Source organism: Salarias fasciatus, chromosome 14 (genome assembly GCF_902148845.1).
Source record: "Salarias fasciatus chromosome 14, fSalaFa1.1, whole genome shotgun sequence".
Lineage (NCBI taxonomy): Eukaryota > Metazoa > Chordata > Actinopteri > Blenniiformes > Blenniidae > Salarias > Salarias fasciatus.
In genome coordinates, this window is record NC_043758.1 from 31,976,549 (window position 1) to 32,096,756 (window position 120,208).

General features: G+C 44.6%; 5 protein-coding genes across 9 annotated transcripts; 3 read left to right on the forward strand and 2 right to left on the reverse strand.

Moving 5' to 3' along the window:
• Window positions 1–15,524: 15,524 nt before the first annotated feature.
• Window positions 15,525–18,215, reverse strand: lpar6a (lysophosphatidic acid receptor 6a). Its single transcript, XM_030109176.1, has one exon. The coding sequence runs from the start codon at window positions 17,562–17,564 to the stop codon at window positions 16,380–16,382; it is 1,185 nt and encodes a 394-aa protein (XP_029965036.1). The 5' UTR covers window positions 17,565–18,215; the 3' UTR covers window positions 15,525–16,379.
• Window positions 18,216–25,275: 7,060 nt separating this feature from the next.
• On the reverse strand, window positions 25,276–39,192 carry rcbtb2 (regulator of chromosome condensation (RCC1) and BTB (POZ) domain containing protein 2). 2 transcript variants are annotated; one of them, XM_030109023.1, is made up of 12 exons: window positions 38,987–39,192; window positions 38,084–38,218; window positions 37,118–37,268; window positions 35,879–36,045; window positions 35,637–35,795; window positions 33,264–33,371; window positions 33,041–33,183; window positions 32,754–32,944; window positions 30,880–31,006; window positions 27,932–28,071; window positions 27,727–27,857; window positions 25,276–27,632 (listed from the first exon to the last, which is right to left on the reverse strand). In XM_030109023.1, exons 2-12 carry the CDS (start codon window positions 38,207–38,209, stop codon window positions 27,492–27,494), a joined length of 1,584 nt encoding a protein of 527 aa, XP_029964883.1. In that variant the 5' UTR covers window positions 38,210–38,218; window positions 38,987–39,192; the 3' UTR covers window positions 25,276–27,491. The 2 variants fall into 2 exon arrangements, 1 of the variants encoding a protein (XP_029964883.1); XR_003932837.1 differs by lacking the exons at window positions 25,276–27,632; window positions 27,727–27,857; window positions 27,932–28,071 and adding an exon at window positions 29,617–29,984 and having other exon boundaries at window positions 30,815–31,006.
• A 2,293-nt stretch (window positions 39,193–41,485) lies between these two features.
• On the forward strand, window positions 41,486–85,506 carry fndc3a (fibronectin type III domain containing 3A). Of its 4 annotated transcripts, none has more exons than XM_030107928.1 (26): window positions 41,486–41,893; window positions 44,741–44,884; window positions 58,681–58,756; window positions 68,117–68,193; window positions 68,281–68,527; window positions 68,844–69,143; window positions 69,499–69,557; window positions 71,320–71,486; window positions 71,570–71,629; window positions 71,716–71,854; window positions 72,401–72,454; window positions 72,534–72,658; window positions 72,847–73,021; window positions 73,884–73,970; window positions 76,124–76,262; window positions 77,469–77,537; window positions 77,635–77,753; window positions 78,825–78,930; window positions 79,130–79,305; window positions 79,394–79,507; window positions 79,578–79,727; window positions 79,965–80,323; window positions 80,760–80,972; window positions 81,130–81,296; window positions 83,643–83,767; window positions 84,910–85,233. In XM_030107928.1, the coding sequence occupies exons 2-26, from the start codon at window positions 44,774–44,776 to the stop codon at window positions 85,231–85,233; spliced, it is 3,738 nt and encodes a 1,245-aa protein (XP_029963788.1). In that variant the 5' UTR covers window positions 41,486–41,893; window positions 44,741–44,773. The 4 variants fall into 4 exon arrangements, with proteins under 4 accessions (XP_029963788.1, XP_029963789.1, XP_029963790.1 ...); XM_030107929.1 differs by having other exon boundaries at window positions 44,744–44,884; XM_030107930.1 differs by lacking the exon at window positions 41,486–41,893 and having other exon boundaries at window positions 44,774–44,884; window positions 84,910–85,506.
• A 5,312-nt stretch (window positions 85,507–90,818) lies between these two features.
• LOC115400210 (capZ-interacting protein) lies at window positions 90,819–118,118 on the forward strand. Its single transcript, XM_030107933.1, has 7 exons — window positions 90,819–90,860; window positions 101,285–101,344; window positions 114,066–114,149; window positions 114,269–114,340; window positions 115,213–115,281; window positions 116,465–116,686; window positions 117,155–118,118. Exons 2-7 carry the CDS (start codon window positions 101,339–101,341, stop codon window positions 117,518–117,520), a joined length of 819 nt encoding a protein of 272 aa, XP_029963793.1. The 5' UTR covers window positions 90,819–90,860; window positions 101,285–101,338; the 3' UTR covers window positions 117,521–118,118.
• On the forward strand, window positions 91,481–94,812 carry mlnr (motilin receptor). The gene is made up of 2 exons (XM_030107932.1): window positions 91,481–92,264; window positions 94,505–94,812. The coding sequence occupies exons 1-2, from the start codon at window positions 91,481–91,483 to the stop codon at window positions 94,810–94,812; spliced, it is 1,092 nt and encodes a 363-aa protein (XP_029963792.1).
• Window positions 118,119–120,208: the final 2,090 nt, after the last annotated feature.

Below are 120,208 nucleotides of genomic sequence, written 5' to 3' on the forward strand. Positions count from 1 at the left end.
TCATAGCAGACAGCAGACCACAGGACACCCTGTTACGCACAGAAATAGCACGAAATGTTGTACATAAAGCATATTTTTTTGACTAAAGCCATGACCAGCCAGCCTCCCCACCGCCATATTCACCTGATCTGGCCCCAGGCGACTGCTTTTTGTTGTCAAAGATGAAAATCTCGGGTGCAGCATTGTATTCAAGCCAAAGGACAGTATTTTGAAGGTGACAGATTCAAATAATTGCGAAAATTAAAAAAAAAAAAAAGTTAGAACCAAAGTCCGGTTACTTTTGGGTCCCCCCTCGTAACTTTGGTTCTTCTGGTGTGTCTTGTTGGTTGCTTGTGGGTCTGTCTGCTTGCTTTTGTGTCCCTGCCTGCATGTCGGCTCAGGTCTGACTCCTGTGTTCCTGAAACCTACGTTCCTGAATCCTGCGTTCCCGTTCCTGAAAATAAAAGGACTTTTTTGAACTCTGCCTGGCTGCCTGCGCGTGGGTCCTTCCACCTCGCACCGTAACCGAAAGCTCTTCAGGTGGAGGTCAGGGAAACTCTGATATAATCCTGAATAAATCTATAATAGAAGTTTGCAAGGCATCAGCAGATACTCAAAGTGGCCCAGTGGAGTGTTGAAAGTCATCTACCACTCATCACTCTGCCGAATTCGGATGAGGTGGTAAGCATTTCTGAGGTCAAGTTTTGTGAATATAGTGGCATGAGGTAACGAGGCAACAAGGTGAACGCTGAGTTGATCAGAGGCAGTGTAAGTGTTCTTGACCATGACATCAATCAGACCCTGTAAGTCTTTCCAGGGACGGAGGCTCCCATCCTTCTTGTCCACAAAGAAGAACCTTGCACTGACAGGAGAGGATGAAAGTCTGATTATACCAGCAGCAAGGGAGTCATGGATGTAGTCCTCCATGACAGATTGTTCAGGTCTAGTTAACTTGCACAGGTTTCTCCTGGGAAGGGTAGCCCTAGGGAGGAGGCCTATAGCACAGTTGTAAGGACAGTGAGGAGGGAGAGACAGAGCGTTGTCCTTATTAAACACAGGTGCCAGGTTATGGTACTCTGGGGAACCTTGGACAGGTCGACTGGAACTGGTGGAGCGGACTTGCACCTGGGCCAGTTGGAGTCCATTCAAGGCTCGGGCTTCAACAGGGGAATCCAGTGATTCAGTGGGAATCTAGAGTTGCTCAGCTAATTTACTGTCCAAAAAAATTCTCTTCAGCCCCATAATCAATTAACACACTGACATCAACAGATTGAGTCTGCCAACAGACAGTTAAAGCTAGGGTTGGCGATTTGAATGAGATACATTTTTTTAAATACTGGTTAAAATGATCTTCATGACCCGATGGGAAGCAATTCATAGCGTGTTTTTAAAGTAGTCTGGAAAATATCCGCTATCTACAGCAGGAGTAAAACGGGAAAAACAGCAACCAATAGTCTTGAGGGGACACCTTTTTTAAACCAATCAAATCCCTTCGCCGTTCGACCTGCCCCCTGCGCGTACATGTCAATGGCGTGCACTGACCCTGGTTCAGTGTGCACGTAGAAGGACGGAGCATCGTTGCAGAATGGCGGAGAAGAATGTTTGGGGGTTTACTTACCGTTGAGTGCGCCATAACTTGGCGTAGTGCAAATAAAGAAAAACGAAGAAACGAAGCGCTGAGGACAGGTTATGCCAGGAACGCACTGGACACGGAAGCACCGCGCGCACCGCGGACGTCTCCGCGTCTCCGCTCCCAACGGGAGCTCCTCCAATGGGGTGGGAGCTGGGCGGAGCTAGCTAGGCGGAGTTTGGGGAGATGCTACATGCTAACGCTAGTTTTCCAAGATCGCCACTTTAATTGGGAAAAACACCAGGCTGAATGCAGTGTCTTCCCAGATGTTGCAATTGATGCAACATGTTCAAGAAGTTATTTTCAAAATCTTACAAAAAAAAACAAAAGATTTTTCAGATGTTCGTGATGCATAGTTCCAAAATGTTTTTGCGGTGCATATTTGCACAGCTGAGAATGCATTGCAGTAAATATGGAAACTGCTGATATTTTCAACTGCTTTTGAGAGCACATAATGTTAAACACTAGACGAAACAGGTGTTTCCTCTGTGTTTCCCTCAGTGGGTATCCCACTGGTTCCATCCAAGGTAAAGTTTGATATGGTGAGATAAGATGCTATGTATACAATTTCTGTAAAATGCTGAATTTACCCTCTGGGGATTAATAAAGTACTTTTAAAGCAAAAATATATTGAAAAAGTTCAAACTTTTGTTTATTGCCATTGGCTCAGTAATGGTTTGATCATTTAGTTTACATTGAAGCATTTGTCGGAAGCCCACAGAACAACTTGAGTTTTAACTGCATTATTATATTAAGATTTTATATATTCTCAAGTGCTGAATGACTTATTCCTGTCTACAGTAAACTGAACATTTGAAGTAGTAATCCCAAACATTTACTGTAAATTAATAGGGTGTGAAACAATATGGAAACTGGGAAAAACATCACAGTTTGTCCACATCACTGCTGCTAGCATTGGTCAGGACATCGCCAAACGATCTTTGCTTTCAGGTCATTTGAGTGTGGTTTTGAGGCGTCCATGTGAAAACTCTTCAGAGGAGAGTCAAAGAAAAGAAACCACAGGATGTAGCCATCTATAGAGCTCATCAAACCAGTTTCATATTACAGTTAATTAGTCTAAATCGATTAAAAGTATTCAAATCAACAAAATGACAAGATAGCCCAAATTTCTGAACAGAAATTCATTTTGCTCTGCTGAAAGTCTTTGCCTGGAAAACATCCCAGTTCTCAGCTGTTGTTGGAGAATGAATGGCATGCGGTGTGAAGACAGAGGACTCAGGGAGGTGTGTTTCCATACTCCGGTTTAAAAAACTTCATTTCTTCTCTGTCATCTGTCTTTTCAACGTGCAGATTTGTGACTTCTGATCTCAAGCTGTTGTGTTTCATGCTTTCTCCTCACAGGGACTTCGAGGAAGACTCTCCATGTGACTGGATGCACCAAGCTGAGAAAATGTTTTCAGAACATTAAATCCGAGCAGCTACAACTACAAGGCTCTTATTATTAATGTTTACATTTCTACAAACCGAGCTTCGTCCATGTGCCATGCGACATCTCGTCAGGTTCCAAAAATAGTTTTTTTTTAAGGAGAATTTTAAGCTCTGCTCTGTTTTTGTGGATTTGTTAATTGAATCTTGTACGATTTGTTGTCATAAAGTCTCTCTTTTTTTGTTTTCCACTTAAAGATGAGTCTGTTTCTGATTTGATGTGAACATCTGCTGGTCTTGCTGTTCAAGTTACTAACGATAACATTCCCAGTAGATTGGGGCCGTCTGGCAGCTCCTGTTTGGCTCGTCGGGGAGGGGAAGCAGGAAATATTAGCCTTGGACAAGCCGGGTCTCCCCGGGGTCACACGGTTTTGAGCGCGGCCGCATCTTTTGAAGTCCATTTCCTCTGTAATATCAAAGTAGACTAAACATGTTCAGTCATTGATATTCTTGTGACGAGATGTGAACAAACCACACATCTGGCTCCTGCTGCTGTTGTGTTATCTTCAATTTGCTGCTGCTCAGTTGAAAGTTCTGGCGTCTCCTGCATCACATGTCCTCAGTTCACCACCAGGTGGAGCAGGACTCTCTCATGGGGCTGATTTGGGACTTTAGAGCAGATGTGATATTGAAATAATTTAAAAATTGGCAGTGAGTGCTTGCAAAGGTAAAAGATATCTCTGTCATTTGTTGGCACTTAAAGTAGTGTGGAGTGGATGAGAATAGAGGAACAAGTGGAACCTGTTACTCTGTTAAGTTGAATTATGAGCCGGACAATCAGGAATAAATGGGAACAATAGTGCAATCACAAGTTTGGCAGCAGTTGAAACAAAAGCCGAGCCTCGCCCTCAACCGTTTGTGCTCAACAGGATGCAGATACTACAGACCCTTGAGTCAACAAAACCATAATGATGCTGATTCACCGGCAGCCGCAGCAGGGATGGATTATCCTGCTGCCAAAGTTCCTCCGCCGGCCGAAAACCTCCCTCCGGCTGACAGGACAGCTCCCTGCTTCCAGGGTCTCCAGCCAGATATCTGCCCACATGGAGGAAGCTCAGGCTCAGCCCTTATCTCCACCACACAAAGAATCCCCATGCAGGGCTCACGGCCCGGCCCCTGGCCCTTCGCACAAAAATTATTTATATTTCCTATACCTCCAAATATGTTCATGTTGGGCAGAGATACAGATAAAGTGCGGCGGCCGAGCTGAGTTTCAGTGTCACTGTGTCCTGTGTCCTGCAGATATGAGGGTCTCTCAGAGGCCATGAGGGGACGAGCTGGATGTAATGAGGCTCCTAGTATTCGGAGCAACAGCAGTTACACAGGCTCAGGATAACTATGATCGGCTGCTTGTTGATGAGAATGAGACCGGCTCACTCAAAATGCATCGATTGATCACTGATGTGACAGGATAGAATCTTATATAATAAATGTTTTTAGCAGTCAGAAAAAGGGGAAGTTCTTCTCACACTCATAAGGCTCTGAAAGATCTATTTATAGATTTGATTTAATGGAATGCGCCGATACCAGTATAAACTCGATACTGCACCGCGTCCTCGAATGAGAGTGACGAACATAAAACAGAACGTAAACTTAGTTCTGCCAGTTGACAGCACAACCGCAATTAAAAACCCCTGTTTTGGAGAGAAGGTGGGGACCAATGATTGAGCTTCTGGAAGAGGATTACCCTTTGCCAATAATTTTTTTCTTTTTTTTTTCTCTTTTGTTTCTGATTTATTTGTAATGACGCCCAGTCTCAGGGCAGTGTTATTGTTTTGTCATGTTTTGCTCTGTTCATATGGCAATAAAGTTAAAAAAAAACAAAAAAAAAACTTAGTTCTGCCAAAATATCAAGAGGAGGAAACGAAAACTTGTTTTTACAACAACAGAAACGTAATCAGCAGCTATGTTTAGACCCACAGTGTTATCTGGATGCCACTTGCTACTTAGACTGATCACAACACAGGTCACAACAAATCCAAAAATATACACAAGTTAAAATTATAAAGTACATTTCTATAGACAATTTTAAAAGATAAATGTGGATTATATAAGCAATAAAGTGTTAGTTGGAAAAAAAATACCTGATAAGTACTTGTATCATTACATCGCTAATAACTAAGTACTGGGCAGAAGGATTCTCTGTGCATTAGAGAAAAGGAAAGGCATAGGAATCAGTCTTAAGGCCCCTTAAAACTCCACTTTCAAGCGTAGTCCACTGTGTTTGAATGAAAGGAGCACAGTTTGTTTCACTAAATAACATTACACAAACTGTTTGTCTTCAAATAAATAACCCTGTCTTGGAAGATTTCCAATAACAAACACATTAATGACCTGGAAAAGAGTGATGATGAAGAAAAAATCCCCAGTAGGAAGATAAAGATGTTAATCTTAGGTGCAGCGTTTTTCCCATGACTAATTTATAAACTCTAGTTCAAGATTATTTTTTAAGTGGGCGGTAATCGCTAAGCACCCAGAACAGAATCATTCTAATCTTCTTGGAGTTATTTCCTTACAGCTCAATTATTTTGGGCCTTTTTTATTTATCCACTTTCTGTTATTTTATCCCCCTAATTGGACAGCGAGGATTAACTGAAAATAGATCCTGACTGAAGCTGCACTCCATGAAACATATGAAGCCATATAAGCAGATGAAGAGTCTTCCTCCTGCAGGAAGGATGTGGAGCAGCCTTCAGTGGAGCAGCCACGTAGGAGAAGTGTGTGTTTGACGGTGCTGCATGTGTGTGAAACTCCCACACCGAGCCTGCTGGACGTGACCTGCAGTGGATGAAAGTCTTTACAAAGCTGTAACTGTGGCGTTTGGACGGCAGGGAGGAGGATCTGCTGGGAGGAGCAGCAGAAACCGGAGCAACATACAGCATGGACGTCAGTCACAACTTATACACAAAAAAACAAAGAACCTGCACAAACTGGAATATATTCTGTTACTTCTTGTTAAGTTTCTTATATATTCTGTTGTTACAGTGAGCTGTTTTCAGAACGTTGCTGTGGAAACATGAAATTATTGTAAAACAAAAAAATGCAAAATGACTTTTCACTAAAAGGCCTAAAATGCTTTCATAGCCCACATAAAACCAACTTCAACAACTCATGGCTAATAAGTACAATGTTTACTTCCATGTGTTTGCAGGTTTCTTGTTGGGTTTTGTTCCAACTCGTTCAGAGCCGAGCAGCATGACCGTCTCTTCATCGCTTTGCTCGGAGTAATCTTGACGTCAAGCATGGAAGGCTCCGCTGGATGAGAGTTGAGGAAAGGCTGGCACGAGGGCTTCTCCTTCAAATAAGAAGTATTTATAGTCTTCACAGGCCGATCAGGCCGGAGAGCTACACATGATCATAACACCAGACATGTTGAAGTTGTAGTTCGAACCAATATGCTCTGGAGAAAACAGTTCCTTATGAAGCTGCTTCACACTGGAACAAAAAAAGAGCAATAGTTCGACAACTAATCCTGAAAAAAAAACTACATTGTTTTTCTTAATTGAGCCTTGTAAAATGGATGGAGTGATCTTTACAGTCATCATGTATTCAAAACAACCCAGTGCGGTCGCCTCGCTACCGTGTGTGTGTGTCGACACACTCAGACCGTGACGGCCAGGGTTTGTTCCTCGTGTGCGAGCTGCGCTGCACACGCAAGGAAAATCAGAGGCGAAGCGTTTCCTCTGCTGTCGCTCGTCGCTGTACTCATTTCAAAACGTGTGACATCCTGTAAGGTCTCGCAGCCGCGCCGAGGTGCTGAACGTATCTGAAGGGCCCCATTGATTTCAGGTGCTGAACACCCCCCCGCCCCCCCCCTCCACCCACCACCACCACCACCCCAAAACGACCCCCAACCCGAGACCTGATAGCAGCCGATCACTTATCAGGTGATGCACAAAGGACCGCTCATGTTGTCTCGACTCTCGGCTGCTGTCATCGCCCTCTGAAGAGATGTTGACGCTTGTTATCTGCCAAAATCCCCCTCCCCACCCCACCCACCCTTGTCTCCCTGTTTGTGTGGCCTGCTTTCTCCACCCCCCCCCCCCCCCCCCCCCCCCCCCCCCCCCCCCTCCCCTCCACCACCTAGTTTCGCTCAGGAAGGGCTCTGCAGATGCGAGATGACCCAGTGATCTCTGTCTGGCTACCCATGCTTAGAAAGGCATTTTCTGCTGAACTTTCAGAGGAATCTGCAGAAGCAATGATTCGTCGTTTTGTTTTTTTTTGTTTTTTTTTTTTTTTTACCATCGCGTGTTCACCGACACTCGTTCCATTTTGCAGTTGACGTTTGTAGCCTCGCTGGTATCCAGCAGACCGTGAAGCTTGCCACCATGACTCACCCGGTAAAGAGAAGTGCTGTTTACTCTCCGTGGGGAGCAGCTCTTCCTGTTAATAACAAAGCACTTAGGCGCTACAGTTGGGACTCTCCTCGCAGCTATAAATAAGAAAGCTGTCATTGTTATGATTATTTCAAGCCCCTTACAGTGACCCTCCATTGTCTGCCGCCAGGGCTCTGCTGCTTTGTATCAGACAATAGAAATTGTGGCGTGGCTAGGCAGCGTTTTTTTGTCCCGGAGCGGCACAATTCATCAGCAAAAAGGTCAGGAACGGCTAAATTTGGAGCCTGGGCTGTAGGATGAGGGGCACTCGTGGTAGTCCTGGTACTCCAGAGCATCAGGCTGAAGGACAGAGGCGGTGTTATCGGCTTTAAATGCTCACAGGTGTGTTTACTCTGAGTGAGCTGGGTCTCCCTCACAGCAAGTGGGGTCACAGGCTCTGCTGGTCTGTCTCTGCGCCGTCCTTCCTCTGAGCCAATAATAGATCGATAGTAAACAAGACCTTCTACTGGGGCTTTGAAAGCTTTCCTCTCAAACACAAGCCGCTGAAATCTACCCTTTCCTTTTCTTTCCATTTCTCTCCCAATGAAGAAAGTCCATCAATAGAAAAATAAGTGGATGTTGCACATATTTCAGAGTTGAAAAGCTCATGTAGCAATCGAACTTCCCCAGAACTTAGAATTGTGCAATCCAAAGAAAATGCAAAGCTGTAGTGTTTGGGCGTCTGTGTACTCAGCTGCTCAGAACCACAGAAAACACACGTGTTTGAGAACGGCTCCCAGCATGGAACTTTTTCAAAACACTCCGAACACCCAGTGCAATAGATGTTCTGCTAAAGATGCAATTATTTAAAAAGGCTTTGTAGTTGAGATTGACCATAACAGCAACCAACTGCTTCAGAATAAAAAAAAAAGAAATGATGCTTCCCACAGTAAAGCTGAAACAATGGACTTGTGTTCTGTGCTTGCTAACAACCTTTTCATATTGTCCAGAGTTTCTTGAAGTCTTAAATGCTTGCTGAGGAGCCACGACTTAATGCAGCATCATTGAAAATGTACCGCGGTGTCCTCGCTCTTATCTGCGCTCGGCCTCCAGCTAATTGTGTGGTTTGTTTCAGAGCAGTGCGGATGACCTCAGAGGTATCGGCGAGCCGCGTCCTTCCCGCCGTGAGGCCGGCGGCTCCATAAATCAGGTGTCTCTGTGGGGTCCAGCTCGCAGTTTCACATCTCAAATTTGCACCAACAGCGTGGCGTTGTGTGTCGCATGTGACAAAATATGCAGGATGACTCAGAACTGTGGCTTTGAAGACATGACAGGACCTCTGAGAGGAGGACAGGGAGAGCACGGCGCGGCCCGAGAGGCTCTGCGGACGTTCCTCACGGGGAACACACTGACCCCGAGGCTGGCCCGTGTGTGCGCCTGTGCTGTGGACTGTGCTACGGACTTTTGTTGACCGGTGTGTTTTGTGGCATTATCTGGCCTCGGGTGTCACCATTAATCCTGCTGTGTAAAATCTGATATTACGAGTTGAGCTCGTCACAGATTAGTGCTGAGTTTAGACTTTTAACTGTGGCACCTGTTTTTGTGGCTTTGAGTTACATCTTCTGAGTAAATATGGATTTACTCATTCAGCAAGTGTGACGAGGATCGTCTAAGTAAAGGGAGAATTTGATGAATTTAGGATATTTTCCTTGTGTTTTTGCTACATGGGCACGTTGACAGGATGTGCAGGATGCATGCAGCTCTGCTGGGATTTGACCCACTGACACTTCCTCTCTCTCAGGAGACGGCGAGCTGCTCGCTCTGCTGAGGAGCCGTACAGGAGAGGATTAGTGTCGTCACGTTGGCCGGTCAGACATTGTTCAGACCCTCGAAGGGGGGGAAAAACTCTCTGAGCTGAAGAAACTCCATCCTGCCCCGTCAAGCAGAACACACTGGACGGCCCAGAGTTATGATTCTCTCTCCATCATGAAGACACACTTCTCCATCCAAATCATGATGCACACGATTCCAGACAGAGTGTGTGAAAGCAGACGAGTTGGACTTTCCACTGCATAAAAGTTGAAATAGTGTCTATCGATGACTGTTTTCCTGTCACTTTTCCCTTTCACAATGGAACTTATTGTGTCAGAGAGTAAATGAAACTGAAATCTGAACTTTTGTTTAAATGTATTTCGACATTTTTTGATGACTCCATCTCGTCCCTCTGCACGCCACGCTACTTCCTCACTTCGCTGCCATCTCTGAGACGCAGCCCGAGGCCTGATCTGTTCCTCCATCCAACCTGTTCTTGACTGTTGCTCAAGCTTTAGAACCTTGTGAAACGCTCACAGTAGCTGATCAAGCCAGAAAAACACAGCTGTGAACAAGTTGTAACTCTTCATCTGCAGATGACTCAAGTATTTTTTGCACATGAGGATTTACAGGAACTACTGAGAACAATAATTGCAGAAATATTCCAAAGAAATAGTTTGACAGGAAAAAATTTGCACTAAGACTTAGCTCATGGTATTTGGAATTGTCAAAGGAATGCTAATACAGTGAGCCGAAACAACGTCAGCAGCAGTGACTCAATAGAAAATAAAGTCAAATATGCTGACTCCAACGGCCGATCACTTATAACATCAAGCTCAAGCCCTATCAGTGCATATTCTAAGTTCCTGCCACATAATCAAATCAGGGCTGACTCCTCCTCCCCCGTCCTGAGCTCAGAAGGGAAATGAGGCAGTGTTTGTTTCGTTGCCCTTCACTCGAGGAAGTCTGAGCCGAGAGTCGGAGGGCAAAAACTGGAACCGAAAAGGATGGCGTGAGCCGTCCTGACATTCCGCCTGTTGTACATATCCGTCAGCGAGAACTCCTGCAGTCTCACTGCCAGTCTGTAATACACTGCATCGTCCTCATGGAAATAACTGGGCCAAAAAGACAATATATGTGGATTTTGCATCAGGAGTCATTAAAAATGATGAAACAAGGGATGCAGCGACACCGATATCAGGTCTCATACTACGCTGAGGACTCATACTCGTATTACATGGTATTCATCAACAACGTTACCAGCAGGTACACAGCAGAGGACGAGTGCCGTCTGCGGCCTGGAGAGTCTTTATTGTTAAAGAGAAAGACGAACGACTGTAGCTACATGTAGCGAGTTCATTACAGCAGCAGCTACTTCATCAGCAGAGACGTCTGGACCAGCAGAGTTAGCCTGACGGCGCTCATTAGTTTCACTGCTTTTTAAACTGATTACACTCTGAGCCATGCTACATGCTACATGCTACATGCTAAAGAGCTTTCAGGCTCACCCATCACCAATGCTACATGCTAAAGATGACTGAATATAAGACTGTTGAGACGTGAGCATGGCATCTATGCAGGTTCGTAGCAACACTCGCCTTCACTTGTCATTTAAAGGTGCATTAAGGAGTTTTCACGTTTTTTGCGAAACAGCGCCCCCTGCAGGCCTTGGGCGTAATGCAGCTTAGTGAAAAACTCGTCCCTGTGGCTCGCGTGCACGGAAGAGGGGAACTCCTTCCTGGCTCTTTTAGTAGCGCTCAAGTAAAATTTAAGTTTCTTTTACCTGGTGGAGTCTGTGCTGGAGCTGTGGCAGCGCGAGAAGCCAGTCTTTTCTTACTTTCTGGAAGCTCCTGCTCAGTTGTTGCTCACTAAGCATCTGGCGGAGTAATGGCGGACAAAACGAAACCTAACCAGCCGGAGCGTGCATTACATCATTCCTTTCAAATTCTCCCCCAAAAAATTCTGGTGCTGGACCGGCACTGCAACTTTCAAGTGACAATTTAGCGCTGTTAGAGGTACTTGCAATGAATATGTCAGGGCACATTGTACACATCATTAAAAATGTGTAACATATCTATGGTGGAAAATAAGTATTTTTAAGGTTGAAAAACTCCTTAATACATATGTTTAAGTATGGATTATAAATTAGGATTGATGACATTTAATAAGTTTTGGTGCAAATAATTTTCACTCAATATATTTGCATGTTTTAATAATAATTCAAAAATCAAGTCAATGAGTTTTACCCCTCATCTTTATATTCTGTATTTAGTTTTGGGGTATTTGGTTATAATATGGTTTCTGTCTCTATATTCACATTAAGAAAAACACCACTTTTGTCAACACTCGGTCGAAAATAAGACGATCTCAACTTTCCATGCTGAAGCTGGACAGTCGGTCAGACAGAGGAGATGTGGCTGCCTCTGTTACCTTCTGATTTCAGAGATTTTTAATCCCAGTCAAGTGTCCTGACTGCTGCTGCAGTTTTCCTCCATGAATCACCTCTCAGCTGAACTCATGCAGAGGTTCTTGACTTCTCTGCTGACACCACGAAGACAGGCTCCGACAGGCTGAAGCCCCGAAGGTAAAAACGCATCTTATCAGTGGTGAGAAGAACAATGGCGGGCATTGTGCGCGCTCCTTCCGTCAGAAGTGATTGAAATGCTGCAAACTTCCTGGCTGTGTTGCCGAAGCACACAGGAGCCAAACCCAGGGTTCGTCAACACCGTAGCACCCCGGCGAGGAGGAGGAGGAGGAGGAGGAGGAGGAGAGGGGGGGGGTGTTTTCGTCCACACGCTGCTCATGTGTTCCGGTTCATTCCTCAGATTGTTGTGCAACCAAACAGGCGATCTGGCCACGTAACCCCTCCGGGGATTGATAAGGCTTGTTTATGGTGGGAGGCCGTGGGGAGCTGGGGAGGACCGTGACTTGCTGGTCAGTTATTCAGCCTGGCTACTTCCTGGCAGACGGCTCTCATTCCACACCGTGTTATTGGCCGAGTGCTGCATCTCATTTAGGAATAAGTCGTTCTGTTGTGCTAACACAGCCAGATCCTCTTTTTTTTTTTTTTTTTTTTTGTAAACCCACATCCTGTAAACCGGTCACTTAAAGTAATGTTTTCTGCGTTTTTATTGCCGTCTTCTAGCCATTTAGGAAAGTTGTTGTGCGAGTAAGCAGTCTGCTCCCCACCCTTTCCACCGTATTTCTCCCCTGAGGGTGACGAACTTTGTGTGTAATAACACCCATTTACCACAAAACCTGGAGGTGATTCTGGTGTAACTGTGGGAAAGTGGTGCAGATATCGAAAGGAGCGCTGGTCAGATCAGGGTAATAGCAGCAATTTCCTTCTAAATGTGTCCTGTAAGACGTGATTAAGCAGGATAGACACTCTCCCTCTTCTCGTTATGTGGACTAAGATGTGGAGTAAGACTTCACCCTGATGTCTGCTTCTTCTTTAACCCCCGATAGGACGTGCAGACCTGGGTCTCCATCAACGCCCCGGCCAGAAATCACTCCTGACACGGACCGACGGGGCTTCAAAGGGCCGCCAACAGGTTCACCGGAGGAAAACACGCTGGATTCATCACAGGAGAGATTGAACTTCAGATCACAGCCGGGTGTTTTTATGAACCCAGGAGAAATGATGAAGGATTGAGTGCAATAAGTTCCGCCTTTTCCCCATTTTTTGCTACTTCTTATGAAGCCCCCCTTCTCCCACCCCCAGGGGAAATTAAATGGCTGCCCCTGGTCTCCATCCAGACTTGTTTTTGTTTGTCCTCTGGTGATCTGCAGGACGATATTGACTGTCATGTCCCCGATGAAGCCTCGCCATCCGACATAATGTGACCTTCATGTCTGATTCCCACAACTTCATCAATCATACAAAACTTTTGAATGCAGAATTTACGTTGAATCATGCAGAAATAGAGCCGTTATGTAAAAAAATTAAAAATAAATAAAAAAAGACAGAACTTCTTTCTCTTTCTTTTGGTGCACACATGCTGATGTGAAATAACCAGAGCAATGCACGACAGAGAATGCATGTGACGACAAGCAGCGCCTCGTCTGTGTTTTCTCATCCCACTGCCTGCTGGGAAAGAAAGGTCAAGCTGATTAGATAACTGTTGTGTATGCAGAGGAGCCTGTTGAGCGATCCGATCCCCCATACAGTCAGACATGTACAGATCCTGCTCATGCACCTCTGATGACATGCTAATCAGAAAATAAGGTGGAAGTTAGTGATCGATTTTAAATTGAAATCCAATTACTGTGATTAGTCATTTGCTTCCAGCATAAATAACAACGTCAACATTTTGGATAATCAGTTTCATTATCTGAAATGCGTTCAGGCTCCTGGGTTCCTCTGCGTTGACGACGAAGGCCCCCGTTCACACGACAATGCTTCAAGTGAAAGCGAATCGTTTTGTATTTTTGTTTGAGGAACGCCTTGCATTTACACGGCAACGTTCTGAGAGCCATGTAGTCAGCACGCCGAGCCACTAAAGGGTGCTGTTGGCTGTTTTTGTAACACTCGCATGCAAACTGAAAACAAAATGCACCAAGGCCTCCTGGGAGCCATTTCCAAAAAGTTGCGTTTTCAGTGTTGTGTAAACACACACCAAAATCGCCACAGAGGTTTTGTGCATTTCCCTTTGAGTTGGTCGAAATGTAAACGGGCCCTTAGTGAGGAAGTCAGCGATTAAGGTAATCATACAAAATATCACAACCGCTTCCCTTTTTCATTTGCTACGTGCAGAAATAGCAGCTTCAAAGTTGTGGATAATCGGTGTGGTTATCTGAACTACATTCAAGCTCATTTCCTCGGGTCCTCTGCGATGTTGACTTAACATATCATGAGTCACGTGCACCTGGTGGTCAGACTGAACAAATCGGCAGCTCGATGTGAGAAGTGGCTGTGGCTCGTGGCTGTGCTGAAGCTGCTCAGGTGAAGGCGGCCGTCTGCGTGTTTGTTTTCACAGCAGCCTTTAACCCCGTCCCGCACGCCGTCACGTGTTCTCAGATGTGGATTTACAGACAGGAGTGTGAATAAAGCGCCGCTGGCCGACCTTCAGGCTGTGTCAATAACATTAGAGATCCACGTGCTTTCTGTTATTCTCCCACACACTGTGTCGACATCGCACCTCTCAATTTGGACATCTTTTTTTTTTTTAACAGACATTATTTTCCCACATAAGCTGAAAAATGTATACACATATGAGTTTTTTCCTTTTTATTTTGAAAGGATTACGGTGCATGGCTGTTAGTAAAGTGTAGTAATCCTTTGTTGATCAAAGGCAGGCAGGCTCAGTGCAGCTGTACTGACTGTTAGAAAGGACCCAGAGTGCCAGTTATGACATAAAAGCATTACGTCCTTGTAAGAGAATAAAACAAAGTGCTACCAAGGTTAACCCTTACGAGGGCATGTGACAATATTAGATAGTCCTTGTGTTTTTTTATATGTATAATACTGGAAAAAAAAAGTTAATTTCTCGTATTCCTTATCAAGGCAGTCAAAGCATCAGCATTTGGCCACTTTGCTTTCTAGAAGCACTTAATATTATTTGCAGATAGTGCACCAAATTCATGTATTTATCTTTAAAATATAAGAAAAAGTGAAAAACAACTGTGCTGGGATGTACAATTTGCGCCATTCAGAGAAAACTTCTGCTTTTAAACACACACCCTGTAAGGACAAGCTGTGTTGGAGGATAGAAGCACTTGATTTACAGGAGGCCCGAAGCCTGTTGAGATCAGTATTTTTAACAAGAAATGGTGAAATATGTGTGATTTTGGTAATTTCATTAGAGATTTGTTTTTAAATGGCATATAATCTTCATAATGGTGGAGGAATATCCTTCATCTTACTGTTGAAAAGAGAGATTAACTTTTTTTTTACAGCTGATGATGAGAAATCTGACAAGCTGCTCAGGTTGAAGTTGTTTTTTTCTTTTCACACGTGCGTAAACACTTTCCTGCTTTGCGGCTTCGGTGTGAGATGAAAAGCCTCATTTGCGCGTTTGCTGCTACTTCGGGTTGGTTTGTTCCTCTAGTGAGCCTCTGGTTGCTACACAGGACGTTGGCACTGCTCTGCGACAGGTAGAGCAACTCATCTGCTGCTAGAACACGAAGCGTGACTCAAAAACATTCATTTGTTGCGGCGGATTTGATTCATTTTCACAGTGATTCAGAGCCGTTTTCATGAGGGACCCGTATTTTTACCATGATAAACCACACCCTGTACGAGTAAAGGTATTAGACAGTTTTTCACTGCAAAAGATAAAATCAGCTCTAATTTTTATCCATTACTTAAATGGTACTATTTCAGTTTCTCCTTTGATACATTTTTTTTTTTTTTTTTTGCCATTTTTTTTTCTCATTTTGCTTACACTTTAAATGAAAACCTAAAGTTTTGTGACTAACCTTTTTTAAGACAAAAAAAAATATTATTATTACAGTTTACCTTGAGTTTGGTGGGCCAGAATGAGTCCGTTTTGGTCCACGAGCCTTATGTTTGACACCTGACCCTCCCCATGAATCTGTGTCTCTGCGTTATTAAGCTCAAGGACAAAATCTTCCATTCGTTTTTTTTTTTTTTTTGTTTCCTTTTAGACAATACATGACTTTTATTCATTAGCATGAGTGCAGTGTGAGAACTGTCAGTGCATTTTAATGGCCAAGAAAGACTTTAAGTCTACAATGAAATGCCGGCGAAACAAATAAAGAGCACTTCTGCCACTTATTCTTAATTCGCAATAAAACAACAACAAGAAAAACTGTGCATCTATAGCTTGATACTTTTTTTCATGTTAATTTAATAGATAATATCCTAAAGTTAGCACCAGGACTTACCATGGAAATGTACAGATATACAGGCACATGAAGGAGTCATATCATTACTGTCCTGCTGTTCAGTGATCACATTCCCTTCCAGGTCACTGGCAGAGTAATTGTGCTTAACACAATTACAGAATATTCCACGGGAAAGGGGAAATTATTAAGTAGTCACAACAAATCCACAGCTGGGAACAAAGGGTCACGTGGTAATACTGAAAAGCGACGCTCTCGACCAAAGGCCTCAACATTTGCCCTGAGATGAAGGCTGAGATCAGAAGAAACGACGCCGCTCCTTAAAAATCCACTGCGGGCGTCCAGCGGCGGTCGGTGTCTGTGCGGACGGAGGTGCCGCGGCCCCCCGGTCATACTGAAGACTCCCTGTGGAAGACTTTCGCCTTGAGGCTCCTCAGGCTGCACTGCAGGTTGGAGCTGGTCTCCGACTGCAGCGCCTCCGAGAACTTGACGTCGTATTGGTGGCTGGTCTGGGACTTCCTCTTGATGGAGTTCTGGATGGTCTCGGAGGTGAAGTAGTACACGATGGGGTCGAAGCAGCAGTTGGAGACGGCGATGCAGAGCGCTATGGGGTAGATGGTCCGCACCACCGACTCCGCGAAGCAGCCTTTGAGGGTCTTGGTGCGGACCAGGGCGTAGAACACCAGGTTCACGTTGTAGGGGATGAAGCAGAAGCAGAAGATGAAGAGGTGCACGACGATCATGCGCAGGATCTTGGTCTTGTTGAGCTTCCCTCCGCGGCTGATGGTCTGCGGGCGGCGGAGGGTCTGCAGCACCATGATGGAGCAGCACAGGTTGAGCAGCAGCGGGATGAGGAAGCCCACCGTCTCGATGAAGATCACCACTTTGGACAGGTGGGATTTCCACTGCTTGGACGAAAAGTTCTCGAAGCAGAAGGTGGCGTTGGCCTTCTTGTCGCTGGTGGTGGTCTGCAGCAGGAAGCCGGTGGGCAGACTGGCCGACAGCACCAGCACCCACACGGCGGTGCACACGATCTTAGCGTTGCGCTTGGTCCGGAGCATCCTGGAGCGGAACGGGTGCACGATGGCCAGGAAGCGGTCCACGCTGATGCAGGTGAGGAAGAGCATGCTGCCGTACATGTTGGTGTAGAAGAGGGAGACGGAGACCTGGCACAGCGTCCCACCGAAGGGCCAGTTCTGGTTCATGTAGTAGAAGACCCTGAGCGGCAGCGTGAAGACGAACAGCAGGTCGGACGCCACCAGGTTCATCATGTAGGTGGTGGTCTCGTTCCTCAGCTTCAGGGAGCAGGTGAAGATGTAGATGGCCACCACGTTGGTGACGAGCCCGATGATGAAGACGATGCTGAAGACGGTGCTGTACAGCGGGTACTTGAAGCCATCGCTCTTGTTGCAGCTGATGTGGTCGCTGACGTTTCCGGGCCACGGCTGGGAGAGATTGTCCGCCAGCAAGGTGGTGTTGAACATGATGAGAGCCAAAGAGCCCCGGGATGGGGGGGCGTCCGTTATGTAATGGCTATATAATGAGGAGCCCGTCCCGAATGGCGAGTTGACCATGAATGGACGGCGGAGAGGAGGACGCAGTGAGAGACGCTCAGCCTGTTATCAGTAATGTTACTTTCCAGCACAGCTGTCCAGGACGGAGAGGACTGCTGCACATGGTCAGCGTGAGCCCCTCCCCTCTCTTGATGTGGTTATTCTGGGGGTTACCTCGTGCTGAAAAGACCCCCTCCCAGGGGACAGAGACCCAGGCTGGAGTGTCCTCCCTTCCCCCTGCCCTCTCTCTCAACCCCACAAGTTCCAAACTTAGCTCTACTCACTCGGGTGAATCAGTCCCAACAACGCGCCTCCTTCTCACCCTCCTCGTCCTCAGTCAGTCCTCACAGCAGAAGATGCCATGTCCACACTCGGCGCAGTGCGAGGGGTGGGGCGGCGGGGATCCTCATGACAGGATTCCCTCTCTTTGTCAGTCCAGAGGCAGCCGGGCTGTCATGTGCTCGCCACTCAGCACCATGCTCCTCTCCCCGAGCTGAGCCTCGACTCGACCCCAGCGTCTTCCAGCCTCCGGCCTGAGAATGTGTGTGTCTCCAGGACGGGTTTCCTGTCCCCTCGCTCCCTCCCTACACAGCCTGGAGGGGGTCTTTCAACACAGCGCTCCTCACACTGCCACAGCCTCCACTTCTCCTTTGTGCCTGTATCACACACAGTTTTTGTACTTTGAGTGGGAAGAGAGAGCAGCTGTAGTAACTCCACCCACAGCCTCACATCCAACTCCTCCTACTCCTTTGTCTGCTCTTTACAGTTAAAAGAATGAGGCAAACAGCAGCGTGCCGAGAGGGAACTCAGCAAAACGTGACAACAAGTGCACTTTACTGACTGACGCTCTGCATCACACACACATTTCTAAATTTAAAGTCCTTTTTAAAGACTTTTTGTAACCTCTGCTGGTTTAATTTAATTCAACAGTTAACATTTAAAAAGAAAAACAAGAATTTCAAGCAGACTTAAATGGAAATACGTTGTTGGTGAAGGTTGAGGATTGAATAATAAATACTCTCTGGAATAAGTCATATTTTTAGATGCGAGTATTCTTTTTAAAGTGAAAATGCTAAGTACAATTCACACAAAGTAATTTCAAATCACAAGTTGTGACAAGGGGCACTTATGATGTTTTGTAACGGTTTAATTAGCATGTCCTTTAATATTTTCATTAAAGCAAATAATGTTTTTGTATAGTGTAATCTTTATCTGAGAGATAAGCTTTGACTGTTAATATTAAATACAAGCCCATTGAATTACTGTCTGTAATTAACTGTGCAATTATCTATGGTTTCCATAAAGATTCTTAAGGTAGTTTCTAGGAAAAATCAGTACCTCAGAATTAATGAGAGCAGCGCTTTGACTTTATCTGAGTGTGACTTGAGCCACGTCTCAGTCAGTGTGAACACTTTCAGCACTGTCAGTATACTGTCATTACGTTATAAACCATGACAAGAGTATAGCAAAAAAACTCTATACATGCATAGAATAATAGAAAAAAACAATAGATAGATAGATAGATAGATAGATAGTGCTGTAGTAATATAATGAAAACCTGGTGATCTCTTCACGCAGACGTCATGAACACTCTGTTATTAATGTTTACAGCGTGTGTGTGTGGTTTCATTACAAAAACAACCAGCAGGCCCGGCATGCTAATGACGTCATTTTCAGTGTTTCTGCCATTTCCATGTAAACTGACAAAGAGTTCAGAAAGGGATTGCGTCAACGTGAAACTTCTCTGAAACAAAAACGTACAAATGATGTGTTGTAATTGTAGTTGGTGATGTGCAGAATGTGTGTGAATGAGTGATTTATTTATTTATTTATTTTTAATTGTGTCTATTTATTTTACTTTTCCTATGTCCTGGACCTCGAGTAGGGAGTTTCGTATTGTGTCATATAACAGTGTACTGGTATTATACACTGTTATGTAAAATGTATATTGAAATACTGGGAATAAATGTGACGTGTAAAGATTCACAATAAGCAAACATGCTTTGAAACTTTCGCAGCAGTTTGACAAAAATGCAGAAGCTCTTTTAATTTCATAACGAGAAAATGAACAAGTTATAAAACTTTGGAAACGAAACCTGTCCATCTGCTGCGTCACAGCATGCCGCTTTACACTCGGAAAATAGTTGAATGCATGCCCAGTTCAGAAACAAATAATAATTACACACTGCTAAACCACAACATCACAACATGAACCTTCATGTTCGAGTTATCATAAAAGGAATTAGAAATAAATGATCAATTTTTGAGAGATTTTTAAGATTTTAAATTGAGTTGTAAATTGATGGATGAATGAATACTTACATCTTTCCTTCAGATGGACAGGTTTTGCGATATATAAATAAATATTCATAAGATGTGTCTCCACCTGATGGTCACTGTTTGACAAATCATAAAATACTGAGAATGAATTCTACAGTCAGCAAATATTATATTCTAAATGAATGAATGAATCAATAGTAACATGTTGATGATGACCTCTTGACAGTGAGAGTGAAAGACATCACGGCCTTGCTTGCTTCGTTCCTGTTTGGCAACCTCAATCAAGAGGTTGTGAGTTCAATTCCACATTTCCCATGCCTACTCTTCGAGGTGCTGTTGAGCAAAACTGAACCCCGACTTTCTTCCACATAAGGTTTGAGCCTCGAGCGCGGCGGCCGCCACCCTGCAGGTTGAAGAAGCGGGTTCGGAGTCTGAGTGCTGCCGGTTTGATTCCCACGGCCGTAGTGCCTGAGAGCCTCAGCGAGGAGCCGCCCGGCTCCACAGGTCTGATGGAAGGTTGGAGAAAACTCAACGGCGTCCTTGTTGTTCCTGACGCCTGTGTGGGCAGCAGCCTGGCTGCAGCAGAACAGCTTTTTATTTTATAAGGGAAATTAGAAATGAGAGCGAACAGAAAGCTCGCTCTGTTGCCTGTTTCTTTTTTCTTTTTCGCCCACATTCAACACATTCAAGTCTTCTTTTTAGCACAAATTCCCAACTTGGCAGTCTGTAAAAACACTGGGGGGCATTTGTTGTGAGGGAAGTAGCTTAGGAGGCAGGAATGTGAAGTTTTTAAAGAATTAGTCTCTGGAAAACTTGAAAGCAATCCCAGCGTCTCGATGGTCACCGAATACTGTAAACTGTTTGAGTCTATTTGTGTTGAGTTATTGTTCCTGTGTCCAATAGGAAGCGTGCTACCTGCTTGGATTTCCTGTCAGTGAACCAAAACCCCTGGAAGAGATCACAGTTGTTTGGGGTTATTTTTCCAGCTGAAGCCACCTCTTCGCAGAACAAGAGAACACACACTGCCCGTTCTTGGTAGCGAACCGCGTTCCTGTCTTTAGTGATAGAAGAAGTACAGACGAATCCTGTCGGCCTCGCAGGTACCAACAATAGCCACACAAATGAAGGAAGAAATGCTCCAAGTGGGGAATCAAAGAGACGAGAGGGTGTTTTACGGCCGCTGCGCCTCTCTTTGTCAGTCCGCTGCAAAATAAACATCATCAAGGCTGCAGCGAGCGGCGCGAGAAAACACAGAAACCTGTACTATTGTCTCCGACTCGCAAAATAGTTCCATCCAGCACATAAAAACAAGCTCTTCACATGCAAGTATGCCGGCCGCTAAACAAAAACATGTGCCTGAAATCCCTGGACTGTTAAATTTCTCACAATGCCAGGAAGCTGTCTGGTACCCCCAAGGCCAAGACTGGGAGGCTCCAGACGACGGCGCTGGTCGCTGACATAACGAACGCCGTTGTGTAATGATCAGGGAGACAAAGGTTACACCTCAAGATGACTTGAAATGAAGAAACCAAAACCTGTTGCATTATGTATTTAATTTCAACTTTGAGGTGAGTCGACAGGCCCAAAGCTGCAGTTTTACAGGAAACACGCAGCAATTAATCATCCAATCTGCCTTAAAGACCAGAAACATGAGCTGAAACATGCTCAGGACAGATGAAGCGCTCCAGTTTAAAGACGCTGCGGCCGTTCACATTTAATTCCCGAACTCCTCGGAGAACTCCGGAGTTGTAAAAATACTCACATTACAGCCGATGAAGGAATGATTTAACTTCTTGAAAATGAACTGATTATTCTGAAGGAGCCAAACATGAGGAAAAGTAGAGTTTATGAATAGAGATGCACCTTTAAAGTAGGAGCAGCATCCTTTAGCTACTTATTGATACAGAATAATGACATGAGTGCTTACTGAAAGCCATGAAGCTGAATTCATACAGCTTAATGCAAACATTAGCATGAACCGTCTCTGCATAGCCGATGCATCGATGCTCGTCGGCTGTCTCTTTCTAATCATTCAGTCTTTGTTCCTCTCTGGATTTCAGTTCCTCACCGGAAACTTAAAACTTTTGTATTTTTTTAACCCATTTTAATAATCCTTTTTCTTTTTGGGGTCTAATAATCGACTTCCACATCAAACAAGAGTTCTCTTCTTCAGAGAAAACTACCGTCATCATCATTTCCCACCTATATGAGTAATGCAGAGATAAGCGTGAACCAGCACTGAGATCCCTTATCTGGTTCTTCTCTGGAAAAACCAACCTTGACGTTTGAGCCAGAGAGAAGAGGAGTCTCCTGTGGGTGTGTGGAGGGCACGGTGCTCCCTCGTTCATGCTCCCTTATCAACTGCTGCTTTTGAAACACGTACTTTTCACCAATAAAGACATCAGGCCTCCCACGGCGACTGCACCAACTAAAGTGCACTGAGGCGTCACGCTTGTATTTTTAACTGAACTCTGTGGTTTTATGTGTGTGTGTGTGTGTGTGTGTGTGTGTGTGTGTGTGTGTGTGTGTGTGCACGCAATCATGACTCAAACCGCTTCCACTTGAGATACCAAGATAACATGTAAAATGGAAAACAATCACCAAATGTCTCACTGTCACAGTCAGAAGAAGTCAGTCACTAACAGAAGGTATTTGGAACAGGCAGAAAGACCCAGGAGTCACTGCTGTCACTCGGTGATTGCACGAGAAGAGTTTCATGCAACAGAACGCCATATTGAACCGTGCAGACTTTCACACCGCAGACCAAAATGAGACCAAGTGCATTACTGGACACTCTCACTGCAGCAGAGCTGATGCCGTTATCGCCGTCCTGATCTACAACCGGCGGCTGGAGAGGCAGACCGCAGCCCGACAGAGCGAGACAAACGCGGACTGACGTCAAACTGTAAACCTGAGAGAGTCCAGGACTCCTCCATCAAAACAAACATCTTCTATCACACGAAACAGCATTCATTTAAACGTCGGCTGCTTCAACATGCATTTTAAATTCATTCCATAATGAACAACATTTAGTTTCACTTCCAAAAACAGTCTGATCAGTTTTAGTGTTGCCAAGTGACCCATAATTTGAGATCCTGTTTTGTGTGTGTTTGGAGGAGAACTGGTGCGTGGCGGCGTGCCAGGTACCGTTAGCAGCTGAGCACACTTCCTCCTCCTCCTCCTCTATAAAACCGTTTAAGTTGTGAGTCAGCGCTGCCGAGTGTATCGGCGTGGCTGTGAACATATGTGTAGCTTTTCGGCTTATCCACAGCACAATGGAATAATCTGCTTACTGTGAACAGCCTGAAAACAGACCTGAAGACCCAATAAGGAGTGGAACTGTTGTTGTTTGGAAAAATGAGAGCATTATGGGGCTGCTAGCAGGATTACTGCGTACCTGAGTGTACTGGTGTGTGTGTGTATGTGTGTGTATTTGGATTTCTGCATACCAATGTTCACAACTTTTGCAAACTCATCACTATATTTCATTTTCATGCTCCTCTAATAACTGTGCACGGACATTTATAAGGACCAGGGTTCTGCAACCTGTGGCTCTTCAGCCGCTCTGCAGTGGCTCCTCGAAGCTTTCACAATATGAAACGAGAATGAACAGTCACTTAGTTTTATTACAGTATCACACCACAGTACTACTCAAAATTATTTTTCACTCTCGGTTCAAAAGGGATTCAAAAAAAGGCACAAGTAAAATTGGGGAAAATAGCTAAAATTAAAAGAAATGGGGAAAAAGTGATAGAATGTTAAAAAAAAACATGAAATGTCTAGAATTTCTAAAAGAACATAAAAACAGTTTGGAAAAAAACATGCGAAACTGCTTAAAAGGAGGTAATATGGTTGAAACTACTAAAATTTCAAAATTGTCAGTTAAAAATACTTGAAAATAGGAGCAAAACTCAACAACAAAAAACAGGTCAAATTTAATAAAATGTTCACTATTCTCAACCTGAACTTCATAAATGCATCATAAGACATATTTTGTATGTGAATCAAAACTATATTTGAAACCTCATAAGCTGCATGAGCCTCATTTTAAAGGTTAAATGTGTTTTGTGGCTCCAGGCCAACTTGACTTGTCAGAAAGTCACAAAAATGGCTACTTTGGTCATAAAGGCTGCAGACCCCTGGTGTGGACAGGTGACCTGCTATTTACTCGTGCCATGGCGCTCATGCGCAGCAGCAGCGTTTCCACCATTAACAAGGAGATAGAGCCAGAGCGTTTCCAGAAAGTCTCGTTTTTGACCGTTTACACGACTGCAGAGCCTGAGCATTTTCGAAAAGTTGTGTTACTGTGTCAACAAACATCCAAAGCAAAACAAAAATGGATGGAGACTTTTATTGTAAAGGTTATCAGAGGTACACAAACACCCATTCAATCCCCATCATGGATTTTCTTTTTTTTGTTCCAAAAAGCAAAATCCTGTGGATATGACCGCCGTTCCGCTGCAGTCTTTTATGTGATCCATCCCAGTGAACCACATCGGCGTAGATTTAATCTCATTATTAAGGGAGTATCCATCAGCTGGATTTCATCTAATTAAATTATGTGAGAGGTGGAGGTCTGGCTGTGATCATAATGTCTGTGTGGGCTCAGCATGGCGGGAGAGCTCAAAGAAAAATCAATAAATGCTTCAATGGTCTCTCCTAAGAAAATGTTTCAGCGCTGTGTTGGTGAATACACACACGAATCACACAGTTTGCAGCCCTTATGTTCTTCTCTGCTCATAATCTGTTTATTATTCAAACTGCACTTCAGGAAACACTCAGTGGGACGTTAAACTGGCATTAAGCTGGATTCACCATATGTCAGAGTGCCAGTGTGAGTCTGGTCCGACTGTCTCACTCCGTGAATAAACAGACACTATTGATCCCACTAATGCACGTCTTTAAAATTAACGACGAGACAGTCTTGATCTGAATGTGCTTCACTTCCTTTGTGGGACTCTGCAGCCCACTTTTACCCTGCTCCAACCAGTCAACATATTTAACCCTCAAAACAGGGATGCACCGATGCTGATTTAAAAAAAAACATTCAGTTTTGTAATAATGAGGAGAGAAAGAATTAATTCAAGAGACAGAATCTTGGACCAAAAGATGTAACACAGCAGTCTGAGGTTCAGTGTTTGGCTCAATGACACTTCAACATGTGGACAGTGGAGAATGGGAATCAAACCTACAACATTCCAAACAAGGGACAACCGCTCTACCAACCAAGCTGCAGCTGCCCAAAATTTGATGAATATAAGTTATATCATAAGAATGAGCACAGAGTAATTAGTACGGCATTTATCAGAAGGAAAAGCTTTGTTTTTGCAGATTCCGTTCAGATTGCCGATCAACACTTTAATGTTAAAAAAAAAAAACAATATCTACAGGTTATTATGTTTATGAAGCTGCTCCTAAAATGAAGGAATAGATGGAAACATGCAGCATAAAGGCTTAAAGATATGAAGCTGTCTGTACAACCACCTGCACGGTGCTGTCCGACAAAACCAGACGATCTTTGTTCAAGATCCACATCTGTCAACTAGTAATTTCAATTCAAGACATGACATGTAAGTGAACGTTACAGGAAACCTGGTTATCGAAGGTGTGAAACCTGCAGGGCCACAGACCCGTCAGAGTGTTGCCAAAGACAAGCAGCAATGCGGCTGACGAGTTCATGAAAGCAGAAGATGAGGAGCGTGAATTTGTGTCACAGTGCACATTAAAGGAAGGCTGCACTTTGTTTCTTGTCATATTTTAAGCTGTTGAACGGTTTCAGACACGTTTCCCATGCTCATTTGGCCGCTCAGCCTAAACCCTACAGCGAAGCTGAAGTTTCACAAGTTGCAGACTTTTATTTACTTTAACAAACAGATTGTAATGCGTTTATATAGAAAATTCAGAAAGGTGACGAAGAAAGTATCATCCTCTGAGTCTGGTCCTGCTGGTTTTTCCCAGTTTAAAGGAAGTTTTTCCATTTCCACTGTTTCCTGTGCTTGTTCATGTGGAATTGTTGATTTTTCTCTGTCTTGAAATGACTTTTGTATTGTGATATCACAGAAATAGAATAGAACCGGTATGAAAACAAATGCATCACACTGCCCCCTGCTGGCTGCAACAGTTAAAGCACAGAGCAACAACAGTAGTGTTCAGTATGATCTACCTCATCACTTTATTGTACGCTACATTGTCAAATGTTTCCAACATCAGCAGCATTTTTCATACAAAAGGATAACACACTGGCATTGTTTAGTAATTATCAAAACGTTCCAAAAAAAAAAAAAAAAACAAAAAAAACCTACACTAATTGGCTTGTTAAAGTAAGAGCATTTTGTGACTTTCCATTAGGAAGTCGGCGTGGAATTACCTGGCGACTTAACGACCTTGTGGTTTGATTTGAGCACGTCTACCGCTACCTCCAGCACCACAAGGCGCTGTCCGGGGAGACGTATAAAGAAGGAGCAGGAGTCCGCTTCCAACGCGTCAGCGATAAAACAAAAACGTTGTGTAAACATACCAATTGACAACAACACTCCAGTAGAAAACAGTAACATCACAGGGACAAACATCGATTCCAGCTCCGAGTTCACGCTTCTCTCCGGTGAATGTGTAACAGCTGGCAGCAGGAAAACAGTGTTCAGAAAGAGCAGTGGCGAGCGTGGATGGCAGAGGAGTGAGGAACAGCAAAAACAAAGTTTGAGAGATTCTTAGTTAAATGTAGATTCGGGCGATCGGGCGTCAGGAAAACAAACTGTAACAGGCAGGAAGTTGATTCATCTGATTCTAATCGCCTCTAATCTCAACCTGCACTCATCTATGGGGGGGAAAGTAAATGCTGATGGAGAGCTGGGTGAAGTGTGAACCTCGGGTGTGTGGCAGGAAGTGCATCAGGCAAAACTTAACAAGCCCACAGTGCAAAGTGCAGTAGTGACTTCCGTATCAAAAAAAAAAAAAAGAGTAGAGGAAAAGTCATAACCAGATCTCCATCAGACAATCTATAATGCATCGAGTATGTCGATTCATTAACGGAACTGAGAAACTTCAAAGCAACTGAAAGTGATATAAATACAATGAAGAGGAGAAATTGGGATTTCCTGCTGAAACACTTTCAGGGGATTTAAACCAGCGTTCAGAAGTCTGCAGGATCAATCACCTTCTGCTGTCTTGAAGTTCAGATCAGGACTGTTTAGTAACCCTACATCCAGGAATATAGAAAGTACTGAAAGATATTGTGTAGACCTGACGGGGAACATGGAAACTCCGCTGCAGAGTGAATCTGGAGCCAATCAGGTGTTTTGTGATCACGCAGGGGGGTTTGTAACATTTCAAAAACTCCAGAAAGGCAGTGCTTCGGGGAAGATGGGAGTGTTAGCGCACACATTCAATATCCGACTGCCTCGACTGAACCAATCGAACGGAGACTCAACCGAGCATATAGTCAGTAACACAAAAACAACAAAACAAGGCAGACCAACGACCGCTGTGGCACATCTTCCTCTTCAGCCTCCTCGCTGCCTGCCTGGACGAGTGGTGCGACCCAATACAAACGCCCTCTCAACAGGGGGGGGCGTCAGAAACTTTGGCCAGGTGCCTCTCTGCTTTTCAAGTCCCGGATCAGTGCCGTGTTTGCTTTGGTGTCCTCTGAGAGAGCCGGATCCCTCGCTACAGTCAGTTTTTGAAGGCCCCGTAGCGGCTGGCTTTGTTAATGAAGTTCTTGAGCAGGTCATGGTCCATGTCCGCAAAGGCCTGAGTCTGCGTGACGGCCGTTAGGTGGTTGACACAAAACTTGAAGCAGAACTCCTCCAGGTCCTACAAAATGAAGAGGGCTGTCTGGTCAGTGCTGGGGGGCGGGGGGACCCGACCCGGCTCCACCTCGGCCGTGTGTGGGCCGCTACCAGCTTACCCGAGCCTCATACTTGACGGCGGCGGAGAGCAAGGTGATGGCGTTGTCCTCGGAGATGCCCCTCTTGATGGTTTCCTGGCACAGCCTCTTCAGCCGGCTCTCTCGGTAGAACGTGGCCAAGTCCAGCAGCCCTGAAAAGACCGGCACAGAGGTGAGCCCGGGGAGCCCGGCGGGCATTACCGCCGCCCCGCCGCCCACCACTCACCGATGGCGTCCTCCGGCGGCAGGTTGATGCTGTCCGTGTAGAGATACTCCAGGAAGGCTCGGTACACCAGGTACGAGAACTGGTGGACTTCGATGGCGTCTTCGTCCGTTTCGTTCAGCAACACGCGAAAATGCTCACACCTGGAGGGGGGGGGGGGCGATAAAAACAGAGGAGCTGCAAACTTTCCTGATGCCGCACATCTGTTACAAATCATATGCACTCGGCCTTGGTTGCTGCTCTCGATTTTAATCATGGTGGTTAAAAATCCTTCTGAGAAGTTAGAATTTCCATGAATTTGTATTCATCATCATCTCAAGGCTGCGCTCCGCAGCTTTTTCTCCCAATGTGTTTCTGCAAATGTCAGATGAAAACGTGACATTAGAATTTCACAAGAATCTAGAAGGTAAGAAACAACTGAAAACACGACTTTTAGGCAATGGCTCCCAAAGTGCAACTTTTTGAAAATGCTTGGACTCCTCCGTGTAGACGATGGGAAGTGCTGCTACTGTGCATGAGACTACGGTAAAAACTTCTTCTGAACATGCAGGAGTATAAAAACAATGGCTTCAAGGGTTTAAATCTGAGTGGTTTTCTGTCTGTAATGGGCTGGAGAGTTGGAGGAGGTGCTGTAGAAGATGAATCTTTATCAATCTTCACCTTTTTAGATTACATCACATTCTCCCTGTTGATCCCTCAAGGAAACAGCGTTGAGAGCTGCAAACTAGTTTCAAGCAGGGTTGCCATGTCTGCATTTTCAAGCAGAATCTGCATACTCCTCTCGATGTTTTTTTTTTTTTTTTAAGGTACTTCTTCTTCTACATGTGCCAAGTTTTGTAAACCTCCTCTTGTTTTCAAAATACTAGATTATTAGGGGCTGGTTTCTGCACGTCGGGTTTTCTCCATCAGACTTGGAAGAAGCGCTGCAGGCTGCTCACACTAATGAGCTTCAATTTGCCCGTGGGCACTGCGAAAGGATGTCCTCTTGAAAAGAAACACTTGTCACCATTTATTCTTTTTAACTCGCTCCCCTCAAAGGTTTTAAAATTCCTTGCCAGCCAATCTCTACCGGCTCTAAGCCTTCCAATCACTCTTTCCCAGGACGGAGTGGAACAAACCGCCAGGTCCTCAGCCTTCAGTGCATCTTATTTGCATGTGATGTTACCAAAGAGGACTTTTTTTTTTTGGGGGGGATATTCGTGCGAGCATGTGCAGTGCAGTTGACGCTGCAGACAGTCTGGCTCCTTCCTTCTGACAGTGCAAAAGAGCAAGGGGACAGGAATGCAGATTCTTGGTGTTGGGAGTGCAGTTATAAAAAGAAAGACAGGAAACAATAGGGCCGACTTTGCTTCCTCGTGACTTGAACAGGAAAGACGAGGGGGATCTGTCGCTCAGTTGAACATTAAATCCAGTCCAAACAGCTAACTAGTAGCAGGTGTGTGTTTAACCGACTGTCGCAGGCACGTCTCTCAGGATGGCTTACTTATCAATGGAAACCTGTCTTTTCTGCCTCGATTCTTAGTATCTGTAATCATGACGTGTTTTTCTTCCCAGCACTGACGGTTCTGAATACTAATGATCTGGCACAAGCTGTGAATGTTAAAAAAAAAAAAAAAAAAAAGCACCCATGTGACTGAAATGAAAGTCAGGATGGAGAAGCAGGGCCTCATGTGGGGAACAAAGGAAGCTTTTTTCTTTTTAAACAAAGCACAATCAGCGCACAGAAATACCAGAGGAAGACCCACAGACACGGTTTCAGTTGCACAAAGGTCATTATGAGCACACAAAAGTCATTCTTAATTAGGGTTCATTACATAACGGCCGCAGCGGGCCATGAAGTGCATTTCCAACAGAGGAACGCCATTCTGTTCCACAGCGTGAACGTGGTTCGCCTCATTAGACACTTTTTATGACTGAACGTGAGAAAAATAATTACAGAAATTAAACATTCTGCCTGCTTGCTAAGAACTGTGACATCAACGGATATCCACTTCCTGAACTGCTTTATTCGATGTAGAGACAGATCATCATCAACAGGCACATTACAGTCACCAATAGGCCTGCACAATATATCGTTTGAACATCGCCATCGCAATGTGCGCATGTGCAATAGTCACATCGCAGGATGTGCAATATTTTTATTATTATTATTATTTTTAACTTTTGTTTTGCAGCAAGCTGCTCCATGCTCCACAAAGCCACTCTCTCCCTCCCTCCTGCTCAGTACTCGCCGCCCCCCTCCCTCCTCCACAGCAGGGGGGGGGGGGTTCGGGCTACACTCTGAACACAGGCAACATGCAGGAGGAAGCGACGGAGGATTTAGTCCCCAAAAGAAGGCCAACATGTGAAATTTGGATATATTTCGGCTATAAAAAAAGACGATACGGAACAAAAAAACGTTCTCTGCCGACAGTGCCTCGTCGTGGTTTCCTCAACACGAGGTAATACGTCAAACCTGTTGGACCATTTGAAACGCCATCACAAGCTCCTGTATTTCCAGTGCAAAACCAAAGACCCCAGGTGAAACTTCATCTTCACAAAAAACAGTTACAGAAGCCTTTGCCGGCATAACACCGTATGATAGGAACTCCAAACAGCATCGACAAATCATGGATGCAATAACTTTTTACCTAGCGAAAGACATGGTGCCATTCAACACCGTGGATCGTTAAAGAGGGATTTTAAAAAATGATCCGCATGCTCAACAAGCGGTATGAAACACCACGTATTTCTCTCAAGTGGCCATCTCCCCAAATAGAGCTATTCAGGTCATCTGGTGAAAATCCTTCTATTTTTAATATCGCAATATATATCGCAATATATCGCAAGCCCCCAAAAAATCGCAATGTCAGTTTTTTCCAATATCGTGCAGCCCTAGTCACCAATTAACCCGTTAACGCCGTGGGCCACGCCGCCGCCCGTTAGCTGACACCTTCATGGGTTTTCTCTACCTGATTTTCAGCAGGGCCTTGTGGACGTGGATGCACTTCCCGTCGACCAGAAACTTCAGGTCGGAAATTTCTGGGCTGTCGAATTCCTTCTTCAAAGACTGAGCGACTGTCAGGTAGTCGTCACCATCTGGGGAAACAGCGCAGAGATAGTGTCATTCAGCCTTTAAAATCTAGAAAAAAATTGTTGTTTTAAGCTCAGTAAGACTCTGTAAGGAAACATACTTTAACTCTTGTTTTTCATTGCAGTGGTCCAGATGTGGTTTATGAATAATTCTGCTTATTGGTTAAGCTGCACCACTGTGTAGCTGCAGTCATTCAGCAGTGGCCCAGTCTACATGGGTGTCATTTCAATCCGATTGAAAACAATCGTGTTAAGCGTACGTGTATACATGGACGGCATACGCCACAATCACTCCTTGTTTACAAGGGCCCTGGGTGAAGCGGATTATACGGTGTCCTGTGACATGCGCACCACGTCTCGAGCGGAATTTCAGGTCTTGAGCTTTGCAGCCAGCAGTCCTCAGAGCAGAGCAGAGTGTTTTTATCTGCTGGATCTCAGCTCAAATAATGTTCCAACATCTCCATGAGACGTTGCTCAGAGAGCGAGCGCTCTCCCGGCCGGAGTCCCGCAACGCCGAGCGGCACATTCCGGTGTGAGCACCGGGGCTTCGTGTCGCCTGCCAATGTTTCAAATTAACTGGTGTCCGTGTTAACTTATGACCAAGAGATGTTGAAATACCGACTGAAACTTGTAGTCCTTCTAGTGAACATCGGTTATCTACAGTTACAGTAAATTTATAAGTTTAGAGTCTTTTGTGAGTCTTACTTTTAACATCTGCTGTCACCAGCATGTCTTTACACAGAAATCTGTCACTCGTTAACGCGGGAACCAGTTAATCCATAACACCGGCAGGGCGGTCTGCTGGTAGTCTGCCTCGGAGCACTATGAACGACTCGCTGTTGCACGATTTGTGGCCAACTCGCCTCTCCAGTGTTTGTTCTCTCTGAGTTTTTATTAAAAAAGTGCTTCTCAAGCACCGTCGAGTTCTTCTGCTTGTTTTTGACTGTGCTGCTTCCCGTTTACTGCGCACATCATCACGTCACTACGTACGAAGGAACGCATGCACGGATCTGAAAATACATAGCTGATTCACTCGGGCGTTTCTACGACACATTTACAATCCGCTTCGCCTTACAATCCGATTATATGGGGCCCATGTAAATGTCGCCAGTGAAGTATTCCTTTGGCACACGTTGTGGAGTGGCTCAATGCGCCGTCTTGTGGTTCAAACTTCAATTGCAAGACTAAACAAGTGGAAATCATGTTGCTTTTGGTTGGCAAACGTGCAGAAAATCCCTACATAATCCCTGAACTGACATCATGAATGTCGCCTGGTGTCTGCTGACCGCTTGCTGTTACTGAATTTTAGAAATATTCACTCAAAAAGACATTATTGAAAAGAAATTCTCAGAAATGACCAATTCAATTGTTTTTGGAGGCGGACAGTGAAGCAGGTGATAACAGGAGAGGCCTGCACTCGAGAGAGAGGCGATCAGTTCAGCGGTTTAGCCATGTCAGGATTTCATGTGGGATGTCATTAGTGGATGGTAAACAAAAACTGAAGCTCTCAAAAGTGACAAGTTAATGCCCCTTCGTTCGAGAGGCGAGTTCATATAAACACTTCAGCTGAGATGCAGAGGAAACAGAGCTTCCTGTTTATTTCGGAGCCCACTTCCAGGAATGTGCACCTATGACACTCGGAGATATGTCTCATTACCGCCGCCTGGTCACAGGCTAAATGTGAGCAAGGAGTCACACGGCGAGGCAGAGGAGCACGGCCGAGGTTTGGAGGGTGTTTCGGCGGCGCTCTCACCGACTGAGAGGAGGTGCCACGTGACGGCCGGCGTGGCGAAGCAGGCGAACACGTCGTCCGTGGTGCTGAAGTGTGTGAGGTGGGGGCTGGCCACCGCCTGACCCCGGCACTGACCCCACATCAGGACCTGGCCGCTCTGCGTCTTGGCGGCCGACGTGTGGCTGGTGTGGCATGCAGCCACTTCCACCATCCTGATTACAGAAAAGAAATTTAAAAAAAAATCATGCCTTATATCAAGAAAGGCCTCTCGCGTCACATTTCAATAGCAGCAGACACAACGCGCTCACCTCTCTTTGTCTGTGTTTATTAAGGTGGGCAGAGCTTGGTTACTCTTGTTGCCCGTTCCCAGCTGTCCGTACGAGTTTGCTCCCCACGCATAAACAAAGCCCTCGTCCGTCAGCGCCAGTGTGTGTGCATATCCGCACGCAACCTGCCGTCAACACAGAGAGTGTGTGTGAGCTTCAAGCGAACGATAACAAAAAGCAAATGGCCAGCGTTCGGGGCTTTTACCTGCACAATGTTGACGCCTTGCAAGGCGGCGATCCTGCACGGGGTCTGCTGGTTCCCATTGTTTCCCAAACCCAGCTGTCCATTGCAGTTGTAGCCCCAACCGTAGATCTACCAACAAAACATCGACAGGTTTTATTTCAGTTTGTTTTGACATGAAACACACAACGCACAGACAACAATAAACTGTGTGGTGTTCCCTCACAGTCTGGCTCAAAACCCTGCGATGAAGGTTTAATGATGCCTGATGATGGCCTGGTCAGGGTGCTGCGCCTTCACCGACTTGAATCAGACGTGACAAAGACTAAACTAGAGTTTCTTACACAAACTGTCAGTCGTTTAGAATGCAGCAGCAGGATTTTTTAACTAAAACAAAGACAAGAGACCAAAGTCCAGTTTAAAGTCCCTTCACTGGCTGCCTAGTAGTTTGTTTTTCAGATTTTACTAACTGCTTTTAAAGCTGTCCGTGACTTGAATCTACATTCATTTATCAGAGCTGTGGAACCAACACAGACCTGTGTGTAATTCTCTAACCTCAGCGGCTAAAGACAAAAGTTGTCCAAGCTATTTCTGTTTGTCTTTTTGTCGTTGATATGCTTAACAGATTTTATCTTTGCTACTGAGTTTTAGGCCCCGTTGAACGCCAGGTTTCAATTGAAAAAGCATCGTCATTGCAATTCCGTTTCAGGTAAGTTTCATGTTTACATGACAGCCTTCTGAAAGCGATGTCCATCCACACGGCAGAGACACTGAAAATGACGCAGTTGGCATGCCAGGCCACTAGATGGTGCTCCTGGTTGTTTTGTGATAAAAATCACACATGAATGCAGTGAACAATACCGTATTGGCCCGAATATAAGACGATATTTTTTTCCAGAAATTGCATCCTCAAAAGTGGGGTCGTGTTATAATCGCGGACTTACGGTAGATGGTCAGTACGCATCCGCGCCGCTAGATGGAGCCAAAGTATCACTGACCCGAGAGCGAGTGGAGCGATGAAATGAGATCAAATGATCTGATGAAAAATGGCGGATCATCTGGAACAAAGGGGCTCGAACGCTGGACAACTGAGCAAACGACAGAGGCGAAGTTATGATACCAACTTTAAACTGATGGTGATCAACGCAGCAGAGTCATCAAACAACTGCCAAGCCGCCAAGAGATATGGTGTAGCAGAGCGCCTCGTTCGATATTGGAGAGCACAGAAAAAACGCCTACAGAATGCTAGCGCTATGAGAAAAGCTTTCCGTGGTCCCAAGAGCGACGCTTCAGAGAGACTGATAGAAGGGTGAGTGAATACGTCACTGAAAAACGGAAAGACGGAATGCCCACCACCAGAGCCGTGATTCAGCTGAAGGCACTGGAAAGTTATTTACATCGTTTATGCGGTTTTGACCCCATGAGGATTCTTATTTGTTGCTTATTGTTTCTTATTTTGAGAAAGAGAATATATTTTTTATTCAATACTGTAGTAATATTTTTTCATTTTATATCTTGAAATGTTATCTCAGTTGTGCGTTTTTGAGTTTATAATAATTGTATAATAAAAAGTTGTTTTATGAGTGACCTTATTGTCTTCAGCATTTTTTTTTTCCACAAAATGATCTTTGAAAAATAGGGGTCGTGTTATAATCGGAGTCGTGTTATATTCAGGCCAATACAGTATGTCGAAAACATTAAAGGTGCATTAAGGAGTTTGCACTTTTTATGCGAAACAACGGCCCCTGCAGGCCTTGGGTGTAACTGCAGCTTAGTGAAACGCTCGTGTCTGTGGCTCGCGTCCATGAACGTGCACAGAAGAGGGGAACTCCTTCCTCGCCCTTTAAGTAGTGCTCGAGTAAAATTGAAGTTTCTTATGCCTGGTGGGGTCTGTGCTGGAGTTGTGGCAGTGCTAGGAGCCGGTCTTTTTTTTTATTTTCTGGAAGCTCCATCCTCAATACTGCTCTGTTGTTGCTCACTAAGCATCTGGCGGAGTAATGGCGGACAAAACAAAACCTAAGGAAATCAGGCCAGTGGGAGGCGCATTACGTCACATCATCTCAAATTCTCCCCAAAAAAATTCTGGTGCCGGACCGGCACTGCAACTTTCAAGTGACAATTTAGCGCTGTTAGAGGTACTTACAATGAATATGTCAGGGCACATTGTACACATCATTGAATATTTGGAACATGTTTATGGTGGAAAATAAGTATTTTTAAAGCTGTAAAACTCCTTAATGCACCTTTAACAATGGCAAGTACAAGGACTTTTGTATGGACAGACGACAAAGTTGGATTGCTGTTCCATGAGACTCTTAACTCCAAAACTACTTATCGATGTCTGATAAACCATTTCGAGTTCCAGTTAAACATCTGCAGCCTGGTGTCATCCATTACCTCTCCGTTGTCCAGTACGGCCATGGAGCACAGCTGACCGCAGGCGATGTTCACCACCACTTTGCTCTGCAGGCAGCTGCTGACCCGGCGCGGCGTCGGCTGGTTGGCGGTCGACCCCGAGCCCACTTGTCCCGAGTTGTTGTAACCCCAGGCGTACACCTGGAGCACAGACACACATGTTAGCGGCCCCCGAAAGAAACAACAACGAGCAGAGACCAATCCAGAGCCGGGGCTGAAGCTACCTCTCCATCTGTGGTGAGGGCGATGGTGTGGTGGGAGCCACAGGCCACTTCTGTCACCCTCTTGTTGAGGAGGTTGGTGGACACCAGCGCCGGGGTCAGTCCGTGGTTGGTGGTCCCGTTTCCCAGCTGGCTGTAGCCATTGTGGCCCCAGGCAAACACCTCGCCCTCTGCACAGCAGAAGGGAAACAGTCATCATGTTGCCTCAGCGGTTAATGTTTTATAACCGCAATAACGAGCAGTCGACTACTGTGATTTACAGGAAATCACAAGGAAACCTGACAATTCAACACTTAAACAATGTGTGAAAGCTTTGTGTTGCCGCCCAGCCTGTACATCAAGACTAAACACAACTTCAACAGGCTACAGCCTACAGGACACATGGAGCAGAGTGTGACATCTATCTACACACTGCCTAGAAGTAGCTTTCGCCTCCTTCTGACATTCTGGCAGAACATAATTTACAGTCAGCCTTACTTTTGTCATTTTTGTTAATATTAAAGAATCTCCAAACCAGGAACATCGCTCATGCTCTCTTGTCTACCTGCTGGTGACTTTGCTGATGCAGATCATCATGTAATTCTCGTCGTATCGGGAAGCTTTTTTTCTTATTAAAGTATCAGACTCAATACTGTTCTCGTATTTGTCATTACTAGCAATGACATGGATCACAATTCAACTTCTATCATATTTTTTGGTCACAGTCTCACTTATTTTCTAAATATAAAGATAATCAGCTGGCTGTACATGATCTAAAGTACTGATGCAATTACTGATACCGGTATCAGTGCATCCCGAGTTTAAGTCAAAAAAAAAAAAAAACTTAGTAAAACTAAAAAAGCTGAACACAGCAGAAAGGGAAGTAGATAAACCACAGGTGCGGCAACCCCCTGAAAAACCAGTTTTTCTACACGGAAAGGAAGATTTAATGACAGTTCATCTTCCGCAATGCTCACAAGTCAAAGAAAAAACAATTTCCTTGAATCTGCCCTGTTTTCTTATCATCTGTCATTTAATAAATCTAAGTCTACCTTTGAACCAATGAACACCATTACAGCTTATTAATAAGCTTAACACTTTTTACTTTATGTTATCAGTGTTGGAATAATTTCTTTTGTTTAATATTTGAGCAGCAATAACCGCACACATCACCCTGAAGCTGGATTTTTCTGTACTTGTCTCACTGCACCATCTCCTCAGGAAACCTCCCAGCTGGAGCCATTTGGGGGGGGGGGGATTTACCTGCAGTGGCGATAACCACGTGTGGTCCTGTTCCGTAGCTCAGGGACACAATCTTCTTTCCACACAACACATCGATCCTGCGTGGCTCAATAGTGCTTTGAAGGTCTCCGAGCCCTAAACAGCCGCTGCAGTTGGTGCCCAGAGCGAAAACCTGCAGAGACCAAACATCGGAGTCTGAAACTCTCCTCTATTCCAGTGTTTGCTCATGTGGTGCCTAGTGGCAGACGTGTTAACAAGAGGTGGGAGATGTGGTGAGATTTCAAGCTGGGAGCGGATTAAATATAAATATTCACCAACAGGGATTTTAATTAAGGTTTAAAAAAAAATGGAGTGTGAAAATCCCCCAAGGTGGTAATAGAAAATATTAGAAGATTTACCGGTAACAGAAACACACTTACTTTTGTTATAATTGCATCATGAATTAATTTCCCTACATTGGGAAATGTCTGTGATGCAAAATCAATCACAAAGTATAATAAGCTAGGAGATTCTCCTAATGGTTTACTCTCAGAAGACTTATTGATTTCTGGTTTATTCATCTCAACACCAACATAGATTTTAGTAAAATGTCCCAGCAGAGCGGACTGAAGATAACAAGTTCCATAATTTCAGGAGATATCCTCCAAAATCCACAGCTCTGAGACATCCACATGCCTGCAGAGCCAAACAAATCAGCAAGGATGGGGAGATGAGGCATGCATTACAACTGCTCCATGGGATAAAAACGGAGCTTGCTCAGGTATTAGGCCTGTCTCTCTAAAGATAGCCTCAGTCTATCTGCTTATCCCTCTGCCTGGAGCTGCACCTCGTATCAGCCAGTGAGAGGCCTCCAGTGTTTCCCTCTCCACTTCTACACAATAAGGAAATAAATCTTTATTATGAAAGTAGATTAGGTCAGTCAATTCTTACACACCTTTTTATAAACAAGTGGATTAACACACCCTAATCCCAAAGTCCAAATGTTACCTCATCATTAACTGTAACATAGAAGGCTTCATTTGCGGCGCTGCCAAAGACACAAGCCTGCCGGATAAGCCGCAGTTCCTCAGGAGGTAGGAGTGCAAACACTGGCCACTTCCCCACGTCCAGCATGCTACTCGACTGTGAACACCAGAGGGAAAGAACAACAGGGGTTGATTCAAGACACTGAAGAACGAGTTTTGAAACAGGTAAAGAAAATGCTGAGTCACATCAAGTCGTGATATGGTTGGCAGAGCAAAATACAACATGAAGGGGTTGGTCTGGTCAGTTATCAAAAAACAAGAGTAATGGAAATGAACATAGGAAGAAAACGTCAATAATGCTTTGCTTCATCTGCAGCAGCAGAGGATGAACTATCCACGGTGTTTGGCAGCACTGACAGCCTGTGGGCTCTGAGCCCAGGTTTCTACAGAGATTAAAGCGCGTACACATGCTGACAGAGGTGTTTACTAACAGAGACAGGAAAGTACAGGGCATATTTACATTTTAAACTGATTCACCATCTGTTCTTGTTTTTGCCCTCAAGGTATTACAAAAGACGAGTTTTCTAAATCAGTGCATGTTCTAACATCTGAGAGTGCAGAACCAGATAAGTTGCATTGTACTAAAGTAAACAAAAACAAAGCAACAATCCAAAAGCCAAATCTCTACTTTACCAACACTTATAAATCTGCATCAGGCATTCATGCGGTTCGGAAAACCTGGATTAGATCTAAAGTTCTAATATGACAACAGGAAAACAAACATGACAACAAGCTGAAAAAAAGGAGAATAATAACAATAAAAAGCTAATGTGACTATCTCAAGACAAAGTTGAAAACTGTAATCACATAGAAACTCCAATTAGAGTGAAAAGTGATGCTAACATCTTCTTACTGTTGACGTTACCTTGCCGTTCTCCTAGCTAGTCGCTCTCCCGTCTTTTTCGTTTCACTATTAACGGTGACACCGGAAATGTGTCAGGCAGCGTATGTGGCTGATAACGCCTCATCCAAACTCATGTTGGGACTGTGGCTTTTTGGAGTTTTGGTCTCACATCTGCGGCAGCGACGGCGGCGGCGGCGGCGGCGGCACCTTGTTGGAGTTAGCTTCGACGGCTAACAGCGCCCGGGATAAACAGAGCTCCTTCACTTCCTGTGCTCTGCGCGGTGCCTTCAGGGACAGTAGGAAAGCGGAGGATTTCACCGGCACAGTCTCGGACTGAAACAACTTGTTGAGTTTTCCAGTAACTAATGACCTTTTCTAACGTCTGCTACGACGTCAAACACATTCATCCTCTGATTGGTATCTCGTGCATATTTGTAATATACTCTAGAATTACGAGGCATGCATTTTAATCACGCATAGATTTAGTTTAACACATTTGTTGGGAAGCATATCAAAGCAGCATTAACTATTATTATTATTATTATTATTATTATTATTATTATTATTATTATTATTATTATTATTATTATTATTATTATTATTCAGTTGAGTGAATCTCCTTCATAACTCTTCTTCAATGTGATCAAGACTATCTATATATGTATATATTTTTTGAGACTTATATTATTTTTTCCAGACAGAAAACAATGTAAAACACTGTAATGTTAATCCTGATGTAATGTTGCGTCTTGCTTTTGTTTCTTACTTTGCATACCATATCTGTATAGCTACATTTAACGCTACAGGTTATAAACTTGCACTAAATGATTGAAATATAGAGCAAAAAATGCTAAAACTAATGTTTTAGAGCCAATCTACTTTAACCAAAATACAGTATTTTGGTTAAAATAGACTAGAGAAATACAATCATACACATGAAATGAAAACAGGGTTTTGCCAAGATGGAGAGATTTATGAACATCATGATTTGCAAATTACTCAACAGAACCCCTGAAAGAAAAAAGTAGTTAAATATTTTTTACATAGACTGTCATCAATTTCAACACAGAAATCAGCTCCAAAGTTAGTTAAATTGAACTCGATAAGGGTTAATTTGACACTGTTTTTTTTTTTTCTGTGTGGTTCTCAACCTTTCTATTAATCTGCGGATTAATCTATGCACAGAATGCAAAGCAAACAGCAAATTCAAAATGCAAAAAAGGTCATTTGGCTTTACATAAAATCCAATTTTCCCGGGAGTGTGCATCAACTGTCTTCCTGTTCCTCATGAGATCCAGCAGGTGGAGCCAAGCAAAACCTTCTCTGAGCCATTGCACCTGTTACTGTTGAAGTTGTCAAGATCCCACATACACTTACAGGTATTTAACATCCAGACTATTTGTGTGGAGAAAAAAATCGTGTTAGTTTGAATTATTGTTATTTCTCATTATTGTCATAATTATTGATATTTTTGATTAACGTCAATTCCAGTTCTGAAACATGATGGGGTGAGTCACCGTTGCACGTTCAGCTTGCAGCAACACTATGGAAATTTACTCATCCCAAGTTGTTATTGTGATGGTCTGTGTTTTATCATTCTGTTGAATTTGTGCATAAGTTTCCTTCCTTGTGAGTGAAATTTGCTCAGCTGTTGTTTTGAAATGTGCTCTTAAAATAAATTCACATTTTGCTAAATTCTGATGTTTTAATGATTCAGAAATGTAATTGTGTTTAACTGTTTCAAGTACATATCTGATTCCATGTGCCTGCATCAATACATACATATTTATTTGGCTAAAGCTCATTAAACCTTCCTGCTGATTTTATTTGTGGGTACATCTACAGTGTTTGGCTTCACTGTAATGCCGTTAAGAATGAATGGGAAATGTTCATAACCTCCCTGAGAGGCAATAAGAAGGGGTCAGCGAGGAAAATAACTTTGTTTCTTCAATGGTAAAGACACTTTTCCATCTTTTTTTCTTTTTCACTGTCCTCAGTGTTGACTTATTTGCTGGATTTGTGAAATACCAAAATATGTTGTATTTTGTACATGAATAAAACTGATGAAAAACTCTCTGTCATCTAATTCCTACCTACACATCTCAATCTATGAAGTTTACTCTAACAAATTTATTCTCACTGTAATAAAAACGAATGAACTGTAAGAGCATTTCAGTTTTCAGCCACACGATGCCGTAAAGTTGAAACGGATACTTTGTGGTCTGATCTAATCGCAGCAAATTGTTTTCTGATTACATCCGCAGATTTGAAGTGTTTGACTGGATTGATTATAAAGGAAAAAAGCGCTCATGAGGACGAAACGCGAACGGACACATCGACCAGAAAAGGTCTTCCTTAAAGACTACAAATTCATACGTGGATAAGACACGTTTGTTGCGATAAAGTGTCTGCAGAACTCGTTAAAATATATTTTTTTCTAGATTTGTGCACGCTGCTCGCCGCTATCTTGGAATTTGGGATAAGTCTTGAGTGGCTCTAATACGCATGCGCACTCAGCCCTGTGAGCGATGGCGAAATTCCTGCCTTTTCTGCGAGGAACGGGGTTGGATGGAAAGTTATCTCGATAAAACCAGCAGCTAGGCTGACATTATCGATACTCGTCGTCGTCATAGTTGCTTGCCTTCTCACTTCGGCCCGTCCAGGGTGCATTTACAAGACGCCGCCGTCGGTCGCTATACGAGGAAAAAGCACATCATCTTGCTAACTGTTAGCCAGGTAGCATCGGGGGAGCTAACGCTAGTATGTCACATTTTTGCCTTGTCTGGGGCTCATCGCGGTAGCTAGCGGATTGTCGCCGTCAGGTGTTGCGGGAAGCCGTCGGGGTTGAACATTTTTTGGGGAGAAGAGCTGTGAAGGAAACATCGGTGTGCATCCAGACTGCTGCTGCTGCTGTGCCAACCTGACGGAGTGAGTAACGTTAGCTGCGTACTTCTTGACCACTGCTCTCTGTTGCGACACTTCAACTTTTTAAATAATCTGACAGGTTACCGAGTGTCGATATGTCTGCACCGCTGGGTTATTTTGCATTCAGATAGCGAGCGGCTGTGACATAACATTGCATTTACACGCACGCACACACACCTGTAGCCAGAGTAAACACTTGTGCTGCAGGGCAGCTCACAGTGTTGAAGTAGCTCACTTCTTTGCAAACCTCAATTATGGTGTGACGTGTTAACTTAAACGAGTCCATCCTATACCACTTCCAGCTGATGGTGGTTAGTTTTACCTTCAGATCATCTCGTGCATGCCCTTTAATGGCTGGCCAGCTGTTGGACCGTTTGCAGATGTCTGCCATTAAAAGTAATACATTTCCCAGGGTGCTGCACCACAGCCTTCACATCCCTAAAGTTTAAATAGTGAGCACACTTCCACGAAATGCTCATCGATGATGCACTTCATGGTGGTTTTCTTTTCCTAAGTCGGGTTTATGTGTGGCGTTAACCTTTTTTTTCAGCAGGGCAAAGAGTTTCCTTTGTTGTCAAAACTGCAACTGAAAAACAGCTGCTGAGTCTCAGTCTGTTGCTCCATCAGCCACAAACAAATATGCTCCATGGTCAGGACAACAGCAGATGTTCGCACACACTTCACTTCAGATATTCTTGTTTATTGTGCTGGAAAAAGAGAAGCTGTGCACATGTGTTAAGAAGTTCAATATTGGAGTCAGCTGGAGGTTTTTTTCTCCCCTCACCAGGCTGATAAATCTTCAAGACCTTTCATAGACAGAGAGAAGTGCCTCGAATTTAAATAACTTTTAACCTCCTAATATTCTTGAAAGGTGGATAGCTACAGCAAGGTGCCTGCCATCAGTGTGGCCATTTGTTTCCTCATTATTACATTAATGTGTGCTTGTGGGAGGTTATTTGAGAGTTCAATGTGTGTTTACTTAAAAAGAAAAAGTAGAGCAATGAACCAGTTCCATCCATCAGCTCATTGAGGAATAACAGAGCAGCATGCCACTCATCTGGGACCTGTGAGGCATGCTGTTCCCCCTCACTGAAGCAATAGTTCCCTCAAATCTAGTTCATTGACCATCATACTGTAAACTGACTTTGCTGTTTAAGCTTAAGGAAAGGAGGGGCTAAAGCTAACAGATAAGCCAGATCACTGCAAGGTTTAGGGACGCATGCGCTTCAGTGTAATTAGGTTCAAGGACACATGTTACATTTCTCTCAGCCTGTTCTGTTGTTTTTGAAAGACTTTTCATTAGTAATGTAATAAGGCTTCAGTATTTGACATATTTCACTGCAGTCAGTTCTGTAGAGATATTTTTACTGCTTGGAAGTTGATGTGTTTTGTACAATTTTTTTTGTTTTTTTTTATGCTTTTTCTTTGTCCAGCAAAGGTTGTTTATTTTTCTGCAGCTGTCATTCTGTGTCCCTCTAATGCTTATGTAATGTTAGTTTATGCGTTTCCAAGGAGTGTATTGATCCTCCTTAGACTCGGAGTATGGCTTGTGGTGAGGTAGAAGTCCTTATGATGTAAATAGTCTGTTGAACCCAATTAAAGGCAATAAGATCCTCACCAAAATGAGGAAGGAACAAGCACGAGTAGAGTTCCTACAGGAAACCCATCTTGACTGGAAGGAACGTAAGAAATGAAAATAAATGGGTTTTCCAAATGTTTTTTTCCCCTCATTTTATAAATCTGGAAGAAGGAGAGAAGTTGGTGTCCTATCAGGCAAACTGCACTTTGACAAAATATCTGCGATAACTGATGATGACGGACAATATATCTGAGTAAGGGAAATGGATGAGGAAAACTCAGCCACTATGCGCCACCTGGAAGCAACATCCACTGCTGGACTGTTGGACTTGACATGAGTTTGTGCTCATACTCACATGACTTCTAAACTCTCAGGTTTTAGAAGTCTTCTTTTATGTAAGAAGACACTTTGAACTTGACTCAGCTTGAATCAAAGATAATACCCACACCTTCGCCCATCCCCAGCATGATTCTGATGTGTGTCAGCTGACAGTTATCCTGCAATGTGCTCTTTATCTTTCCCTTTGTGACATGTTTATTTTTATTCCCCTGGATCGTTTGACTTTATTTTTGCTGGCATTGTCTCATGCACTAGCTCACTGTTTTTTTTCCCACTTCGAGAAGAAAGAGAGTCAATATTTTATCATCAAGAAAATAAAGATTTGAATAAAAAAAGAAGGAACAATAATGAACACAGCTTTGTATGCTCTAAAACATGTGTTTCTGTTTCTTTTTAGATGAATTTGAATGGAGTTTACAATACTCATCTGAGGGAAGAGTGTAACTTGTACTAATATGTGCTGACAGTGATAAAACAATATAAATGACTTTACAGCCGCATCTCATTTCCAGCCATTACGTCAAAAGTCATGCTTTCAGAGATTATTTGCCTCATACGAGGCGTTTCATATATATCTTGATTGGCTTGAATTATGCAACAAGAGTCCATAAAAGCTTTGTTTTTATTAGTTTTATTGCATTTCAGCAGCAGGAGGAAGCTGGGAATGTTCCCGTGGTGGATGTATCATAGAGCAGATTTGATTTGAATAAATGAGGCGTCTTGTAATCCAGTCTTCACTTCTCGAAGCATCCTTACCTCGTAGTCCTCACAGACCTCTGCATTCAGACAGCGATAATTCAGCCGGCCTGAGATTTGCCTGCCTTTTGTCCGCAGTCATGTGTTTCAGTGTACCAATCAGCAGTGATGAACTGACTGTACAGACGTCTGGTGCACTCTGTTCATGTCCACTGAGCACTGTCTCTTTGTTGCAGCAGTACCTCTTCAGTGGTGTGAATGAGGGAGACATGGCAGACCACACGCCACCTCTGGAGTCTGGCCAGCTTCTCAGCCCTGAACTCCCAATCCTGGCCTCACCGCCGCCCCCAGCCATGGTCAATGGTGAGGGCCCCCAGCAGGTATGCTCGGACCCTTCCGCCCTCTCATGTCTTGCCTCTATTAGTCACAGTCACTGCTTTTAAGTCTGTTTTGGCCAAGCTGGCTTCTCGCCTTGTAATTACAACCGCGGCAGGGGATTTTTGAGAAATGGTATTTATGAATTATTTTCTCTTGTTGCCGGAATTGAGACTCCATTTCCACGACATTTCAAGAGAAAACGCATCATGTTTGCATTTTGGTTTCAGAAAGCTTTCACGTTTTATGTTCTGAAAATGATGCTGGCTTCCACAGCCATGTCTGAAATTCTGAAAATGATTTAGTTTTCATGTTGAGTTTTCAATGGCTTCAAGCACCATTGTTGTGTAATCGGACACACAAAATGCAACAAAAGTTTTTTTGTTTTCATTTGAAACATTGTCTGGTAAACAGGGTCTAAGTGTGAAGTTGTTGAGCTGCTTTTACAGTTGATTCAATGCAGTTAGTGGGAAACAAAGATATGGCCTTTTGTGTGTCTGATTGTGTATTTGTGATGTTAGATGCTTGACACTGAACTGCATGTTGAACTGTAAGAACCCTGATGCTTTATTACACACTATTTGCAGTCATTTCATCAGTGAAGTTAACATAGTGTTTGTCATATGTTGGCTGTAGAGCCCAGCAGAAGCTTGTGTGTTGAGAAGTAATAAATCCAAAAAGAGCTTGCAATCATGCTGTTGACTTGATTGGAAGAATGAAATACATCAATTTGAATTGTTTGAAAGGCTTTTCATTTTTTAATTCAATTTTAATCAGGACATCGTGAAGTAATAGAATAAGTGGATTTGCAATTTTTGAGAACTTTGTTGTATTTTTACCTCTTATTTCTTCTCTTCTGTGGCAGTAAATATGTTTCATGAGATAAACAGTTGTCCAGGTCCGCCTCTTGTGAAACCTGGTGTGGTTGAGATGTGAAACCGAATATGCAGATGTAGTTTTCATTCATGTGAGTACTGAAACAACTGGACAGGACAGAAAGTCCTCACTTTGGTTACTTGCAGTGTGTATTTCATAACTAACAGGTGTTTGTTACTGATAAGTGACGGTTTCAAAAGCTGTTTTGTGTTATATGTAGAAGACGCAGATTGATCTGTTCTCACTGACAGGGGAAGGTGGACCAAATCAGCCTGGGCGATTTCCCTGTCATTGCGATGGTCACCAGTTGCATTTGCATATGTTCCCCTGATTTCCTGACGAATGTCATGGAACCATCTGCACTGTTCACTTATCCATCTCCTCAGCCTTATGCAGTCCGTCCTGATAACATTAATGTCCGTAGTGCGCCGTAAGCGACCTTTCCACAGTGGAAAAAACGCTCTCCTGAATCGGGCTTTGTTCACGCAGAGATCAGATTTTGCCGGGCTGCGAGGGGGCTGTTCTCATGGAATTCAGTTACCTTGCCACCTCCCACAAAGGTTACCTGATTGCATGGCCGTGCTCCATGTCATTGTTCACTCTGCTTTATGGGAGCCGCATGAATAAAATGCTGCAGCGACTTCCTGGCTCGCAGCATTACCACCCTGCTCCCCAGACCTCTTCATCTGTGCACATGGTAGCTGAAATACACAGGAAAGCAAATGTCACCTGTCTGTTTTTCCCCCAAATAGCATGTTTGTGTCAGCTAGTGATTCCTGAAGTTGATGCCATGCCCCCCCGCCCTGCGCTGCACACCATAGAGCTCTTGTTTGCTCGATGGTTGTCAATATTGATTTTACACATGTCAAAGAAAGGTGTAATTAGACATACTCTACAGCCTCGAGTAAACCTGTAAAACTGTCCATTTCTTTTAATATAAAGGCTTCTGCTTTTGTTCGTACATGAGTGGCTGTGTTCACCACGGTTTGTCTTCGCTGTAATGTTTTGGCAAGTCAAACATTGAAGATAGGATCTGCAGCCTTTCTTAGAAGTGAATTTGGAAAGAAAAAAAAATATTTGGCAACATTATCATGTTTCCTGCTTGCTGTTGGGAGCAACATCTCGTAATTTTCATGTCGCGCCACTAGTAGGCGCTGTTGTTGCACTGACTCCTGGTATTGTTGTGGAGAAGGACGCCTCAGTTTTCCACCTGTTGTCTGGAAACGGTGTCTAAGCGCTCGGTGGTAAAGTTGACATTCATTATTAGGATAATTACCTTTATTTAATTTTGATATTTCCTGTTTTTCAATGAACAAAATTCTGATCCATTTTTATGTAGACATACAGGTTGCTCTATTTTTTGGGTAACGGAAGGTTTGAATATGTGTTTTTTTTTTTTTTTTTTTTTTTTTTTTAAATCAAACATTCAGCTCTGAAAGAAGTGGCGCCTGCCTCTGACACCAGCTGTAATGACTGAAGGAGGTGATGCACGAGACGACCTTTGGGCAGAGTCTGATATACATGTATTATTCACTGAAATGACAGAAATGATTACTGCGCGCCGCATTTTCAAGGACTGTATATTCTATCCACCCTTCCCGACAATCAGTGGCGCATGTCCTTGCAAATAGAAAGCCTTATTTCCCATAGCATGAAGCGCTTGGGCGAGGTTTCAGAGCAGTAGATTGACCTTTTCTGCAGTTGGCGTTCAAGTAGATCTGGTGCTCAACTTGTTTCTCCACAAGTCGCTGCAATGCGTCTGTAATGAAACCCATCCAAAAAAGTCAAACATCTCCAAACTACATGCGTGATTCAGGTTTTTCAGCCCTTTCTCTGGAATGATGCTGCGACTGACCCACAGCTCATGTGTGTCGTGTGTCTGAGGAAGTGCGTAAATATCACGACAGCTGCAGAGAGCCACTGGAGGGGTCAGCGACGCAGGACCGCGGTGACAGTGAGGAGGATTCACAGCGATGGCTGACCCCTCTGCTTCTGACCTCGGCTTTGAGGCGCTGGAAGGACACTTTATTCCTCAACCTGATCGTAGCTTTGTTTTAATGCTCTCGGCCAATGAGTCAGAAAGGACGCTGTTGTCTCTGGGTCATTACCTGAGATGATTTCTTTAATGAGATGACTTTGGTAACAGTATGATTAACTGCTTCCTTCCATTTAAGCCCAGTCCTTAGTTTTTCCCCTACTCTCTTTTGGTTTGTTGCTAAATGGGGACCAGATGAATCGGTCTGTTTCTGTCAATGTTTAAGCTCGGCTAATGGCTCATGTACTTAGCTGTGGCTGTTGGCTGATGGATATGTGTATTTTCTCTCATTTTTATTCTTCAGCTTTTGTCATTACACCTGCCGTTTAATGTTTCCACGCGCTTTGTGCTTGTGTTTTTCAAGTTGCTTTGTTTTGACGGATTTTAGGTCTGCTTTTGTTACCTGACAGATTGTAAGGGATTAGCATCAACCCCCGGCACAGACATCTTGATGTGCAATTTCTGTTAGAAATCCTTCCAAGGATTTATGAAACCTTTTGGGAAATATGTATAAATTACAGGCTCTTTCAACTGTATGTGGCACATTTGAAGGGTGGATGGAAAAGGAAAGAAGAGCTTTGTGAGGCTGGCATTATGCTTATTTGTTTACATGGCGTGTATATTTTCATTTTAATCAGAAACGTACAGATGCTGTGGTTTGAGGAAGAGAAAGTGAGAATATACATGAGTGTGTGGTCAGCCTGTGGCTGTTTGATGTCACTGTGGGATCGTACAGCCTAACTCTGCCAGCGTTGAATGCTGCAGCCCTGGATATGTCCCCCTCGCAGATCACCAGAGGCTTCAGGACGTTGTGACAAAAAAAAAAAAAAAAAAATGCGCCACTGTGTGTTTGTCTCCCGGTCAGCCACTGATTCATCTGTGAAGATGTGGGGTGAGCCCACTGTTTGTCAACTACTGCGAGGAGGCGGACAGTGTGTGACTCAGCAGTGCTTAGGACACTTTCTTCCCAGCGAGCCCCGTACACCAAAGCATTATTAGTGGAGCAGCATTCAGAACACACATCAATACTGGGTATGAACCAATTTATCACTTCTTTATTTTCTTTTTTTTTTTTTTTTACATGAAAAAAAAAAGATATCAGTCACACGGTGGGGTGAGGAATTAATTTTACCAAGGAGCCGCCTTAAAAACTGAGCAACAACTTATGTGGAGGGTTCAGCAGTATTGATTAATCGGTTAGTATTAATACACAGTATGTTACCTGATTTCAGGAAGCTGTGGTTTCCTAGTTTTCTCTGGTAGTTTCGAGTCAGTTTATGATCCTTCAGTACAGTGATCTGTTCCCACAAAGCGAGCCCGAGATTTTGTTTGATTTCAGTAAATAAGTAGACGGATCAGAGACGAGGAGCACAGTGAAGATCAGTCCTGTCATCAGATATGTTCAGGTAATAGTGTTCACGTCTGTCATGACAGCAGGGAGAAGGGCTGCGTGTGGCTCCAGGGGTCTAGACTGTCCAGGTCTGTCCTAGTTTCTGCAGAAACCATTACAATGACCACATATTTATGCTCTCGAGTAACTCTTCAAAGAAATGAGTCAATTAGCGTCACTCAATCCTCACATGTGATCGGTGTTAAAATTACCTGCTAATTCTAAGGCCACGTTTACATGAAGGTTTCAAGTGAAAATGCAAAATGTTTGTTGCATTTTGGGGTTCTGTTTACACAATGACGACACTTGGAGTCACTGACAAATGCAACTTTTTTTGAAAACTGCTCCCAAGGCCGAGCTTTTTGAAAACGCTCAGACTCCATCGCCTTTTCACCGAGTGAAAGTGACACTTTCTGGAATTGCCTGGGCTCTGTCACATGTAGTCTGTGGAAACGCTGCTACTGAAGATGTACGTGAGTAGATGAACAGCAACAGACATGGCGGCACCCAGAGTGGCATGAGTCCCAGTCCATATTGTAGTTTGGTCGTATTGGTATTTTCATAGTTGAGAATCACCTGTAATGACTTCCAGATCATGGAAGACGACAGGACAGACGGTCAGACGAACATTTTTAATGGTTATTAACTTATTGTTCTCTGCAAGTTTGCTCTTGTGGTTTGATGACTAAAACACCAAATGGCGCCAACTTGTGGCCTGACATACAAACTACATCGTCTTCAGTGTTTCTGCCATTCCCTTGTGGACTCCTGCTGAGTAAACATGAAACTTTCCTGAAAGGAAAAGGGAGAAATCACACATTTTCTCTTGACATGTGGAAAAGACGGGACCTAAGACGAGGATCTGGTTGGGTGTGTGTCTATTTATGCGGGTAGTTTGTTTTTCATCATGTTTATAGTGATTACCGATAATCTGAGCCTCTCTGGCTGAGGAGGGGCAGTGAGTTACCTGTAGGCAGAGAGGCTGCATCACTTCAAGTTTTCACCCTGCTTGTTTGTCGCGCTCTCAGTTTTTATTGTAAGTTGTAAGTTGGTGGAGGCCACAGATGGCTTCAGGGGAGTGGGTGATGGATGATTATTGTTTTTTGTTTTTTTCCTATTGTGCCGAGTTCAGTGGTAATGCCACCAGTCTCATATGCATAGAGGGAAAAAAAAATCACAATTCTAGATAAACTAAACTTAGTTCAGGTAAAAATGCATCGCAGTAATCAAAGTTTCTGGCAAGAAGAAATGAGCCGGTACAAATTCCCTTCTGTTAAAGTGAATTGGGCGTGTGATGCTGCAGCTGCAAAGCAGGAAAGCCATTTATTGAAGGAGAGTTTCTTGAGACTGCATGCTACAGGTTGCAAACCTTGGTTATCATTGCAGAAGCATGAGGCCACACTGTAGCAGAGCTGGTTCGAGCTATTCAGGGACTTACAACAATGTAACAAAGCAAAAATGTTCAGCGTGTACAATGAAGCTTTGAGGCGTGTGCCGACAGTAATGACGCCTGGAATTGTTTTTCCTCAGTGACTCTTCTGTCAGTGCAACCTGGCCATTACAACACTAAGGGTGAACTCATTGTTTTTCAGAATGTTGACATATAAAGGTGGAACTTTTCTCAAAAGCCAAAATGCCAATGTTCACTTGAAATGTTATGTTAACTAAATGCCCAAATTAGCCATAGTGAAAACAATTAATAGGTTACGTCCGCCGTGGCTTTCTTGTTTGGTACACACTGGGGTGTGGATGGCACCATCACACTTCCACAAATGAACCACGCCAACACGGCCATCATCTCAAGGTCCAATTTTAGTCTGACTAAACTTGACAAGTGTGAGTACAAGTGAGACTTCTATTGTAGTAGTGGAAGCACTGTTATTCAAACTATGGAGTACAAACAAGTGAAGTGTAACTGAAAACTCTCCAGATCGAAAGAAGCTCAACCAGTGTGAACACACGATCGCTTAAATGATAAAACTAGAAACTCCTCGTCAGTTTTCAGTATCAGTATAGTTTGACTGAGGCAAATGTGGGAGAAAATGCAGTGGAGAAGAGAAAACATGAGTATGATTGATAATCAAAGGGAACATGCAATGGTTCAGTAATAACAATGTCTAAAATGTAACAACTCAATAATTCCACTTAAAATCAGCTGCATTTATTCTGCTCAGATCAAGCAGGAATTTTGGGAGAAGCGTGTAGAAGAGCAGGTCCTTCAGACCCAGAAGCCAGAAGAACTTCTCAGGGGTTCAACCTGTTGAGGGATTGTCATTAAAACTGAAGTTCTTATTTACAATTCATTGTTTAAAACAGAGTTTTCTGCCTTTGTTCCTGGTTCTGACAGACACTGAGGCATTATGTTGAGCTTTACATTAAACATAATGCTTGTCACTGTTTCAGCATATCTTAGCATTTAAGGCCTGAAGATATAAACCTTCAGGATTGTTATAACCCCATGGTCCTTTTAATAAATTGACAGAGAGAAGCTCTGTGTGTGTGTGTGTGTGTGTGTGTGTGTGTGTGTGTGTGTGTGTGTGTGTGTGTGTGTGTGTGTGTGTGTGTGTGTGTGTGTGTGTGTGTGTGTGTGTGTGTGTGTGTGTGTGTGTGTGTGTGTGTGTGTGTGTGTGTGTGTGTGTGTGTGTGTGTGTGTGTGTGTGTGTGTGTGTGTGTGTGTGTGTGTGTGTGTGGTGCTGCTCAGGGAAAGCTTTATATTGCCATGGTGCATGGATGTGTTGCATTAGCACCAATACACAAGTTTCATCATTTCATACTGAAGAGACATTATGTTACTCAAGTTAATTTGATTCTTTTTTTTATGTATATATTTTCCTTCATGACAACATGGTGTCCTCTCAATGCATTAACATAAGAACTAAAGAAACCATTTCCTCACTCAGCCCATCTGTATAATGTATGCTGGATGCATTTAAACCCAGCAAGCAATTGGTCCTCAAGAGCCTTGAAGGCAGCATCTGCACATGTTTTTTTTTTTTTTTTTTTTTTTGTATTTTATATATATATATATATATATACCGTAAAACACCAAATAACAGCCGGCTCCCAATTAACCGCAGGGTCCCATTTAATTGCCGGGTGCAGCAATGCATTTTAACAAATAATCGCCTGTCCCAAATAAAAGCCTGATCTAATTAACCGGTAGAGGGCGCCAGTCACATGTCATTGCCAATGATCAACCAACATGGCGCCTGTTCAGTGTAGAAATAAAAAATATGACCTCAAATTCAAAGTGGCTGTCGTCAACTATGCTGAACAAAACTCGGGAGAAGCAGCAGCTAGACACTTCTCTGTTGACCCCAGAAGAGTGAGGGAGTGGCGAAAAAATAAAACTGCGCTCCAGCGTCTTTCCGAGGTGGATAGCAAAAGGGCCAGGCTGCGTGGTGGCGGAAGAAAGAAAGCTAGCGAGGAGCTGGAGGTAAACATGCGGGAATGGGTCATTGGTAAACGTTTACGCCATGAGAGAGTGACCCGAAAAATGATCAGGGTGAAGGCTAAAGAGATGTTCACCACCGTGAGCGACAGCAGTGACGAGAGGTTTTCTGCTAGTGCTGGATGGCTGGACCGATTCCTTCACCGCAACAACTTCACTTGCAGAAGACGCACAACTGTAGCTCAGAAAGATGCCAAGGAATTCACCGAGAAGCTGGTGAAGTTTGTACGATTTTCATCGCGGATGATTGAAACAATGAAGATACCGGAGAAAGGCATCATAGCGATGGATGAAACTGCGGTATGGTTTGACATGGTCGGGTCAACTACTGTGGAGACGCGAGGCATGCGCAGTGTACCGCTGAAAACGACCGGCCATGAGAAGAGCCACTTGACCGTGGTGCTGGCCGCGAAAGCGGACGGGACAAAGCTGAAGCCCTACGTGGTTTTCAAAGGAGGCATCAGGGAAGTTAAGGCAATGCAAAACATCAGTGGAGCGGTGATAGCTTCCTCTAAAAACGGCTGGATGAACGACGACCTGACTGCAGACTGGCTGCGGAAAGTTGTGGGGAAATTCAACTTTGGCCCGCGTCTCCTCGTCTGGGATTCGTACCGATGCCACATCAGCCAGGCCACCAAAAGAGAGCTCCAGCAGGGCTACAACATGACTACAGCTGTGATACCGGGAGGATGCACAAAATATATCCAGGCACCCGATGTTGTTTGGAATCAGCCATTCAAAACCAGTCTGCATGAATCCTACGACACCTGGATGGCCGGTGATGCGGATAAGACCTACACCGCTGGAGGAAACCTGAGAGCCCCAGCTCGGCGCTTACTGGTCACCTGGGTGCTTAAAGCTTGGGAGGAGTTGGATACGGAGATGGTGAAAAAATCCTTCAAGGTATGTGTGTGTGTGTGTGTGTGTGTGTGTGTGTGTGTGTGTGTGTGTGTGTGTGTGTGTGTGTGTGTGAGAGAGAGAGAGAGAGATTCTGTGTGAGAGAGAGATTGAGATCTCTTTATTATTAGTCTGTGGGGTATAATATATTAATTTGTGGAATACCGGTGTTGTGCTTAAAGGTGTGTGGCCTGACGGTGGCGGCTGACGGCAGTGAGGACCACCTGATTCACTGTTTCAAAGACGGAGAGCCATGCGCAGCAGGGAGAGAGATGCTGGCTCAGGGCAGAGGAGAACAGGAGGAGGAAGGCGAAGAGGCCGAGCAGCAGGAGGAAGATGAGGAGGAAGAGTTCAACAATGAACTGGTAGTTGAGGATGACGATGAGGAGGAAGAGGAGGGTGCGGAAAGTGACGAGGGTGATCAGGAGGAGGTTTGAGAGGATGATATGGACTTGGTCTGACAGCAGGCTGTTCTGCCAGTTGCTTTGTTGATTTACCACACCCAGGTTGCTGTTGTTATTATTTTTTGTTTTGTTTTTAATGGACATTTGCTGATATGTGCCATGTGTGTTTGACTTGTTGCTGAAGTATATCCAGAATTTGGCCATTATTCTTCATAATTTGTCCTTGCAATAGTAACCTTATATACCAGTATACATTTTAAGTTCTTTTAGTTCCTTACTGGTATTCATGGTATATTTTTGCCAAGCAGGGTTTCTGTGATTTAAACGCCTGTCCCAAATAAAAGCCTGGTCCCAAATAAACGCCCGGGTCTGTTCATGATTGAAACAAATAAACGCCCCGGCCATTATTTGGTGTTTTACGGTATATATATATATATGTGTGTGTGTGTGTGTATATATATATGTATTTTCACCATTGTCATGCAGAGCTTCAAGTCTCCATGAGTCAGTAGTGGCTGGAGACTGCTCATGAATTCACAGGGAAATACTGAGAAAATAAGAGTAGGCAGTCCTCTGATTAAAAAAGATGAGGCATATTCTCTCCTTTGTGGCGACTATTATGAAGATAATCATTTACAAGAACACGCAACATCATGAACACCTCTTGAATTTTATTCTTCCTCCATCTTTTTTCCCCCTCCTACTATCCCCTTATGCAACAGTTGCCAGGGTCCTGGAGGGTGGAGCATCATCAGATTGCTTTGAATCATCGTTGCACACGCAAGCGTATGCCATCAGCTGCAGGGAGACTGCGTTAGTTCCTGGCCAGTTCCAGTTCCGGCACTGGCAGGATTTTCCCTGTGTCATTTGGCTCCCGTTTCCTGTCTGCCCAGCTGCTACGGCACATCAACGCACAGTCAACAATTAAGAGGAACAAATAGTGAGAAACCCGAACTGAGTCACCAGCAGCCGAGAAACGTCAGAGCTAACAGCCATGAGTGCACAGAGCCAGGCTCATTCTCCGGGGTAATAAAACAGCAGCGGCCACCTGTCAGACACTGTGTGCTAACTGATCCTCACTCTCTTTGCATTGGGTCATTGCTCATACATGGATGCTCATCTTTACAGTGGTGGGAATGAGAGAGATTGTTTAACCTTTGGACAGGACTGCGTATCTGATTTTCCTGATCGTTCCGGTTCTCCTAATCCACCTCTTCTTCCCTCCGTTACTCCACTAAACCCCTGTTATGAATAACACCAGGAAATCATCGCACATTACGGTGCTTAGTCATCTGCATGAAAATCAACCTTTTGCAGCAGTGGAGCACTTTTACAGAGTTTTTCCGTTTTACAAATGAAGTCATCACACGATGACGACCGGCCGTTAATTAATGCAGAGGAGACCGGCTTGTGCTTGACTGTATCTCACAGGAGTGGAAATGTGAACATCGCTGCCTCGGGGGGGTTGTCGCAGTTGTTTTTCTATACACCAGATGCAGCTATCAGAAGATAAGTTGAACTTATCTAACAGATAAAATCTCGCACTGTCACTTTGTCTTCTTGCTTTGTTAAAACCATTGTAGGCAGGGGGACTCTTACAATGTATTAACCTTCTTATGCATTAGTTTAAATTGCTGCCGCTTATTTAATCTTTCATTTTTGTGTATTCACTTTGTAGTGCCACCAAGAACTGATTCACATTTGCTTGTTTTATCCACCCCTCTTTCTTCTGAGTTGCTTTATAACCAGCTCGGGTCCATAGGGGAGGTTTTAACAGATCTGAGCTGTCTGCAGGCTATAAGGGTACAGCTCATCACAGGTGAATGGAGAAGGAGACGATCACACACACGTCGACTCCTACCTGCAAATTCAGTCACTAATTAACCTCAAATGCATTTTTTTTTTTTTTGCCTGTGGATGGAAACTTTGTGATTGAGTTTTCATCTTTTTAATGCTTGGGGGCTAAAAAAACAGTATATCTCATCATTGCCCAGCACAATGTAATGCTGCTACTTCAAGAGTAAAAGGTTTTTGTTAAGTAATGGAGTTATTTTAGGAATCGGGACCTACTTTTTGTGTTTTAAAGAGTCCATCTTTTAACAATGATATAACAGGCTAGAATATCAATACTTTGTTATTGTCACCGTGAATTTTGCTGTGATTTGTTCATAAGTGTTAGATTACACTGCTAAAAATACGGTGTGCACTTTTACTTGAATGTCAGATACTTTTTTAGTTGGAGGAGCGAAGCAGGAAGTCACCTTTTAGGCCTGGTTTACGTGAAGATTCCAGTGAAAACGCGTCGTTTTGGTTTCAGAAAAGTTTCATTTGGAGTCATGACACATTGGAGGCCGCCGTTCTTGTTGTCGTCCCTCTACTGGTGCCTGTGCAGAAGAAGTGTTTGCCACAGATTTAACCGGTTTAAAGTCTAAATTATGTAATTTTTACTTCTATCAAATGATTTATCTTCATTTCTCTAAAGCCCGATAGTGTTAATGACTAATGCTTATAGCTTCATCCAAATAATTCCCTAAGTCCATTTCCCCCCACTTTGCCCGGAGTCAAACAACCATTTTCTCGGTGTACTTTCCACGCAGTGGTGTCAGTGACGCAGAGTAGCTGTGAACTTGACACACGCAGATCGAGCCATCAGTGCTGTCGCTTTAAGGAACGATCCATTTGGAATAAATGAGGACAAATGTTACTGAAGCAGCGACTACTTCCAAGCTGTGTTTATTGTGTCGCTGCACAAATAACGCGTCTGTTTTGACTGTCAGTGCGCCGCTTTGTGATCTTTGAAGACGGCAGAGAACTGGAGGCTGCGATTGTCACCAGCGCCGGAGCGCTGCAATTGAACTCCCACCACCTCATCTCCCCTCACATTGATCGGAGTATCGAGAGAGGATGCATGGCATGTCGCTCTGTGAATGGGAGAGGGAGCCAGGGAGAGTGTGAGGGGGAGGGCGAGCCGGGAGGGAGGGAGAGGGACGGTAGCGTAGTCGTATATGTCAGCCTCAGAAGCTGCGTGGGTCGCTCAGCTCCCTCACGCCATTGTTGTTGTTGTGAAAAAGACAGAACAAAGGACTCCCCCTGCCACGGACCCCTGATACCTTCTCCGTCTCAGCTGTGCTATGATCACACCCTGATGGAATGCTATTGAAATGAAGCACATTAAGGACCACAGCAGACATTAACTGAGCTGGCACACAGTCAGTGGCAGAGGCGAGAAGGAAACTGAAAAGCAAACTGAGGCATCACCCAAAGTCCTTCTCTCTCTCTCTTTTTTTTTTTTGGTCCCGTTTTCTCGGACTCATCCGCCTCCTTTTTCCGGAGAGTGGCCACTGCTGATAAGGTTTCAATCCCTTCTGTGAAGGTTTGGCGCGGACATTGCCGTGGCTTATTTGTTGAAGGGGGTTGCTGTGGATACTTGACGGCGGGGAAGCGCTGCGCTCGGAGCCAGAGGCGGCAGCAGCAGCGAACGAGCCGCCCGCCGCAGAGAGCGCCGCCGCCGCCGCTTTCGGAGCAGATCTGGCTGAAAGAGCAAACATGAGACTCGCGGTGCACTTTCTGTGAAGACTACATCAGTGCAGGAGACCGAGCCCTCCGCCGTTGCTGCGCGCCTCGTCGGCTTCTTTCCTGGACTTTATGCGGGAGTTGGTGGAAGTGGAGGGTTGTGAAAGACCAGCCCTGCCAGATGTGCGAGCATCACGGGTCATGTGATTCCTCATGAGGGTTGGGTGAAATGGTGGTGGGTCCAGTCGACCCCGGAGCATCTTTTCCTCTCGGTGACTGTGAGAATAGTGACGCCTGAATGAGAAAAAGCGATGCGGGCAACAGTAAGTAGCAGTCAGGTCCTTCTTGTAAGCAGAATTCTCTTTTTAATAACATGTAGTAAATGTCACAGTATTGATTTTAGCTGTTCTGTCCAGTGTGAAATTAAAAAGGAGAAATAATCGAAGGTGGTATGTTAGTTTCACACTGAAGGGAGTGTACAACGCACACACACACGCACGCATGCATGCACGCACCCGGCTGTGAAGTGCCCAGACTTTGATTCAATTAGACCTCCCTGGCCCCTCCCACCATCACCTACACTTAGTGCTGACGCGGCTCGTGTGGGTTCGTATGAACATACGAGGCTCGGCGCGCGGCAGTCAAAGGGCTCGCTCCACTCTCCGCCGAGCACATGAACGGGAGCGGTGTCAGAGATGGAGGTGCTGATGATTTCAGTGCTTGAAGAGAGCCACAGGCAGAGCCCTCTGCTCGAGGACTGTAGATTCTATGACGGCGACTTCCACAAGAGTGAGGTAAACGGTGCCCACACACAGTGCCAGGCAACAAAATACCCAGCTACGCACGTTTGGGAGTGTGTGGGGAGAGCTTTCCATTCCAGCGCCTTCATTTAATTCCAACTTGATTCAAATTTAAATTGTGTTTCCTTTCATTCTCAATTTGAAATCTTTATTTCAATCTGTATAGACTTCAACAATTTCATTTTCATTGTATTTGTTGTTTTAATGATCAGATAAAATGGGAGAAAAAATAGCTCATCTGTTGGCAGCACCTGTTGAATTACTAAATTTTGCCAGAAGTGCGTCTGTAGTAATGCCAATAAAAAAAAAAGGAGGGGGAGGGGGGATTTTCATACCTACTTTCCTGAAGAAAGAGTTTACCTGGCATCGTTCTTTTTGTCATGATGCCAATATGTTCCTCACATTTCTAATTCCCAGATGTTTGTTTCTTCACAGGTAATCCTGGTGCAGGTAAACCCAGGTGAGGCCTTCACTATTCGAAGAGAGGATGGTCAGTATCAGTGTATCACAGGTAAGAAGGCTTTCATACTATGGAATGTATACGTTTCATTTGTGATAGTTGATTTAAATGCATGTTATGTGAAATCTCCCCGAATGTATTGGACTTAGGTTCAATAAGTAAACCACAATACACGATTTAAAAGACAAGGAGATGCTGCCTTTAAAGGCACATGTGTTTTTAGATGAAACAAAATCTAAAAAACAGTAAAGATAGCGTCATCTAATTGTCTGTGAAGAGCAAATTATCTGCACTTATCTTGAATATAATCCAGCTGCATACAATCATGTAGTTTAGATGCCAGTCTTAAAAAGCAGCATGATGAGTCCCATTGATCAGAGTTTGATCAAGTGGTCAGTATTGTCTTCTCTATGGAAATACAAGTGACACAAAGCCTCAGAATTGTCACCTCTCATTGGAAACGCACTGCACTGAAGAGCTCTCTCTGTGCTGTCGGCAGTGGAATAATCAAGCCAGTGTTAAGTACAAAAATTGCTTTTATGCATAAGTAGTTTTGTTACGTTCCTTCTAAAATCTGCTCAGATTGTTAAATTCAATGGATAATTTGCTCATCTGTAAAAACGCACACCTGTGTTTAAAACACATTTGAGCATTTTGGGCTGTGTGAAAGGAGAGACGCTGATGCTGTACATGACGGCTTCCAGCAACCACTCTCACCTGGAGTAAATCAGGCTCTTTTAAAATGTGTCTGCATTGAACAGGAGGGTGTTGGCCAGGATGCAATGCTCTCTCTTTACAGAAAGGACGTCAGGGTAGCAGTCGTGTCTCACAGCTCTCAGCCTCCTCAGTGACTTAATTACATCTTATGGTTCAAGCCAATAGAGAGAACAGTACAGCTTGAAAGAATTGGTTATGCAGCAATTTTTCTTACCCTTTTATTTTATTTATTTTTTTTTTTTTTAACAAAATTAGATGCTTTTTAGGAGGCACTGAGCTGATCGAGCCTAATCCCATTGATTCACATTACACAGACTCGGAAAATGCGTGCATATTCTGTGTCACAATATTCACATCCCTGCATGTGCATAGAGACCTGCTTTGTTTGCAGTGATCATTCTTCCTGTCTGCCGTGGGCTTCCCACTTGCTTCCAGTCTGTTACAAGTGGGACTTAAATGAGCAGTTTTTTCTCTCCTTTTCCTTCTGTTAAAACTCTTTATGTATAACTTTTATTTATTTTTTTAGCAGAATAAGACCCGTCAGCAGCCAGAGATAATTAAGTCATGTGGTTTTTCTCCAGAGTGGCTGTGTTTTGAGGAGAAATCCTTTTCTTTTTATCCCGGCAGTGTTTTCTTGTGGCACTCATATTGGATGCGTGGTAACGTAAAGAGCGAGCTTTAAAAGGCTGCTGAAGCCTCAGATTGTGTTCGCTCAACTCCAGACGTAAGCTCTACTTTGATCAAGGACTTCAGCTTTTGTCCCCCATTATTTGATTTGCAAGCACTGAGCAAGCTGATCTGCTCATATGGTAACATGATTACTGCTTGAGAGGCAGAGTATCACAGAACGTGGTCACAAAACAAAACATCGAAGTAGAAAGGCGCCATTAGTTAAAGATTTAAACAGGCATCAAATGCTGTTGAACCACGTCAAACTTGTCGCTTTTGAGAGAAGCCTGTTTGTTTAGTTTCATTCTCCAGTAAGCCTGACATCGCGTGCTCATAAAGGCTCCGTTCTATTTACACCCCTCCACATAGTGAAGCATGTCACACCTCTTCCATTGACTTGTCAGGGGCAAAACTTGTGAGATTCATGCTGTTTCATTTGACAGGTGAGAAAATTTGGAGCGACAATAGTCTCTTGTAATTTAAAGCAAACCCGCGGTGTAATTATAATTACAGTGTTCAGAGGAAGAGTTAGGGCACAAAGCTCCTGTTTGAGTAAGATGTGTTACACATTCTTATTTATCCCGATGGCAGTCATTTCCTTTGCCACAATTGTTGGTGATTGCGCTGGCTTTGTGACAGCAACAATGAAGTGGAGCTGTAATGTGTTGCTCACTGCGTACGCGGAGGACTGCTGGAGTAGTTGTTGGAGGCAGAGTTGTGTGACTGTAATTGCAAACGATTATGAAAAATGGCCGTGGCTTGGGAAAACATTGATCTGAAAATGATTTGCTCTGTTTATGGCTTGCCACACAGGACATCCTGCATTATATTCACGTTTCTGTGAGCTCCAGGCCACTGGATATATTCCCTCTGAAGTTGTGCACGAGATATATTGGGGAAAATTAGGAGGTTCACGGAGCACACAGCACTTGTTATTGTTAATGACCTCTGTATAGACTGTTTACGTTCAGTGTTGGAAGACACTGGTATTTCTGGAGCCTTCGTCTATACCCTGTGGCGTATATAAATAACAGTGAGACAATACACAGCCTCTGGTATCCAGATTTAGATGACAAAGGAGCAGACAGAGTGATGGAAAGTGATGCAGCCCAGGCAGGAAGCCATCACACAGTTAGTTTATTCCTTGCAGGGGGCAGTACTCCCTACCTGCTGGCTCCCCCTATTAAAAGCTGAATAAAGCTTCCTTATAGGGAGTAAAGCACACACAGTTTTCCCATCAGAGAACAAACAAGAAGCTGAAAGGTGCCACATAGATCAGTGTGTCTGCTACTAACTGGCCTGTCACAGGGTGCACTCATCTCTCTGTGACGTGAATAGAGGGATGACTCACCGCTCGCAGTGCAAGGAGGGAGGAAGGAGCGCGAGTGTGTGTTTGTGTGTGCGCGTCTGTGCATGTATGCATATATGGTTGGGTGGTTTAGTTTGTTGTAGACTGTCTCTGTTCAGATGAGTGTCTGCTGTGCATGTGCGTGCTTCCATCTTTAACCCCGCTGTGTGCCGACTGTGCAACGTCACAACATTACACAAGGCACGGGGTTCTGGTTTTAACGTATTTACAAGGATTTGTCGTATCCCGCTTCAGTTTGTGTGTCCAATAATCATGTATTTTTAGCAGCTGGATGTGCGTAATTGCTACGTGTTAGGACATGGCAGCCTGCTTAATAGGCACAGACAGTCTTGTTGAATGCAATTTATGGAAGACGTTTGTCTGTGGGGGTTTGTTTGTCTTCTTCTTTTTTTTTTTAATGTCTGCCTTGGAGGGGGGCCGTTTAGCAAGGGAGGCTAATTATAGTGACCATTTAGCACCCCTCTGTTAGCTATCCGTCTTGCTTTAAGGAAAGCTTTGTTTGCGAGTGGACCTGACCCGAGCCGAAGCCCCTCCCGGCTTGGTCTTTCTCAGCGTTTACCAGCGCTCACAAGATCTGGAAGCTGTATCGCAGTCATCTGGAGCCACCTGATAAGCTTGATGACTGATGAAGCACGTCGGCATCAGGACCACTGGGTTGATTAGAGCCACTTCTTTATCTGACTTTGCCTCCGGTGATTCACCATCACTTTAGATGATTCAGTCTCTGGCTGATGGCGTAAAGCATCGTCGAGTTCCACTGGGGTTATTGAGCCTGATAGAGATGCGCGTTCGCCACTGAACTCCACGCAGCCATTCAGGCATCAGAGAGCGTGAGCACAGACTTCTGTTATCCTGCTCAGTCTGTGTCTACAGAGCTGGAACACCTCGTCTTCTTGATATCCTCCTAAATGTTTAAGTAGCTTGTAAGAAAACTACCTGTAGAACTTCTGGACGACTCAAAGCATCAGGTGTGCTGCAGCAGCAAGACATTGAAACCATGTGGAACTTTGGCCCTCTGGCACACGCAGTGCCCACCTCTTCTTGAGTGGCTCACACTAGTTTTCCTAATATTATGTAAAATTCACTTTCCCATGGTGTTCTAGCAGTAATTTGTGTGGCCGTGCTGTGCGAGGCCCCAGAAGTGAAGGAAATCTGCCGTCTCTCTCACTCGCTTGCTCCACTTTTCCAGCAAATGTCTGCTCCAGCCGGCAAATCACAGATCTTTCTCTGCTCTAAATCACAGAGGGCATTTGCCAATTCCAATCCAGGTGGGGACACGCTACTTTGACCCTCCCGCAGGTAGTTGAGCCTGCGATGTGAAATTACGAACGGGCTACCGGAAAACACACATGGCAGAAATGTTTAGAGAAACATGGCAGATGCTCAGCTGTTGGCTGTGTCAACGAGCAGCGAAGTCTATTTTTACTTAATCCGTCTGAACCTCTGAAGACCCAGTGGATTGATTTGATTTTTGATGGAAATTCACCAACAAAACTTCCCAAAGTTCTGCATGTGTGGCAGTATTTCACTGCTTTCACAACATGGACTTATTCCAAGCAAAAAAAAAAAAAAACTGAATAAAGCATGGTTCTGTACAAACTGTCCGTGACTCAACCACAAATGGAGGGGCTGTACGTTGCTGCTTTAATGTGAAGAGTAGTTAATCCAGCCGAGATTCTCACCTCTCATTGACCGAGCAGTTGTTGAGTTTGTAAACTGACAGTCTCACATCAACACCCGTTTCACGTTGCAGAAAGGATTGGACACGGCCCCACATCTCCACGCTTCGGAAAGTCTTTTCGCCTGCGGGGTTTCCGAATCTATCTCATCGTCTTGACAAGCTATTTTAGTGCACTGTATGATTGTTGGAGCACCTTCAGACATAAATTATACAGAAGGGGCCATCTCTTTAAAATTCCTGAGACACAGTGAAGTGAATGGGGGGGAAAAAAAGAAGCTGAGTAAATTCAAGATTCAAACCTACACCTGCCTGAGACTTCCAGAGCAAGGATGCATTTTTCACACCGACCCCAGGATAAGCAATATAATCTATAAATAATGTGTATGCAGCCAGGATTTCAAGAAGCTATTTCTCAGTGGTTAGGTCAAAGTCAGCGATTTTGAGCAGAAAGAAATGAGCATCTTGAATAGGAAAGATATGGATGTTTGTTTATCCCAGTGTCTCGACATTGTGTCCCATCTTACACCTTTTTTTCAAACCTTAAGCTCTGTTTACTCAAAGCCCTCTACTGGGATCACATTGTAGGTGATGATTGGACAGAAAGTGCCATCACGAAAAGCTTTTTAGTCCCTTTCGTGCTTGCAGGTCCTGCCAGTGGTCAGTCTGTTACTCAAATAGCCGTTACACACTGAAACACATTAAAACACAACATGGCCCAGTTGGATGCGTTTCCCCACCCAGAGCACCCTCTCCCAAACCAGAGCCCTTCACATATGATTTACATAATTGCCCTGCAAAGATCAGACAAATTAGACACGCCGGCACTTTCTTTTTATACTCGTCACCTCCCCCACCTAACTTCAAGGACATGTACACAAACATGTGCGTGCAAATGGTTCATTCACAGCTTCTGCAGTGAGTAGCTCCAAGAATGACTGAGCTTGTGACTCATTCTCCCATCGCCGCGTTGATACCAGGGGAGAGGGAGAAAAGGGTAAAGAGGATGGGGAGAATATGAGAGGGAATCGTCCTCAAATTCTCCTTTCCCTTTCCTCGTTTTGTGAACTGTGCGACGCGTGCAGCCGGATGATTGCGTGCCTACTTAGATGGTTTTTTGCATTGAGAAAATCATCATCTTGGGGTTTGTAAGTTTAGCTTCTTCTGATAGAGGAGATGGGAGCTTTGGAGAGACTTTCATGAATTGAACAGAGTCAAATAAAGAAACCTGTCCCCTGTAGCCGTGGCCCTTCTCCTGTTCTGGTTGCATCTGGCTCAAAGCAGCAGCAGCAGCGTGTGATGTTCTGTAACAGGCACAAGCATGAAGGTTACCGGTTCCCTCCCCTCCTGTAAACGTCATTCTCACCGGTGGGATTGAGAGAGACAGCGACGTGGACGCCATATATTAGGAAATCAGTCTAAGTTTACTGGCACCTGAGGAAAAAGAGCTTATCTTATTATATCTGTCCGTTGTTTACCATACCGCTTCCTTCCTCAGGCTGCGGTTTGCACACAGAACAACACAGAAAAGCTGTTTCCTCCTCCCTGTCTCCTCCTCCATCTGGCTGGATCGCTGGTGGTTGGATGCTAATGGGCATGTTTTGGAATAGCTGCCTGGCCGAGGAGACACACACAACACACACACTCAGCTCTGTAATCTGCTAATATGATGCAATGCTCTCTCTCTTTTTTTTTTTTTTTTCCTTGCAAATTACTGCCATCCTAATTGATGGAATTTATTTTTTGCCTCCAAGAAAAATGCCACGTCGTTCAGACAGGCACGGTTAGCCACAGTTATCATCAAAAATCAAGGTTATGGCTTTAAGCTGTAATTGCCACTTCCCCTGTTTATTATTGACGGCTCGGTACATGGCCTCGTTCCACTGCTCCGCTGTAATTATGATCCCGTGTCAGTCAGGCTGCTCAGATTCCCTTGCCTGCCCTCTCTCCCCGCTTTATTTGTCGATGGAGACAATTTATTAGCTCTAATTAATAATCAAGCCGACTCCATCTTTATAGACTCGTAGTTCATCACGCGGCCGCCGAGAGTGTATTGACAGCCCTCGTGAGGCTGCTGTGCCTCATGGTCTCGCTACTGTCCCTTCTGCTTGTGCGCCCTCGCTGATCTGTACACTGTTCTCCTCACCCAGACAACCGCCGCCCAGCCCGTCTTCTCTGCTCCTTTTTTTTTTTTACCCTCCCTATCTAATCGAGGGTTCATTTGGGCATCTGATTAAACCTGACAGTTCCCTTGGATGGTCGCCATCCTTTTCAGCGCCACGTCTGCCAAGTTTCCACTGTTTGCAGTACGCCTCAGAAGAACCGTGTGAAGTCCCACCGGACTGTTTTTTATTATGATCTCTATTTTCAGACGCAAGTAAAACAAGTGGGTGCTCAAGGTGGCCCGGCCACCTTCGCACATCTGTGTACGTGCGCATGCAAACGTGACCTTTGATACGCCTGTCCTTTTCTTCTTCTTTTTCTTTTTTTTTTTTTTGTAAGACTGCTGTTTTTCCCCCTGGAAGGCTGGCACTCCACGGCCACGTCAGCACAACCAGTGCTCCAGTTGACTCGAGGGGGAGGGGAATGTGGCCTTTTTTCTATATTTTTTTATTTTTATCTGATCTCTGTCAGCACTCGTGCGTCAATTTGATGTAAAAGAGTGGGTGTTTTTACCCTCCCGCTCAATCTCCACCCTACCTCCTCTCCTTTTTTTTTTCTCCAGTGGTGTAAAGGGTTCCTCATCCTGCCTCTCTCACCTTGTATTTTCTCTTTGTCTTTGTATCCGCGCGCCCCTCCGAGTTGATTTGCACAAAGCCATCCACCCTTAATGGACAACATATAAAATGCTAATGTGATTCATCAGATTTCTTATTAGTTCACCTCAGCGGCACCGGCTGAAATTGCCTTAATCAGTCATTAGGCAGGTGCACAGCTGAGCACTATGTGGCATAAACACAGGATAATTTATTTGTTTTAAAAGTGAGTAGAGTTAACGGCGCACACACTCTGAACTCCCACTCAAATCATAAGGTAATCTGAAATCAATGATGGCTGAGTGACTGCCTTCATTCAGTCGGCGCTCTCCCATGCTCCCTGCGTGGAGATTTTTGTCCTCGCTCACCCTGTGTTCTTTGCTAGGGAAATGACTCACTCCCTATTTGCCCTTTCGGTTTCCGAATAAGAGGTCTACCTGTTATCTGTCTTATGCGGGGAAGTTTATTGGCAGGTACCAGGTGCCTTCCTGTATCCTGTGTCTGCAGCTTTATGGCTCGCCGTGCGGACGCTGTGGATGCATATGGTAACGACGGGACTTCTAATAACGTTGATATACTCCGGGTCAGTGAGATGAGACATGTGATGGCATTCAAGCACTTAATACGAGACAGCAGATGTGCGTAGGATGCAGTTCTACTCATTAAACCTCCTTTCAGCAATAGACTCATTCATAAATATAAACACTGATAAAGAAAATAACCCATACATGAAATATTTACAGGGTACATTTAGGTTTGATCTCCACTCTTCATTCACCTCCTTCCTTTTTACTTCTCCTTCTATTGGTCCGTATCTCTCTCTCTCTCTCTCTCTCTCTCTCTCTCTCTCTCTCTCTCTCTCTCTCTCTCTCTCTCTCTCGCTCTCTGTCTCACTTTTCAGTCAGATGACATTTCCACATTGATGTCACTGAATTTATTTGCATGCTTGAACACAGGATCAGGTCATGAAAGCTTGGCAGCGCTTAGTGTCAAACCCAGAGAGGGTCATGAAGTCCAGTCACCTGGCGCAGACAAATCCCACGCACTGATATGACTGTTACATATCACCACTTCAATCGCACAACTGACTTCCTGCATCGCCTTGTAAACACGGCCTGCTTCTCTTTGGAGCTGGTGAGTACAGCAGTCAACTCACCACTTCAGTTATTACGTGTTGCTTGATTACTTCTAGCCGAAACTACGGCGGCAGCCGACAATAAATCCTAACTTCATGAATGTTTGTTTTGAAACAAACAAAGGTCACAGTTTATGGTTCCATATGCCAGGAGAGAGATTTTTATTACTTTGTGTGCAGTTGGTGTAAATAGGATGAGCCATTCATAACCAGCATCGACTTCTTCTAATCGCCTGCATAGTAAGCGACGTCGGTAAACTTTATGACTGGAGGCTCCGCTCTCTGTCCTCCACTTCTTCCACTTTAGTCAAAAATGAGCGAAAGCTCTCCATCGAGAAGGTTCATGTTTTTATTTACATAAATATCTGTTTTTCCCCCTGTCCTATTGGGATCCCCAGTGTGTCCGTGTCGAGTTTCACAAGAAGAGAAATGTGTGAATGTGCAAACTTGGCTGGGAGGTCGCTCTCTCTCTCTCCCTCTCCCCCTCTTTCTTTCTGCTGAGCCGTCACTTCTCGGAGCTGAGCTCAGCCGTTGAACTGGCCTCCACAACAGAGCACAAAACTTTTTCTCAGCACTTTTCTTAAGTGGTCTTCCAGCATTTACCAGCGTATTTATTTAACACCCTCTTCTACTCCAAACGGTTTTCAAAATGAGAATATGTGGATGAATCTTGTGGAGATGTTCCAGATAGGTCGGCTGTTTGTTGTGTTTGAGTAAAATTAAAAAATAACAGTTATAAAGTCACATTGAATCTAGGTCAGGCTCAAAGGCCTGTGTCTGAAGTTTGCTGTCTTTCTGGTTTGTAAACCTGTGTTAGTTCAGAGCATGAATTGAATTTCAGGGAATGTTTACACGGCGGCGATTCAACAGAATGACACTTCTTTTGAAATAGCTCCCAGTGTTCAGGGTCCATGTTCTTGTTGACGGTGGAAGCGTTCCTGCCCAGGCCGTAGTAAATAGTTCTTCAACACATGTGTGAATAGACTTAGTCCTTTTAACTCTGGTAATCTCCACACCTTTCCTGGTGGATGGAGCAGCTGGTTGTCTAGAGGGGAAGTGCTCAGTCTTGGCTTTTGCCTCTCCACAGGTCCTGCTCAGGTTCCCATGATGTCTCCAAATGGTTCAGTGCCTCCAATCTATGTGCCTCCTGGATACGTTTCACAGGTAATCACATAGTTCAGCATCCTGTCCAGTGCTCTCTGACTGACAGAGCCGCCTTTCAACACCCTCTTCCTCCGCTCTTCCCTCCAGATCATAGAAGAGAATGGAGTGCGGCGGGTTCTGGTCTTACCTCAGCAGCCAGAGTTCCACCCAGGGGGCCACTCCCCTCTCCACCATCCTCCACCTCCACCCCACGCCCACCTGCCTGCCTTCATCCCCCACCCTGCCATGATGCCCCCCCCTCCTCACCTGTACACGGGCATGGCCGGGGGCGTGGGCGACATGAGCTCTCAGTACATCTCCCAGTACCATCCGGCTCATATCTACTCGGAGCAGGGTGAGTCGCCGCAGCCTTGTCTGGGCCACGTCGTCATATTGAGATATTGTTTGTTTGTTCTCGGCGCTGCGTTTTCACAGTCTGGTTACACAAGTGAGTCAAACTGTTTAGTCTTTCAGCTTTATAATCTCGGGGAGGGTTATCGCTCCTCAGCCCGCCGTGTTTGTACGTCTTACTCATAATAACCTGTGATATTGACCTGCTTCTCCGGCCTGCAGGCAGATGTTTTAGTTGTTGTTTTTTTTTATTCTAGTTTATTTTTCAAAATCCTGTGTGTATCTGCGAGCTCACACGGGTTGCCTTCTCGTCTCTGCAGTCTCTGCAGATTCTCACGCCCAACACGGACGCCCACAGTTTGTTCACAGAGATGACAGAGCGAGCAAAGCGCACGAGCGTCTGCAAAAGAAGCTGAAGGAGCGCCAGGGAGGCGGAGGGGGCGGGCAAGTGAAGGACAGCCCGCCCTCGTCGCCGCAGAAGACCTGCAGCAGCCCCCCGACGGCAGACATCCACAACGGCGTCGGGGGGAAAGGGCTCGACGCGGAGCAGGGGCAGCTCAGGCACGCAGTAGCCTGCTCCGACAAACATCCCGGCAGGGGCAAGAACGGCGAGTCGGGAGGTGAGGAGTTAAAGAGCAGATGCCCTTTAGGTTAACACTGTGCTCACAAAAAACAGTTTATGCTTTCGGATGCTCTCAGAAGTGGCTGGATTACTGAATTGTTTTTTTTTTCTTTCTACAAGCTCCATTACACAGCAACGATTTCAAGTGAAAACACAAAGCTTCCATTGAGATCCGGGTGTCCATTTACATGACAACTGAAAACACAACTTTTTAAAAAGTGCTGAGTTTCATATCACATAGACAGATGAAAATGACACTTTGTGGAAACGCCTGGATCCCTGGAGAACTTGGTCATTGCCAAAAATGAGTCGCATGCCTCACCTTAAAATGTGCTTTGTTTCTCCACCCTCAGAGCTGGACAAGGAGTCTCAGGCCCTGCAGGCCCTGCTGAGCACCACCAGTAACCCAGTGGTTGGTATTCACTTTCCTCTCTCTGTCTAATGAACACAGTTTGCATGGTGTGGCGGCTCTGAGCCATGTAACGGTATCTGTGTGCTCCTATTAACACTTTGTGAGAGGAGGGAAAAAAAAAGCCCAAGATAATGATGCTACTGTTTGCATCATTAAACATTCAATTAACATCCATGATGAATTTTTATATCTCGCTATTTCGATATCTCGCTAATGGAGTCAGAACTGCTGACTCGCATCCATGTGGGGATTTCAACCCTCTGATGTGCCACCAAGCATCTCTGCTCACAGTTAGTGTAAGCCTCTTATTTCACTGTAAAAGAAGTGCTGATTGTTAAGTTAATGGTTAAACCCCCCCCCCGCCGCCGCTGCCGCCCCCACCCAGTGGCTCCTCCAGAATATTTATTTGCTCTGAAACACAAGATTAAAGATTACACTTGAGGAAGTGATCAGATAGAGACATACATACATGTGTTTTGGGTGTCTTTACATGTCAGCGGTGCTCGAAGCCACTGAAAACAACTTTTTGGAAATGGCTTCCAAGGTTTTCTGAAAACACTGAAACACAGAACAAGTATTATAAATGCACATTGAGTGTCTTTGACTTCAAAGTTGTGGGAATAGTGAAAACTTGAGCCTCGGAGGAAAGTGGATTTCTTCCCCCATCGTCTCCCCGACACTTGTTTGTTAAAAGACTGGGAATCAAACAGAAGGGAGTGAAGTACGGAAGTGGTTCCTCGGGGCAGCGGAGGTGCAGATTTGACCTGATTAGGTTCTTCCTCATATGAATACCCCCCACAGAGCAACCCGTGCTATTTTTAAACCTCTTCCTAACAGACTGAGAAATCTTAAGGTTCGCTCTGCACGTCTCTGCCAAACGTTTAAAGACTGTCTCCCAGTGTGACACCGTGATCCCCGTCTCTTTTCCGCTCCTCTGCATCATTTTTGTCAGCACCGTTCTAAAAAACGGAAGCTGAACCTGTTAGAGCTGCAACCTGTCATTTTTACACTCATTGAGTGAGCAGCTGGTTATTTTTTTTTCAGATCAGTCTATTGATCGGATTAAAAAACCCAGCACTTTGTTTTTTTGTTTTTTTTTTAAATTTGCCTTTTGATTGCAAATTATAACCTTTAGATTGTCAGAGCCATTAACTGTTTAAACAAGTTATTTTGATTTTAAATTCCAGAATATATTCTTGCTTTGCTTTACAGCTCAATTTACAACAATTCAGTCAAAGCTCACAGTAACGAAACATCAGACACTACACAAACTTCATCATTCAGTTCTTATGAGGAAAATATAAACTGCATTAAAACACTGCTTAAACTAATGAGATGAAATCAACGTGCACTCTGCTGCTGTTTTTAACCAACTGACAAGCAAGCATCAGGAGTGTCAGGTGACTCTGAACTGATTCATCAGGGTAGCTGCCATATTGGATGGGTCCCCGCCTCCTGTTCTGTTGTATATGGACGTCTGAAAAACCATATTTTTGAATTTCCAAGAGCTTTCTGCATCATAACCACTGATTGTAAGAAGCTACCGCTGAAGATTCAGTGAGTTGTGATTATTTTACTTGTGTCAATAGACAGGAAATCACTGGTGACTTATACAGGAGCTCATCCAAGATGGAGGCTTTACTGCTACATCTGCTGTGATTTAAATACATGTAGAAATAATTAAAGATGACAGCTGTGATTCCCCTGTCTATTGATTGTTGCTCTGATCTGACTCACATTTGGGGGGGTTTCCTCTCAACAGGTGTCAGACATTCAAGCCCGGGGAGCGGTGGTGAGCTGGAGCGGTCCCACCAGGCTGGAGAGCGAGAACGGCAGCGTGGAGGACAGCAGCAGTCCCCCCGAGCCCTTCAGCTTCGAGGTCTCCGTCTCAGTTAGCGGCAAAGACGGGAAGTACCAGAGTGTTTATTGGTGAGCACAAGCAACCAGACGCTGCATTACTCACGGTTTACAGGCGCCTGAACAAGAATGCTTGTCTTTTCTTCTGGTTCCAGCGGGGAAGAATTAAGTGCAACTTTAGAAGACCTTCGACCAGCAACAGACTATCATGTCAGGTTAGCATAACCCTCCAGCGGCTGGAGTTTCAGCTGCAGCGTGGAGACACTGTGCGGTTTTCTCTACATGTGTTTTCTCCCCTCAGGGTCCAGGCGATGTGTAACTGTTTACAGGGAAGCCCTTCAGAGGCTGTGAGCTTTACCACTTTAAGCTGTGAGCCAGATCCTCCCAATGCTCCCAGGAAGGCCAGTGGGACCAAAAACACACTTGTTCTCCAGTGGAAGGTAAGAAAACGGACAGACAAGCAGCGTGATTGACGGAGCGAGAGATTTACAGCCTGGCGTTAACAAGCTGACCGCCGTGTTGTCTCAGCTTTTATAGAAATGTGCCGTCGACACAATAGCACTCAGACCTGGTTCTCTTTTGTGAAGAATGATTCTGCCTTGTAAACATTGAAGTGGCTGCAGCCATAACAGCCGCACACATGTAACAGAGAATGAAAGGTCACCTGGTTTACACACATCCAGTTCAGTCCTCCTTTTCATACATGTTTTTCAGTTCACTGACTTTACCATGTCTGTTTGCAGTGTAATCATTTAATAATGCACAATCAAATAATTGTCTTAAATATTAATCATTGGTTGTTTGTGGAAAAACTAGTGGTAATAAAGCCAGTCTCTGAGTCATGTCTTTGATTGCTGCTTCATATGAAAGTCTTCATTTATCCTTTGATAGCAATCTCGCATTAAGTTTCGTCGTTATTAGTTTAGTTATTTTCTAGTTTAGCACAGTGAAATACAGTAAAGCTAAACTTCCTTGTTCTTTAACAGGCTCCGTGTGACAACGGTTCCAAAATTCAAAACTACATTCTCCAATGGGATGAGGTAACCTCGGTAGAATGTTCTGTCTTTTGGTATTCCTTGACGCGCAGCTGAGTGACCCAGCTGTGTCGTCTCTGTCCAGGGGAAGGGCACCGGTCTGTACGAGCAGATCTACTATGGACCTCAGAAGCAGTACAGAGTGGCCAAGCTCTCCCCGGCCTCCAGATACTCCTTCCGGCTCGCAGCCAAAAACGACATGGGAGCGAGGTAGGCGCTCCACCGTCGCCTGGACGGCGCCCTCCCTGTTGTCCGTTGATGTCGCTGTTTCTTCCATTCACCGTCTCCGTCTGCCTGTATGTGTGTGTCTCTCTCTCACACTGTGTCTCCTGTCTCTCTCTCCCATTCTCTCCCATCCTCTGTCTCTCTCTCTCTCTCTCTCTCTCTGCCTTCCCCAGCGAGTTCAGTGAAGTGGTGGACCTGTTCACCTCATGCAGTGTGCCATTGCCACCCTTCCCTCCAGAGCTGGAGATGGCGGGAGTGACCTGGCTGTGTGTGAAGTGGCAGAGGCCAAGTAGCTCTCCGAAGGAGGACGACATCTACTATATATTGGAAATGGAGGAGGAGGGCTCGGTATGTGTCTGTGCTGGAGCAGAAAAACCTCGTTTCAGTCTGAACTGTGTTAAATGACCAAGAAGAAGATTGGCAAACGGCAGTTGTCACACACATTTTCCCAATTTATAATAATCCTGTTCAGTTTTCATATCTTGGAATTCCAACCCAGAAGTGAAAATGCATGGTTTTTTAAGGTTTTCGTAGTCAGCATGCTGGGCCACTGTTTGGCACTTTGATCGTTTTTCCAATGAAACCCCACATGCTTGCATGCAGAGAACAAAACACAATAAAAAGTAACAATGGCGAGTCCACAGACATTCAGATGGACCGACGACAAAGTTGGACTTCTATTCCGAGTGCCTCGACTGTGAAGCTAACAGGTTCCAGGAGAATCTGGACAGGAGTCATGACTCTCAGGAGGAAAACATTAATGTACATTTACCTTCGCTTGTGCAGAAGTACTACTTACTACGACCGTGGTGTGTACATGCAGTGGAAACACTTCGGCCCTCTGAACGTTGATGGAGCCTTGTTGTTTTCAAAAAGTTCCACTTTGGGTTCCGTTTCCAAAAAATTCCATTTTCATTGGAACATCGTTCAATTTATTACCGTTGACGCAGCCTTGCAAAACAAAAACAAAACTTACTTGTTGGAGCAGTACTGCCCCTGACATGTGTAGCTGTTGTCTCCTCTGCCTGCTGCACCTCCAGCAGCTACCTGCAGACAGCGCCGCTGTCAGGGAGCACAAAAAAAACCCTCCGTCCCCTGCAGCTTTCTCTCCAGCAGACCACTTTGTTTTCTGCGCCACAATGGCCGTCTTGTAACTCATTGTCACATGGCTCTTTTCTTTTCTCCACTCATCGTCTGTCTTTGTCCCCAGGGATACGGCTTCCAGCCAAGCTACGACGGCGACGAGCTCTCCTGCACGGTCAGGAATCTCCACAGGAGCACCAAGTACAAATTCCGGGTAAGGCGGCTTCTGGGGAGCCGCACTTTGAAGCTCTCTGAGTGTTTGTCTTTTACATGTTATTGACAGAAACCACTTCAGAAACATTTAGGCTTGATTAAAAAGCCTAATAAACTAAATTAGCTGAGAAAATTGGCATAGGGTAGGTAATAGATATCGCCTGTACTGTACGCATATTAAACAGGACCTTCATGAAATTCTGGAAAATGCTAATTGGTGGTTTCATTCAGGAAAGGAAATAATCTATCAAGCAGCTGTGGCTCAGGTGGTGGAGTGGGTGGTCCATCATTTCCACTGTGGGAGGTTTGAATCATTTCTAGTCGTCGTCATCTGCCCAGGCTGCTTGGCAACGTGCTGAAACTCCAGTTGACTGAACGAATTTAGTTATTTTTGTACCGAAACCCTAATCTGGGGATGTCAGATATATTTTAGCACAGGGGCTACATAAAGCCCAAGTTCATCTTACGTGGGCCTGATTGATGAATCAGTGTTTCCCCTACCAGTGTACAGGCCCGGAGACACACACACACACACACACACACACACACACTCACGAATAATGAAAATGTTTACAACTGTCCACATCTCTCATATTAGGCAGGAAAGAAGCACTGATGGAAGTGATTGACTAGGAAATTTAAATACACACTTTCAAAATGAAACTTTGAATTCTCTCTTTGCGGGCCAGTACCTGTAAGCTAATATCTACTCAGATGTAACCGCTGGCTGCATTTTCAGATTAGCCCGTTCAAATGTGTCTCTAAGAAGAGAAAGACACCTGATGAAGACGCTGATCAGGGATCAATAACTTTCTACTGACTCATAAATGATGATGTTTGTTGAAAGACTGTGTAATCAGGTGTGTCAGTCTGGGACTAGTGGCTTAAATAAACTAGCAGGCTGAACTCTGGACTTCACCACACTGACAGTGGTGTCAATGAAAGGTTTTTTTTTTTTATTGGTTTTTTTCATGATATACATGTCAATATTTCTGTTCAGTTTTCCCACCGAGCCTGAACAAAGTTCTGTGTGAAACACTGGTGAATAATATAATATTCACGACGTGCACACAGCCATTACCAGCGAAAGCAAAACCACGACCAAGAGCGGGTAGATTGTTTTGAAATGGTCACTCAGGCTGCGTTGAATCGGTTCAGTGTGAAACCAGCATAAATCAGGAGCCCACTTCAAAGTTGACTGGACGGATTAGTTTCAGTGTGCGAAGTTTATTAGACCTAGTCATCCTCTCTAATGAACGCTGAAATATTCTTGTTTATTCCTTCTTGATTGATTAAAAAAAACTGCAGCTTTAAAGAATTGGAAAAAGAACAAACCCTTCTCAGAATATTGTTATAATCTGCAGCTTCACTCAGTCGTGCCTCGCAGGAAGCACGTCCCGCTTCTCAAAACCTGTTATTTTCCTGCAGTAAGCGACAGTAACAGGAGCCCACTGCCCCCAAGAACACGAAACTACATCAATGCACAGATCGTAATGGAATGTCTGAGCGTACCTGAAAGAATATCCCCCGCAGCATCCCGACTGTAGACTGCTGCTTTAATCAAACCAAACAACACGTGTGTGGATGGTCACATTTCCAGTCATCCAGCTGCACATCGTGTAGGAAGGCGCCGCGCAGTCAAATCCCAACGCACTAAATCTTCCCGGCTCATTGGCTCACTCTGTCATCACGCTTGTTGTGGCAAACAGTTTTGTTGAAATGTGTTTGTAGAATTTAAATGCAGAATTTTATTTTATTTATTTTTTTTTTTTATTTTTTTTTTTAGTAATGTGTTGTTGGCTTTAGTGTGACTGTGTCATCGTGCTTGTTTGCTACAGCTTAAACGTACATTCCCCACTTGTTAATGGCCCAGAGCAACATTAGGAATGAATACAAGGCTGTCATTATCATTTTACAATAGGGAACTGTAACACTGCTTCTTCTAACAGTGATATTCAAGCTGAAAAAAAATATAATTTACTGTTGAGAAAATAAAGAGGAGACGCTCTGGACTGGAAATAAAATGTAATGCATGGATTTCTCTCTAGCTTAAAGAGGATATCAACAGTATGTTGCACATCTGGTCAATGCTATGAACATCTAATCAGTCGAAACATTAATGTGAATAATGTGACTCCTCGCTGCTTCTTCCAGGTGGCGGCTTACAACTCGGAGGGGAAGAGTCACCCCAGCCCGGTGGTGGAGTTCGTCACCAGCCCAGACCGACCCGGCTGCCCCTGCAGGCTCGCCGTCCGAGGCAGAGTCCTCCCCAACAGCTTCAAGATAGTCTGGGGTCAGTTTGTCTTCCCTCCTCTTAAAACTTTGCACTTCCTCATGCAGCTGACAGTCTGGAAAACGCAGCCTCGCTTTTCTCATTTGGCTGGGCTTCGCCGCAGATGAGGTGAACGACATCCCCGGCAGTCTGTTAAATAAATGAGTGGCAATTCAAAGCGCTGTCCTGACTCCGGTGTGATAGCCACTGGACGGCTGTACTTGAGTCTCCGAGTTCCAATTTCTGAAGGGATTAAGGAAAAAAAAAAAAAAACTCTCACGTTTGAAGATATTTTCCTTATGAAGCAAATTAAATTCCAGAATGAAAAAATTGCCAGAAGAGGCCAAAAAGTCCAGTTTCTTTAGCATTTGCATGTTTCACCTACTTAACAACTTTTAGGATTAACGTGCAGGAAGCTTAGCCATCACCAGATCGCCTCAATCTGGAGTAGATTACCAGATTGTATGGTTTTTATTGGTCATCAATATTTAACATCCAGCAAAATAAATTGTGTGTTTTCTTATTTGGGTTTGTGATCGATCATGCAGGAAAATTAAGTAATAAATTAAATCATAAAGTAAGTTAGGCAAAAGCACATTTATTCCCACAGCGCCATTCAGACACGAGGCTAATTCACAATGCTTTTCGGAAAAACACCAAACAAGGCGATTAGGAACCTTAAGCGATTCAAGATGATGAAACACAGTAAAGCAATCCGATTGAGGCAGGTGTAAAAATGAGAGCAGATTAGTGCTTTTGTGCCACTTTACTTATTCCAGACATGAGTAACTGGTAGCCTGCAGGCCGCGCGCTGAGGTCCAAAAGTAAATCATTTATTTCACAGGTTAGAGGCGTGACCACTGTAAGCATATTGGACACAGTTATCAATTGAAATTAGTCCGATTACTGAGTCTGGTTTAAGCTAAGAAGCATTAAAAAGCATCTCGGCAGGATGAGGTTTTTGCAGTGAAGCCTTAAGAATTATTCAGGTGAAGTACCTGTAAACAGGAGTTTAGGAAAAGGTAATCTAAAGCGACCAGCCAGTCATAGAGTAGGACAGATTCACAAGAAATAAAATGTTGCATTAATGAGAAATTATTTTCCGCTTGATTGTGTTAAATGGTTGGCCTCAGTGGATCTATTCAAACAGTTTGAGCTGAACTTGCTGATGTTTGTCCTGTCGGCGTTTGTACTGATAATGATTTTTATCTGATCTTTAACATTTAGAGCCCCCAAAAGAGAACGGCGGAGCACAAGTCACAAAATATGTAATGGAGCTGTCTGAGGGCTTGAGCGGTAAGTCACACAGGGTGACGGTTAAACTGCACAGGGGTGCGTTTTGGGCACTGAAAAGCAGATCTTTCACTGCGCTGTGGAACGGTTGTGTGCGCAGGCCTGTCGTGGGGGCTGGTGTACTCGGGGCCGGCCCTGGAACACGTGTGCGACGGTTTGAAGCCAGGCTGCTCCTACCAGACGCGAGTTTACTGCATCAGCGAGGGAGGGCAGAGCCCGGTGAGTCATTCGAGCGTCGGCACACGTGCGCGCGCGCACACACACACACACACACACACACACACACACACACAGCCGTGCACGCAGCCCTGTCTCGCCGCAGGAATTCAAAGAGTTCGATCAGTTCCAATTTCGTCGGGTTGTAGAGAGGAAGGAAACGCAGAAGCTCACCTGTTTTTGAATACACACTCAGAAATACCACAATTCTATTAATATTAACTCTGACCTAGATCTTATCTTATCTTACCTGTGCTCTTTTGTTTTTCTTTCAAATTTTCTGCAGAATCTGACATGCAGACTGTTTTCCTGCCACAGTCGACATGAAGCTATATAAAACTTGATTTTTTTGGACACTGCTTTCCTATTGGCTCATTTATTATTGATACATCTCTCGGCTGTTGCTTGAGCTGTAATCGTCAGGGGAGACAGCCCGAGTTGATCTGATTGTGTCTATTTTTTTTTTTCTCCCACACAAATCATGCTAGATATGCTTTCTATATCTGGTAAGTTTTAATAGGAAATTGTCATTCAGCCGGTCTCCCATGTTGAGAGATTAGACTCCGCTTCCTGGTGTGCAAGTACAAGACAAAGCCCGCTAATCGATTAACCCTCGCCGCTCGTGTCAGAGGATGTTTTTCTTAATTAGTTCAGTTCTCAGGCGCTCTTTGTTAATTTCTTCATCAGCTGTTTGCGCATGCATTTATTCATGACGGGGCTTGGAGAGAGGCGTGAGTCACGGCGGCGAGTTCCTGCTTTTTCGGTGTGGCACAACACTCACATTTTTCCTTTTTTGTCGCCGAAGTTGAGTCTGCTTTTTTGTTGCGCAGACAATTCACTGAGAGAAATCCGGTGAATTTCTCTGTGTAATTGTGCGTCTTTGAACAAAATGTTCCCACATCGGTCTCCTCCCCGGTCCGTTATGCCCTGAATCAGCCTGATAAGCTAGTTAAAATGACAATCTGTGCCCAGTGTGAGAGGAAGGAGAGAAATTGCCAATTTGTTTTTTTTTTTTTTTTTTTTCCTTCTTTCTCCTGTGTGTGTCTTAATTGGTGTGTTGTCTTCTTTTGCAAGCTGTCAGAAACGCTGCAGGTCCAGACTCCCGCAGTGCCCCCAGGGCCCTGCCAGCCCCCTCGGCTGGTGGGCAAGCCCAAAGCCAGGGAGGTGCAACTGCGCTGGGGTGAGTCATTCCTCTCCATCTTAGATCTGTGTGGGATGCATTTCTAGCTTCTTCTTCTTTTTTTTTTTCTTTTTTTTTTTGTCTCTTGAAAGTAGCTCAAAACGGTGAGCTTTGATTATGCAGTTTGTATCACTTCGCTGTTAGTGTTGTTTTGTGTTTTTGGGAAAAGCTCATGCTTCTCTGTAACACCACCTCTCAGGTCCGCCCCAGGTGGACGGAGGAAGCCCGGTGGCCTGCTACAGCGTGGAAGTGAGTGGGCCACAGTCTGAGGAGAGCCGGGAGGTTTACCAGGGCGCGGAGCTGGACTGCTCTGTGGGAGGACTGCTGCCTGGGAAAACCTACACGTTCCGCCTCAAAGCAGCAAACAAGGCCGGGGTGAGCGAGGCTGTGAAAAGCTCCCCGATCAGGAATAGATCTGATTCCTTCCGCCTCCGCCTTATTTTTCGTCGTTTTGTGTGAGCAGTACGGCCCTCTCTCGGAGCGCTGCGAAGTCACCACCGGTCCCGGAGCGCCGGAGCAGTGCAAGGCGCCCTCCACCACATGCAAATCCCCCAGCTGCGTCGTAATCAGCTGGGAGGTGAGGCTCGTTTGCTCAGATCACGGTCACATACGTCTGCACGCGTTCTCATGGGTTCTCTGTCTTGCAGTCTCCTCCTTGCAACGGGGCTCCGGTGACGGAGTTCCGGCTGGAGTGGGGGGCCGCGGAGGGCTCCATGCAGGTCTGCTACAACGGAGCGGCGCTCAGCCACGAGATGAAGGGCCTGCTCCCCGCAACCAACTACTTCTGCCGGGTGCAGGTCAGCTTTGGAGAACATTTCGTTACTTTCTGTTCACTTTAAAGGTGCATCATGTAAAATGTTTCGGATCATGTAAAACAAAGTCCTCAGCTTTATGCAGCTGAATCATCCTGCATTTTCCAGAAGCCTTCTTTTGTTTTGCTTCGATCATATATGTTTACGTTGGAACTCCACCTTGTGGCGAGACGTGGGCGTTGCACACGCGTCCTGATGTCTGCCCCCCCTCCCCCGGTGCAGGCGGTGAACGTGGCCGGCGTGGGCGCCTTCAGCGAGGCGGTGCTGTGTCAGACGCCCTGCTCGGTGCCCGCGGCCGTCAGCAGCATCTACGCCCTGAAGGAGTCGGAGCTGCGCCGGTATGAGAATCCAGCCGACGAAGACGAGGAGGAGGAGGAGGAGGAGGAGGAGGATGGCGGCAAGCCCCAGCCGCCGCCTGTGTACTCGCCCTCCACCTGCCTGGGGATCAGCTGGGACCCGCCCTGCGACCACGGCGCCGCCATCACCTCCTACCTGATCGACCTCGGCGAGCGGCAGCCCGTCGTCGTCGGCCCCGTCACCAGACACATCATCCAGCATCTGCAGCCCGACACCAGCTACAGGTGGGAGCTTCCTCACCGCACACTCAGCAGCTCGTCTCCGTCACGCCGCTCTGAACTTTCCCGACAGAAACAACAGCTGACAGTTTCAGGAAGTGTCGATTCTCAGAGCTGCTGATTAGTGAAATGTGATACAAATCAACAGGGTTCTCCATCACTCTTGCCAGAGTGATGGAAAATACAATTTTGGAGATTCTGAGTCGTCAAGAAGACTGAATTTAGAATTGTGTTCAAGAGTTTTATTTCCTGCTTTAGATTAAAGAAACAAAGAAGGAGATTACATCGCAGTTTTTGTATAGCATGTGTTACAACATCTGAAGATAAGACGACATGGTTAAAGAGAGCTTCTCTCTATATTCTGACCTGAAACAGTCAGCAGTTCCTCCTCAGTCCCTTCCAGCTCTCTGATGCTGTCGTGTCTCTTCTTCTTCCACCTCAGGATCCGAATCCAAGCCCTGAACAGCCTGGGCGCCGGCCCCTTTAGTCACACCTTTAAGCTGAAGACGAAGCCCCTCCCCCCGCAGCCCCCGCGCCTCGAGTGCACCGCCTTCAGCCACCAGACCCTCAGGCTCAAGTGGGGCGACGGCCCGGGCAAATCCGCCGCCTCAGACGCCCTCCAGTACCAGCTGCAGATGGGGGACCGGAGCGGCAGGTCGGCGCACATCCCGCCGTGTCACACATTTCCTTATAAGGAAGACAGGAAGGGATGATCTGCCTCGTGTTCCCGGCCGACTGAAGAGTAACTCGTCTAATTCGCTCATTAAATCTCCTCTCTCTCTCTTTTTTTTCCCCCGTTCCTGTCTTTGCAGATTTCTCTCCTTGTATAAAGGGCCGTGCCACACACACAAAGTCCAGAGGCTTAATGAGTCTACCTCTTACACGTTCCGCATCCAGGCCTTTAATGAGGCGGGCGAAGGGCCCTTCTCCAATGTTTACACATTCACCACCCCGCGCTCCCCCCCAGCCCCCGTCAAAGGTACCCCGCCTCTCGCTCGCCACCTCCTCCCTCGTTCTTTCGTCCTTTCTTTTGTCCTTCATTGGCTTTTCGCTCTCGTTCGTCTCTCCTTGTTCTGTCTTTCTCACACTTTTCCTTCCTTTAATCCCATTTTCTTCACTTCACTCTGTCTTTTGCACTTCTTTCAGTTTCTTCCTCACTCTTAATAGCTGCTGTTGTTGTTCTTGTTTACGTCCACTCTGGTTTTCGTCACCCTGCCCGCGACCCGCTCCTGCCTTGCTCGAGGAAGCGGTGCGGCGGCGGCGGCAGGTTGGCTGGAGTGGCGGTGCAGCGCGGTCTGCTCTCAGCCCGCCTCTGCACGGCTCTCTTGATCCTCGCCGTTAAGGCCGGTAATGAGGACGCAGTCTTTCTTGTCGGAGCGCCACCTCTCCTCAAACAGCCGGTCATGTGCCAGATTGTCGACATTACTCAACGCCGTTGGTCCTCCCACGCAGCGTGAAGTGGGCTCTCACCATTTCAAGTCTAATACCATAATGACACAGAGGACTCAAACTTTTTTTTTTTAATAGAGATTACAGGGCACTTTGCTACTTCAGTTTCAACCACATTTTCTTTTTTCTTTTTTCTTTTTTTTTTTTTTTGATTGTTTTTAGCTAAAAGTGCCACCCACCTAAAGAAGAGCATGACTCACAGCGATGGTTCTCGGCTAATGGGGAAAAAGTCGCATGTAGTTGTCTGGAGCCGACTCTTAATCCTTCAGCTGAGTCACTGTTCGTACTAAATCAAGTGCTCTTTAAGCATTAAAGCAAACTGTTTCTATAGCAGCGCCACGTTCAGATCACCCCCCCGAAAGCCCCGGCTCACTCTGAAGCTTCGCTTTTACAACAAGTTTCATGTCGGATCGAAAGAAAATTGTGTTTTTGTTTCCAAAGATTTAAAAAGTAAAAGGATATTGAGCTGATTTTGACTCTGTGGATCAAACCAAACAAACATCAACTGAAATAGTAACAGCCTTTTTGTAATTTTAAAGGCACTATCTGCGATTTTAATTTAACCACGACGAGAAAAATGCTTTTTACATCATGTACTACTAAGTCCATCCTATATTTCTGTGAAAAAAAAAAAATCACACATTGATCAGCGTGTTTTGGATATCTGGCCCCGCAAAGCGCTGCCTGAGGATTTAGCGTGATGACCTCTCTGCTCCACTCAGCAGCAGTGAGGGCGGGGGCAGAGCGAAGCCGTCTTCAGCGCGTGCACGACACCCGTAAACAGACCAGCATGGAAGCCGAAGGAGCAACAGGGAAAGTGGCACTGCCTCCACTTGCTGTTACAAATTCATTTTTGCAGCTACTTTCTGCATTGAACATGTAGTGACAAGGTAAAATATGGTTTACCTGAGACAAAGTGGCCATTTATTTTGAACAAAAATGAGTCGAAGTGGCTTCCGCTGTGTTTCCTCCGGAGGATTGTGCAGGCATGGGATGTGCACGTAGCGTCGTGCACGCTGAGTGGGAGCAGAGCGGAGGTGGGGGTGGGAGGGTTTTCTCAATGTGAGGAGCCAGTCAGAGAGCTCGGGGGCGGGGCCAACATTTCAAACTGAAGTCAGGGCTCAAAATTGTGCAGAATCACGGATAGCTCCTTTAAATATGAAGTTCAGTATTTCAGGATCAGACCTTCTTGCTCTGACGTCTGAGACCTGATAGAAAGAACGTCCTGTTTTGTGGGATGACTTTGAAAATGAAAGTTAAGTTGCTGAAGAACTGAAGAGAAGTTCACTCGTCAGTGGCGTCTCTGTTGTCATTGATCGAGCCGCTTCAGTCGAAGGGCAAATTATTCACTGCTTTTTTGTGTCATTTCAAAAATGTTTCATCTTCAACAAAATAGACAAGCCCTGAACTTTCCAAAACATGGCTCGATTGTATGTCATCAGCAAGGGATTGTTTAGTCAGTTATTTCTACACTTAATTACTTGGTAAAGTTTTAATTTTTTATTATAATTCTGATCATTATGGAATCACGTTTAAAGTGAAATATAAACTATTCAAATAATTTAAGATGGTTTAGCTTTTGTTTTATTGAAATCCAGGTTTTGAGCCTGTTAAAAGAACAACGGTGTTTAATTTCTAGACACACATTAATTAATTCAATAGAACTCAGTGCATAAATGTCAATTAATGCATTATTACTAACCTTTAGCTGCTTGCTGATAACGAGCACTGATGTGAGTACATAATGAATATTTAGTTTGATTAATTGGGCGTCCGTGGCTCCGCTGGTCGAGTGGGTTGCTGCTCGATCAGAAAGTTGGAGAACGCACCTTTCTTCTAACTCCACCTCTTCTCTTGTTTTTTTTTTACCCCTCAGCTCCTAAAGTGGAGCGTCTGGACGACACCTCCTGCGAAGTCACATGGGAGGCCTTGCCGCCCATGAAGGGGGACCCGGTTATCTACACCCTGCAGTGCATGATGGGAAATTCAGAGTTCAAACAGGTGCCGAATCCGTCCTCCCTCCCTGTGTTTTCTGTCTTTCTCGTCACCTCGGGCCAACCGGCCATCCGTCACCGCCGCCGGTCCGTGCAGGTGGGACCCGGGGTTCGTAATGTTTCCGCGCCGCTCTCGTATTCGTCACCTCCGGCTTTAAATCGCCCATTATGCAAAGGTCATTGATCCATGAGGTATCCCAGGTGTGTCTGGCCCTCGCCAGCACATCCGTCCCTCTCGCTGGCCTCCAGCCATGTTGACATGGAGTAATGGCCGCCGCAGGCTTATGCTAATCTGGCCACAGCACCCGGGGCCAATTGAATCAGGAAGTAGGGATATGCGGTGGCAGTTCGTTCCTTTCTGTCAGTCGCAGCGGGCGGGATTCGACAAAGAGCTCGGTTTCCATCCGTTTCTCAGGACTGTTGTTTCCACGCTGGAGTCTGCACCCAGCCAGCTCGGCCGTTTTTCTTCCTCCAGCCTGTTTTAGAAACCCGCCCTCGCCTCCCACAGTCCTTATTTTTCTGCATCACTTGTAAAGTAGAAAAGCTGTTTTCGCCCTTTGAGTCTAAATGAACTCGTATTTCACTCTGTTGAGGAGAAGCTTTTAAAAAAAAAAAAAAAAGAAGAAGAAGAAATCGTCACTCGAGAAAGTGAAGTGACTCTGAGAACTGGCGGGTGTGTCAGCTGGCCAGAAAACTGACCGTTCAGGTGACAACAGAGAATCACGGGTGTTCGCATCACGGCCGACACTCTGAGATCTGAGGGGTGGCTTCATCACGTCTCTTCTGGAAACATCTCACGATCAGTTCAGACCGGCGTTTTAACATCGGAACCAATGCTGTGAACAGACGCCGCATGAGCAGCTCCTGTGACGCTTCATGCATTCATAATGATGCTTTTAAGTGGCAGTTTCTCCCTCTGCTCCGCGCACGGCGAGCTGCCAGCAGGCCTGCTGCCTCTCAGCCTGTTTAATGTTGCAGGCGGCGCTTAGGGACAGTTTCCAAGGGAAAACGCTAAACTGTGGTTTGGTTTCGGGGTTCTGTCTACACGGCTGCGAAACTTCTACAAAACTCTAATCCTGTTCATTGTTATTAGTTTGTTATGAAGTGTCGGACTCTTTGATTCACTCACTCATCCTTCTCCCCCCGCAGGCGTACAAAGGCTCGTCCACCTCCTACCAGGTGCAGAACCTGCAGCCCAGCAGCGACTACCGCTTCCGGGTGTGCGCCGTGCGGCAGTGCCAGGACGCCCCGGAGCTGGCCGGGCCCTACAGCCCCACGGTGACGCTGCCGCCGCAGCGCAGCGACGTGGCGCCGGGCCCCGGCGCGGCCGGCTCGGGGCCCAGGACCGGCCCGGAGTGCGGCCGGGCCCGGCAGAGCCTGACAGACGAGCAGTGCGCCTTCCTCCTCCTCATGGTGTTCGCCGTCATCGCCATCCTCATCGCGTTCGTCATCCAGTACTTCGTCATCAAATGAGCAGCGCGCGCCGCCCGGCTTCAGGGTTATAGCTTTACTCTTCCTCCCCCCTCTCTCTCTCACCTTTGTTTTGTACTTCCTGTCTCCCCACAGAGTAACCACACCGGCGGGAAGGCGGGCCGGTGAGCGAGAGCTGGGCGTGACCTCTCACCTCCGCCTTCCCGCCTTCGTCCCCACCAGTTTGTGATTTCAGTCCAGATCTGTGATCCTCCCAGAAAGCATCCAGTTCAGTGTTGGTTTTTGGGGAGAGGGGGGAGGGTTTCACTGGGTGGGTGGGGGGGGGAATGGCGGCGCATTTATGAGCTGTATAGAAATAGTCATTATTTATATTTCCATTTGTGTGTCCAGTATGAAGCTGTTTTTGATAGACGTGCTCCAGAAACAACAGTATGTCGGCGTGTGTGCCGTTTGACTGGGGACCTGCGCGGGCCAGTGTTTGCACAGTGAGGTGTTTGTGTGAGAGTGTGAGTGTATACTGTTCGTAGTTCGTGCCACACAGCGGTACACAGCTGGGAGGGCTCACATGAAGGGACTCTAACCCCCACCCCCACCCCCACCCCCACCCCCGGCGCTGGAGTCGGCGGAGCGTTCATTCAGCACTTTCCGACCTTTTTGATGTTCAGAATGTTCAAGGATGCAAAAATGACTGGAGAAATGTTCGTATATTTTTGTACAGCGGAGAGGATCTGTAAGCTGGAGGGGGGAGAGAAACGCTCGGTATAAAAGGTATAAAACAAACAAAAACCAAACTAACAGTGAATTCTAATTATTTTTACTATCATATAGTTATACTGTAGCTTGATTTTACAATCATGCAGCTGCTTTACTCTGAGATATTGTTGTTCAGCACAAAAAATGTATGCTTTCTCGTATCTGTTTCCGTTTTACTTTCTTCCCTGGTTATTGATTTTTTGTTTTTTGTTTTTGTTTTTTTTGCACCTTAGTGAAAGAAGAAACCTGAACTCGACTGCGTCTTGGTCTTGTGATGCATTTTATAGAAACACACTTTCAGATTGTGCAAGCCCTACTTGTGTTTTTGGGTGTTTTAAAAGTTGTAGTATCGCACGACGTGTCACTGAAACAGCGAATCTGTCAGCAGAAGAAGAAAAAATCCTGAAATAAAAAGGAAAAAAAAGGAAACGGGGGGGGGGGGGGATTAAAGTTCGTACAGGTTGTTTCAGAGGCCTTAATTGGAGAGGAAGGAGGAAAAATAATGTTGGGAGAATTTTTCTTTTTCTTTCTTTTTCTTTTTTTTTTTTTAATTTCTTCATAAGTTTTGATGTTTTTTTTTTCTTTTAGTGCTTAGAAAACAATAAAAACCGTGTTTTATTTCATTTTACTTTTTTGCAAAATGTTCATTTGATGTTTAGTAAACCTACGTAATCGTGCGAGAAATGGAAAGTAGTTCGATGTATTGAGATTTCTTTGGGTTTCCTTTTGTCAGGTCATACATGTGTGAAGTATATTTTTTTATATAATATTGAAGTAATATAAGTTAATACTCTCCAGCAGAAGAAGATAAAATCCTGAGTAGTCACGTAATCATGGGGCTCGAGTGGCGGCGGATACAGAAATGTGTTATCATGTACTTCCTGTAAATCTAAATTTGCCTTTTTTTCTCTCTCTCTGTGTGTGTTGAGTATTTGTGACCGGTTGCGAGTGCTGAGTTTCTCAGTGCCGATCTGATCTGGCTGTAGGCTCTAGTGTTGTTTGGTTCTGAGCAGATTAAAAGAAAAACTAACTACTGTTGCAGATGTTAAAAAAACAAAAAGCAAAGAAAAAAACGACAGGTACCTTGCAAAAAAGGAAAAGAAAAACGTCCTGGATAATTACATGATTTGGTCCCGGAGACATTCTGCAAATGTCTTCTTCTCTTTGTCATTTCGAGAGTTCAAATTCCTATTTTTGATAGCGATTGTGCCATTTTAACACCTCTTCACCCCGGGCTCACCACCTTTTGGATGGGGAGATAAAAAAAATGCTACAAAAATGAGTATATATAAAAAAAAATGAAATAAAAAAATGCACAAAATAGAGACCATTTTTATGTAATTTTAATGTTTGCAGTTACCTCATACACCGTACATTCCAAAATGAGAAATTTGTTATACTATACATACTACCTGACATATCACTTTACAATGTTCGTTATGGGAAAAATGTATAATCATAGATATGTATCTAAAGTGTATCTGTATAGCCATGATATCTACAAAGGATCCATGCACAATAAAAGATTTATAATTCTTCATCATGTTTGCCTGTGGTGACTCATCAGTTTAACCCACCGTTCCAGTCTTCTCTGGTAAGAAGCTCTTTTGAAATGGGTTCGCTGAAGTTTCCTGGTTTGTTGCAGATGGTAAAGGAGTTGTGGAGCTGCCGTCTGACAGGCTGTTGGCATTAGCACCTGTTAGCTTTAGGTCGCTTTTTTCACTTCGAAGATGTCAAATTTAAAGTGATATTATTAGCCTGTTATCCACAAAAGCTGTGATAAACCTACATTGTCTTTAACCTTTTGATTTTTAGCATTGGCCATGTTGCTTTTTTAACAGTTACCATTCCCCTAAACTCCTGTTTACTGGAGGTTCTGATTAGTCCGCTGGACTCCATAAGGTCCGTTAAATGATCTCAGTTATTTTGTTGCTGCTTCTTCAAGTTATTAGTTTATAAATCTTTGAAGAAATTATCTTATGTTGAGTCCAGAAATGAAGCTGCCAGCAAATATGTAATTCAAAAATGTAACTTCTCATTAAAATCAAGTACGGTTCTTTTGTATAGGAGATCCTAACCATCTCAGAAAAAGGTTTTGTGAGAGATAAAGGTGAAGCCTTAAGGACACTCGTGTCCCCATAATACTTAAAAACCTGCTAAGTCGCCAGTGATCATAAAGTTTAACGCTGTGAAATAAACTCTTACGGCCGGGTTATACGATCCGGCCAGCGGCTCAGAGCTCCAAGTGCAGGAAGCTCTTCCTCCTCTCATCAGTGCGTAATTTCACTGTATTTCAGTCAAATAAAACCTCTTCCTCTCGGCGAAGCAGCTCAGTTGCTCGTTATGAACCCAGCAGAGTGTGAAGTGGAGGAAAAGACTCCGGACTGCTTTCAGGAGACAAATCTGCAGCCACCAGAAGTACCTAGAAGATTGAAGAAGATCTACATAATGCAGAAAATAGATGCTTCACATCCTTCTCAGATAGTACTCGTACAGAAATAAGAGGTTCATCTCATCAGAAGATTTTAATACTTTACATATCAGCAGTAAACAAGACCTTCCAGACACATTGCACTACTTGCTCCTCTCATCAGACATTCACTCCAACCCAGCAGGTTTCTCTATCTCCACTTTGCCGTCCCTCCAAACATGAGTATTTTATCAGATTTCCTGCGCTCAAACTCCGGAATTATCTGGAATCACTAGAAATGCCTCCCTTCCAGGCTGAATGATTTCATTATCCGCTGTTCAGATGGTTAAAGTGTTTCATTAACTCCTCTGTTTCACTGTCTCTGCTTGCTGGTCCCTCATCTGGAATAGATTAGAATAATCTTTATTGATGGGGAGGATTGTGTTTAAGCCTGCTGGGCTCCCCTGATGCACAGGTCGGTTTCCTCTCCTTGCAGTTCTTCTGTTCTGTATTCATATTCTGTGCAAATAAAGAATGATGTGATGTTTAGATTGTGAAGCGGGGAGCCGAGATGAAGACGCCGGGATTTATTTATTGTGTTTTCTTGGCAGCGGGTGGGATGGATTAAGACTTGCGCCGTGGTTGATGGATTGAGAGATGAAGGCGAGGAGGAGATGGATGGGTGGAGTGAAGGATGGTTGAGGAGCAGCTGGAAGATGAGGCAGGAGAGCCGGTCTTCCTGGACACAGCTGATCTGAGCGAGGAGGCGTCCGTACGCCCGTCTGCACGGATCGCCCAGTGACTGGAGCTGAATGGAGCCTCTCTTCCTTTGACCAGCTGTCTTCAGTCTGTCTCCCAAGAAACAAAAAATGTGTGACAGAGCATCAGGATGTGGGGAATTGAGACTTCAGCTCCTGATATTCTCTTCATCTGTCCGGATACTCTTCACATCGCTGTGTGCGAAAGAAACCAAACAGGAACAACATTAAACTCTACTTAATAATAAAATAACCTTGTTTGCAGTTTATTAACAAATCATCTCTGCTAAATAAGGACTGTCAGACACATTTACTGAGGTGTTTTCACACCGATAACGACACACACACACACACTTTCTTTCAGCTCTTCGACGACTTCTGTTGGATATAAGTTATCACTCGACGCTTAACAGAAGGATCGAGCAGCGATTTCATGAACTTCTGCAGAAATCTGTTGGGAAATGCATCCCGAGCCGTCAGCAGACGATGTCTGAGGGACAGATGGCAGATGGTGAGACTTCGTCCATGACGGAGGGGGAAGTTAGGACCACATGACGCCCACAAGCAATTAAATGTGACTTTTCAGGAGCTTCCAGCCGCTCTGTCTGCTCTGTGGGTGTTGAGTTGACCCCTCCTGAAAGAAAACCTCTCCTCTCAGTCGCCGCGTTGTGAAATCTGTTGGCTCCTCTTGTGCAGTTGAGTAAAAAAGAATAAAAAACAGACGAGCCGGGGGTAAACAGAGAAACAGGCCGGAGTGGTTCAACACACACACACACACACACACACACACACTCTGAGGTCAGCGAGCGTCCTGTTTAAAGCTTGACTTGATCCTGATGGACGAGGGGAGCCGAGCCACAAGTGTGAACCATGACTCTCTGCTGCATGACACACGCTCACACTCAGAGGAGAAAAAAAAACCTGTTGAACAGGAGGTGATGCATCTCGACTTACCATGCAAACTGGTTTCAAACATTTCTAAAAAAAAAAAACCAAGTGAATATCACTGAATTTCAATAATCTGTGGTCATATTACATTTGAAAGAATTCTTTGATTTCATCGCAGATGCTGTTAGGGACGCTCTGGATCAGCGTATTGGACAGTGTGTAGAGTGTGTGTGAGATAGGGGGATGGATGGATGGATGGATGGATGAATGAATGGACAGACACATACAATAGATGGAAAGATTGAAACAGCGATCGAGATGAATTAGCAGAATTTGTCATTTTCTTCTTTTCTCCCCTTTATCCCTGCTGTGAGACTAATCTTCTTCTGATGTAACAGGAACACGGCGCTCTGACCAGTCAATCTTTCCTCTTTAACGCTGAGAACTGGAGGAACTGAAGCGTCTTTTGATATCTCAGCGTCTCTCTGGGTGCTGATGGAGCTCGGTGTGTTTGGTTAGAAAGGCTCATTGCTTCTGAGCCGAGCTGCTCGTGAAGTGATGAAGCAACAGGGGAATAACAGAGATCGAAGGTAATTAAGCAAGTGCAGGACTCATTTTTCCAAACACACAGAGATATGGGTAATGGATCCATTAATCAGTGGACGTCGCTGTCTTTACATGTTGGGCTCCATCAGTCGGATGTGGTGGAGATGGTGGAGGAGGAGGGGTTCCTTACGTGTCGTTCCCTCCATCTTTTGCCCTTTACTGTCATCTGTCCCCCCATCATTTGATTATGAAGATTATTCAAGCAGCACACACACACACACACACACACACACACACACACACACACACACACAGCTCCCTGTTGGAGGAGGTGCTCCCTCCCCTCTTCTCCTCTCACCACGGCTCAACTGGTTATTGGGCATCAGGACAGGCTCTTCCACTTCACGCGATTCTCCTGCTGCTGAATAACGCCACGCCGACCCAGAAAAGTTTGAAAGCCTGGAAGATCCAGCTCAATTTTTCAAGGTAAAGCCGCCGGCCGAGGCTTCTTTTCACTGCACTTTTCAGCTCTGTGGCTTGATGTTCAGAGGATTACAGCAGTAATGTGGCGTAGTGTATCCCCCAGCGCTTTATTTACAGGTGATGGGTTCCTATGAGTGTTTTTAGTACTAATTTTTCAAGGTTTTAGAGTGCAATGGTGTAAGAATGCTTTTATCTCAGCATTGCTTTGCAATAATGTAAATTTCTTGTAATTTTCCTGATTCTAGCAATGCAACTGATGGCAACTTATTGTTCCAAATCGTTGAAAATCCATTTTTAACTCTCCACTTGAAAACAGGAATATTGTTGACATGTCTGCATCTAAAGAAGAGAATGTTGCAGGACACTCAGGTGTAACCACGTATTCCTCTGCTGGTGCGTTCAGCTGCTGAAGCCAGGTTTCCCCGTGCGCGGCGGTAGCTCTCAGATTGGCATGCCCTGGTCCAGACCTCAGGTGGAGCTTCACGCCGGCGGAGCGGAGGCCATGGACCAGTACAACACGGACGACCACCACTACGAGGGCTCGCTCTTCCCCGCCTCCACCCTCATCCCCGTCACCGTCATCTGCATCCTCATCTTCGTGGTGGGCGTGACGGGCAACACCATGACCATCCTCATCATCCAGTACTTCAAGGACATGAAGACCACCACCAACCTGTACCTGTCCAGCATGGCCGTGTCCGACCTCATCATCTTCCTCTGCCTGCCCTTCGACCTCTACCGCCTGTGGAAGTACGTGCCGTGGCTGTTCGGCGAGGCGGTGTGCCGCTTCTACCACTACATCTTCGAGGGCTGCACGTCGGCCACCATCCTCCACATCACGGCCCTGAGCATCGAGCGCTACCTGGCCATCAGCTTCCCGCTCCGGAGCAAGGTGGTGGTGACCCGGCGCCGGGTCCAGTACATCATCTTCGCCCTGTGGGTGTTCGCCCTGGCGTCCGCCGCCCCCACGCTCTTCCTGGTGGGGGTGGAGTACGACAACGACACGCACCCGGACTACAGCACGGGCCAGTGCAAGCACACCGGCTACGCCATCAGCTCCGGGAAGCTGCACATCATGCTCTGGGTGTCCACCACCTACTTCTTCTGCCCCATGCTCTGCCTCGTCTTCCTCTACGGCTCCATCGGCTGCAAGCTGTGGAAGAGCAGGAACGACCTGCAGGGCCCCTGCACCCTGGCCCGAGAGCGCTCGCACAGGCAGACGGTCAAGATCCTCGGTAAGGAAAAAAGAAACAACAACAAAACACTCAATTTGAAAAATGAATAAAGGAATATTGTATATAAAAATGCAATTATGGCAAAAAAAAGGAAAGCCGCGGGGTAAAAATGTAATAATTATTTCATCAAAACACATATTTTCAGAACAAGAAATTCACGCTGTTAAATAACCTCATGCACAAGATTACAGGTAACAGCTGCAGGCTGCAAGAATATGTATTTGAAAACATGTATTTGAAGGTAAATGACTCAGGGCAAGTTGTTCTCCAGTCACACACACACACACACACACACACACACACACTGAGAGCCTGTTTAAACAATCAGGTTTTATTTGCGCACAGAGAAGAATACGCTGTAAACACTGCAAACAAAGTTGCGATTTTCACCCATTTCCACGGACGCAGAGTCTGAGCGTTGTTGGAAAGCTCCGTTGTGGGAGCCGTTTTCTAAAAGTGGCTCCGAGCGTCATTTTCATTTTAAACGGACTCCCGAAACACAATGGACGCTTTGCCTTTTCCCCTGTAAATGTTGTGTAAATGGGGGCTCACATTTACACTGATTTGTAGTTTAGGGTCAATAATTGCATAAACTAATGCATAAATTCATGTTTTTTGATTTTGGGAGGAAACACACACACGCACACACACTTTCAATCCTCAGTGCGATAAAGGGTGCCCTGTAGAAATGCCGTACTGACCTCAAAATTAAGGATTTTCTTTGTTTCATGGCACGTTTCTCAGAGTTTGCGAGATTTTTGTAAATTAAGAGCCACTGCACAACCTCGTGATTTCTGAGTCCCGTCTTTTACAGATCTCTGCTCGTCTCCCAGCGCTGTGACCGAAGACTCATTACAGATTAAACAGCTCTCTAAAACATCGCGCAATCGTCTTTCAGCTCAGACCTGGAATCTGTTTACAGTCAGTTTGTCACCGAAGCGTAAAATCCAGCTGATAGATTAGACTGAATATTTGTCATTTTCTCAGAAGTTTGCACATATTTTAGAGAAATCCTCCTTCCCTTTCTGACACTGTTGAATGTGAGTCTCCTCGGTCACGGTGAAGCCGATGCCGTGTGTGCTGTTGCTGATATCGGCTGGCTCATTATTCTGATTTGTCTGAAGCCAATCGGGCCCTGCCACTGCACTGCACGTACTGATTGGCTTAATTTAGCATCTCTGGTTCAGCATATTGTGGAGGAAGCCCTGTTTTACAGTAAAAGACTCTGGCCTGGCCCGCCTGTATTCCCCCAAATGGATGCTGGTCTGAACGCTGCGTCCGCTCCAACGTCGTCCTTTCAGGCCACAGCTGCTGCATCTGTGGCTCCAGCATGCAGGCAGGGCCCTCAATTTATAGAAACATGTCTTGTTAATTCCCAGATAATTAGTTGGAGGAGGCCCAAACACAAGTCTTCTTTTAATTATTGAAGAGACGCTTATTGCCTCTCTTGGAAATACTGCCCCAGTAACAGATTGATAGTCGCAGGAAGGCGCGATCGGGGCGTTTCTTGATCAATACCAATGACTCAGTGATTATCTCACCTCGCTCAGATATCCCCGGGTCTGTTTCTTCGTGGGATTTGCGGCAGGTTTTTCTCCTCGGAGGACCTCTCCGCTCCATACATGCTCTAATTGGCTTGCTTACTCGCCTGGATCGTGAAAATGTGACTTCATTGTAGGAGCCAATTACAGGCGGCACTCACTTCAGGAAGAGAGTGTGTGTGTGTGTGTGTGTGTGTGTGTGTGTGCATGCGAGTGTGTGTGTGGACTCCACTCTGCAGGTCGTTAATAAATGTCAAAGGCGACCATAAACCATAGATCACAGGACACTTAAATGTCGCACAAAACCAATTTTCTTAATCAGCTTTTTGTTATAAGTGAGTTTAACGTGCACACAGAGATGTTTGTATTTGTGTGTGTGCGTGCGTGTGTGTTCTGTTGAATAAAACCAGGTAGAGTGAATCGCCTCCCACACAATCCCAGAGAAGCTGAAACTTGTGAAACGCTTGTGAGTTTTAGGACTAGAGATGTTTTTTAAACCTTTTAAGTGGATTGAATGGCTGAAGCACATGTGGCCTCATAAGTACTTTGTAATTTGAAACTAAAAAGCTCCTGTCCCGTGTAAAAAAAGCTGCAGATATTTTAAGTGAACAAAGTCATTGCAGCAAAATGCAAAAATTCTCAGCCCTGCTGTGTATAAGACATATTCACAGGTGTAGTTTTGCCCTCCCCCTCCTGCAGTGGTGGTGGTGCTGGCCTTCATCATCTGCTGGCTGCCCTACCACATCGGCAGGAACCTCTTCGCTCAGGTGGACGACTACGACACGGCCATCCTGAGCCAGAACTTCAACATGGCGTCCATGGTGCTCTGCTACCTCAGCGCCTCCATCAACCCCGTCGTCTACAACCTCATGTCCCGGAAGTACAGGGCCGCCGCCAAGCGCCTCTTCCTGCTGCACCGGCGGAGCCGGCAGGCCCACCGCGGCCAGCGCCAGCTGTCCTCCATCGACCACATCTCCACCCTCAACGAGAGCCTGACCGGCGTCTGACCGCCGCTCCACCGCCGCACCGGAGAGAGTTCAGAGGGAGAAACTGAGAACTAGAGAACTTTGAACCTGGGCCCCGTTTACACAGCAGTGTGAAAGCGCTACGTTTTGGCTTCCTTTTGGGTGTGTGTGTTTGTGTGTGTGTGTGTGCGATTCCTTTCTTTAGTGCATTCTTCGCCATTGTTAATGTTTTATTACAAAAACAGCACCAACTAGTGGTCCAGTAATCTAACTACATTATTTTCAGTGGGTCTGCTGTTGTCGTGTAAACGAAAACCTTCTCTGAAACGAAAATAGGAAAAGCAGCGTTTTCTCCTAAGAGGTGTAAACGGGGCCTCGGACAGAGGAAACAGGGCTGCGTGCTTCACCGCACTTCAATGCAAAAATCATTTCTCAAAGACGTTGTCATCATATCTGCAAAATTTGAGTTTTGAAGACTCTGAATTCACATTTCGTCCTGTAGAAATATTTATCTAGTCTTTATTGTGACGCTTCATGTTTTCCTCTCTCATTGTCTTGAAGATGATCGTCAGGCGATCTTTCTTTGCTGATGACGAACGATGTTTTCCGCCAGGTGAAAAGAGCGTCCATTTGATTGTTATCAGGTATGTTCTGCTAATTTATGGTGTGCTGCTGTTATCGTAACGTCAAGGAGCGAACTGTGTGCTAGCTGTAGGCCATTAGCTAAAATGAGCGCGTGTGTGTGTGCATGTGCATGTGTGTGTGTGTGTGTGTGTGTGGCCACCTGAGCTCGGAGCTCTTTGGCTCCTGTGTACGTGCAGGTCAACACACGCAACCCCACATGGCTATTTTATTATATTAAATGGGCTTTGAGGCAGACTTCAGCTGGCAGCCGATCCCTGCATCGCCACATTCAAAGTAATGACTCCTCTAAGTGCATTTCAAAGAGGGGGCAGAAAAAAGAAAGACATATCGGGTTGCCAGCAGCGGCTGAGCTTATTGCTTTTATTGCTTCCACTTGCATAATCTGCACACTTTGTGCGATCTGTCTTTCATGTTCGGTGTCAGATTAGAGGCTGGACTCTGTTGGCGAAGTCAAAGTTAAGAGTTCGGACCTGAAGAGGGTCTCAGCACCGGGTTCTCTCTGGAGATGAATCCAGGGGTTTTGTTCTCCAAGGGAAGCTGTCGGGATTTGATCCCGTGAATCCTCAAGCCTCAGTTTGAGGAGACGGAGTGGCTCCGGGCTGACTCATCCCGGGGTTTCTTTACTTCACACATCCGTTCAGTGGAGGAGCTGAAGCCACCTGCTGAAAAATTAAATCTCACACACCGTCCTGCCGTCACCTGGGGAAAGATCCGCCAGCAGCACGACTCCTCTCTTGGTTATTTTCTGTCTACAGATTTCTTCTTCCTTCACACCAACTCAAATCCCCCAAGCGTTACAAAACACAGTGTTTGGACTCAGTTTCTCACGAGATTCTCCGAATGTCACTCAGATATCTCCCACTGAACTCTGTGCTTTTCTCTGTGCTTATTGATTTTACTCATTTATATGATAAAGGAATAAAAGAAAACTACATAAAGACTAATTGATGGACTTTTAGTATTTTGTCACTGTCATTTGATTGATTATATCCATGTCCATGTTCACAGTAAATGGACAAAACTTGTCTCTAATTGTGCAGCGCATGCAGGTTTCTCATGTTTTACCACAAAGGGAAACAATACAAAAAGGAGAATAACAGCAATGCAACACCAATTCCGCATCCATCTTTCTGGCATACTTGACCAAACTGTCTTAACTTTGTCCATTATCACCATACGATAAGGATGAGGATACAAAGAGGAACACAGAGGTGGCTAAATTACCCTGGAAGACCATAAAATGCTCAAAATGTAGAGGTAAACATAGAAGAGTCTGGTAAATAATCAATAAAATCAATTATGACCATAAAAACATAAAGAGCTTTTGCCTCATTAAGCAGAAATAATGTAGGTCGAAATATTTGAAAACAAAATAAAGAGGAACAGAGAAGAAATGAGACAAAGATGCATGAAAACCTGCTTATGAAACTGTGCTTTTTCAAAAAATAATTTAAAAAAATGTTAATGAGCTGAATATTGTGCAGGTTATGTTTCTTGAGACTGTAAGTGTGACACAATTAAAAGAGAATTATTTAATTCTGATCCAGGAAAAACAGAGAGAAACACACAAACATACACACATTCTTACTGACGGAATGCTTCGAGTCACCATCAACCTTTAACATATGTTTCTGGAGTGTGGGAGAGACAAAAAGCTCCACCGGCACAGGAAGAACATGCAGACTTCACACAGAAAACCCCCCCACGCCTGGATTCCAGGTGGTGATCTTCACTGTCAGGTGAGTTCTGACCACAACACAGCGTCGTGACTTATGATCCCGGAAGTAGAAAAGTCCACTACAAGGCGTAAACTGAACCTATGAATAAAATTATGTATTTAAAGTTACAAAAATACTATCTAATCAGAGCAATGTTAGTAATTTTATCCTCATATTTCCACCACTGGAAACTATATATATTTTTAAAAAACAAGAGGATTATTAAATTAGAAGTAAATTAGCTTAAATCAAACTCTGCAAACTGTGATTGTTCTTGAAGGCTGATAATATCCATGTAGTGGTGTAGTATTTTACGCTGAAGCACAAAGTAAACAGAAGATTAAAGAAAACAATGAAGTGAGAGAAGCTGCACTCAGTCTGCATGATTCTGATTGGCTGCTTGATGAAACTAAATGATAAATAAAATTATCAGACTGAGACAGGATGCGATGCAATGATTCTTCCATCCAGCAGGGGGAGCCAGACCACACCGCTCCACGCTGCTTCACGGTCCGTTTAGAAGCAGTTTCCTGTGTTTCATGGAGGTCATTGACATTTCTTCAACCCACAGAAAAACTGCTCCCTGAGAGAAACGTTTGTTTTTTTTCTTTTCTCTCACTTTATCCTTGAAAGAAGTTTTTTTTTATCTGCTTCCTCTTTCAGGATCATTTCCACAAATTATCAGCAACACTTTCACACTTCCTGTTTGGCTGCTTGCGTAAGTGTGTGTGTGTGTGAGAGAGAGAGAGAGAGACAGAGGGGCTGTTTGGAGGAGGATTATGGATTCAAACTACAGACCCTGCAGGGGGCTTTAAAGGCAGTTCGGCTTCCAGAACATGAGATCTTTCCGATGCTGCCGAGTTCGGTCACCTGCCATTGAAAATGCACACAGTTGAAGAAGCTCAGGATGCACCAGTGTCACTTTTTTAAACGGGTGATTTTAAATGTTCATCTGTACAACGCTTAAGGGTGACGGATTGAAGCACAGAAACACCTTCAACAAGTGGCCAATTCATCACAGATCAATTTCACCAGCTAACCTCAGACTTGTTGTGAAGCCTCCCACACCGTTTCAAATAGTATTTTTCCAGAGTGTTGCCTCCTGTGTCCTCAGCTTCCAGTGAGATGGCAAACACAATCCTCCACCAGGCTCTGTCACTGAGCTCTTAGCAGTAGTAATGAAGGTGAGCTTCATTTATAAAACACTAATTGCCTCATCTTCCACCACACGGCTTCTGTTGCTTAATGAACCGTGTTGCACTATGACTCGTCAGTACCTGCTTCCTTCCCCCAAATTAGTCGTTTCCTGCAATTTGGGGACTCAGTTATTTGCACTTGTTGCCAGCTGAGAGGTGAACTGGACCGAATCACAACACAAATATGTCAGTGAAGATGCTGCAGACTCAGCAAAAGCCCGACCAGTTTTTATTTTTTAATCTGCTGTGACTCAGAGAAAGTCAGAAATGATAAAGCAGCAGCAGCAGCAGCAGAGGGATGAGCTGCTCCTCCTGCAGTCCTGTGGTGAGTTGTTAGTCAGTTAAAAGCAAAAGCATCAGACGTCTCCTCTGCTCTTCTACACCACAGACCACTTTAATGACTCTGAAGTCTGCAGGCAAAACAGCAGCGTCACGTCCAGCCCTCTCATCATGACACCATCGCTCAGAACCAGCAAGCAAGGAACGCTGATGTGAAACCAGGAGGGATCCAGGAAAACAAGGACGTTTACAAGGTAAAAAGTCTGAAATTGCAACTTTTTGAAAACATTCTGATTCAGTTGTCATATAGACGAGTGAAAACAGCACTTTCTGGAAACAGTCAGACTCAGTCCCATGCTGACAGTGCAAATAAACCAACAGCACCCACTAGTGGCCCAGTATGAAAACTTCACTGTCTTCAGTGTTTTTGCCGTTCCAGTGTAAACCAGACATCATTTTCACAACTTTGCAGTCTAAACGTAAAACTCCTCTGAAGTGAATATGGAAAATTGATGAGTTTTGACTTTAAATGTTGGGTAAACGGGGCCTGAGATTAAAGATGCCCTGCAGACAATACACTGAAATCATAGCAACACGAGAGCAATAAACCATGCATGAAGGTTGTATCAGTGCATGAATCCATGAAAGAGATCAGGGACAATGAAAATAACTGATCTCAAACCACAGTGACATTAAACACAATTGAACACACTAATTTTCATTTCCTTTATTTATTGCAATAACTGCTAGTTTTTGGAACAACTTCTTTCTTTTACAAACCTCGTGATGTGGCTTTGTTCCTAATGCTAGAAATTTCCTGGATCAGTCCTCCAGCCAGCTTTCAGTGCTGCTCGCTCATCTCTGCTTATACATATGAAAAGAAGGGATTCAACATATTGAGTCAGATTGAGACAGAACAGACAGAATGCATGAGACGAGATTTACCTTCTGTAATTGCTGCTTTTACCAGCAAACACAGCTTCATGTTCACGCAGAATCTCTGTCTATCTTCACAATCAGGAAAATGTAATTATTACTAAACAACAAATTAAAGTAATAAATGAGCAAATAGATAAATGCGTTTGTGTTTGTTTGCATTTTTCCTGTTTTTATTGTTTCTTTGTTTCTTATAATGTGTCTCTATATTGCACCTTGTGTCCGGGATAAAGCTGAAAATGAAATGAGATCAATAAATAAATGCACTATTTGCACCCCTTTATTTTTTTTACGATATACTAATAAATAAATGGTAATATGTCAAATTTCCTTCATCAGGATATTTTAATTGGATAATCAAAACAATTTAACACAGAAAATAGTTTTTTTTAATTTATTATAACTAATTATAATAAAGAAATAGAAAAAACACCATTTGCAGCAACAACTCCACCCCTCTCTAATATGGCGTTTCACTTCCTTTGACCGAGTTCACGGCCTCCAGTCATTTCTTGCTGTCATCTAAAAGCTTTCTGCTCTTCTCAGCTGCTTTTACCTCTCACTCAACAGTTGCAGGCTTTTCCTCCAATAGCAGATTTTAGCTCACCTCAAAGATTTTCCACCTGACTGAGATCAGAATTCATTGCTGGCCATTTTTAAACAGTTCACTTTTTTCCTCTTCAGCTGTCCTTGCGTTACGCTCTGAGTCTCTGTCTTGCTGTAGTACTCATCATACATCTCAAACCAATTTTTCTAGTTTTTTTTTTTTTTTTTTTTGTTTAGGATGTTTTGCTCATGATAATGCTCTCATTTCATGATTCCTGTCATATGGTCAAGTCCCCCAGTGCCAGATGCAGCAAAGCAGCAACACAGCATGATGGTTCCTCCACCGTGTTGAACATTGTGAAATCTGTAAAGAAAGCTCTAGTTTGATTTTATCTGTGCACAGAACACTTTACCAGAGTTTGGTTTGTTCAGGTACTACTACTTGTCAAAAATCAACTGTCTTTTTATGTCTTTTCTTCAGCAAGAGTTTCTTCTTTGGCCTTTGTCAGAATGAGGCGTTCCAGTAATGGTGATCAGGACTGTATATATGAATTTTCTTCTGTGTAAGTAGATATTATAAGGGAAACAAAGAGAAGAAGACCCCCTTATCTTACAGAAAAAAGAAAAAAAGTATGGGTTCTTTAACTTTAGTAGTCCAAAATTTCTTCCAAAACTAACAATAACAATACAGACATAAATAGTATGTCTAGCAAGTCCCATTTCGGTAGTTTTAAAAAAGACATGAAGTTCATAAGAATAAGAAATGGAAAAAAGAGGACCAGTGTCAGAAACCTGCCGTTTAAAAGCCATTTTTAAGTTGTAATACTATAAAACAAGCTATCAGCAAGCAGATGTTATATCATCGTAACATCCTGTTTTTCATTCCGGGGTTCTTTCAATCTATCGACTGCTTCAAAATGTTACTGAACAAAACTCGTGTTTTTCCTTTCTTTGGGATATTACTGTGAAAGTCGTGAGGAGAAGTGTTCTGTTCCTCCCAGCGCGGTGGCTTGACGGCGCGCGCGGAGGCCAGACGTGCGTAAAAGTTGTGCGCTGCGCTCCTCCTCCCGCACGAGGCTGATTTGGCTCCAGATATAAACACCGGGGATGTTTCCTCACGCGCAGAGCGGAACAGTGTGCTGCTGGAGGCCGACACACACTCACACAAATACACACACACACACACTCACAGAGGAGGAGGAAGAAGAAGAAGAGCAGGGGAGGAAGATTTCTGGCGCTTTCCCCAGGATGGAGGTAACAAGTCCCAGACCGAGCGGAGTTTTCTGCCGCGGCCAGATGTTTTTAGCATTAATGCGGTGTGTTTCTACCCTCTGCGGCTGGAATTACATCATGGGAGGGACTGTACAGTCCGTTTTCTGCTTTTACTCTGTTGTTGTGATATTTCTGAGACTGGTTTTGTCCCTTTTTTTTTCAAAATGTGAAGTTATTGTGAGTACTTGTGTTCAAAACTCTGAAGCTTGAACTTTGTTACAAACACTGTTACACTGGTCACATTGTTTACAAGTGATAGAAACTGCTTGAAGTATCAATTTTATACTGAAAATGTCTACTTTTTGCATTGCTATGCTTTAAGTCTTTAAAGTCTCTATCCCTTGATACTGGTACAATTAAATCTCTTGCAAAGTGTCATAGCACGAACTAAAAGTCATGTTTTAACATGAACTTTAACATGAACTAACATGGCTTTGAAAGTAATTTTATTTACTAATAAGTGAAATAAATATGACTTATAAGTAAGTATGAAAGTATGTGCAGAAATTTCTCTGAAGCAGTTTTTCACTCTGGTGGAATAAGAGATGCTTTCGTAATGCAGAAAAACAGCCTCTTTCTCAGTGATTAGCACCACTGATTTTCCTGAACTGTACTCTTTCCTTCAATACTTTCATAGAAAATATACACATGAAGCATTGCACTGGCTTGAAATAGTTTTCATTGTAATTGAAATTGTGGACATAATAAGCAGTATAATGTGAGTATTTGTAATTTCGCTTATTTGTTTCGGTCTAAAAACATGCAGGTTTGTGGTAATAACACAGGAAGGAAGTGGAACAGGTAACCCATCCGTCATGCGCTTGTGTAGCTACATTGACAAATCATGAAACTTCTGCTTCATGAATGCACTTCTTGAAGTTGTGTTTGGTGCCCCCACCCACTTTCTCCAGAGTCAAACTCTATTTTAATCCCCCTGTGCTGAGGCTGAAAGAGAAAAGACGGCCCTGTGTGTTTATTTTTTTTTTTATTTTTTCCTTCAGGCTTTGCTCGCAGGTTGGAGGACTCCTCCCTGCTAAACAAGCTGTCCTCTCACACTTTCACATCACTCTGCGTAACATCATGTGGTGGATAGGAAAAGAAACACCATCTTCTTCCTCTTCTTCTTCTTCTTCTTCTTTTTTCCTCCTCCCTGCACTAAGAGAGTGCATTAGTGATCTACCGCAAAAACTACTCTCCGGCTGGGCTCTCAGAGGCGGTTTGGATTAATGATCTCGTTGTTCCTCGAGATTTGAGGGGAAAGAACCTGGACTTCCCCTGAATGTGGAAAAGATGAAAGCTGTGTGAGGAGATAGGCGGCTCTCCGAGCCAAGCAACTCCTTCTGTTATTGGAGGGCTGCGGTTTCGCTGGGAAGAAGCCGTTTCGTGAGGAAATCCACTGAACCTGCACGTAGAAGCTTTTTTTCGTGGTGTGATGGACCTTTCATGCAAGACGTTTTTGCAAACCCAGCAAGAAATTAGCTTAGCAATGGATTTTAGACTGTTGGTTAGTTTGTTTTTTTTTCTTCATATGCATCTGCACTTCCCATTTGAAGCACTTTCTGTTTTTTTTTAAACATTTTCCCTTGATTTTGTGTTTCTGTGGCACACTGCCACCGTGTGTGGTTTCATATTGAAATAAAGAAACCTGGTGCAGTTTTGTGAAATATTTGATCGCTTTCTAGAAGTCGTTGCGTCAAGGCCTGGTTTGCTCTAACATTTCAGTGTTCGACTGGGTTTCTTGTCTTTCTGCTTGTAGTTTTCATGTTCTGCCTGTGCATGTATTGGTGTTCTCCAGCTCCTTGGGAGTTTAACTCGGTCACAGACGAATGGATTGATTCATGCTGTTGGTTTCATTTAGCAGTCAGAAATCTTAAGGCTTAGCCTTCTCCGATGTGTTCAAAGCTACATTTCCACAAAGAAAGAAACCAGAATGAAAGGCTTTTGAGAATCCACAGCGGACAAGGGTTTCATTCCATTCACTGCATTCAGTTTGAGACTTGCTTTTTATTTTAAAGCCAATGTAGATCAGCATCTCAGAGCCTGAGCTGTTTGTCTGCTGCAGTTCTCCTGAAACCTCAGTAAAGAAGTGTTAACTGTCTTGTAAATTCATTCTCACACTTGCTGCTATTAAGGCGCCCTTCCCATTTGTGGTGCACTAATTTAGTCAAAGCCTCTTTTTTTTTAAGTTTATTCTGCTTGACTTTCACTGTAACATTTCGATTTTTAACCAAATATTAAAGAGAGCTCGTGCAGGGCAGCTGCTGTGATCTGATCTGTAGCAGCTTCCACAGCAGCGTGCAGGGCTGGATGCTAAATGCAGTGCATGTCCTAATATTGCAGTGGCATTTTTACCAGGTAAAAGCTAATCAACAGCTTATAAAACTGCTGCAAGGTGTCAAAAACACCAGCAGGAATTTCCCCACTGTGGACATCGGTAGCGATCTGCTGCAGGAACACGATGCTTCTGAAGGGTCTGGCGGGTGGTTCTGTTTCGAGGGGTTTTCAGGCTCCAGTCGAAGTGAATCAGAGTTCATGGGGAAGTGGACGAAGCTCACAAAGGAAATAGCACCAAACATGAGAAGTGTGTGGCCTCATTGTGGTGTTGCGGTGTGGTTAGAAGAGCCCTGCTTCGAGGGCACGCTTTGGAGGGATTTTCTCCGCAGGGTTTGCATGTTCTCCCTGAACATGGATGGGTTTTTTTCTCTGTTTTCTCTCCAATGTTATGTGAATGTTTGTCTCTGCGTGTCCCTATTTACAGCGTACTTTCTAGTTAACACACCTCCATCATGTCTACTGTGTGTTTTCCCTGCTTGAAGGATCGACTTGATCCCGTTTCCAAACGCTGATCTGCATTAACTGGCATCGCTGAGCCCTGAAGGGAAGATTAGCACATGGAAATTTGTAAGTTTTCCCATGTTGGAAGGAGAAGAAGCTGATAGAGAAACTGGAAAGTTGCACGTGCTTGTGTGTGACGAAGGATTTGTGCCATGAGTGTGTGTGTGTGTTGGTTTGCGGGGAGGTGGTATTCCTTCGAGGGAAAAACACCACCACAGCTGGAGGACTGAGTATTTGGGATTGCCGTGCCAACCATATGGCGTGCACATTTATTATGTAATGCATAGTAAAGTTAAGAGAGCAATAACTCAGGAACTCGGTCTGCACCAGCCAGACAGTCACTAATGAGTTAGTTTTTTCCCCTCGTTTTCCTGCAACAGTGTGTTTTTAAATAACTTCACAGTATGATTATTATGACAGAGCACTTATCCATCTCAGTTTTATATACTGAAACTGCTACTTGCACCGGTTGCTACCAGTAAAAGAAACATTATAACCCAACGTCGTGGTGTAGTGAATTCATAAAGAGAATTATGAACGTGTGTGTGTGTGAGTGGAGTGTAAACAGTGCGAAACAGACAGCTAACTGATGCTGAAAGGGACTTAAAGCATCGATAATAAAACGTATATGTGCGTGCGCCCTTCAGTTATACTTCTTTCTCGCTGTAATTCTGCATCGTCATCACAGACGCTCCAACAAATCAGCGTTCTGACATCTGTGTTCCAATGAAGGAAGTGAAAGTCAAGATCGAGACTTACAGGACAAACGCTTCAGAGATCTTCTCAAGTGCAGAAGTAGAAAAAGTAACGCCGCACCTCTCGGCCCCATTTACAAAACGTCTTCAAGTAGAAACAGAAAACTTTTGTCACATGGTTGTTCTTGGATATGACAACAAAGCCACTGGCAACGCAACTTTTGGAAAGCGGCTCCCAAGGTGGAAGTTTTTGGAAATGTGTGTAGAAATGACACGTTTTCACTTGAAACAGGGCTTTTCTTAACAATACTGTAGTGGCAACAGGACAAAATGTCAGTATTTTCGTATTATCTTGACTTGGCAGGATTCAGAACATGCCCCTGATCCCTTTGGAGAGTTCTAAAATTTATAATTTAGCATGTTGTTGACAGTTACTCTTCATTATAAATCCAAGGAGAGGCAGGCTTTTGCAATACGGTGCTCAGTGAGCAAGATCAGTGACTCACAATACCAGCAGTGGGATTCGAACCATCAAACCTCATCAGAAAGTGTCCAAAAGGAGGAACAAGCTGGATGAGTCTGTGCACAATCCTCAATGTTTTCATCGTTGTTACAGTTTGCCTTCAGTGTTTCACAACACGTGGAGCTTTTCTGGAGATTACAGGATGAAATTTAATGAAGTTACTCCTCGTCCTGTGTGGAAAATCAGCAACAAAAGCTAAAGAGGGTGTTTGATTCTGTTGTTTACCTTCCAAAACATGTGAAACGAAGCAATAAATGATGTAAAGGGTGTAGGAACATTTGAAATGCCAGCGTTTTATACGGGGAGAACTGCATGTTCCTTAGCTCTGAGTTACACACACACACACACACACACACACACACACACACACACACACACACACACACACACACACACACACACACACACACACACACATTGTTTAATGAACTGCAATGTAAAGAAAACTTTATAGTTTGCAGTAAAAAGTCAGACTGGCAGCTTTAATTCCAGGCTGCAGTGCTGTGTAATCTGAAAGCTGTGGCATTTAAATGTAATTATTGTAGCAGGAAAAAGATATATTTGGGAAGACTTGGTGCTTCAGAGGTCATTTTGTCCACTGTCTTCATGGCTTAAGTGTTTAAACTCTTCCATTAGATGCTAGAATATGAGTCGTCGTGTTTCAAAGTTTCCTCTTGGTCCAGTTTGTGTCCCGATGTTGACTCCTGACCGAAGCACCTTTATGACCAATCAAACGTGAGTTAAAACCATGTGATCCTTGAAATACTGCTGCTGCTTTTCACTGCAGGGTTGTTGTTGTTGTTGTTCTTTTTGCTGTTGCTATATTTCCATTTTCCCAGCTACACAGTGTCTGTGTGTGCATGTGTGTGTGTGTGTGTGTGTGTGTGTTGTGTAACAGCGTGAGTGTCGGTCCAGAGCAGTGCGTGGGGCTCACAGATAGCCGAACAACAGAAAAGATAATGCGGAGGAAACGCCCACTGCATGCCGTGTACGTGAACTTTTACAGATGTAATGATCACGCTGGACATAATTTGATGGGTTTGTAGCGTTTGGAGGTTATTTGTGAGCAGAGTGGATCCGGACGCTGGCCGGGGCGTCTGCAGAGCGTCAGCCAGAGGAAGTGGAAACTGCTGAAAAACAATATCGATGGTTTACAAAACAGTTAACCCTCACTGCCTGCCTGCACCTCCTCAGCAACCCCAAGTCTAATTCTGGCTTCCTGCCATGCCATTTCCTTTTTTGGTCAAAATGAGCACAACTATGATAAGTAGTGCAAGCTGCTTGTTCTTTCCTTCTTCTTTTTTTTTTTTTTTTTTTTTTTTTAAGTTTAGCATGTTTGTCTTCTCGGGGTAAAAGTTACACCCTGATCCAGTTTAGGAATGTTTCGCATTCTCATCTGTGCTTCATCAATTATTTCTCTGCGCTGGAGCCTCAGAGACATGGGGAAAGTTTGAGATGTTCAGGTGCTTCCTGCAAGTTTGAGCTTGTTATCTTCCCTCAGTGGCCTGAGAGATGGAGGATAAGTGAGATAACTCTGAAACTGAGAGAAAGTCAAAACAACCCAAGACTCCAGACAGCCGCTATAGCTCTCCTGAATACAGTGAAATAACAGCGGTAATCAGTTTGGTTCAAAAGTTATTTGTTCACAGTTGCAAGGCAGTGTCTTGATGAGTGCTTGAGAAAATGGAAAATAAGAAGATGGATGGATGGATGGATGTATGGAGAGACAATCACCATTCCGAGGAGCTCGAGAAGAAACTATGTTCAGATTATGTAATCCTTGTGTAGAACTGTAATAATGGTGAAATCAGACACTATAGTAAAGAAGCACATCAGGATTCCAGCTGCAGGGACTCATGAAGCAGCTTCATGTATTTTATAGCTTCTTCCAGCTTGTGCGTGCCGTGAATTCAACCAAAAGTCGAGTGTCTTCTGATTTCCAAGCAGACCGGGGGACCAGGGGAGGTGTTGTGGGTGTCAGATATCATTCAGAACATCTGTTCCCTCCAGATGTTTGACCTGTGGTGCTGCTTGTTCAGAGTGTCCCCTGCCTTCAGGCAGCCGGTGCAGCAGAAGGTTCTGGGTGGGTTTTATTCATTTAACTGTTTTCTGTTACGCTTTGCTTGTGCCTGGCGGGATCCGCGGACGAAGCCTGAGGAAACGGCAGGGCGTCGCTGAGTGAAGTCATCTGACCGCGTCGGCTCTCCGCTTCGCCCTCCAGATGGTTTCTGTCATCGTGATCGCTGCAGAGAGAACGGCATGACGTCTCCCTGCCAGAGCTGAAACGTTTGGGAGTCGGTGTCCTTCCTGGTGTGAGCGCTGAACGCTTTCCATTGTTATCATGGGTTAAAATCTGGACGGACAGGTTCGGTCATGTTATCGCTCCATGGAGATATTCAAACAGCGTCTCGTGGTGTCGCTCACTTTTAATGTTAGAACAGTCAGTCAGAGTTCTTATTATAGCTCCGTCTGTTTACTTTATCGATCAGCTGATTTCTGTTCTGCAGTTATCTGGACTTCCTTTTCCTCTTTTAGATGCTTTTGGTCCATCAGTCTGCAGCAGCTCCTCTCCAGACACCAGTAGCCTGTCAATGTCTGAGCGAGCGCCTCCCCAACACAACACATGTGAAAACACACACACACACGCACGCACACACACACACACACACACACACACACACAGCGGTGCCAGCGCAGGGCAGTGGAAAAGTGAGATATTCAGATGAAGTCTGGTCCAAAAACACATCATGTTTTCCTGGAACATGAGTGAGAAAGAAAGCGCCCGTCTGCTTTCTGCTTTCTTACCCCTTAACAAGTGCAGGCAGAAGGGAGCCGCTCACTGCGGTGGTTTTCCCCCCGGCTCCACAGCGCTGACTTATGAAAACAAAGTCTGCAGACTCCAACTGAAGCCATTACGCTGGGTGAACGTACTTGAGCAGGATCCTTGCTGAACAGCTGTGTGCTTTATCTTCACTTTCACAGATTTCCTACTGTGTGTGTGTGTGTGTGTGTGTGTGTGTGTGTGTGTGTGTGTGTGTGTGTGTGTGTGTGTGTGTGTGTGTGTGTGTGTCTGAGAGGGAGAGAGCTTATGAGGATTGAGAGTTATTCTCAGACTGGGGTTAAAGACCCCTGAGCCGCGCTGCATCTTTATCAGCTTCATGACAGATTATGAACGCTCGGACCACCGCCGCTGAGCAGATACGTTCAGGATTTACAGAGCAGCATCATGTGCTCCTGCTCTCCATGCCCCTGGAAATCAGAACTCACAATAACGGGCTTTGTGCGATCCGTGTGTGTCTGCGTTATCTCTCCCCCCCCCCCCCCCCCCCCCCCCCCCCCCCCCCACATCTGCTGGTCATACACTAAAACTCGTGTCTCCGTCCTCAGCCTGGAGATGAAGACGCAGCGTGGGATTAACCTTTAATTCTCCAAACACAGCTCGCTCAGCATATGCTGGGGATCACTTTGATCACTGCAAGCATTTCGCCAGGATCCTCCACAAGAGTTGCAGCAGCTGTTTTAATGAAGAACTGTCAAATTTGGAGTAATATGCGCGCACTAGGTTTTCATTTCACACAGTGCTGTGCAATTTCAGTTCATACCTGATTCATGTATGGTCAGAACGACCTTCTGGACATCTGCAGATATACGGAGGCAGAGGTCACGCGTGTCATGTGGATCTCAGGCGACTTATGTCTCCGACAGATGTAGAGATTTCCAAGAATCCCTCTTGATTGTTTCTCCTCAGAGATAGAATCCCTATGGATGAGCATTATTTTGTTTTCTTCAGCACACATGTATAATGTCATCTCGTTGAAGTAAAGCCTTTTTCTTTCAAACTATATTCACTGTAATGTCTCTATGAGAGGAAATTCAAAGACACATGTGAACCTATAGAAGAAAAACAGTTATTTTATTCCTCTAAGGCACTTAACAAGATGCAGTGTGACTTTTTATTGTATTTTGTGCTGCATTTTGCTGATTGATGATATAAAACGGGGGAATTTCCCTGCTTGTCATATCAGTGTTAATTAGCTCTGCCTCTCAAGAAATTTACACCTACTTGCATTTTAGAGGCAGCGGTGAACCTCAAGTGCTTTTAGGACATTTTAGGAGGAAACTGGAGCACTGGAGAAAACGTAGCATGTATGAGGAGAAGCAGGGAGTTCCTGCTGTGGGACGAGAGTGCAAACCACTGCACCACCGTGCAGGACAGGCTGCAGCCTTTTAGCACGTACCTGTTACTCCGATTGGGGTGAGGGGATTGAAAGAGAGAAAAGGATAGCACAGACAGATTGAATTGAATTGAATTTTGCTTTTTTTTTATCTCAGGAAAGTTTTGTTTTTACACGGCAGCATTTTGAAAACGTTCTGTAAGTTTTGTTACTTGAACGCAAATGTTTTCCTATTTGTTTTTGATTGAAAGAAATCTGCAAATTCAAGCACACACAACTCTTCTGGGGGACTGAAAGTAACATGTATAAAATGTTTTTATAAGATTGTGCTGCTCTGTAGTCTGTGCAAACAGCACGTCTGATTGAACTGTTTCCAAGAAGTCAGAGCTCAGAAATAGCTTCACCCCCCCACCCCTCCCCCCGCCCCCGCCCCTCCCCTTCTCTAAGCCTCGACCCAGCCCCCTCGTTTTTGGAAAACTTCAATCACATGGCGCTGATTTAGGAAGCTAGTTTCCCACCGGTCCCATGTTTAGACATGCTCAATTGCCCCGTATGCTAGATTACTCCACGTTTCAGATGTGGTCGAGCATATCCAGGGACACTCTCTCTCAGGAGCCCAGGGGTTATGGATCAGAGCTGGGATCCGGCCTGACGGCACGGCTCCGGGCCTTTTTCCCAGGCCGGGAGCCCCAGAAATAGTTCGCCGTGCTCTTTCCTCGCAGCGGAACATAGTTTCCCACTCTTCCACGGAGCTCGGGAGTCCCAGCTGAGTCCAACATGGGCGGCGCTGATAACCAACCGCAGGATCCTGGAGGTCAATTACGTGCTCTGTTATCTTAATGACACAGTCAATGGCACCATTTGTGTTTGCGATCTGATGGACAGTGAAGTTTACACTGAGATTATTAAAAGGGAAAATACAAGAGGGCTTGTGATTAAAACCGGGGGTGTCAAACTCGTTTTACTCAAGGGACCATTTTCAAATGTATTCTAATCAATTTGAATTAATGAAGAGAAACCATCTGTCACAAACTAATCTGTGGTTTTCAGTATGTTTTCACAACTTCAGCCATATTGCACATGCAGCTTTGATCACTGACTTCTAATCCTGCTGGAACAGTGCAACCTCTTTTAGACAAACCTGGTACAGAAGCTTATTTTCTAATAAATTTATGAATTTATTCATTATTTTATAGTTTGCACAGTCATCTCAAATGAATTAAATCCTCTTGCAGAACAGTGTCGGTCCACGTGCCGCACGTTTGACACCCCTGGATTAAATAGTACTTTAGGTTGTGAAAGTGTGGATACAAGATGTTAAAATAAAAGCAGAATAAGAAGGGTTTTTTTTCCTCCCATAGCTCTTACAGCAAGACGTCCACACCACGATAAGTCCAGATACATGTAATAACTCGCATTCCTCAGACATTCTTGTACATTAAGCTGCGCGGGTTGCCTGAAATAAGATATGCACGCTAAGTGTCTACAGCCAGGAGTTCTCGTTCAGTCTGATGGTCTTTTCATTCTGCATGAAGAAGCTCATTAAAGATAAGGGTTGGGGTGAAGCTCGCTGTGGAGAGACATATGAAAGAGGAATATTAATGCATCTCAGACGGCTCCGTATGCGGCCGATGAACGGCTGACACCTGCTCAAGTCTTTCCGAGTGCTCAACTCTTGTCACGCTTTCTTTGAGAAACTTGTGCAAAGCGAGTGATAAAAGACTGAAATGTGGAAGTTGAAGGTCTGACTCCGATCGCACTTCTGCAGAGGACCTGAAAAGACCTCCCTGGAGCTCGGTGCACTCTGAAGAGGGTCCATGTCGAGAAGGTGGTCCTAGTCAGCCTTCAAACAAACCGGTGCAGTTTGGTCTGTGTCTGAACCGCTATCTTCTATCGATGTGTGCTGCGGAGGAATTCCTCCCACTGTTTTCACTCCTACGCTCATTACACCTCCCGGTGCCAGGCTGGAGCCCGTTTTCCCTTCACGTCTGCTTTGAATCATTTTGGAAAGTTCTGCAAACATTGCTCAGACACTATTGAGCAGAAAATATCTCATGGAGATTTGTTGGCTCCACTGTAATCAATCTATGTCTAAAAGTGCTTTATTGGATTAGGACTGAGCGACTCCAGAGGTCATCTGAGCACAAGAAACCAGTCTGAGATCGTTCAGTGTTTGCTGGAGGTATGAATGTTAAACTTTCTTGTTTAGTTTTCGTTTTTGGCTTCACACATTTAAAATGTGCCAATTCTACAAAGCTGGACTATCTCTTATTGAGGAAACTCTTACCGGGTTTTCCGTCCTGCGATGCTGGTTCACGTCTTATTGGGTAAATCACCACGGTAATTCACCCTGATCGGCTAACTGGCTCCTGAGCAGGCTACGTTCTGGATCAGAGATGAGAGGGTATTAAAGCTCCACCCATTCTGAGAAGATCCTGGTTGGTGCACTGATCTGGACAGGCGTGCTTCATAGAGATCCAGTCCTTTGATATCATAAAATGAAGCCTTGTCGCTGGAGGTGTTTGTACTTGTTTTTCGCTTATTCCCAAGTCTGTTTACTTTTCATCTTGAAACACTGTTAATAATCACAGCCACACAACTCCTCATGCTGTCACGGTGAGGAATTAATATTCCAACACAAAACGCTCTCTCGAAGCATGTGAGCAGAGACGAAAAACAAAAGGAGCGCCGCTTCCTCTGCCGGCGCTGTTGTGACTCCAGCTCGCACGCCGAAGGATGCATTTGTTTTCCAAGCACAGGAAAGAGTTAAACAATCAGAGGTTGCAAAATAATGGCGCGGTGGGTGGGTGGTCCGCGTGTAATTACTGTTTATCACGTATGGCGCAAAAGAAAGCTCAGGAAAAGGGCCGGGATGTGGATTAGCACGGAGGGGTGGTGGAGGGAGGCCTGTTCCGTGTTTGGGTGGAGGCAGCAAGGTGGTGAGGTCATGCTAACAACCAGCGTGGGAGGCGGAGACGGAAGAGAAACATGCGATTAAAGTGGAGAAGGTGAATATCAGTGGAGGGGAGGTGGAAACTGAAAAAAAACGTAAGTTTCTGCAAAGGTCCATCTCCTTTTAGAGTTTGGAAATGCCGCTATTGAAGGGATAAAGTGGTCTGGGTGACTAAAAGAGCAGGATGGAAATGAGATGAATGTAGCATGAAAGGGAGTCTGAGAAAGGGAATGCCCCCATCCCCCCCCTCCTCATCAAGCACCATGCATGAGAATCTGCAGTGTTGTTTTCAAGACTTTCCAGCCCGACGCCATCGGCCAGCTTTATCGCTCAGACCGCTGATACGTGGAGAGAGTCTGTGGTCATCAAAGCCAAGAGCAGAGGAGTGCGTGCTTATCAATCAGCTCGGGAATAGTGGGAGGGATGGAAAGTGAAAAAAAAAAAGGGGGGGGGGGCAAGAAGTGATAAGGAGCAAGGACAGGTCCATCCTGTCACAGGCTGATGCTGAGCAGCTGCAGAGAGCCGCTCATTTCCTGTGCTCCTCTGCAGGAGGGATGAGTTCCTGAAGACGCCAAAACACTCATACACACGTCTTTTTTTAGGTTTTCCTGCTGCGTTTCTCAATCTGTCTCCATGATGTCGAAGGAAGTGAAACTTAAACTGCCGCTCTCTGCACAAGTCGCTGGTTTTTAAAATCAGACTCATCTTAGTCCAGGAGGAACACGATATGAGCTGGACTAAATGACAGCATAATAATGTTTTAAGGCAGCTCTAATTCCTTTCCCTCCATTTAGTACTAAGAGGAGCAATTTACAAGTATTCTGCATTTCTTCTCTCCAGGCAGGTTGGCTTTTTGACATGCTTAGGCTGCATTCTCCCATCACATGTCAAAAAGGTATGCTGAAAACAGCCGACTTGCCTGAAGAGAAGAAAAAAAACACAGTACTTATAAATGAGCTAAAGGCATAATGAACCTATCGAACCAGGAACAAGTACACAATTAAAAGTTTTACTTTCACTGTAATATTATCTTGAATAGTCTTGATTTTTTTAAACCCAAATATGTATTTTCAACATTAAAGCATCTTTAAAATGAGTCTTGCTGCAAAATACAGTAAAACATAAAAACAACCTTCAGCACACATTTATTTACAAATTCTTCCTCACAAGACGATGGCCTTAAGGAGCAACCATTCACTGCAGCATCTCTAATGCATCAGATTAGACTTAAGTGTTCTGTAACAACCTCACATTTTACTAAACATTGTAGTTCCTGGCTAATACATTAGAATTGACAGTTAACATTTATAGAAATAATTACACTAAACATATCAATTTTTACACTTTGCTTGGTTTCAAATCATATTTCTATGGTAGGACCCAGTTTTGTCCCATGGGCCGTATGTTTGACACCCTGTCACAGCAGAAATATGTGATTTAAATGATTCAATCCCTCTAAACATTCTGTATCAGGACTACTTTTGAATGCACTTTACTGAAACATCTTTCTTCTCTCCTGCAGGATTCTCCCTCCAAGCCGTCTGTAGCCGAGCTGGCTGGAAGGTTCAAAGGTCATATTCTCCCCACGCCTAACTCAAATGAGGAGGTAGTGCGTAAAAACATCTTGCATTGCAATATTCCACTCGTGATCCGTCTTTGTGCCGAAGTCGGTCTAGTTTAGGAAGTCAAACTTCACTCGCCGTCCTCTTGTTTTTCATTCTCCAGCTGCCGTTCCGAAGAAGACCTCCGTGTTCCCTCAAGTTACGAAATCAAACCGACAACAATGAGGAGTCAGATGTGAGTCATTATGTTTCTTTGACCTCCACTATAAATATGTGGAAATATGCAGGAAGTGTCCAGAAAACAGGCTTTCATTGAAAACTCATAATACCAACATGTTTCTTGAGAAGTGCTGTCCAAACTGCAGCACAATCAGCAGTTTTATAACCCTTAACCTTTCATTTGCGTCTGTATTCGTCCATTCAGGAAATGTGCAAAGACATCTGAAACTGGAAACTCTCACATCTATCAATAAATTCAAAGACATCATTGATATTGTGCTGAAGGAGGAATAGTTTCACTTCTCTACATGTTTTGCAGGTTCTGATCATGTCGGTTTTGTTTCTGATAATAAATGTAATAACTACTATTCTATAAATCAGTTAAATAAGTTATGTGTAGGAAGATGTGCCGCAATCCGTCAGTGATATTTGAATTAAAAGGATTTAAGAGCATTTTATAACAATAAGAAGCAGCAAGAAATGAGCTGAGATAAATTAGAGCTCTTGAAAAGGAAGCTGCTGTTTACAGGAGGCTGCTAATGCAGCACAGGCTTTGTTTATACGTGCTAATGCTAATGTTCCTGCTCATCAGTCAAGGAGGAATAGTGAACCCCGGTATAAGAGCGCTGGCAGGTGTTGACAGAGACAGAAGCAGCTGCGAAGCTTTATGAACAATAACAAAGATCATTTATCTAAATAAAGTAATCCATTACTCTCTCTAGGGGTTACAGTAATGTCACTCTCTGAGGACTATTCATCTCAGTTATTTTCAGTGTGAGAGTTTGTGTTATAAGTATAATAATCATGTTTGAATGATGTAAACATTACATTTTCCATGTTTTCAGTGACAGTTGTGTTAACTTCATTTCTCTGTTTCCGTTCTTCCAGAAAAGCACAGTTTTCCCTGCGCCCTCCAAACTCAAGATGAAGAACTCGGCCATCATTGAGAAGCTGCAGGTTTGTTTTTGTGGCGAGGAGTTCTTTATTTTACAGTAGATTAACCTTTTGCCGTGGCTGTAGGAGTGTGCGATCTTTAGAGCTTTCCTGCCCCCCGCTGTTCAGCCAGCAGCAGCGTCCGAGCCGCTCACATGCAGGGAGAGGAGAGGGGGGAGGCGCTTTTGTCCCTGCTGCCACAATCGGCTCAGATTAATGAACTTACGGGATCACGGGCTGCTGAGGCTGCGGCGAGGCTCGAGCTCGACCACCGCGGCTCCGGCAGTGAGGAATTCACACGGTTGGCAGCCATGGGACAAAAGGGCTGCCGCTTCTCCCTCTTCCTCTTCTCCCCGGTGCAGGTAGGACACTTTCTGCTGTTTGGAGGACAGCTGAGGACAGCTGAGGACAGCATTTAGCTCTCAAGGTGTCTGAGGCTGGGTCTGCTCGGCTTCAGAGGGGAATCAAGGGCATTTCTCCTGTCAGGCTTTTCCCATATTAATGGAAAGAGTTTATTTCAATGTAAAGCTCTCGATGTTTCTATCAAAGTCAAAGTGAGGTTTGTTATCAGTTCTGCTCTACGTACAAGACACACAGTGGAATCGAAATTCTGTCTCGCTTGCACTTGTGCAGTTTAGACATAAATCACATACAGTAAAAATACTGAATATAGATGTAATATAGCACTCAAAAGCAGAATAAATATAAGAAAAAGAGAACGTACGCAAGCATGCATCAGAATGTGCAATATCTAAATTTATACACCACTGAAATCTGCAGTATTTAAGACAGTGTACCCTGAACTGTGCCATTAATCTTATAGTACAATAAATCTCTGAAATGGTAAAACAGTATATAAAATAATATATCTTGAATTGATGATATATAACAAAGAATGTAGAAATAGATAAAGGAGAAAATAGAAATACATACAGACTAATCACCACGAAGAATAAAAAGCCCCAAAATGTACAGTGAAATTGTGCACAAGACAAAATACAGTCCAGGTAGCCGTGGAAGCTTTTTTGTTCTTGTGTGAGACATTTGTGAATTTCTTAATGAATTGAAAAACGACTCAGCCTGAGCTGTTTACTTCACCTTATTCAGTTGAATAATTGCTTTTACTATTAAAGTGTTTGGAGTTGCTCTGGAGCAAACCGTGCCTGAGATTTGTGTGTTTTCAGGAAGTTCTCTCCCTCCCTCGCAGGCCAACCTCGCCCTGTCACCCACCGCCCTGCTGCCTTCGCCCAAGAGCCCCGAGGTGAAGCTGCAGCCGGCGCCGCCGTCGCCCACGACGCCCCGCAGCCCCCTGAGCCCCCTGACCCCCCTCAGCCCCGGCCAGCAGCCCTCACATCTGTCCAGCGAGGAGGAGGAGCCCAGCGGCTTCGACGGCCCGCCCGACGGCGCTCTCCTGCCCAGCATCAACAAGGTTGGAGGATAGAACCGCTCGTCATTCGGGTTATTTATAACTTCACCTCATTACAGGACACAGAGCCGTTTGACAGTCCGGAGCGCAGTGTTCCTGTCGTCATTTCACATCATTTATTAGCAGATTAGCCGTCTCCTGTGTCATATGCATGAATCCGGACTCACGGAAAGGGAAACAGGCGCCGCCGTCACATTAAAGCCCCCCTCCGCCACGTCACGGCCGGGCACATGCCGCTCGCCTTTCCCTGATGAGCTTCTCAGTGGGTGTTCTGGGATAAGCTGCTGCTCCTGTAGCACAGCTGGAAGGGGCGGATTGAAGCTGTAATCCCCTTAGCCTAGTTAGATAGTCCACAGGTAGTGTTTGTTTGGTGCTTACACGCACACGCCCGTCAGACTGAAACAAATTGATGTTTTTTTTTTCCTTTGTAAAATGTAGATTTGCTGAATGTCACTCGTCTCTTCCACGCAGACTCGCGCTCGGCTGTCGTTCAAGAGGCGCCCGCCTACGAGACAGCACCGGAGGTCAGCCGGGGAGGAGGCGGGGGCGTTCGGAGGCGGCCTGTCCCAGAGTGAACTGTGCAGCCCGGAGGAGAACGGGGACAAGGACCGAGACTCTGAGGAAGAGGAGGAGGAAGAGGCAGAGGGTAGACAGCTGGACGGCCTGGAAGCAGGCGAATGCCAAGACGTGAACTGTGACGAGGCAGATGCTGAGGCAGCGGAGGACCAAGGAGATCTGAGGCAGGAAGCTGACGGCTCCAAGGAGGAGAAACTGAAGCCTGCAGGTCACGGCGAGCAGGAGGAGAGAGAGGAGGAGCGGGAACACGACAGGATGTGAACCGCAACTGTTTACATCAACCAAAACAAATAAGTTATTCAACGCTTTTTATTGAGAGAACTCAGAAACAAGCTCTTCTGCATTAAATCTCTTGGTACCTGCTTCTTCTTTTTTCTCTCTGTCGCCCTCTCCTGGCCGTCTGTAAACACTGGAGAGTCCTCGAGAAGCAGGCCAGGAAACAGGCGTCAAGGTGGAAACTGTGCTCTCGATCCCAGGAAGACTCATTCATGTCTGCAAGACTTCTGTTTTTATGAGAAATATTTGATTTGCTGAGATGTGACTCAGTCGAAGAACTTCCACATCAGGAGTCTCAGCCGTGCACACGAAAGCTGGCTGACAACCAGCAAAAAACTGTCTCCAGAGTTCATATTATTCATATATTAGCCAAGGTAGCAGGTATATAAATGTTTTAACATCATACTGAATCACTTTAAGCTGAAATTATAAACTTCCCTCTAGTTTTATTTCATTGTGTGTCGGTCTACCTTACGACTTTTGTATACAACCAAATCTTGAAGTCCCAGTTCCACTGTGGAGTGGCTCAGGGCCTCAGAAATGATGCACAGAAATGTGGAAATAATAAACAGCTTCTTTCTTATGTAAAAACATCTTTTTTATCTTGTCTTTCTGATTTGTTTAATACGGAGCCCCGGACATGACATGGTAAAAAAAAAATTTTAATTGTGGCCACGAATTACTAATTCGTTCCCTCGAATTAATAAATCGTGTGCACGAATTACTAATTCGTTCCCTCGAAATAATTAAATCGTGCGCACGAATTACTAATTCGTTCCCACGAATTAGTTATATCATTCATATACTGAACAGTTCAGTAAAGTTGGCTACGGAGCCCCGTATGCTAATGTAGATTTTAAATCTTTTGTGAATTACTTCTAAGATTCACGCTTCTACAACCACAGCTTTAGCATCTATGGGCTGTAATTTTTCTTAAAACATAAGTTGGGCTGCAAAAAGAAACTAAGAAATAATACATATAATATGTTAATCAGCTGGATGTTTTAAATGAATATGTGTGATGTGAATCACTTGTCTCATGGCTTTTCTTGTCTCTGACTCCTGTCCTGGAGGAACAAACTTTTGGTTTGTCTCCCTCTAGTGGTAGCCTAGAAAAACTGCAATATTTTATTCATAAGATGCACAGGTGCAACTCAGCAATGTAAACAAAAAGCTGATATTCCAATATTTTTGCATGTGTTACTTCAGTTTCCATAAATTAATATTACTTTCAAGTTAAAATGATGATACAATAAAACATTTTTAAATTGTACCTTTATTTCTTAGCAGCTGGTGCATTTCACTGCGTTCACGTGAAGATCTCTTGGAGGAGTTCGTCTATTAACTGCAGCTCTGACAGCAACAAGTAACCCTGTACAGCACAGGCAGGGGTTCAGTTCAGTTCAGTTCAGTTTATTTGAGCATATGTTGAACAATCAAGCAACAAATTAACAAAATAAAAAAAGATAAAAAAAAGACATGACATAGTCATTCAAGGCTCAAAAGGAGTAAGCAGATTTTCAAAAAAACCACGTTCTACATTAATGATCCCAAATGGAGGGCTAGACATCGATGAGGGAGATGCATGCAAAGTTCTCTTGATTTTAAAGCAGGGGTATCAAATATAAGGCCTGTTGACCAAAACAAGCCCACAGGCAACTCCCGCCCGCCACACTACCACGAACTATGTGAAAATGTCAACAATATGCAGATTTATTTGAACAAATAAGAGAGTAGTACACGCAATGCAACACTGAGACCCGAGCTGAGATATCAATGACACTCGTATGAAAGATAGCTGCATCATTGCTCTCAAACTAGTCTCTAAGTACTGGATTTTATGTTTACAATGTTGTAATTTTCACAAGTAATTGTTTATTTTATTTTATTTTATTTTATTTTATTTTATTTTGTTTTGGTGAAAATATTTACATTTTCATTCAGTATATGCTGAGCTACAACAAAGAAAAACTTTGAAGTTCAAATGTAAATGTTATTTTTCCAGTCCGGCCCACTGAGGGTGAAACTGGCTGCATGTGGCCAGTGAACTAAATGGTGTTTGGCCCTCCCAGTATTTAACTTACTTTACATCTTCAAAATATGTGAGTCTGCATTTGAATCATTCATGTCACAAAATTACAAAATTTACACATATACATTTAACGTGTAAGCAGCCAGAGAAAAAAATGGCAATGTGTCAGGTTAAAGAGAAAGATGAATTGGTCTTCAAGAAATAGGTGTAATAAGAGAGTTGACATCTTCGTAGAGGCAATGGAAAAAATTAGAAATGTTGAATGGATCTGTTGTGGTGAAAACTGGAAAAGTTTGAAACTGTAAACTGAAGCAGCACGAGACCACTGCACTCGACCCATAGAGTTTATTGTCAGAGAAAAGAAACTCATCATTGCAGGAAACTGGATTTGACATATGGTGGGTCATGACATTCCTTCCACTTTGTCTGGTCATTGTGCAGAGTGTGTTGGGGGGTTGACAAGGTTAATGATAAAAATTCCAGTCCCCTCAGAAAAACGGTTGGGAGTCACTACTTCATATAATCCTCACAGAGGTCACATTGTGGCTTCATTCAGTATACCCAGAAGATTTCAAAAGTTTCATTTCCTACAACATGAGGTGAGAGCACTCGCTGTTTCGCCTGTGCTTGTTAGGAAAGCT

What these genes read in the sequence shown, in the direction of transcription:
- rcbtb2 (XM_030109023.1), bottom strand. Translation starts at nt 38,209, where the DNA reads ATGCTGGACGTGGGGAAGTGGCCAGTGTTTGCACTCCTACCTCCTGAG. An exon ending in CCCTCACCACAGATGGAGAG is followed by an intron (nt 35,796 to 35,878) that starts GTAGCTTCAGCC and finishes TCTGTGCTCCAG; the next exon opens with GTGTACGCCTGGGGTTACAA. An exon ending in CCGTCAAGTATGAGGCTCGG is followed by an intron (nt 27,633 to 27,726) that starts GTAAGCTGGTAG and finishes TTCATTTTGTAG; the next exon opens with GACCTGGAGGAGTTCTGCTT.
- LOC115400210 (XM_030107933.1), top strand. An exon ending in CCATCATTGAGAAGCTGCAG is followed by an intron (nt 115,282 to 116,464) that starts GTTTGTTTTTGT and finishes CCTCCCTCGCAG; the next exon opens with GCCAACCTCGCCCTGTCACC. An exon ending in TCCTGCCCAGCATCAACAAG is followed by an intron (nt 116,687 to 117,154) that starts GTTGGAGGATAG and finishes TCTTCCACGCAG; the next exon opens with ACTCGCGCTCGGCTGTCGTT.
- mlnr (XM_030107932.1), top strand. Translation starts at nt 91,481, where the DNA reads ATGCCCTGGTCCAGACCTCAGGTGGAGCTTCACGCCGGCGGAGCGGAG. An exon ending in GCAGACGGTCAAGATCCTCG is followed by an intron (nt 92,265 to 94,504) that starts GTAAGGAAAAAA and finishes CCCCTCCTGCAG; the next exon opens with TGGTGGTGGTGCTGGCCTTC.
- fndc3a (XM_030107928.1), top strand. Translation starts at nt 44,774, where the DNA reads ATGGCAGACCACACGCCACCTCTGGAGTCTGGCCAGCTTCTCAGCCCT. An exon ending in AAAAACGACATGGGAGCGAG is followed by an intron (nt 72,659 to 72,846) that starts GTAGGCGCTCCA and finishes TGCCTTCCCCAG; the next exon opens with CGAGTTCAGTGAAGTGGTGG. An exon ending in GAAATTCAGAGTTCAAACAG is followed by an intron (nt 83,768 to 84,909) that starts GTGCCGAATCCG and finishes CTCCCCCCGCAG; the next exon opens with GCGTACAAAGGCTCGTCCAC.
- lpar6a (XM_030109176.1), bottom strand. Translation starts at nt 17,564, where the DNA reads ATGGTCAACTCGCCATTCGGGACGGGCTCCTCATTATATAGCCATTAC.